At 39.4% G+C, this 144,179-nt stretch overlaps 1 protein-coding gene across 1 annotated transcript; it reads right to left on the bottom strand.

Moving 5' to 3' along the window:
- Positions 1–29,028: 29,028 nt before the first annotated feature.
- On the bottom strand, positions 29,029–124,034 carry cdh8 (cadherin 8). The gene is made up of 11 exons (XM_085351688.1): positions 123,777–124,034; positions 89,442–89,733; positions 65,200–65,319; positions 57,446–57,613; positions 56,991–57,178; positions 45,618–45,865; positions 37,328–37,464; positions 34,683–34,804; positions 33,829–33,946; positions 29,705–29,956; positions 29,029–29,522 (listed from the first exon to the last, which is right to left on the bottom strand). Exons 1-11 carry the CDS (start codon positions 124,032–124,034, stop codon positions 29,029–29,031), a joined length of 2,397 nt encoding a protein of 798 aa, XP_085207814.1.
- Between the last annotated feature and the right edge of the window lie 20,145 nt (positions 124,035–144,179).

Below are 144,179 nucleotides of genomic sequence, written 5' to 3'. Positions count from 1 at the left end.
TAATAGAGAATGAAAATGGCCTATTCAGAAGCTCTGTGAGTGTGCTGGATTTTTTTTGCCTGGCATATATCCTCAGCCTACAAACACACAAGTGTAAAATGGAAAAAAAAATGGATGAGATGGTATGATTTCTTTGTGTGTGTACCTTTGACTGAGACTAGAAGCGAGATGGAGAGAGAGAATGGGAGGGAAAGAGGAGGAGGAAAGAGCAATTTGTACATCTCCGCCCACAGCACTGCCAGCTCTGTGATGTGAGGGTCACCGTGTGACTAACCTACGAGCTCTGGCTGGGCTGCCCTTTCTGTCTCGCTGCACCTGTTTCACCACATTAAACACTTCACATGTTCCTCAGGGTCCCAGCTCCACACTGTTCTTTACACTCATACACATGGCCTTGATAAAAATGCTTATACTCACAGACAGCCAAACATAAGCGCATTTTCAAAAACACACACACAGAAGAATGCAGGGCTACTATGAAATGGAGTGAGAATGAAGGTCGAGAACAATAAAGATGATGTATTGAGTAAAGGTTATCCTGTCTCTAAGATGCTAATTGTTCTGTCAACAGTATTCATTTGCCAGGACTCCCAAAGGGCATGCATCCATTTTGTTTGTTCCAAGCAGATGGGGTCTCTCTCTCTCTCTGTCCTCTCTCTCGCTCTCTCTCTCTTTCTGTCCGTGTATACGTGTGCGCATAAACGTGTTTGCCTCATGTAGTTATGTGCCTTTATTCATGCAGATGTTGTGCGTTTGTGGTGTGCACATAGCATGTGTCGCTCTGTACCAGAGATACATGATTAGAGCGCTGGCCTTCACATCTTTGCATGCAATGATCCAATTGCACATTGCAAAAAGAGGGAAATAGCATTCAGCTCTGAGGGTGATGTGAGCAATAATGTGATGATGGGCGAGACTCAGAGGATTAGGATTTTAAGTTAGTATGTCACACTTACGCTGCCCTATACAGAAAAGCTTAATATGGCCTCTTTAGATTACTGAAAATCTGACACAGCCTCTAAATGTAAAGACTGGAGGGAGTAAGAAACATAAAAATACATAAAAATACGATAAATAATGATGATAGGAGGTAAGAGCCCCTTTTATGTAACCCTTACACTTTGGCTGGATTGAATGCGTAGCATATGCAGAGCAGATGGGTTGCAGAAAGTACACCTGCAGCTAATTTTTAAGTCACAGACAAAAAAACAAACAAAAAAAAGCTAAAATGAATCAAAACAGCAATTTTCTAATAGGATGTTTAATAAATCATTAAAATAATACTCAACCAAAAAACTCTCTTAGCTGATACATTTATCTGTTTGCTCAACTCTAGACAGATGCCCCCTGTCTTATAAAAACTATAACAGTAACAATTACTAGACCTACATTAACCTACAACATTGTTAAGATCAGATTACGGCTACTGTGAAACTCAGCTTTTTCTTGGCTGCACAAAAATGTGTTAAAGACAAACACAAAAGACAGAATTATGTGTCCAAGGCCTCCAGCTGTCCTCATGTTTCCAAATTGCTATAAGAGTTAAAATAAAAATGCTTGCAAGTTATTTTAGTAATTACTTTTAAGAAGGAGGTTTGTTCAGGTCATCTCTTGCCACAGCTACTGGATTATTAGTTGCCAGTATAATGTCTTCATGTTAAAGCGACTTGATGAAATAACTGAATTGTTATATTTTTTTTAGCTCTCTGTCCACTAAAGCCTGTGACATTTATGGTTATTACAACATACTGTTGGTGAATGTTTTAGATATTTTGGTATTGTGACTCCACCACACACGTATAAAAACTATGTGTTTACACAAATCTAAGTGTGTTTAAGTGTACTCTGGAATTTGAAATATGCTAGTGATTATTTATTAACCCAGTTTCATTAATAATAAATATAGTAATATTTTGATGATAGGACTTTCTTTACAGTGACTTACAGGTGCACAGTATAACTTAATGGTAACATAGAACCTATAAATATGCATCATAGTGGGAAATGACTGCTGGTTCTTATTAACACAAATAGTTGGTGAAATTCCACTTCCTGAATCTGTTCATATAACAGCAGGAAAAATAAATAAATATTGATGCTAGGTAAAGCTACTGCAGTTCTAAAAATAGCAGTACACACACACACACACACACACACAAAAGAAAAAAAAATCAGATCTATGTTGAGCAAGGAGACTGTAATCTTCCATAGATAACATTGGACATACATACATGCCATATTTTCCTTATTGCTTTTCCACTATATTATTTATCCATGTCTTTCATTTTACTGCAATTGATAAAAGACAACTAATTGCAATTTATATACATTCACATGCTCATAGTCTTCAACTTCAGTATTTCTTTTTTCCCCCAGATGCAATTCAGATTTGAAAATAATCTTAAAAATACTTCTCTTTGAAGAGTGCATGCTTAATTTAAAGTAGCCTTGGTTTTTGGTGTCCACGTGATTTTTACTAGGCGGCCTAGCATCAAAGGCCCTTCCATTAATCTCTACAAAGCGACCTGCAGAAAGTTTATGCCAGCACCTAGGCATCAGGCGGTCTGCATGTGAACAGTCAGGTAAATAAATGTCCTAAATGACAACACAATGATCACACTGCCGTTATCTTTAAGAACCGTTCCAATCAGTAAACTGAAGCCCTTAATAGTTTTGTGATTCATTTATAAACATAATGTTTGGATAAAAACATGTAGAAGACTTTGCTTTTACACAACTTCTGTGGATGAAAACCCACTCCCCAAGTGCCTTAAAATGACATTCTTTCTAAAGGGTTGACTCCTGTTGTTTACAAAAAGAAATCAGATTGCATAGAAGTCAATGGGGAAAGACCTCTTAGTAACCTCAGTAAATGCTTTTCTGACAAGTTTAGGGTCCCAGTTTCGTGTCTTCATGTCTATGCTTTAGGAGGATCCTGTGCTGTGATGGACCAGCCATTTTCATTTGAACACATGTCTCTTGGTTTGTCTGTCACAACAGACAAACACCATACAGTTTCATCAAGATGGCCATGGTGAAAAAGGCTTCATAAAAGGACTTCATGAAACAATGCGTTGCATTGTGATGGTAACATTTGTCTTTTATATACAATTTATGTTAATTAATCTAAATAAACATAGTATCTTTTAGGTTGTTTGTTTGTTTTTTTGTAAAATTGCAAAAGTTAGCTACTTACATAGGGGGCAAAATGTGATGGTGATGATGATGAATGGGCAGATAGGTGCAGGTGAAAAAAAACATAGCTTGAACAATTAATATGAAATTAATATGAAATATGAAGTTATTTTGGGGATTATGAACTCAATTCACAGTTCCTAAATTAAAGCATGAAGATGAATTAATAAATTTTAGTCTGTGTTAACTTGACTGATCATCTCATGTAACGTTTTTTGTTTTTTTTTAATTGACTTTATATTGTTATTGCTCTGTACTGACCCAGGAAAAACAAGTCATCATCAATCATTGTTTTTCATCTTATCCACCTAATTTCTGCTATTCTATCAAGAAACGTTTAGCCAGGCATCATTACTATGATTTCTTTGCACTGGACTGCTTAAAGATCACTTGTCAGTCAGAACAGATGCCTGATGTCTTATTTGGAGTCTCTGCTACTCATTTTTGTTGACTGTTGTTGATTATTTTAACTTAATTATTTTAACTATTTGTTTTTCTAATCTATTTCAAATGTATATAAGTACATGTGTAACAGGTTTACTTTGACATAAAGCATTTTATGGGAGGATATGACAATCCAGAATACAATCATAACCTGCAGGCTATGAAACTAATATTAAAATACACTACACACTTTACAAGTGCTGCATGTGGTTTACAGGTATATAAATCGCATGCATACTTAAAGAAACGCATCAGGATGAATGGCACTAACATGCAAGGTTGAGTCTTCAATTTGGTGGCAGAGATGGAATAAATGGCCCTCAGTGGGAACAGTAGGTTGTCCCTTTGCCACAGGCTTGCTTTCAGTTAAAGAGACAAAGCTGTCAGAGTGTGGCCAGTAATGGGGGGCACACAGCGACACAGCTCACACTTATGCCGTACAGTCTTAAGGTTAAATGATATGACAGTCTCTAACTAAGTCTTTTTTGCCTTAAAGGTCAACTGAATATTTTATTGCCAGCCAGGCTTGGCAGTGTATTGAAATGGTAATGTTAATACCACTACAGGACAGCTTCAGTGAGGGAGGTCCTCTGAAAGGTCAGCCAGTCTCCCAACTGTTCCCTCACACACACGACGCATACATCCAGAAACACTCAAACACGCATATTTACTATAAGTAAATGCAGCACAAAGGGAGATTCTTACCCTGCCACATACAGTAAGAAAAGACACACAAACTCATTAAACCATGCTTTTATATCCATCTACACTTTTATTAGTTTCCCCTTTTCTTTTCCATTACAGTCTGTGTTAAACTTCAATGCACAGTTTCATTTTGCGGCATCATTAGAGCAGAAGACAATTTCCTGCCCACAGACCAGTCATGGACATGAAATGAAAATGACTCTGATTGGCTGCTGTAAAAGATATGAGCTTAAGGGCAATGTGAGTTTTTGACTGGTAAGACACATTTCTCTTTTAATGCAGGAGATTGGGAGGAAAAATAAAAATAAAATCTTAACAACCACATTTCATGACAGTGGAAGGTTCTCAGAAGGGCCAAGCATAAGGTAATGCAAATATAGGCTCAAATGACTTGCTGTAGTTCTTTATGTGCTGTTATATTGCCTCTTATTGGAGGCAGCTTCATCTTATTAGTCAGTTCCTTCTAACAGGTGGACGTGATGGAACCACCAAATGCACATGTTGCAAATGTTCAAATACACATTGAAGCGACAACAATACATTGTTTGGTGTGTTATTCATGTGTTATTGACTGCAGTGATGTCATCACTTACATGTGAACACGTCCTGTGCCTTTTCTCATCTGATATCAGGCACACCCTCTGCCATGTCTGATATCAATATTTTGCCGATAAATAGCACAGGATTAAGGGAAATTTTGCTTGTAATGTTTCAGTTTTTACGTGCAATTTAATAAAGATAACAGGCATCTAAAAAAGTGAGAGCATTAGAAGTGTCATCCAACCCTCAGCATTCCAGGTATTTATGCTCTTAGCGGAAACGTTCACATACAACTCAGTTCATTATGCCAGCATACAGAAGATCTGCTGATTCAGCCCTAAAGGGAGTAGCTCAAAGAAAAAGAAGACCTTATGGCAAAAGAGCATTTCTTAAGGGTGATTTCCTTGCTTACATATTATTTAATTACTACACTAATGTCTGATTGTATAAATTACAAAATTATAAAATACAAAAACGTCAAAATACCCTCGAGCATTGTTAATGTACTCCTATCACTGTTTCAATGCACCAAAACATTATTTATTAATTCAAAAAGGTCTTTAGAGACAAATCACAGCTTTTTAATTATGTAATATTCTGTTTAACTGAGTGATATGTGGAAGGTGGACAAGCAGTAGATAGCAAGGTGATTCTGTGTCCATAGACAGGGACTCATTAAACTTTTACTGCCACATTTTAATCCTCTGAAAATGGAAGCCTCCATCCTCTGCACACACACACACACACACACACACACACACACACACACACACACACACACACACACACACGCACACAAACATACTGTGTTCTCCATTCTCCATCCCTCTCTTCATCCCTCACCTCCCTCCATTTGATTTTGTCTGGGGTCAGCAAAGCTTCCTTTGCTCTCTTCCTCATGGATGCATTCCAGGCTGAGTTTCCACATATGCTAGGTGGTAGGGAAAGTTGCTGACGCTGGTATAACAATGTGGAGCCCTGTAGAGCACATCTGTGATTTCAGCCCTTACTGAGACCATGCAGCGCAGCAAAAATTAACCTAATCTTATACACACTGGTGGAAGGTTAGAGTTTGAAGTCTATTTTCACAAATATCACCAAGTTTTTCCTTGTCCTTATTGATCCTGAAAGCAATGCTGGATTGAAAAACTGAAAACTTCTCCCTCCCTTACTAAGCATGCAGTTTTGCCTTCTTGCAATGAAATTCTAGTAACAGTATTTTTCACATTCAAAATTGAATTAATTAAATGTTGGAAGTAAATAGTTTATGATTGGATTTAAGGAAAAGCAGGACAAAACCTGTATTTCCTTTGCCTTTTGTCCTCTTAATGTTTAATAAAATCACACACCATTTGGAGAAGAAAAAAAATTATTGTTATGTAGTTTATTATAACAATACTATTGCTCTTTCTTGTCTGTTTAGGGCAGTTGTGGTGTTGTGGATATACATCCATAATAAAATTGCATATGTACACTAACAATGTAAGATCCAAAGGACAGTAAACTGATTTAAACTATTATTTTTATAAACAGAATCTGTTAGTAAAAAGCTAAAAGTGCTTAAAGGTGATGAGAGGAGTTTTTGACCACTAGTGGTGCTTTAAAGCAGTGTCTGTATCACAGGGTCCCAATTGTGTTTGGATGTCGAATTGCGAACATTCACAAATTTCTGACTGGTTTAAGTTCATTCTACTTGGTGCAGTTAAGGTTCATAAGTATTTGGACAACAACACAGTCTTTCTATTATTCTCCCTCTGTAGACCACTACAGTGGTTTTTAAATCAATCACAATGTGATTGAAATGCAGTCTTTCATTTTTGATTGAACAGATTACTAATGTGATATTAGTATTGGATTAACTATTACAGAACTAGAGACATTTTTAGTGAATCGTTTTAAGAGGCACAAACGTAACCAGACAAGCTAAACTTATTTTAAATAAAATGACTGTTTTAGTTACTTGATTGAAATTTTTTTGAGATCAAAGATTGCCTGAAAAGGATGGCCATCAGCAAATGCTGTGTTTCCTCCCATTCACTGCCTTTGCTTTATTGCAGCCACATTCAGTTTTTGCTTGTTGTGTTTATCTTCCTTTAGTTTTGTCTGAATTAAATAAAAAACATGTTATATTGGGTTGAGGTCAGGTGTCTCACTTGAAAATTGAAGAACACCCCATTTCTTTAAGAAACTCTTGGGTTATTGTCCACTTGCACTGTGCTCTGCACCAGTTTGCTGAATCTGAGCAGACTAAAGCCCTGTGCATTTAAAAATTCATCTTTATACTTCTATCAGCAGTCCCTTTGTCAATACAGGGAGTGCAGAATTATTAGGCAAATTAGTATTTTGCACGGTGGCACGGTGGTTAGCACTGTTGCCGCACAGCAAGAAGGTCCTGAGTTCAATTCCACCATCAGGCCGGGGTCTTTCTGTGTGGAGTTTGTATGTTCTCCCCGTGTTTGCGTGGGTTCCTTCCGGGTACTCCGGCTTCCTCCCACCGTCCAAAGACATGCAGCTTGTGGGGATAGGTTAATTGGATAATCCAAATTGTCACTAGGTATGAATGTGCGAATGAATGTGAGTGCGAATGGTTGTCTGTCCCTGTGTGTTGGCCCTGCGACAGACTGGCGACCTGTCCAGGGTGTACCCTGCCTCTCGCCCTATGAAAGCTGGGATAGGCTCCAGCGCCCCCCGCGACCCTGAAAAGGATAAGCGGAAGCGAATGGATGGATGGATGGAGTATTTTGTCCACATCATCCTCTTCATGCATGTTGTCTTACTCCAAGCTGTATAGGCTCGAAAGCCTACTACCAATTAAGCATATTAGGTGATGTGCATCTCTGTAATGAGAAGGGGTGTGGTCTAATGACATCAACACCCTATATCAGGTGTGCATAATTATTAGGCAACGTCCTTTCCTTTGGCAAAATGGGTCAAAAGAAGGACTTGACAGGCTCAGAAAAGTCAAAAATAGTGAGCTATCTTGCAGAGGGATGCAGCAGTCTCAAAATTGCAAAGCTTCTGAAGCGTGATCATCGAACAATCAAGCGTTTCATTCAAAATAGTCAACAGGGTCGCAAGAAGCGTGTGGAAAAACCAAGGCGCAAAATAACTGCCCATGAACTGAGAAAAGTCAAGCGTGCAGCTGCCAAGATGCCACTTGCCACCAGTTTGGCCATATTTCAGAGCTGCAACATCACTGGAGTGCCCAAAAGCACAAGGTGTGCAATACTCAGAGACATGGCCAAGGTAAGAAAGGCTGAAAGACGACCACCACTGAACAAGACACACAAGCTGAAACGTCAAGACTGGGCCAAGAAATATCTCAAGACTGATTATTCTAAGGTTTTATGGACTGATGAAATGAGAGTGAGTCTTGATGGGCCAGATGGATGGGCCCGTGGCTGGATTGGTAAAGGGCAGAGAGCTCCAGTCCCACTCAGACGCCAGCAAGGTGGAGGTGGAGTACTGGTTTGGGCTGGCATCATCAAAGATGAGCTTGTGGGGCCTTTTCGGGTTGAGGATGGAGTCAAGCTCAACTCCAAGTCCTACTGCCAGTTCCTGGAAGACACCTTCTTCAAGCAGTGGTACAGGAAGAAGTCTGCATCCTTCAAGAAAAACATGATTTTCATGCAGGACAATGCTCCATCACACGCGTCCAAGTACTCCACAGCGTGGCTGGCAAGAAAGGGTATAAAAGAAGAAAAACTAATGACATGGCCATCTTGTTCACCTGATCTGAACCCCATTGAGAACCTGTGGTCTATCATCAAATGTGAGATTTACAAGGAGGGAAAACAGTACACCTCTCTGAACAGTGTCTGGGAGGCTGTGGTTGCTGCTGCACGCAATGTTGATGGTGAACAGATCAAAACACTGACAGAATCCATGGATGGCAGGCTTTTGAGTGTCCTTGCAAAGAAAGGTGGCTATATTGGTCGCTGATTTGTTTTTGTTTTGTTTTTGAATGTCAGAAATGTATATTTGTGAATGTGGAGATGTTATATTGGTTTCACTGGTAAAAATAAATAATTAAAATGGGTATATATTTGTTTTTTGTTAAGTTGCCTAATAATTATGCACAGTAATAGTCACCTGCACACACAGATATCCCCCTAAAATAGCTAAAACTAAAAACAAACTAAAAACTACTTCCACAAACATTCAGCTTTGATATTAATGAGTTTTTTGTGTTCATTGAGAACATGGTTGTTGTTCAATAATAAAATTATTCCTCAAAAATACAACTTGCCTAATAATTCTGCACTCCCTGTAAATACAGAGAACTAGTTCAACTGACATCCACACACTAATGCCACATATTTTGTTTGATAGATGCTGTGTTATGCTTTAGAGCAGCAGCTGTACCTTTCTTTCCCCATATTTTATTCTCCCATTACTCTGGTAAAATTTAATCTTGGTTGAATATGTCTAAAGATTTTTTTCCCCCAGGAATGTTTTTGACAAAGTCTGTTGTGACCTTCGTGTTTTTAGGTGTAAACAGTCCCACTGTGCAAAGTGACGTCTACTGAACATCTCATGTTGTGCACATTGACAAAGACTTTCAAGCAGATAGTCCAGTTCATACACACTCGCACAAACTTCTTGTACTTTCTTCTCTCAGTCATGCTGCTGATCACAACCACATTCCCTTCTTCATACAAAGCTCTTCACAATAAAACAAGCTACTATATATATATATATATATATATATATATATATATATATATATATATATATATATATATATATATATATATATATATATAATGCAAATGCTCTTCTAAGCGTATTAAACACATTGTTTTCCTTTTAAAAGCATACATTTTTCTAAATAATTTAACCATTATTATTTTATATTTTAACATGGAATTCAACATTTTTGATATTTCAACACCTTTTAATAAATGACGGTTTTAACCTGGTTACAAACAAATAATTTGATTAACTGAAATAAATTAACTAGTTAAACAAAAACAAAAAAATGTAAAATAACAAAAACATTATCCACGTGTACTGAATAAATCAATAGGCTCACACATAACAAATTGTGTTTTAGAAAGAATCCATTCATATGTATCATATTCATAACAACAATGTTGATTTTTGTAAATAAAAATATTACTTTTATTAATCATGCAAATTTCCCGCACCTGTCATAGACATCCACACGACGTCCAAAAAAACGACCCAGTCCAAAGTTTTAATGTTGAAAATCATATTGACATATTGATTGTTTTACTGAAAATGTCTGAAACTGCTGGCATACAGTAGCAAATTACAAAACTTTTATTGTCCAAATATTTCAGTGTATATAATGAACCGCACCATGTAATGTTGCTTAAAATGGATGCATTTACCAGTCGCAGCAGAATGCAGATGCTCTTCCCTCAGCATGGTTCTCCCGGACATTTTTTCCTGTTAAAAGGAAAGCGTTTTTTTCTCCCCACTGTCATCTGCTTGACAGTGTTTTTTTTTTTTTTATTGTAGTGTCTTTGCCTTACAATATAAAGCATCTTGAGACAACTGTAATTTGCTGTTATATAAATTAAAATTGCATTAAAAATGAAGTGAATGAAGGTTTATACTGGTTTACTGGTTAGTTTTAGTTGTATTAGTCAAGTATTACCTATATAAGAACATACCAAAGAATTACAACAAAAAAAAGACTTCAGAAGTAGAAAAAAGTAGAAAAAAACAACACCTAAACACCCTTTCACCTATTCCTCCAAACAGCAACTGTGTGGCCACACATATTCAGATCAATAAGACAAATAGGGCCAGTCTGGAAACAAAGAGTGTGCCGCCCAAGAACTTCATGAACCTATTTATAACTGAGGCTTTGTCCATTGGAATAATGATCCCACAGCAAGGCTGAGACATCTCCCCAGGCCAGGATCCATATTCCTGTTAAGGCTGCCACCTCTGCAGCCAAACACATGCCAGGAGCATGAAAATAACTCCTGGTTGTGCCCTCTGTCATGTCTTGCACATTATTCAAACATTCACTATGTGTGTAATCAATCTCATGAGTTAAGTAAAGGTTGTTAGTTTGCAACTCACAAAAGTTGACTTCAGTAAATCCGATAAGCTTTTAAACTTTGAATAGAAAGAAGATGTGGTCTAGAAGAGACAGTGATTTGGTTATTGAGGAAATAAATTCCAAATATCTAATTCATGCAGGCTAAGTAAAGTTAAAAGAAAATACATTTTAGACGAATAGCTCAATGCAAATGCTTCATTTATGCACAGAGTAATGTGGTTTTCAGGGAAGACAAGGCACTTAAATATTAGTAAATTCAATAGATGGTCTCATCCACTGTGGTCCCTATGAGAAACCAAACACAGAAAATTGAATTACATACTGTAGGTTTTTGTCTTTATTTCCATAATGTGGACCTTTAATGGAATTACTTCACTAAGAGCAGAATTTTCATTTATCATTTGAAATTCAGATGGGTGCATTGTGGGGAAACTTGCTGACAAAATTGAAAAACATAAAAGTGAAACACAAGGCCGTTTCACCCCATTTAATTACAAACAGCAGCAGAGGACAGACGGGAAAAAAGGCATGCACACATTCAAACTGTGTGTAAGAGGAATATTAAGAATACATTTTTCTGTCTTTTCTTCTTCTTTTTTTTTACAGTGAGTTGGAAAATTAAGATTAAGTATTCTGATCTCCATTATGTCACTGTTTTGTTATGCTGGGACAAACACACACTGGCAAACAAAGTTATTAGGATTTATAATGCATCACACTAATATACTAGCGCAGTATAGTCATTAAAGCCGAGGCCAAAGCTGTGACATATTGATCATGCAAGGATAATTCAGGGTTAATGTGTCTGTCTTTTCCTCTGACGTTCTCCAAACAAATAGATTCTGTCTGAGATTTAAGTTGCTGTGATTGTTTTTTTTTTTCACAAATTATTAAGGAGAAATTCTGCGTTTTGCAATTCCTTCCCCCTGATTTTGTGTAATCTTTCCTATTATTTTTACCGTAATCGTCAGCTCATCAGAAACACTCTGCCATATCATCCTGCTGTGGAAGCTTTTATTATAATCCTTGACAGAAATTTGTATTAGACTATTAAAATAGACAGAAGCACACTATACAAAAATGCGAACTGGTTCTGTAAATGAGTGTTTATGGAGCACAGCACACTGCAGGGACAGAAGCACTTTGCATACTTAGCCAATCAGTGGACGCTCACTTCAGCTCTGCTCTACCGCTCAGCGCACCAATTCATGGCACATTCTGTCGTCAACTAAGTAATCAGTTAGCACTTCCACCTTCCACACTCCCCATGCTGCATTTGGAGATAGTGTGCCATTTAGACCAAGAAGAAAACAATTAAAATTAAAATGTGGAGTTAAACTCTTTGTGCTTTCCTATGTGTCACCCTTGTAGAAATGATCACAGTGTTAAATGTTGTAATTCAGTGTGAAATCAACATTTGCCAGAGTTCCTTTTTCACATTCGGACAAAATCAAGGGATTCATCAGATTTCCTGTAAAAAGCAATCAACTGCAATTATCACAGCTTCATGTCTTGTAATTGGTGTCAGGGGAATGTTGCATGTTTCCCTTTTACTCTATTCAACCCATTAGAAATGAGATTTTTTCTTTTTAAAAATGCACAAACTAAGATGTTTTGCCCACTCAATCACAGATTCACTTCAATTTGAACTGAATAAAGGTAGCATGAAAGGGAGTTGATACATGTTCTGCTGTACAAGGAAATCCAAATAGATATGAATGGCTCTAAATGTACAAATTTTAAGCAAAAGTCAACAATTGTAGACTGCAAACACTCTCAAAGTCAATACTGAGCTTAGCTGTATTTAAATGAAAACAAAAAGCAAAACAAAACTTGATATAATGATACCATTTGCTAACAATTAACGAGGGTTGATACAGGAATATATTTAGTTCCTCACATCCATCACATGATTCTGTTTTCACTAGTCTTTTTTATTATTTATCAGTCAATGTGCATACAGCAATAAACTGATGGTGTGTCTGCAGTAAAACAAACTGACCAGGTTTCTTTATAGTTTAACATTATAGTTTATCTGAAAAAAAGTGTTGGCATTTCCATTTCTAGGGTTGCTTTCCCCCTCTTTTTCTCCCTATTTCTACAACTTTATAGGACTATAATTCACAAGTTATTAGTTCAGTTCGGCAAAACATAGTTAGTACTGGTAATGGCAAACACATGTCAGTGTGGCAGGTGGAAGAGCTCAGTTTCAAATTGACTATTGCATTGATCACTGATAGCAGTAAACACATTCTGAGCTGACTGCATGTTAGCTTATTTTAAAAATGTTGCCTTTTTTTTCACATTGGAGAATAGTTCATTGTTGCTGATGTTGTCTTGTAAGCCAAACATGACAAGCTTGAGGTCAGCAGTCATTATAATTATATAACACACAAAAAAGACCATTAATATAACCATGCAGGTTTATTACACGAGTGCAGCACTGATGCTGCAACTTAATGCTTACCATTCACTGCAAATACCTAGTTCTACTGTATTTACCTATGATGGGAAATTCCTTTATTGGTGTTGAATGTTCTGGCTGGCTGTTTGCCCGAAGGTTGATACAGAATAGATGTGAATGAGGCTTTTAGAAGATGTGGGGATTTTTGGACGAGGCTATACTGGCAGCCATCAATAGCTGCATGTTGGCACCACAGTAACTGTTATGTTTAATATTAGATTTTCTGTTTCTTTTTCTTTAATTATGTTAAAAGATTATTATTCACAATGAAAAGTCAAGGAAAGTAGCCCAAGCATCAGATAAATAGTTTGTTATTCGTCTGATACTTGTGCCACCGCTTCATTATTCCATGGTAAAGAAGCTGAGTTCATTTATTTCTACAGGAATAAATAAATATACTGATTCTTTCAAATGCTATAAACTTTGTTCAAACATGATTTTTTTCATGAAAGAGGTATTGAATGAGTAACAGTAAACCACAGTTTATTACCCCGAAGGTTTCATGTTTGTACTCAATGATTGCCATCACACTCCGATTGCTCATGATAGGATGCCAAACTGACATCTGTTGAGTGGGAGTCCTACTTCTAGAAGTTTAGAGGGGCCTGTATGCCTTTAAAGTGGCATTGAACTGTAAAGCAGAGAGCATGTTTTATTCAGATTTCAGACTGAGGTGGAATCGGGTTCCCTTCACATCCATCTGCAGCTGAGAGATAGCCAGGGATTGATGCACAATCAAGAGAAGTGGGTTTCAGTGTAGTGGAAATCATTTCTTTCTCTTTTTCTTTTTCTGTTTTTCTACTTCCCTTTCCTTTCCTTCATCTCTTTTAATACAAAAATTCTGTGCCGTTCATGGAGGTTTGGGTTTTTTTTAGTTTTTTTTTTTTAAGTTTTTTTTTTTAGCTTGTCTGCCTATCCTTACCTTTATTTCTTTCTCTCATGAACACCACTGTAGACAGTTCAAGCTGACTTGGGTTATTTGGGGGGGCAGGGTATGTGAGTGTTGAAAGAAAAGGGAGTCTTGAGTGTCTATTAGATGAGAGAGAGAGAAAAGAATGGTCTAAGCAAGAAGGAAAAAAGAAAAACAAAAAAAAGAATAGAGGAGAAATAGAATAGGGAAGGAAAAAGGAGCAATGAAGACCATAGAAGGCGAGAGCAATTGTCCCCAGAGACATAATTAGGTCTAAGAAGGCTAATGATTGGACATAAAATACAACCTCTCTTCCTGTATTAACACATAACCTCTTCCCTCCACTGCCAGGGGATGGAGGACCCTATAATCACTTATCTAGTGTCACATCTCTTCTAAAGAGGATGTGCAAAGGACTAGGACAAGATGCTTTGAGGTAAAAAGAAAGCAAAAAAGTCAGAATCAAAAGCTTCCAAGTGGCAAACATATCTATGGAAAAACTGTGGTGTTCATTTTTTCTCATCTTCAGCCGCTAGAGAGTTTATGAAACAAGTGAATTGTCAGACATATTGCCTATATGTCTGACAAATTAGTAAGCCCGCCCTGTCTTCCTATGAATGAGTTTTAAATCTGGCTGTCAGTTCAGTTCCTCTGCTCCCCTGCTGTTTTGTTGCATGGAAGGTACCAGCCATTTGCCAGCTCAGCAGGGTGCCTTTAGATCTGTCTCCCGATGGCCATATTGGAAAATACATGATCTCAGGGTGAGAACATATTTGTAATGATTAAAACATGCCACAGTTATAAAAGATTCAAATCAATTTTTTGAACTTTCAATCTGTTTCATCAATTCCTGGTTGTTAGAGGGATTTAATAGATTTTTTAATGATGCATGGATCGGAGATGAGTCAATACAGTATCTGAAACAAGCTGGTGTTGACCTGAATACTGTATGCTTTCAGGGTCAGTGGAGCAGAGAAATTGTAAACTTAAAAAAACTTGTTAATTCAGCGTTGAGTGTCTCTAGATGGCAACATTTGGCCTAAAATAACCTTAGCTCTCTTCTATTTTTTCTTAGCCTGCTATCACTTCATCTCCATGTCTGCTCTTTGTCTCGTTCTTCAAATACTTCTCTTTCTGACTATCCCTCCCACTATCTCACCTCCCGCTGACGTCGTGTCCCTTGGTCCTGTCACATCTTTCTCTCTCCCTCTCATAAAATACAATATTTATCTCAGTCTGTTTGAGTTCACTCACCCTTATCATTGGGTGTGCTCCCAGTGGCTCTGAGGTGGATTAGTCGAGGACTCATTGACATTACATTGGCCATGAAATATGCATATCACGATCAAAGGTGATGGTGTGCAAGGCAGCATTTCTACAAGAGCTCACAACCTGGAGTTTATGTGCTTCTTGAAACCCTAAGCGCCTTTGGACCATTTTGTCCAAAGCTGCAATTTTACAAATAAATTACTTATTTAAAAATAGTTTTAGTTGATGTGAAAGGGTTTGTGTGTTGTCTCTGAAGACTGAAAGAGAGAGAATGGATTAATGTACTTACCATACTCATGGAATACTGTGATCTGGAGGCTTTGGTTTTGATTTGAATATAATGGTATTGATTGCTTGTAACAGAGTCCAGCTGGAGATTAGCTGCAGTCATCTTTTTTTTTACCTGAGGCTTTGGATAGAGAGGCCTGCATGCCAACTCTTTTATTTCCCACATCAAAACAACTCACAGGATGAATAATACATTTGGAGGGAAAGAATATTACATTTGAACCAACAGGATTACAAGCTAGGGAACATCAATATATACATATAACCTGTGAAACCATTTTCAACAAAATAAATGGTCAAATAAAATGTTGGGCATGTAGAGTCAGATTAGCGTAGTAATTCATGTGGGTATCATATGTCCATGGAGTACATATATATGTATATAGTAGTTAATGGATCCAAGAGCACAGTAACCTAAGTAAGAGGCTAAAGAGGCTAAGAAAGAAAGAGTCTTGGACAGTACCAGGCCCTGACGCGATTCACACCTACTGGCTAAAGATGCTAACTACAACTACACTTCATCAATCTCTAGTAGCACAAACAAACAAGCTCCTTATGCACAATACTCACCCTGAATGGACAGTCCCGATCCACAATGATCCCCAAAAGGGACCGGGCCCATCCAACTACCTCCAAATAACCTTCCTCAGTACCACATGGTATCTCCTGGCAGGCATCATAGCATAGCACAAGTTACCATCAAGTGCAAGATTTAGCAAGGAGACGCTCTGTCCCCACTGCTGTTCTACATAGGCCTGAACCCCTTCAGTGAGATCACTGACAAGACTGGCTACAAAAACCAACTACAGAATAGGCCAGTCATTAGCTATCTCCTCTACATGGATGACTTAAGGTTGAATGCCAGGAGTTAATAAGACATCGATTCACTGATCCACTCCGCTAGGATCTACAGCATCAACATCGCAATGTTATTTGAACTGGACATTGTGGACAGTTACAGGTACCTGTGAACTCCACAGGCACCTTCCATCCCAAACACCTCCCTAAAAGTTAAACTTTTGTCTCATCAGTACACAGATTTTTCCCCCTTACATATACACACACACACACACACACACATATATACATTGGGGTGCACATAAGTGGTCCGCAGGTGCGCATTCGCTGTCAAAATAAAAGACGCGCACCAGATAAGAAGTTGCAACGCACGTTTGTGTACGTAAGATTTTCTGGAGGAGGACAGACATTTGTTTAGATCTCCTAGCAAGCAAGCAAGCTCCTTTAAGCAATTACTTCGGTGTTCCTCCACCTCCAAAGAAATGTCAGAAAGGGGTCCGAACCGCAAAAGAAGCACGTATTCTCGGAAAAGTGGTTGCAGGAGGTGAGCTGGCTTCAAACAAATGATGAACGCACAGAGATGAGGTGCAGAATATGCAGTGAAAATCCCACTCTAGCGGACAAAAACAGTGCTTTTTATATGGACGCAAACGTGCGTTGCAACTTCTTATCTGATGCGCATCTTTTATTTTGACAGCAAATTCGCACCCGCGGACCACTTATGTGCACCCCCGTATATATATATATATATATATATATATATATATATATATATATCTGTCCATATCTGAGGCCTTGGAAACTGCCAAGCAAAGACTCACAGCCTTGGCCAGCCGCTTGAGGAGGTACACAAGAGAGATAGAAGGCAGAAGAATAAACCAGCTGTTCTCCACAGAACCAGCAAAGGTGTACTCTCAGTGGCAAGGGAACAATAAGAGAACAGCACCACCAAGGCTGGAGACGGAGCAATACTGGAAGAGCATATGGGAGAAGGACGCAACCCACAACGGCAATGCTCAGTGGCTAGAGGATCTGAGGGCAGACCACAGCGACCTCCCTGAACAGGGTCCAGTAACCATCACAGTGGCAGATATCCAAGAAAGGGTCTCCAGTATGAAGAGTTGGACAGCACCAGGGCCCGACATGGTTCACGCCTACTGGCTAAAGAAGCTGACTGCACTCCACGAGCGTCTGGCAGCACAAATGAACCAGCTGCTAGTTAACGAGAGACACTCGGAATGGCTAACTGAAGGCCGGACGGTCCTGATCCCCAAGGACCCCAAGAAGGGACCGGTCCCCTCCAACTACCGACCAATAACCTGCCTCAGTACTACATGGAAGCTCCTGTCAGGCATCATATCGGCTAAGATGAACAGGCACATGGGTCAATACATGAGCGGGACACAGAAAGGAATTGGCAAGAATACCAGAGGCGCAAAACACCAGCTACTGGTAGACAGAACAATCAGCCGAGACTGCAAGACCAGACTGACCAACCTGTGCACTGCCTGGATTGATTACAAGAAGGCCTATGACTCAATGCCCCACAGCTGGATACTGGAATGCCTAGAATTGTACAAGATCAATGGGACCCTAAGAGCCTTCATCAGGAACTCAATGGGGATGTGGCGTACAACACTAGAGGCCAACTCCAAGCCCATAGCACAAGTCACCATCAAGTGCGGGATCTACCAAGGAGATGCTCTGTCCCCACTGCTGTTCTGCATAGGCCTGAACCCCCTCAGTGAGATCATTAACATGACTGGCTACGGATACCGACTACGGAATGGAGCAGTTGTCAGCCACCTCCTGTACATGGATGACATCAAGCTGTATGCCAAGAGTGAACAAGACATCGATTCACTGATCCACACTACCAGGCTATACAGCAATGACATTGGAATGTCGTTCGGACTGGAGAAGTGTAGTCGGATGGTAACAAAGAGAGGGAAGGTAGTCAGAACTGAGGGGATTGAACTACCAGAAGGCAACATTGCAGACATAGAGGACAGTTACAAGTACTTGGGGATCCCGCAGGCAAATGGGAACCATGAAGAGGCCGCTAGAAAAGCTGCAACCACCAAGTACCTGCAGAGGGTCAGGCAAGTCCTGAGGAGTCAGCTGAATGGTAAGAACAAGATCCGGGCCATCAACACCTACGCCCTGCCCGTGATCAGGTACCCTGCTGGGGTAATAGGCTGGCCAAAGCAGGAGATAGAAGCCACTGACATAAAGACAAGAAAGCTCCTTACCATGCATGGAGGGTTTCACCCCAAGTCCAGCACCCTGAGGCTGTACGCTAAACGGAAGGAAGGGGGCCGGGGACTGGTGAGTGTCAGCACCACAGTCCAGGATGAGACAAGGAACATCCAAGAATACATTGGGAAGATGGCCCCAACTGACCGAGTGCTCAGTGAATACCTCAGGCAGCAGAAACCCAAGAAAGAGGAGGGAGACGAGGAACCATCATGGAAGGACAGGCCCCTGCACGGTATGTACCACCGGCAGATAGAGGAGGTGGCTGATATCCAGAAATCCTACCAGTGGCTGGACAAAGCTGGACTGAAAGACAGCACAGAGGCACTAATCATGGCAGCACAAGAACAAGCTCTGAGCACAAGATCCATAGAGGCTGGGGTCTATCACACCAGGCAAGACCCCAGGTGCAGGCTGTGTAAAGATGCCCCAGAGACAATCCAGCACATAACAGCAGGGTGCAAGATGCTAGCAGGCAAGGCATACATGGAACGCCATAACCAAGTGGCCGGCATAGTGTACAGGAACATCTGTGCCGAGTATAACCTGGAAGTCCCGAGGTCAAAATGGGAGATGCCCCCAAGGGTGGTGGAGAATGACCGAGCTAAGATCCTGTGGGACTTCCAGATACAGACGGACAAAATGGTGGTGGCTAACCAACCGGACATAGTGGTGGTAGACAAACAGAAGAAGACGGCCGTAGTGATCGATGTAGCAGTTCCGAATGACAGCAATATCAGGAAGAAGGAACACGAGAAGCTGGAGAAATACCAAGGGCTCAGAGAAGAGCTCGAGAGGATGTGGAGGGTGAAGGTAACGGTGGTCCCCGTGGTAATCGGAGCACTAGGTGCGGTGACATATATATATATATATATATATATATATATATATATATATATATATATATATATATATATATATATATATATATATATATATATATAGTAGACCTTAATGAACCAGTGTACAATGATTAACTCATGTATGCCATGTCTACATTATGACCACTGCATCTGCTGCTTAAATGGCAAATAACTAATCATTACTTCTTTATGTTAAGATTAGGTTTTTTTACATTCTTTAAAATGGTGCAGTTTATGTCAATACTGCTTCATTATTACTTGGCCATTAGTGACTGCTTTTATGTGCCCTTAAATAGGGTGTGAACAATACTTATTTGTTTTTAAATTTTATTTAGTATTTAATACTATCAACTAAAAAATCAGCATATAAGAATCATTTATGCCACAGTCTTATTTTGTTAAAAGTAAGGAAAAACATTTGGAATTTACAAAACATACATATGTAAAATACTCCATGCCCCTAATCTACTGCTGCTGTCATCTATTAAGAATAATATGCTTTCAGGAAGAGGAGATGAACCAAATGTGGGTGACCGCAGGCTGATTGTATAACAAAATATGAGTTGTTTTATTTATTTATTTTAACCAATGCAAGAGATGAACTAAAACTCAGTAAAAAAAAATGGAGCAACTCAAAAGACACACTAAACATGGAGATGGGCGATGTGAGATGGACTCACACCAGACATGAAAACAGAGACCAGGAGCCAGGAACTGAGTTCAAAACGCAATTCCTGCACCATGTCCTGGATCTGCCCAGGGGCCTCTGCTAGGATATGCTTGTAAACCTCACCTGGGAGGCACCCAGGAGGCATCCTACTTAGATGTCCAAACCACCTCATTGATAAGGAGATGCGATTCTGCTTTGAGCATCTCCTGAATAACTGTGATCCTCACCTTATCTTTAAGGGAGAACCTATCCACCCTTTAGACAGAGCTTAATAAACAGACGTTTAAGTATCTAGGGCCTTGTTCACAAGTGAATGGAGAGTGGAACAAGAAAGTGAAAGATGGATTGGTTCATTACTGCTGGTGCTGTACTGGTTGGTCATTGTGTAGAAAGAGCTGAGTTGTGTTAAATATTTAAGTTTATGGTAATTGCTGATTTAGAGTACTAAATACAGGGGTGCATAGACTAAACTTGTTTTCCATTTGGACATTATGGAAAGCATTGAAAAATACATATCTCAGCCCATATTTTCAATTGTCATTTACAGTTCTGGCTGCTTATTAGTTTTATGTAGCTTTTATTGAAAATAAACCAAATTTAAAAAAACAACAATAGATGTGAAGATGTAGGTGTGAACAGCTGTAACTCTCAATAGCGCAGTGTCTAACCAGCTCTACGTGTCTGCTCATAAAACCTGAACTGTACTCCAGCAGGACCAAGTTTCTTTCATCCCAAGAGCAGCTGTGAGGGTTCCGATCTGCTCAGGAACCAATTTGGATTCCAGCAGGTTTTTGGCTGAAGCTGAGAAAACGGTGCATGACAGAAACAGCAGGACAGTTATGGTGCATTTCTGCTGGCTGTGCTATCCACCAACAGAGGTGCTAATTAATGCTAATTGAAAGAGGGGTCAATTATACACTCCATGGTGCATGATTAGGACCACCGTGTTAGCGACCAATGAATCAAAACAACAGCTATCCTCTCTGATGCTAAAACTGGAGCCCACACACAAACACACACCTAAAAAACAAACAAAAAAAAACCCCATATTGGTGCTGAATTAAAGGTATAATAAGAGAGACTTTATGTTTTTCCAAGGAATGACCAGAATATTTTTGAAAGATAGATTACAGCTGAAAACCATAATTTAACATATACTTGGATTTGTGAATACATTTCTGACTAAAAACTACCTTCCAGGCTCTTGAACAATAAATCCACATAAAGAAAAATTTAGTTTCGTGTATGTTTGCCTGCTTGTAGCTGAGGATACTGAAAAAAAAGAAAATAAAGAGTCTGAATGAATGAATTCTCTGTTTTTTGTGGCTGGATTTCTGCTGTAGCTTTTTTTTGTTTTGCATTCTTGGAACACAAAATTTATTTATATATATTTTATTAGTTACCGTCTGACACAAATCAACAAACCAGAAGGAATGGAAGTTCCAACTGTAGCTTAACAGAATGTCAAAGTTTGCTGACTGAGATTTGGTCACACAGTCTTGCATGTCAAGAAAACTTTGAACAGTGCTAGGAGAATGAATTAGTCCAGCAGCTGGGACCATATGGTGTTTGTGTGGTTTGGCGGTTCAGTGACCAGTGGTGAAAACACAAGATTAGTTAGACCATTCTCATGATTCTTTTCCTGGTAGGGTTTAATCCCTTCAAATCGCTTTCCATTCTGGAAACAAGCCTAGAGACAGTTTTTCTTTAATGTTGGGTGTTTTCTTTTCTGTTTTTTGTTTTTTGCTATTATCATTTGTGTAGAAACATCTATGTATTCCATTATCGCTGTACCTGAATCCAGTTTTTACTTTGATTTTCTTTTGTAGTGAAGATCAAAGTGGACTAAATTAGCTATGTAAACACTGTTTGATGGAACATAATTAAAAAGCTACTTTTAAGGTTATCCTATCTGAATAAGTTCAATCATAATGAAGGAATAAATTCATAGACTAAAGAAGCAGGTTTGTTTGTGAATTCTGTTGGGATTTTATTGAGAGAAAAGGTAAGAAAAGTATTTAAGAGAAACTGTACAGGGCTTAGTTTTTCATACAGTAATATGTACAGTATGTATTTGGAAGGCTAATGATTTCTTTTAGCAATATCTTTATGAGCAGCTCAGTGAGTTAGATTACAAATATTTAATTTTTTGAGTTATTTTCAATCCTAAGACAGGGGATGTATGTGCTACTACTACTACTACTAATAATAATAATAACTTTATTTATAAAGTGCTTTCAAACAAAGTGCTGTACAACTAAGAGATAAATAGAATAAAAGCGATACATAGCAATACAGGTAAAAGACACAATACAAATTAAAAACAATAAAAATTTAAAAACTAAAAGCCATAGAATTAAGACATGTAGGATAGGGTGAACAAATGTGTCTTCAACTTAGTTTAAAAAACCTCCACAGAAACGGGGCACGAAAAGAAAAAGCACACTCTCCAATTGTTTTTTTTTTTCTGGCTCTAGGAACCTTTAGAAGGCCAGAGTGCTGAGATCGTAGAGCATGAGATGGAACATGAAGGTGTAAAAGGTCGGAGAGGTATTATTATTATTATTATTATTATTATTATTATTATTATTATTATTATTATTATTATGTACTAAAAGGCAAATGAAAGTCCTACTAAAAGCTGCACAATTATTGTCTTTCGGTTGGTCATTGTTAATTTAACTTTGGGAACTAAATATGCAGCTAAAATGTTGAGAACATTAGGATAAATTTATATATTACTTATATTCAAATTCAAATTCAAATTTTATTTGTCACATACACAGTCGTACACAGTACGATATGCAGTGAAATGTTTAGACAACTGCTCGTGACCTAAAATAAAAGACTATAAATAGGATAGGAAATAAATATGAAAATTAAAATGAAGGGTAAATTTAACTAGGAAAGAATAAAATAAAATATAACAATTAAAGTTAAAAATAAAATAACTGTACAACAAAATACACAATACACAAAATACACAATATAGAAAATATATAAGAATATATGAAGAAATATAGAACAATAAGAGCAGCTGTACGAGTAATAAATGGTAATGAAAGAAATGTAATGTCCAGGGTTGTATCCACATATTTAAGTGTCTTGTGCAGTGCAAATATGCTTAAAAGTGATTTATTTAAGTGACTTGTGATAGAGTGATTTGATTAGATGACCACGCAGTGTAGTTGTGCAGTGGCCACTAGTGTAAACAAATGTCCAGAATGTCCAGTGTGTGTGTAAAAACCATATGTGTGGGTCAGTACTATGTGGTGGTGTGATTGAGAGACCGTATTGCCTGCGGAAAGAAGCTTCTTCTCAGTCTCTCTGTGTTGGTCTTCAGAGATGTGTTACATTTGATTTGTTAAAGTTTTTAATTGTCATTACTGAAATTCTAAACCATAACACTTTTTTAAAATAGCAATAGCTGATAGGATGAATAGTGTTCTGCAGCAGTATAGCATGTTTGAATCAAGCTTTGTTCTTTTCAAGCTCATTAGCTCTTTGGTTAATTGCTTTATCATGAAGTTTAGTGTTAGACATGATCTTGCATTAGCAAGATGATTCCTAACTCAAGACTTCAGCTCACTGAAGGAATTCCTCCCATTCAGACTGCTGGCAATCATTTGGCTACCGTACTTCTAATTCCTCTATTCTCTGACACTTTTAAAATTAGATCAGTGGAAACCACCTCCAATTTTCCCTAATCCCCCATCAGTGGTCCTCACCCGTCCCAACACTACCAGTAAATATTAATAAAGCCAAGGTGAATATGAAATAAATAAATAAAAAAAACAAACACAAAAAACTAAACACACACACAAAAAAAAACAAACAAAAAAAAACACAAGAAGAAAAAAATGTGATATCTGTAGCTCAAAGCCAGAATAGAAAGCAGCTTTCTTAATTTGTATGCACCAAAGTTTGTTTATAATTGGGGGCATCTCTGCCAGGCAACAGTAATTACAGTTTCTACACCACACGAGTTGGAGCCACAGGGCTGCCATATAAAATCTGGCACATATCAGCAGGGAACAACGAGCGCAAAGTTGTCACCCGAGGGACACTTCCATTACGTGACAAAAGTGAGAAGGTAATTTGATTTACTCTTTAGTTAGGCAACTTCTGTCAAACCTGCAGCCATACACAGCAGTGGGGGAGCATGAAGATTGACTACTAATGAGTTTGCTGACCTGCCGGGGTCGCACATTCCAAAAAACAATTTGTGCTATCATTTAGCTGAAGATATCGGTTGCTAAAATGTGTTCCATGGCTGATTTTGACTAATGGTTCAGGTGCATAAAGATAGCAGCCTTCAGGCTTAACATTATATCCAAACCCAGAGGCCAATAGCATCTGAAAAACTAAGACCACTCTGGCAAGTTTGGAAAACTAAATGGTGAATAATAGTGTGTAGAATCAGATTTTTTTTTTGGTTTTTAATTTAAATGTAACTAATCACTATAGCTAGTATTTGTATTGTTTTCATTGCAGCAGTATTAGCTGTGCATGTGCACTCTTTAAATGCTGTAGGCATTTGTGCAAGCAGATTAGCATGATTTTTTTGTCTTTCAGTTCAGTGAGGCAGTGTCTGTATTTGATACTATCAAAGATTTTTTGTATTTATGAGAAACCTTGATATCAGATAAACCCGTAAAAATTCCAATCTTCCAACAAGATTAACAGAAAGAAGACATCAAGAAAAGGAAATATCGTTAAGAAATAACGCTATAAAGGCCAGGAAACAGGAGATCTTACTCCAAAAACATAAATAAATAAATAAATAGCATGGTCAGATGAGCTTTACTGTAACACAATAGAATCTCTCTGGTTTATATCTGAGAGGAGTAATAAATCAGGTTTAATACACAACGGTATCTTGATATGGCACAGTTTAAATGTTAAGACTAACAAAATGTTTTAGATATTGACAAATGTGTAAAAATGCACACAGCATGTGTAATGCTTCTTGATTCTATCCTTCTTTCCCTCACTGACTCTGCAACCATAAATGACTGCTGTATTCCAATCTGCATGACAAAGCAGTACAAAGTTCAGTCCTGCTGCACTGTTGGCTACATTCTCGCAAAACTAGAACTATTCCATCTTCATAATGTCAAAATGATAAACAAAATTCTTAAGACGGCACAATTTCTTCAAGTAAGTGGCAACTTCAACATGACAGCTGTTTTCAAGGAAAGTAAACTGGGAAAGGGGAAAATGATAAGCACTGACATTGTTTTTCTCTATTGATGTATTTCCCTATCTTGATGCTGCTTTTAGGATGCAGGTTTAGTCTAAGGCTGTTTTAACAGAATACTAATTCAAGTGGGTTAGAAGTCCATTTTTGCTTTCCAAAGCAACATCAACAACACAGCAAAACTGACTTTTATAGCATTCAAGCAGCGCAGGGCCAAAGTATGCTAGGTGACTAAGTGAAGAACGGTGTGGGAAATATAATGCTACAGGGCAGCTTCTGTCTTTATCATGCTGTCTGATGATGCACAATCTTGCCAGAAGCATTTTTAGAGAACCAGCACAGCCATCCCGGTGTTTGGAGAATGGGTCCACTTGTGTCTGCTGATCTTAGATTCTGTTGTTTTGTATTTGTCTGTTTCTTGAACATCCAAAACATTGCAGGAGCTATTTTGTGCTGATGTCTTGCAGTATCCCTTCTGGTGTATTTCCTTTAAATCTGAGTGCACTTTTGTGTAAAAATGTAAATGATTTTGCTTTTTTAAATAGGTCTTCTTCAACTAATTTATATACTTGAATCTTACTTTCAGGGAGTTTAGGAACTTGCAGGCACAAGGTAATGAACATAGCTTAAACAACAGTGGTATCCTAATATTTCAGTAGTCAGCCAAGTTGGCCCGTTCTCAGATGTCTTACTGACATTTTGTCAAAGCTGCTTGTATCTTACAGATTGGTCTCTCACTCCCAATTTATCACATATAGAGGTTCGTGAAGGAGTCCCATTGAAAACCATAGGTGGTGGGGCTACCCCTGTAGCATACCTGACAGAGCTGCCTAGTTGTTGCTGTAGCTGCCTGGGTTTCAGTCACCCCCAGGCCATTTGCTGCATGTCATTCCCTCACTTTGTCTCCCCAGCTTTCTCTCTGTTCTACAATATCGCAATCAAATGTACGCGTTCTTGTTCTTTAAAAATGGCAAATTAGCTCTCAAAGTCCAGTGGTGGGGCAGTCCATCAGTAGTGTACAACTTGTGTCTAACGTAGCAATGCCTGTGACACCAAAGAGAATATCAGTATTTGATGGCCGTGGTCCTGTTTTGTTATGTCTGTAAAACGTGCTTTCTGCTATACTATTTGTAGTCTCCAGGCAAGGATGACCTTGAAGTAACTGGCATGATGTCATCAGGGTTACTTTTTCAAATATTTGCCCAAGGATGACTCTGTGCTTTGTGTCACTGAGCTGACCTGAAAATTATCTTCATACACAGCAAAATCTCCAGTGTTAAATTAACACTAGAGAGTGTCTACATGGGTCCACACCTCTGAGTGTTAAATACAATACTGTTGAGTGTTAAATTAACACTTTTGACAGTGTTATATGTTTAAAAGTAACCTGGTCAGTTTTGAAGATTAACAATGGCTAACACTGAGCAGTGCTGATTTTCTAACACTGGAAAATAACTCAAAATGTTAGAAATATTCCAGTGTTAGAAAATCAGCACTGCTCAGTGTTAGCCATTGTTAATCTTCAAAACTGACCAGGTTACTTTTAAACATATAACACTGTCAAAAGTGTTAATTTAACACTCAACAGTATTGTATTTAACACTCAGAGGTGTGGACCCATGTAGACACTCTCTAGTGTTAATTTAACACTGGAGATTTTGCTGTGTAGCACTGTCTTCAACGTTTTGTAGTGTTGACCTCTAGCCTGTATAAGAAAAGCACACTCATTCGGCAATATTTATAAAAATATATTTCACAAAGTAGGAAACAATACAGGGTATCTTAGATTACAGTACAGGGAGTAAATAATTGAACATACACATTTATAAGCATTAAAGCACAGTAGAAAATATGATCTGCATGTAGGACTATTCCATATATATTGTTTAGTCTACCGAGAACTGCCATAATACTGTATCAGTACAAACTGAGTATGCACGCAGCTGTAGTGCCATTGAAATTCTCATAATGTGCAAGAGCTAACGTGCAGAGACAAAACCTACCACCTCATTGAAAGCTAATGACGTTAGCAGTAACTCTATGTACAGTACAAGTCTTTTTATTGATATCATACAGTGTAAGCACAATATGCACATGGTCCTGATCCGCAAATTCATTTTTCTTGGGCTAACACAATCTGTGTTTCCTAAATGAGATTTGATGTTTAAAAAGAGTCACTTAGTTCTCAATTGGACTATTGTGCTCAGACGCTGCACCTCGGAATATATTACGAAATATATTTTACACAGAATTAGCATGTGTCAGAAAGATCCCATTTCTGAAGTCCCAATTAATGAATTCATCTGCATTGCTACAGTAACCTAGAGGTCTTGTTTGCCTGCTTAAATCTAATCTACATCATCAACTGCAATAGGTTTATGATATGGTTTGGCTGTTATGAAATAGTGTTTGAGTGGTTAGAAAAAAACTGTTGAATGTGAAATAATCTGAACACACTCACTTCAAATAGTCAGCACAGAAAAAAAAGACTTAGGAGCAGATATACAAAAACTCAGAACAATAATGAAGAATCAACACATCTCTTGTCAAAAACAGTAGATTACAATTGTATTTAATGTTGCTTCTGTAAAAAGAAGGCCTCAGAGTTTCTACATTTCTCTTTTTTGTCTTCACTTCAGTCTTTTATAGGCTAGTAACGCTTGCAACCCACACCTGTAGCATGTAAATACAAAGAGTTGTATAAAGCAAGCCTTTCTGGGCTTTAGATAGTTTATAAATGTGGCCACCAGAGAACATATCAAATGATAACAAATTCACCTTAAAGCCAATACTGGTTTGTCTTTTTGCTTTTTTTCAAATCATACATACATTCATCATTGTAATGAAGACCATATATTGCTTTGTCATTGTCTTGTTCCTTGCAATCACCATCAGCTGCGTGGCTTAGGGAGACAGGAAACCCTCTCCACCTTCTGTAGTCCAGCTTGTTGTCCATGGAGCATCGAGCATGGTGTCCGCTCAAGCTTCAGAGAACCCACAAATATCTGTTCACTGAGCAACTACCAGCAATGCCAGGGTTTTTCTGCTACTGGTAGTCACAGTAAATGACTAACACCCAAAATACTGCTAGACACTCCACAACGGAATCTAAGTTACACTCCACAAGAATCATAGATCTCCTAATAAAGACATTGTTTGGCTGAACAATTATAATGCGCTTGACATAGTAGATGACAACTGCTATACCTCACTCTAAAAAGATTACAAAAAGGTGGCCTCCCTTGTTATTAACTGTTTTTTTTTTCTTTTTAAACACCAGTTTCTAAAAGCCAACAAACCCCCTAGCGTTCAATACACAAGTATGTGGACAGAAAAAAAAATCTTAAGTCTTTTTTTTTGTTTGTTTGTTTTTAAGAAATCAAAGGTCAGGTCTCACGGTCACTCTCACCCACAGAGTAGAGCTCCCCAAGTCTTCTGAAGCGTGGACCCCATTCTCTGAGATAGTCATAGTTCTGGTCAGAGTCTGATGACGCTGTCTCCAGTGAGCTGAGGGAGCCAGCAATGGATCCCCGGCCCTCGTATCCATAGATCTGGATGGAGTCGTAAGGTGGTGCTGTTGGATCATTGTCTGCCTCGTGGAGCCGTACGTTGATGAATTCATCTACATCCACACCATTTGGACCCGAATGTTGACCTGCCCGTGGCATAAACTGCAGGTCAGGCTTGATATCCTTGCGTGGCAGGTACCCATTGATGCCATCCGGGTTCTGCAGCGTGGCAATGTCAAATGCTTCGGTGTCCTCCTCACCTCCTCCTTCATCATCATAACGGATAATATTCTCCCTCACATCTTCGTCATCCTTGATAATCAGAGGCTCATTCTTGTGTCTCCTCAAGGTCACGAATAGTACTACTATTACTGTCAGAAAGAAAGATTGAAAAATAGGTAGAAAAATACACGGGAAACTAGGTTAGGATTGGTCAAGTGGATTTTTGTGTTAGTACAAGTACATCTTTTATGGAGGAAAAAAATCTATGATGTCTACAACATCCATTAAAACCACTTCAATGGAATGATGCACAACAGAACGGATACCTCACCTAGCAGTAGTATAATGCAGGCAAGGATGGCAATTAAAGCCCCCATACTAAGTCCAATGGGTAAGACATACGCCTCCACGTTGCAAGACTGGACAATGCCATCCTTACTGCACCCACAGACTCTGATCGTCAAGGTGTTGGTGCTGCTCATCGGCGGATTCCCATTGTCCGTCACAATGATTGGCAGGAAGTACATCTCCTGTTTCTGTCGTCGGAAGGTATCATGCTTGGCTAGGACACTGATTGAATTGTCTGTCAGAGAGATGTAAAGCCAGAGATGAATTTTTGCAAGGGCGTGAGAAAAACCCATTATTATTCATGGTGGTGACAGACTGAAGTTCTATTATTAAATTGTGTGAAGATCAGTGCAGCATGAGGGTAAACTAATTTCACATCAATCGCCATTAGGCTTTTTAGCATTCTCACATTCCAATGCTGTAGATAGATTCCAACCACCTTCCTTCGTTTCTCTACAGTCCAATTTGAGGATTCTGAAGAAAGGTGAATCTGAATTCGCCGTCCCTCTTTGAAAGTGAAGGAAATGAAGGGACCACGGCAGGCGACACTGGCTAAGAAGATGGCACATGTCGACCCAGAAAGGTGCCAGCTGCTCTTTGATGGCACTTCTGTGAAGCTGTCTGCTCATTAGCTGGCACTCCTTAGCCTCCTCACATTATCAAACACTTGCAGTCCCATAAGAACCTACTCCTGCTGATCTTATGGAAAACATACAAGATTTCTGATAGTCTAACCTTTGCCTCGCAGCTTGAGGGTGATACAGAGAGAAGGGCCAAGTTGAAACATTCGTGTTGACAGAGCAAACTTAATCATAAGATGGAAGACTTCATGATAGAATTATTTGCTTTGCACAATCTGTAATTGATGTGAACATATGCTCAGATTTATTTTCTTATGAGTGCTGCCACAAAGTGATACACTCTGCTTTGTGAGCACCGACATGTCCCTTTTTATTTAGATCATTGAGCACTGCATAGTAAGAAGTATAAACTATAGTGAAGTAAACCATTGGGGCATGTTCTGATATGCAGATGATTTGCATTTTCCTAGCAACTATTGATGGTAAAAAATAGAATTGCCAATCGACATACGGAGTTTCTACTCAAAGAGAAAGACAGCTGTGCACATAACCTTCAAACAGACTGAACTCACTAGGTTTACAACAATGCTGTTTTTATTACCTTTTATATATTAGGCCACTTGAACAGTGTTTCATCTACTGACTGTTAGCGTTCTGATGAACACTGTGTACATTGAAATATTAATTGTCACTATGACAAAAGCAAAGCCTTATTTAAATTAAGATTTGCTATAAATAACGTATTATGTGGGAGGCTACAAATGACAGCAGTGACAGCAAAAGTGACACCAACAGTCTAAACACTTTCAAATTCCCGATGCCTCTGAAGTTTCACAACCTGCATAAATTAAATGTTTTATAACCTAACATGAAAGGATCTAAGAAGTGAAAGAGGTCATATTGGTAGGACCAAATTTGCCTAGAAATAAATATACAAAATGGTTAGGGTGTCAGTTTGTGTCACAGTTGTATTGTGTCCTCATTATTGGCATGTCATTGTATGCTGTATAATCACAGACACTAATAATTAGTCCCTAAAAAAGCCTTTCCTTAAATCTGAGTGTAAGACTACATGTTTCACTGACAATCTTTCAGCATCACAACATTAACAAAATTAACATGCAGCAGTAAATGTTGTTTATAGAGCCGGAGACAATTTTGTGTTAACATGCAGTAAAGGCTCATTCAGCAGTGGTGATGAAGAATAAGGACTACAACAATTAATATTTAAACTGACTGACACTTGCAGGTAAAGTTTGAAGCTGTTCGGTGTACAGCTAATTGGCTAATTAGCCTGCAAAATTACATTAGCAAGCATTTTTCCTTTGCTAACCTTTGTCTTGTAGCTGGTTCAGCAAGTCGGGGTGAAAGACACAATTCTTTGGTGTTGTAGGAGGAAAGAGGGGGCATAATGACAAAACTTTGGGCAGTCTGAATAGTTACACTCTTATTTGAAAAGTCTGTTTATATTTAAATTTTTAAGAGACGATTTATCAGCAATGTATCATAACCAGTAACTGCGATATGGACTGTTGCAGTTACTGGACAGTGCTACTTGTCCCGCTCACAATGATGCTAAAAAAAAGTAGAGGTAAAGTGAAGGAGCAATTTTAGAGAAAATTATTCAGCATCTAACTGTCTGTCTAACTGTATTAGGTCCTGGATTACAAGGTTGCAGTTTAAATTTGGATATACTGTGTGGATTGCATATGTAGAGTGTGTGCAGCAGGCACTCTGGCAATCAAAAGCAGATAAACACATGTACGGTGCATGTATGTATGACATTTATTCATAATATATCTTGATGGTCATGGAAATAGGAGGGCACCTAGAGATGAACCTCAAATATTGGAGGCACCCAGGAAAAAAAGTGTTGCCAAGTAGGAATTAAATTTTTGATGGACCCTTTAATTTTTTTAATAAACAAGGATCACTCTGAATAGTCGCAAGTATAAAGATAATGCTAAAAGGTGATGTAGAATTGAAAGGAGATGATTCTGTTCTATTAATGACGATAAAGTAGTACCTGTCAAAGACTATTTGACATTAGCCACCAGAAACTGTAGCGGTAAAACCCTTGAGCATAATGAATTTAGCAACAGTACATTTTATTCCTAATGTGTTGAACATTGCATTTGTAAAAGGAACATTGTGTTATTTCCTCATACAAATGTTAGTGTGAAAATAATGTCTATCAGCAGAATTACATTTTTTGCATCATGGTGAGTATGTTGTCTCAGCTACCAAGGATGGGAAGCCCTGCTCTGTTGCATCCCGCCTACTGAATACTCAGTTGTGAGGACGCTCAGTATCTTCTATATAGCTGGTCAGAACCTTCGCCATTTTCCCCATGGCAGGCTACCCCTAACCTCTTCACTGTGCATTCCCTACAATTAGACTCATCATCACAAACAAAAGCAGCACACAGAGGCTCACAGGAGCCCGGCGCTCTTCACTGAAGTGTCTCCCACAGCTGCCGCCTCAGATAGAAATAGTCACTCAAGTGCAGAGGAATATGGTGCAATGGTGCTTTTTTCTGTTTAGAATTAACATTACCATAGACAAGTGGCTGCTGTGGTGTGGTATGTAATATATGGAACCAAACCACAACACATATTTACTTTTGTTTCAGGCATTTGAGGAAGAGAGGAGGCTTTTTGTTCACTGGTCAAACACAGAGCTGTGCTTTTAGAGGTGAATCATTTCTAGTGGAGGTTTTATCTGTTACATCATCTTAAGAAACTAATAAATCTCCTCTGCACAAAAGGACAGGATTCAGGAGCATGCATGTTTTATAAACTTTGAAGTTGATCCAGAGTTAAGACTAAATAATCTGAAGCAAGTCTGTGCTGATGCAGCCTTTTATTCATAACACGTTGGGATGTTATGCACATATCCTGCCAGTGCTGTTCAGAAGCGCAAGGTTTGTTAAAAATATTATAATAAAAAAAATGGTAGCCCACTTGACCTGACTTATACAAACTCATCTTGCATCAAAGAGAGGTAGCAGTAACTTTGCCTACAGCTTCCACATCGGAACAGAAGGGTAGTACCATATGAAGATCTTTCTGCCCCAAGCTGAAACTATTACACAACTCATGGTGAACACAGTCGGTTCAGAGTCGGTAATGAAGGAAAGGCAAGAATGGAATGGAATAAAAAACATGAGAAAATGGCAAATAAACCATTCAGAGTATTTAGCAAATAAATTTAGTACCATCTGCCACACTGCAACAGCTCCTAGGAAGTCACCCTACATTTAGCTGAAAGAATACCAGGAAAAGCCATTTGGATCCCATTCATTTAGTTTCCCTCAAAACGCGCTGGGGAGTAAAAAGAAGCTGGTGTCCAGACAATTTCACATCTGCTAATTGTGAGCTACACTGATCCACCAGATTTCATCTCCAGTATGGCTAACGTGCCGCGGGTTGGAGATTAGACTGGAAAGCCATTGAAAAAATTTGCAGAAACTTCAGTCATTCTGCCACAAAAGACTTATTTTTCTCTGATGTCACCTGCTTCTCACCTTGGTTGTTTTTGATGGTAAAATTGGGGTTGTTTAGCATCTCAGGGACTAAACGATAGTCAAAGTAATGGCCCTGGATTGGGTCATCTTTGTCCACCGCACTGACAGTCTGGATCACCTGTGTTGAAAACAGATAGAAAAGCAGATTTACAGAGGAGGGCTCAAAACCATTAGAGGAGGCAGCCTATTCATTACTCTGTTTTTGCCACCGCAGATTGCCTCAGTGTAATAGTGGCTGGATCATACCTGATGAAATATGTGCCCTATTCATTCCTGGAGTTTGAGATTATTATCAATGAGGTCCTGTCTAGTCTGGCACACTTTCAGGCTCCTGGCTCTATCTGTTAATCTGTCATCATAGGTCTTATCACACTGTATGTCTTTATGATTTATTGGAAATTAGAATTCAGGCCCGGCAGGACAGTTTCATCTTTTCTCTGTTTACTTTTTTTTCTCTCTCCTCCTTTCAATAAAACTCCCTATGGTATATACACAGGTCCCGTGAATGAGGTCGATTGATGAAAAGGAGAATGCTAAGTACTTGTCCACGATTTTTGGCTGGGGGAAGCATTGTGCCATCTGGAGGAGGACATGAAAGACAGTCTTGAATTATGATCCACTCTGATCAATCCTGACTGCTCTCATTTCCCCTTTGCTCAGCGCACACTGTGTGGAAGGAGGACTTTTGTGGAGAAAAAAGACCGTACTCCCACCTCTGTAGTTTCCCACTGAAATAAATAGCCTATAATTCACTGTGGCCAATCATTACAAAGGAGGAGAAAGAGAAAGAAAAGGACAGAGAGTAAGAAATTGATAGATAACTGCTTTGATGAATGAGCGTCTTCTTTCCTTACCTGTCCAGGCTTTCCATTTTCACATAAAAAGGCCTCGTATTCGGTGGCAAATTCGGGTGCATTGTCGTTAATGTCCATTACTCTGATGGCCACAACTGCCCTTGATATCTGACTGTGATTTCCTGATTAGATAGATAGATAGATAGATAGATAGATAGATAGATAGATAGATAGATAGATAGATAGATAGATAGATAGATAGATAGATAGATAGATAGATAGAAAGAATCATAAGGAATCAAAAGATGTAGAGGAAAAGTGGAGATTAATAAATAAGAAGAGCCAGTGATAGAAAAAATGTTATACTTGAAATCCCAGGTAAATTCTGTGACCTAGTTTTAATTTCCTTTATTTTCCATCTTTATTCTCCCTTCATTTCCTGGGCTGATGGGAGGACAGATGATAAGCCACATCAATCTAAATTTCAGCCAGTATCAACGATGCAAAACAGGATTCTAGGCAACAGAAATGGAAAAAAAATCCTATTCAAAGTGCTTTTGAAAATCCCCTGTACACTGTAATGTTTAAAACATGAGGGTTAAAACATGCATATTAATGAGTCATTGGTAACTGAAGTCTAAAAAGACAATAAAAGGCAGTTTAATTAGATTAGATTTTGATTGGAATTATTCATCACTGGTAATTGACAGTCGCTTTCGAGAGTCTCTGTGAATGGTGTATTTATTAATCAGTGGTGCAAATGCCAACTTTAAAAGCAATTATCTATTAATGTGGACCCAAGAGGGTTGTGTCACCATGGCCAGTGACAATAGTGATTTTTGTTTAAATTATTTTTATTGATTTGGAAAATTATCAATTTAAGAGAATGCTTTGCAATGTTATTTTAGACGTACACTACATTTTTCTTGAACCGTGTGTGTGTTTTTGTAATTTCCTTTCATTTTTACAGATTAGCTACACTGAGGACATGCTTATATACAACATACTTTATGCTGTATACCAGGTACCACATCATAAAGTCAGCATATGTGATCGCATTTTCCCAGAGTTCTCAGATTTTATCTGCTAAAAACATCGGGCCATACCAGACAGAGTGAAGCTGCAGCAGCAGAAATCCTGAGTGCCGTGAAAAGTGCCAGACTGCCTTTCACTGCTTATGTTCTAGGATAAGTCCCGCCATTCCAACAGCTGTTGTCTTTAAAAGTTACACTGTCACATTTCTATGAAGAAATTAAACCACTGTCACAGAGGATTACATTAATATACATTTCTGAGCATGGAATACCAAATTATTTGCATAAAAGCATTAGGTTTTTTTCTCTTTCATAATTTCAGTAAAACCTTAAAATGAAGCAGTAGACGCAGTAGAAACTCAGGGCCTTCAGCCTTTCCAGGAGATGAATTGAAAAAGAGGTAAGCAGTGAGGTGAGTGGAAATTGACAGTCTGATAGACAGTGATAGATGGATTAGAGCAGAGGGAGGGGAGACAGTGTGCCCTCCCCTCGCAAGCGATTTCCCCCTAGTAGCAGACAGGGAATAGAATCTGATTAGTCAGATGTCAACTGGTGCGAGGCAGCAGAACGTTCCTCAGTTTGGGTGGCAAATGGCATCGGGATAGAACTGGGAACACATCTATTGCTTTTCACGCCAGAGAAGACACCGGCTTCTCCTCCCCATCCGTGAAGAATAGCAAAACTGCTGTATTTATTTTGGCAAATTCCTATTAGGTGTTCTCAGAGATGCCACTATCTCAAGCCACAGTTACTTTGCCAAGAGGCATGAAAATGTGCTTTCAATGTAAGGGTGCACGACATGACAAGGGAACCAGCTTATCAAATGAGACACATTCAGTTTCTCCAATAGGCTGCTGCGACGGTGGGATTTGTCTTTACCGCATGGCCAAAACATTGCGACAGTGTACGGACTTTTTTTTCTTTCTATTTTCTGACAATTAATATGTGTTTTCTTTGATTAAAGAAAGAAAGCGACAGATAGATGATGAGACATAGAGAGGAGGAAGAGATAGAAGAGACGAATCGGACAGAAAAAAGTTACAAGCTGTGTAAATTTCTATTCCAATAGCTTAAAGGGGTACATTAAGCTTTATCACAACATACAGCCCCCCTGAAACAATCTGTATGCAAATAAAGCCTTACATATGGTTGGAGCTGTTTGTAGCTCTGCCGGCAAGATTTTCTACATAGTCAGTGAGTTTTGCGGTTCGCAGATGTTCTCTAATCTGTAATGGATGCTGGCGTTGGAGCAATCCACTCTGGAGCATGTCTTTAAAACTGTTTATTTGATACGTCTTAATGTTCTTGCACTTTCACAAATTGACTACTGAGCTGTTTAATTCAATCAAAACTCAGCAAATTAACGTATTTAATGCCTCTGTGGATTCAAATGCTAATTGTTTGTGCCATACTCTTGGAGCGATTAAAAGTGCTGGTTTAGAAAGCAGCTCTATACTGTTGAATGGAGAACTTTGTGAAGCAGGTCAGTGATTCCTTTGACTGAGAACACCCATAAAGTTGTTCAAAGGAGTAAGATAGCATACATGTGTTTCTGCTGTTACCCATTAAAAAACAAAAAAACCCAAAGCTTTATTTTCTAAAGCTTTGGGGGTAAATCATTACGGACAGTGTGCACAGCAGGGGAGAACAGAGCCAGCAAATGTTACTTACTGACTTCTGTGGCTGTTACTGTAATATTGTGCCACATGTCTGTCTCTCTGTCCAATGGTTTGGCCAGCGTGATCCTGCCATTGTCCACATTGATGTTGAACTGCCTCTCCAGATCTGTGTGTCGATCAATGAAGTACCTACCAAGATAAACAAACACCAGAAATTTGAGCCAAAACACTGTTGCGGCAGCACCACTGAAGCATCTTTTCTAATCCTTGGGGTGTTGTGCCTAACAGGAGAAACCTGTAGATCAATATTCATTTAAAAACAATTGGAAATCAATAATTATCATCTGAGGGATAATTATTGCCTCCCCATGAACAGCAGGGGGCATTACAGCCTAGAAGCCCTCCCCCCCATCTAGGCGATGCCTCCTTCCTGCAAAAAAGACCATTAGTACATGTTATGTCAGGGTAAGAGATGTGGTGCTGTTAACCCTGTTTGGGATCTGTCAATACTCAATGGCTCCCAAAGGCTTTGCATTAATGAGTTAGGACAGCATTGTGTCACATACAACACCAACAACAGAGGGGCATGGGGGTGGGGAGGTAATGAATATTACAGGAGTTAAACAGTGACCTGCCTATTAAGAACCCTTGTCCGATTTCAGCAATTTTTTTTTCTTTTTAAACTAGTAGAAGGAGATGCTTTATTCATTTTTTATTTACGTATTTTTGTCAAGCTGTCCTTTTTCAGATTGAAATTAATCTATGACCCTGCCCGTGACACACTGACTGAGACTTGTATAGTCTTCCAGTTTAAAAAAAAATAGTGCAACACATAAAACTCCCCACCCCAAAAAATAAAAAAAAAGCAGAAGCACTGGAATGCACATAAAAGAGAATTTTCTGATGCCACTTGAAGCTGTGAAATCGCTCTTTCATGTTGCAGCACGCACAGCGCCAATTCTTGGGACAAGCCCACACAAAACTGACTAAAAAAGAATCTGTCATTATGGGTCATCTTTGGTTTCACACATTTCATTTGCCATTATGTGTGACTGTCATAAACATCCTACTCACCCAAAACACAAGGCTGCAGTGATTCACGTGAACTAATTACATGTACTGCACAGCACAAGGGTTTCCATACCTCCAGGACACATTGTCCCTGTTACTTTCTCTCTGTTTCCTCACAGTACCCCACCTACCCACCCACAATATTGCAAAAGTATTTTTTTTTCTTCCTTTTCTATCCAGCTGGGTCACAAGCTCTTACTAATCCAATCCCCCTATCCAATTCTGAGCAAACCCCCTTCCCCACACAGACATCCCGGCCATCAGGCACACTGCTCACCCTGTCTCTCCTCCTTCCTCACCCTGGGTCTCATTCTGTCTCACACTGGAACTGCTCATCCCTATCACTGTAGACCTGTTGGCAGGGAGTCTATAGTATTTATGTGAGAGAATGAATGAAAAGACAGAATGGAAAGGAATGCAGAGGAAAGGAAAGAAAAAACAGAAAAAGAGCACCAGAAAATGGCAAAGACAAAGTCACAATAACTATTTATATGAAGAAGGTTGCTGCTTATACAAGAATGGTAGGGAATGAAATAAATAAACCACTGGCCCAGATTCCAATTGTTGGGGAGATGTACCGAGCCGTGACATTTCCATTTTTGAGATGAAATGGTGTAAAATCCTCTAGACGCCAGGCTGGAAGAGGTCCATAAGGACCCCACCCCCCACTACCAACACCCCACCGCTCCTTCTCTTTCTCTCTTGGCCTGCAGACGCAAAGCACTTTCAAGACAGGCAGACAGCAGCAACCCACCTGGGAGCAGCCTCTCTCCTGCAGACTGAGTGGATCCCAGTCAAAGTCTGACAGCCTCACGTGGAAGAGAGGAGACAGACCCTGAAATGTTCTGCCACCTGTCACTCAAACTGACAATGTGATGTGAAAAGAATTAAAAGCAAATAAAAAAAATGATCTCCAACATTATACGTTCGCAGCTTTCCCGAGTGTGATGTGAGAACAGGTGCAAATGTATTCACGCGTCCGTGTATTTCTATCACATCATTTCAGCTTTGCTTTATGTTTCAGAAGATTTTTTTTTCCAAGGTTCTGGACGGGCCTAGGTCAAACAGTTATCCATCATGTTGAGGTTGTTTGTGCCAAATATTTTATAAGTGCTGCAGCTGACATCCAAAAATATTCAGAATCACTATAAACATCATCATCATACATTAGTGGAACATAAGCTCAAATAGCAAAATAGCTACAAGCTATAATTAGACTGTTTTTGTTTGTTTTTTTGTAATTAGAACTTTGATGCACTGCATTTTTCACAGAGTGTCATCTATCAAACAGTGTGGCCAGGGTGGGACTTCTCTGTTGCAGTTTATGAGGATGGCCCCTTTTTGCCATGCTAGCTATCATTGGTCATGCTTACTATGCACAGTGATGTCTCTTTTCTGTCACAAAATTTTCTTCAGTCAATAACATAGACTAGGAACAAAACCTAATTACATATTATATATTATTAAAAAAAATTCTTTATGTGTTAAAGGAACAAAAAAGTTAAGTTTGCTTTTGTTCACATTGCTGTGCAGTGGGCCTACTCATAAAGTGCAAAATGAATCATTAAGATGACACTAATGATTCTATTATAAAATGAGTATATTATGTTTTTTTCCTTTCCCAAAATTAGGCTCTAATTCAGTTTCTCTATAACCAATTTTATATGTGTGTGGAAAAAAATGTACACATAAAACAGAAGCATTTCCTAAAAAATTTAAATTAAACAATTTTACATATGGCTTTGGCAATGTTGGAGGGAGTTTTATAAAGTACGATGAATTAAAATATTCAAATACAATGAAAAACCAAGAGAAAATGTTATGATAATAATAAATGAAACATTTGTAAAGTTTTCATTAGTTCAAATCGGTTAGAGTTAAAAGTTCAAAAAAGTTATTTAGTCGTTATGGAAGAATTCTTATTACTCTTATTTCAAAATGAAAGACATACATGAATGGTTTACTGTGGCCAAACTAGGCATGATAGTGATGCCTCCCACTTAACTGTTACCGCTAATTGTTTGACGTATCATTATGGAAGCGTCCGATATATCATATAAGCATGCTACACAACATGTGCTGCAGATATGTATGTCTACCTGTGGTTATCTATTATAGGCTAAGCAGCCATGGAAAGGTTTCTATGTCCATTTGTGTTTTTTCACACCCCTGACTGGCTGGGGTTTTATCTCCATTACAGTGTGAATGTGAGTGACTGAGCGCCTGTACAAGTTGGAAGACTATAAGGTGAAAAGATTGAGAATATATATATATATTTTTGTTGGCAGCAAACAAAATGCCCCTGATAATCCTGCTTGCTATTACGTCAGTTATTCCCCTGGGAGGATCACAGGGGTAAAATTAGTTTCCCCGACTCTTAAATGCTGACCATTTATGTTTGAACACAACATCTTATTTAGTTTCATTTCCAAGTTCTTTTAATGGAGATGGTGATTTGCTTGAGAGTTAGAAATAATATATAGTATAAATAACAAAATATTAAAAATATAGGAAAATATCCCTGTGAAGTAGAAGGTGTTTTCTTTAGTGACATTACATTTCCATTTGTTTCAAAACCATCTCCTTTGCTTGACTACTTGTATTACCATACATAGTATGCCAGCTGTCAGCTGTGCCGTAACATATTGAGCCGGCATAAACAAACATTCTTTAGAATTTCATTATGCTCCTGTAAATTACTTCAAAGTGAAAGTAAAAGTAAAAAAAACAAAACAAGAATGAACAAAAAGATGAAAATCAAACATGTTTAAAATCTTTTGCCAATGCTTGTCACTGTATCAATATTTCCGATATAAACTACACATATTATATGAAATCAAACAGTTTGTGTCAGACAACCTTAGTGACTGCCAGATGTCACATTGCTTTTTATTTGTGATCAGTCAGGTAGAAAACGACAGAGCACAGGCTCCAGAGAAAAGCTGTACTAAGGAAGTATTTCATGGAGTGCACCTGAAATGTTATTGGTTGGATGCATTAAGTACAGCTAAGGGGTAGTTTGTCTCCTGAGTGCAGAGGACATGGCAGCCCACCAGAGCACTCGCCTCGAGTGGTTTTGACTCAAACTGGTTTGGTCTGGTCTGGCAGGGGGGGATTAAGACAGAAAGTGATTCTAATCAGAGGGGTCGAATCAGGAGCTTGTTCAGATGATGGCGGGAGAGCGTCTAACTAAAGCTGCTATTACTGCTGCCACTCCAAAGATATAGATCCGACTTTACTAACGACAGCTTTCTTTTGTAGGAACCTGTTCTTTTAGAAAACCGAAGAAATTAAGAGACTAAGAAGAGAAAAACAGAGAGATAAGAACAAAGGAAAACACAGATTAATAAAGTGTATATTTTAAACCAGTGTTTTAATCATATATTAACTGGCTGCCTCAAAGCTCTGGGAGATGGCTGTTACAGGTGGGGTCACAATAAGGTCCTTGCAGTAATCCCCAAATATACAGACTTCCACAGGGTCAAAGGTAATAAACATTAAGCCCTACCAATCGAAAATATTACGTTTCAAAGGAAAGTAAACAAGACTGCAAAGGCAAGAACAACAGCCAAGTATTTTTCCTCTACGCTGCACCAAACCTTTGACTGAGGCGTTCAAGTCAGTCTTAGAAGAAAGCCTCTCTTTCCAGAAGTGTGGCAGTCAGGACATGTTTACTAAAAACATCTCGCCAGCTGGACCTCACTGTAAGATGGAAGGATGACCTCTCAGTTTCTCATGTTATAAAGAAAGCACCAAAATCTACTTGAATAGGCCATCGTCAATGGATGGCATAAAGCCTCATTTGTTATCAGAGTTGACTGCTGTGGATTCAGTTCAATTCACTTCAGTTTTATTTATATTGCCCCAAATCACAGTGGCACAGTAACACAGTGGTCAGCACTGTTGCCTCACAGCAAGAAGGTCCTGAATTCAGTTCCACCATCAGGCTGGGGTCTTTCTGTGTGGATTTTGCATGTTCTCCCTGTGTTTGTGTGGGTTCTTTCCAGGTACTATGGCTTCCTCCCACATTCTAAAGACATGCAGTTAGTGGGGATAGGTTAATAGGTAAGTCTAAATTGTCCATAGGTGTGAATATGAGTGTGGATGGTTGTCTGTCCCTATGTGTTAGACTGGCAACCTGTCCAGCCTCTTGCCCTAAGACAGCTGGGACAGTCTCCAGCACACCCACCATCCTGACAAGTTGTGACAAGCCTGATAAGCGGATATGAATGGATGGATAGCCCCAAATCAAAACAACTGTTGCCTCAAGCCACTTTATATCGTAAGATAAACACCCTACAATAATACAGAGAAAACACCAACAAGAAGATGAGCCCCTATGAGCAAGAACTTGGCAACAGTGGGAAGGAAAAACTCTGTTTTGACAGGAAAAAGCTTCTGGCAGAACCAGACTCAGGGAGGGGCGGCTATCTGTCGCGAGTGGTTGGGGTGAGAGGAAGAAGACAGGCCAAAAGACAGGACAGAACTAATGATTAACTGGGCGTAATGAGTGAAAAAATGTGACTGAAGCAGAAACACTCCATGCATCATGGGAGGCCCCCAGCATGTTATGCCTATTGCAGCATTACTAAGGGAAGATTTGGAATCACGTGATCCAGACCTAACTATATGCTTTGTCAAAAAGAAACGTTTTAAACCTAATCTTGCAAGTAGAGAGGGTTTCTGTGTCAATGCCATTTCTTTGAGAAGATGAGCTTAGACTTTGAAATAATCAGGGTGACTTTGGAATTTAGATTATCCTGAACTTTTAGAATTTTCAAAAAAAAAAGAAATTAACTTACATTTTCACCAATAAGAATAGTGTGTTTGATTGCAGTCTACTTACAGTTGGGCTGAAGCCACATTTATGAATATTTACTTAGCATATATTTGTTTTGTATTTAGTGACTGTTTCTATTTAGTGTATATTTTGTATAACTTGTACAGCACTTTGGTCAAGAGAGGTTGTTTAAAACATGCTGTATATATAACTTTTGACTTTCATGGAAACAATGGTTGTCACTTTCTGGTTGTACAACAATGTTCAACATGTTCATTAAGATTTAGTTCATTCAATTTTCATTTTTAGTTCTTTTTTTATTGCTTTGACCACTCAGCTGCCCCAACTAAAAATGTGTGGGTGTATGTGTCACCAAACACAATGTGTGTTAAACCAATATATCACCCTGTTCATGAACATGATTTCTGCCTGAGGTATGACAGATTTTAATTGGCAATATTCTCACACTACTTGAAAACATCATTAAATTATCTATTTTATTATTTTGATTGAGAGGACCCCAGCAGAAGAAATTGGATACTGTGAATAAATTGCATACTGCACATTTAATGTTTATCAATCATTCCAGTTTCAAAACATGGCTTCTGTGGTGTGTAAATGTTCTACTTTGGTTCAGTTTTCTATCATTGTGAGTCACTGAGCTTTCATTTGGTTTTATTGGACAAAGTAAATCATTTGAGAAAGAAAATATGATTTATATGATATTCTTGAGACCAAATGACGACTCAATGTTTGACTTGTTGTATGATAAGTCTTTGTTTAGATTTTCTGTACTGTAGAAAAGACTTGGGATCTCTTATGAGGCATGAAGCTATAACCTTCTGTCAGCCAATATATTTACAAGGACCAAAAACTCACTGAATTATTTTCTCAGAAAAATGCTCAGAGTCACAATACATGCTAACACCAAACTCCAGAGCTGGAAGTGAAATCCAGTGGTCTTTAGTAAGAGTGGTGCAACATACTGAGACCCCCATGACAATAATTTGCTCCATCTCACCAGACAGATCACCTTAATGTGCTAGTTTAAAGCAAATTGTTCTGGCAAAATGCAACCTGGTGTTTGTTTGTATTTTGTTTCCCATGAAGAATGGCACATAAAGTTTTTTTTTTTACTGCATTCTATGACCTGGTCACCATTTCTTCTGCTTTCTATTTTAGATTAAAATTAGCTTAATTAAAAAATAATAATCTTGAAGCAATGCAACCGTTTCACTGCAAAATATTAAATTAGTGATTAAGAGCTTAGAGATTTTTTCTGCAATAAGTTCAACTAATAAAGAAAGAGAAATAAATATAAATTGCAAATATAGAAATGATCTAGTCAATCACTCAATTTTCACTGTCTCATGTTCAAAATAGTTCAAATGTGCCAAGACAGTGCCAAGAATGTGTTGATATGTGGACAGTTCCATTGCAACAAATGGCCAAAGAGATCATGTCAGCAGGGTTCTGCCATCTGCAGCCACACTCATTCATTATTTAATTACTTTTTCTTTCAATAATGATCCACTGAAGAGAGCAAATAGCAAAAGTATGTGAACACAACTAGCTATTAAAGCTACACCCACTTCAGAGTAAAATGCAATTATGAGATTATTGTATTTAATTATGAAGTGGACTTTCACACACTTAGAATATAATTTCACTAATTTATAGACTACCTTGTCACTCTCCCCAACACAGACTTTCACTAAAAAACATAAGAGCACCGTGACGTAAAACTGAGTTTTAAGGCCAAGGATGTCATTATATATGAAATATCCTTCTCTATTTACCAGGGAAGCAACATGCATCTGTGGGGTTCAATTCCTCCTGGCAATCTCATCACTAAACATGAGGATGACACCAGAAAAGAAAAAAAAATAGAACGAACGGCCACTGCTCTATAACCTCAGCCAATCTATGAAACCCAGCCTGCTCTCTACCATGCAATTACACACAACCTGTTGAGTGTTGTCCCGGGAATGCGGTCAGCAAGTCACTGGAGAATTAATGAAATGCCAAGATGGAGGGAGAGAAATTGCCTGTATAACCTATCCTCAAGGTGCCCTTGTGGTATTTCCAAGACTAAGTCACACTAGAAGAGAGTACAGCAGGCCTGGTCATACAATGAAAGATAAAGTTGTGCGGCCTTCAACTCATAATCTACTTTTTTTCTGTACATTTGTGGAAATGAGAACAATCATTGAGTCCCTTCCTCACTGCAGAAGACACTACCACATTCTCCAAAGGTCAAAGACATGAGGCGGTTTAATTGCATGGCTCACTGTCAACCATTTTATTAAAACAAGTCATTATAGCCTGAAAAGGTTCATTTTGTTAACCTTCTCTCCACTGTTTGAAGTCAACGTACTTTTTGTGTGTGTGTGCAGATTTTGCTACCATTCTGCTGTGGTCAGTTAGCAGCAAATAGTTTTGAGGCAAAGGTGGAAATTCTGTCACAGGCTTAATGTTAACTGCATCTTACCTGATAGGGCTCCCAGTAGCATCCGGGTCCCTGGCAGTGACTGTGCCTATGATCTTGTTGATGGGCGCGTTCTCATCCACTTCTAATAAGTACATAGGTTTGGAGAAAACAGGAGGCTCATCTGAGTCTTCAACCACAATTTTCACTGTAGCTGTGTCCTTAAAGGGCCCATTACTCCTGGGTTCTGAGCGGATGTTGGTAGCTTCAACTTTGAGTGTGTAGTTTCTCTTGCTCTCATAGTCTAAAGGCTGTAATGAGAAGATGAAACAGAAGTTTTATTTTAATTAACTAACCCTGCACCAAAATGTAATGTACAGTCCAGGGGTAAAAAGTAGAGTGGAGTGCAAGTGTTTAAGGATTGTATATCCTCGGCATTGATAACTTTAATACTGATTGTCATTCAACGCAAAACTGAACACCCTTGACATATGATGAAGACATGTGGTGTTATATTATGTATTCAGATAATGTTTTAAGCTTTTGAAAAAAAATTTTAATTGCAGCTGGTGTTTGAAAGGTATGGATGTTCACTATGCAGTAAGGGTCCAATGAAAGACAATGGTGGGTTTTATTAGGTGACATGTAAGAGCCTGTGTTTTTGGAGCTGGAGTATAGGGAACCTACATTTACCCTTTTAATCTAATTAACTATATACAATCCAATTAATATTACCTCGAACTCTGCCAGGTTATAAAAACATAAAAAGAGTCTAAAAGTGTTTACTACAACTTTTTATGTTTGATAATTAGGTATATTTCTCTAATGGGGTGATCGTGGCTCAAAGAGTTGGCAGTTCGTCATGTAACCGGAAGGTTGCCGGTTCCTTGGGCAAGACGCTTCACCTACCGCCTACTGGTGATGGCCAGAGGGACCGATAGCGCGATATGGCAGCGTCGCTCTGTCAGTCTGTCCCAGGACAGCTGTGGCTACAACATTATTATTAATGTTCCTAAATGTAAAATTTTAAATAATTAAATAATTTTATAATAATACATTATTTTAAAAAATCTGTTAAAATTAATAATATTATTATAATTAATAATAATGTATTTGGTGTAAGGTACCAATCAATCAATCAAAAATCTAATAATGTTATCATTAAATTGTTAAAATGTAAATAACATGGCTCGCACATATCTCATCAATCACACACAATATCAAAAAAAAAAAACTATTTATCTAGCATTAAAGTGGCGAGAACCAATATATTTGTTTTTTACGTGTCCCCAAACCCCTGGCAGCATCGGTGCCAAGACCAGCAAATCACACTCAAAGTCTCAGCGTGTAAAAACTTACCGTACTCTTAACGACACTTGCTTTAACCGGCTCTAAGCATATTCATATTGCACACAGACATTATTTTTGAAGAGATTGTGACTGCCTATGATAATGTCTAAGCTATTTGTATATTCTAGCAAGCCATTTTATTTGGCCAGAATTTATTTCAACATCACAACACATCAATTAGTCACTGTGCAATTTTCAGAGTTATATAACCTGAGAATATTTTTCAACCATTATCAACATGAAAGAACCGAAATCTCATCGCTAAAGCTTTCAGTTAGAGTAGATTATTGGCACTTTCATACTGCTATCACAACCAGCTCACAGAACGTAAATGAGACAGGTGTTTATAGAAGACTACCAATGAAAGGAGTAATTTTACAGAGGGAAATAAAAACACTTTGTACAGGAACATCTCATTGTGTGACTCGAATATCTATTTAATCTTTTTTTTTTTCTCAATTGATGGCCCATCATTAATATTTCAAAGAAAGAGGATAGTAACAATTTTACTCTCTTGGCATCTCTGAGGGCACCCCAGACTGTCACAATTTCATTCTGAATCACCTCTGGTCACTCTCATACTACTAGAATAATGGGATCAAGTCACTTCCACGCTCCATAACCAGGATTTATAGGGAAATCAAAACTGGGCCTTGCCGCTTGAGGGGACAAGAGCTGGCTTGGGGGAGAGAGAAGGACTTGGAAGAGAGAGATGAACAAAACGAGAAATGTATTCAGTTAGAGAAGGTAGGAGTGCGAAAGAGGAATTGCCCCTGAGCTCCTAGAGGGCCAGTGCTGAGAGATCAGGGGCCAGAATGTGCAGGTGGGTGGAGGAGTGTCTTGGGGCCCAGCTTTGAGACACCAGCAAGAGCCGGAGGGACGCTGGAAGTGACCTGAGGCTCTGACTTCCACACTTCTACATTTCTGTCATCAGGCCACTAGTAGACCAAAGGCTCTGAGGCCTCTCCACGGTCGGAGGAGCTCTTTGGAACACTCATTATTAACCTCCTCTTCTTTTCCTCCTCACCCTCCTCCTCACTTGACACCCACCCTCTTCTGCCATCCCTTCTTTTTCTCTCTCACTGATCCTGCCTTCTGTGCTGAGAAAGTACAGAGTGTGGCTGGATCTTGAGCCAATGGATTACGCTTTAATTCAGAGGTAGTGGAGAGTAAGAGCTTTTATAATGTTTGGCTGGACACTTGAAAAATATTCTATGGAAATGGAGAAATGGGGAAGACCTAAATTTTAATATGAATTATTTTTGGAATGGCATTTCATCTGTATATCATTATCATCTCAGCAAACATTTTGGCCCATTAAAGCTGTGGTTTCATTTTGCTTTTTTAAATTTAACACAGATATATGTAATTAAATTATGTTTCAGCAAATGGCTATTCTATGCTTTAGCAGGTGTTTAGTTAATATAATTTTAGAATTTTGTTGAGGTTAAAAAAATGATATGAGTCTAACTTTGAGAAACCAATTCCATATTATAAAGATGGTGATTATTGCAGGCTTAAAAGTACTTTTCTGAGCTGCTTCTTATTTATATAGCACCAGTGGCACTTAATATTACAAGCTTATGATCCAACAAGCTTACAAAGAGATCCCAAAAATCACACAACTCTCTATGAGCAAGGACTTAGTGATAGTGGGAAGGAAAAACTCCCTTTTAAAAAGACGAAACGTCCAGCAGAAACAGGCACAAGGAGAGGCTGTTACAGTGGGGCAAAAAAGTATTTAGTCAGCCACCGATTGTGCAAGTTCCCCCACCTAAAATGATGACAGAGGTCAGTAATTTGCACCAGAGGTACACTTCAACTGTGAGAGACAGAATGTGAAAAAAAAATCCATGAATCCACATGGTAGGATTTGTAAAGAATTTATTCGTAAATCAGGGTGGAAAATAAGTATTTGGTCAATAACAAAAATACAACTCAATACTTTGTAACATAACCTTTGTTGGCAATAACAGAGGTCAAACGTTTACTATAGGTCTTTACCAGGTTTGCACACACAGTAGCTGGTATTTTGGCCCATTCCTCCATGCAGATCTTCTCGAGAGCAGTGATGTTTTGGGGCTGTCGCCGAGCAACACGGACTTTCAACTCCCGCCACAGATTTTCTATGGGGTTGAGGTCTGGAGACTGGCTAGGCCACTCCAGGACTTTCAAATGCTTCTTACGGAGCCACTCCTTTGTTGCCCGGGCGGTGTGTTTTGGATCATTGTCATGTTGGAAGACCCAGCCTCGTTTCATCTTCAAAGTTCTCACTGATGGAAGGAGGTTTTGGCTCAAAATCCCACGATACATGGCCCCATTCATTCTGTCCTTAACACGGATCAGTCGTCCTGTCCCCTTGGCAGAAAAACAGCCCCATAGCATGATGTTTCCACCCCCATGCTTCACAGTAGGTATGGTGTTCTTGGGATGCAACTCAGTATTCTTCTTCCTCCAAACACGACGAGTTGAGTTTATACCAAAAAGTTCTACTTTGGTTTCATCTGACCACATGACATTCTCCCAATCCTCTGCTGTATCATCCATGTGCTCTCTGGCAAACTTCAGACGGGCCTGGACATGCACTGGCTTCAGCAGCGGAACACGTCTGGCACTGCGGGATTTGATTCCCTGCCGTTGTAGTGTGTTACTGATGGTGACCTTTGTTACTTTGGTCCCAGCTCTCTGGTGCAGGTCTACAATACTTTTCCTGGTGTCCTTCGAAAGCTCTTTGGTCTTGGCCATGGCGGAGTTTGGAGTCTGACTGTTTGAGGCTGTGGACAGGTGTCTTTTATACAGATGATGAGTTCAAACAGGTGCCATTCATACAGGTAACGAGTGGGGGACAGAAAAGCTTCTTACAGAAGACGTTACAGGTCTGTGAGAGCCAGAGATTTTCCTTGTTTGTGTGTGCAAACCTGGTAAAGACCTATAGTAAACGTTTGACCTCTGTTATTGCCAACAAAGGTTATGTTACAAAGTATTGAGTTGTATTTTTGTTATTGACCAAAAACTTATTTTCCACCCTAATTTACGGATAAATTCTTTACAAATCCTACCATGTGAATTCATGGATTTTTTTTTCACATTCTGTCTCTCACAGTTGAAGTGTACCTCTGGTGCAAATTACTGACCTCTGTCATCATTTTAAGTGGGGGAACTTGCACAATCGGTGGCTGACTAAATACTTTTTTGCCCCACTGTATGTGCCACATTATTGTAAACAATTGGGGGTGAGGGGAAAGAGGAGGTGGCAGAGAGAGAGACAGGACAAGAGGCAAATTTAGGAGAGAGAGTTTAGCAATTGCTAATGTTTAAAAAAAAGAAAAAGAAAGAAAAAATGTGTGAAAAGGAAACATCCAGTGCATTCTGGGACATAAGCATAATTAGCATAACTAAGGGAGAGTTCAGGGTTACCAGTTTTCAGACTAATCTTAATAATACAGAGGGTGTCTGCCTCCTGAATCCAAACTGGAAGCTGGTTCCACAGTATAAGGGCCTGACAGTTTATGTGTCTGCCTCTCATTCTACTTTTAATTTTGCTAGGAAACAAAAAATAAGGCTGCAGTCTGAGATTAAAGTGAACTTGGTATAAGTACAGCAATTTTCTTTCTTTACAATATAGTTACTCACTACTACTACTACTCTAAAAGTAAAGATGGCGCCGGTGTACGTGGCTGCTCGTCTGTCGCTGTCAGTTTTGTTTATTTTTATATTGCTCCTGTCGTGTGTCACTCAAGAAATCGGGTCATTACTGGTGTACGATCGCCAATCGCTTCTGAACCTCCGAAGTTCTGGACAAAATACAGCTCCATTTTCTAACGGAGGTCAGAATTCATGGTGTCCGTTGCTGTCACATATCCCAACTTGCCCATGCCGTGCAGTCATGCTACCTCCCCGGCGTAGACGTCGGGGTAGGCGCAGTGGTCGGCTGGTTAAACTCAAGATCTCTTTAGCACACCATCCCACTACCGTCAAAGGAATACAGAGATTATTTCCTGGAGTTTTTGTGCACCGACGTTTCCTGGACCCCGTGGGTTCCTGCCTCATCCCCGTGGTCTGCCAGGATGATGCGCCGCTCTTCCGTGACCCCTGTCCCCCTCGGCTCAACGTGCGCCGGGCGAACCTCCGCAATCTGAGGCCGCTGTGTCGGACCCCCTGTGCCGCTGGGGTTTTTACCTCATCCCCGGCTCCTGTCAGGATTGGGCTGGTAAACGCCAGATCGCTGGTGAACAAATCTTTTATTCTGAATGAGTTATTCACCTCCTGGAAACTAGACTTCATGTGTGTCACGGAGACTTGGCTTAATACTGGTGAGTCCAGTACTTTATCTGAACTCTTACCAGCGGGTTGTTCCTATTTTAACACACCAAGGACATCAGGGAGAGGAGGAGGTACGGCGGTTGTTTTTAAAAAGGATTTTAAATGTAAACAGTGTGTTTTACAGCCCTCGTTTTCCAGCTTTGAGCTCACGTGTTTTGAAGTTAATCGCTCTAACTCTGTGCTCTTTGCTGTTATTTATCGTCCCCCTAAATACAATAAGAATTTCATAAATGACTTTTCAGAATTTCTAGCTGGGATTATGCCCAACTACGATCATGTTCTTATTGTGGGAGATTTTAATATCTATGTCTGCTGTCCTGATAAACCTCTGGTGAAGGAGTTTTTAAGCCTCATTGACTCTTTTAATCTGGTCCAGTCCGTACCTGGTCCCACACATGAACACGGACACACACTAGACCTGGTCTTGTCACACAGTCTACCTGTGTCTAATGTGGAAGTGACTGACACTGCTTTCTCTGACCATATGGCTGTATTATTTGATGCTGTGTTTTCACGCACTACAGCTCAAACCGGTGCTCCTGTTCGCCGCTGTCGGATTATTAACCCTTTCACTGCTGCCCAGTTCTCAACTGCTTTTAACCAGCTGTCTATCCCCGCCGATCGTACTCCCTTGGACACAGAGAACCTCAGCTCCTGGTTTCAATCTTCTTGCCTAACCATTCTGGACTCTGTGGCACCATTAAAAACCAGGAAGCCCAAGGCTAAAACCGATCCTTGGTTTAATGACGCCACTCGGACTGTGAGGAGGGAGTGTCGTAGAGCTGAACGCAGATGGAAGAGGGACAAACTGCAGGTGTCTCTTCAAATCCTAAAGGACTGCTGGCGCCTCTATCAGGATGCAATCAAAGAGGCTAAAAGAAAATACTTCTCAAAGATCATTTCCTCCAACAGTCACAATCCACGTGTGTTATTTAAATCTATTGACTTAGTCTTAAATGCTCCACAAAGTGACTGTTTGGAGGCCTCTCATAAACTGTCTAATGATTTTATGTGTTTTTTCATTGAGAAGGTTGCAACCACGTGGGCTCTCATTTCTTCTCCTGAGTCTGACCCCTCTGTCTTGATCCCTTGCTCTGCTGTTTTTAACCAGTTTGAGCCTGTGTCTCTTTCTTATTTAGAGGATGTGGTTGGCCACCTGAGGCCCTCTGGTTCCCCAAATGATCCTGTCCCACCACAATTTTTTAAGGAGATTTTTCCTAGCATAGGCCAGGCTGTTCTTAGTGTTATAAACAGCAGTTTAATATCTGGTGTAGTCCCTGCTAATTTTAAGCATGCGGTAGTACAACCCTTGCTTAAGAAACCTGCCCTGGACCACACTGTATTGGCTAACTACAGACCTATCTCCAAGTTGTCTTTTATGTCTAAAATCTTAGAGAAAATTGTACATTGCCAATTGATGGATTTTTTAAATGAGAATGGTATCCTGGAGGTCTTTCAATCAGGTTTTAAAAACTTGCATAGCACGGAGTCAGCACTCTTAAAGGTTTTTAATGATATCCTCCTTTCCTGTGACTCTGGCAATCATGTTGTTCTTGTCCTCCTTGACCTAACAGCTGCCTTTGACACTGTAGATCACAACATTTTACTGTCTCGCTTGCACCATCTTGCAGGCATTCGTGGTACTGCTTTGAAATGGTTTAGGTCTTATCTTTGCGACAGAACTTTTAGTGTTAACTTTTTAGGGTATGAGTCTTCCTCTGCCACTTTTCAGTCTGGGGTCCCGCAGGGCTCAATTTTAGGGCCTCTGCTTTTTTCATTATATTTACAGCCCCTGGGAACCATCCTCAGAAGGCATGGAATATCCTTCCACTGCTATGCTGACGACTGTCAGATCTATCTGCCTCTGAAGCAGAACGATGCCTTCTCTATTAAGCCACTTTTAGCATGTCTAGAAGACATTAAATCTTGGATGTCCCTAAACTTTCTAAGATGCAATTCCAGCAAAACTGAGGTCATTCTGTTTGGTCCTAGTGGACCTTGTGAACCCTCCGCTATTGATTTGGGACCCCTGGCAGAGTATTTTAAATCTGTTGTTACAAACCTGGGTTTTAAGATGGACAGTGATTTTAAATTAGATAGTCAAATTAGGGGTACTGTCAAGTCCAGTTTTTATCATCTAAGGCGCTTGGCAAAGATAAGACCTATTTTATCTCAGCCGCATCTTGAAACGGTAATCCATGCTTTTATTTCATGTCGTTTAGATTACTGTAATGCACTATATTGTGGAGTTAGTCAGCATCTTCTCTCTCGTCTGCAGCTGGTCCAAAATTCTGCTGCACGACTTTTAACCAGAACTCGTAAAAGAGAGCACATAACTCCCGTCCTGGCTTCACTCCATTGGCTGCCTGTATATCTTAGAGTTCACTTTAAAATTCTCATGTTTGTGTTTAAATGTTTAAATGGTCTTGCCCCAACTTACCTCTCTGAGCTTCTGCATCCTTACTCACCCCCCAGGTCTCTCAGGTCAGCTGACAAGCTGCTCCTGGAGGTACCCAGGTCCAAGAGGAAGCTCAGAGGGGACAGGGCCTTCTCTATTGCTGCTCCTAATCTGTGGAACAATCTTTCCCAGCACATTAGAGAGGCCCCTTCACTGTCCACTTTTAAAACACGTCTTAAAACTCATTTTTACTCTTTGGCTTATGACACAGTCTGACCCTGATTTTATTGTTTTAATCTAATGTGCTGATTTTATTGTTTTAAATGTGTTTATATATATATTACTTATCTTATATTATTATTACTATTTTTCTCATTTTTTTTAACATGCTCAATGTATCATGTTTGGCATGTCAAGTGTACAGCACTTTGTGTTCAGCTCGTGGCTGATCTGAAAGCGCTATATAAATAAATTGCTTGCTTGCTTGCTTACTACTCACATGGGTTTGCTTTTCTCTTGTTAACATATTTCAGTATAACTCCCATGTGATATTATGTAGAAAGAACTCATTACATTTGTTTCCAGTGTCCTAACAGCAAAGGGGAAGAGAGAGGCTTTGAGGCATATTTAATTATACCAAATCCACTTTAAGGAAAACATAGTTGTAAACAGCTTCTTTAATTACCCTTGTTACTAAGTAATTTTAATTATTTTTTGATACAAATTGCAAAATCAAATAAAGCATCTATTCAAACTTCTATTTTAAAACTATTTAATAGCATGAAAACAGAATACAAGTCATATTATGACCAGTTCAAATTATTAATTCAATAAACAAACAGAGTGCTTTCACTGAATAGTCCAGGGAGAGCCACTTTGATTTTTATTAGCATGCATGGCGGCACTGTTATGGAGCTAGTGTTGAGAGATTCATGAGTGCAAAATCAAATGAGTAGAACTACGAGACATTACGCAGCAAACTTTGCATAGTCATGCTATATTCTCCAATGTTCCCACCAAACAACATAGCTTAATTGAACATCTGCAAGTATTTAAAACAGATAAAGAAAAGGCACAAACAGCAAAAGAAGAACCGTTCCTGTTTTTTCAGTGTTAACACTATCTTTGCTGTCGTGTCCCACCCCACCGTGTCATTCTTCTTTCTCACTCAAGCGTTAGCATCAAATCAGTATGTACACACAGGCCTTTTAGAGACTTCAAAGTTCAGCACTGGCTGCAGGGGTGAAAGCTCAGCATCCCACTAACATCTCTCAACAGGCCTGGGGGCTAGTAGATAAAAAGCTTAAAACTCAAACAGAAAAGAATCTCTCCCCTGGTTTGTGCCTCTCCAGCCTCAGATCAATATGATTTAACCTTGCCGCAAAGTATCTTTAATAATTTTAATTCTGCATTAGATGGGAGTTCATAGACGTGTTCCCTTGTTGACAGAGACTAGGCGTGTTTGGGAAAAAACGTTATGTTAAAGGTTTAATCTGTCACACTGGATGGTGGATAAGTGGTGAAGGTACAGAATAGAAGAAGAAAAGTGAAACAACTGCTTCGTAAATTCCTTTCAACTTGAGACACTGTCATCTGGAGGGATGAGAAAACAGTGAGTGTGCAAATGTCTTGCTACTTTCCCAGTGCATTATCATCTATCTTGCTTCAGTTATGTAGGCAGCAAACTCAGGGCCACAGAGAGAAAACTGAGTAGACATGGGAAGACTGAGTGTCTCTGTGGGACATGGAAGTGGAGGTTGCCTAAAAGACTAACACATTTGACATTTGCTTTGTCAACAGTTAGAGATTTTATGACTTTGTGTCAAGTTTGTTCTGCAGCGCTGATGTTTTCTTTAGTGGCAATGAATTGTAGTCCCAGCAGATTGCCTTAGCTCTTATACATTCCACCCCCACACAGTTCATTGTTCACACTTTGACAAAGTCACACCACATGTCCTTGGGGTAATGTCATTTTACATCACAATGCAAAAGCATTGTGCATTTGAATGATACGTAGTCCTCAGCAGACACTGAACCAACCATGACTTAAGACTTAAAAACCTCCTCCATCAATCATGTGTATGATTCAGTCTATGTAAATATCTTCTACCAAGCTGAGCTTCTGTGGACTTTGAATATATAGAATACATACATATATAATAGATTTATAAATAGCATGTGCAGTGGTATGTTTGATATTGTTGAAATCTCAGTTTGATTTTCTACAGATGTCCTTGTGATACAGGTGCATCCAGATTTTCCTGCAGGTTATTAAAATGCATTGTACTTTTCAAATTTGAATTTATTATACTTTGGTATTAAGCACGGTATGGGAGGGGGTGCTCTAAGTGTTTACTGGCAAGTGATGACATCTAAACTTCTCAAGCTCTGAACCTGGAGGAAATATTGATATTCCGTGGCTAAAAATGTATAATAATGTATAATAATGTATGAAAATTGCTGGGATTCTTGGATACTTGTTCTACTAGCAGCACGGGATGAGTCTTATATGCTGTACTGTTGGCCTGATGTACTGCCTCGAGGTGAAAGGTTACATTTTGTGACAGAAATAATATTCTTTGATTTTTCTCAAAACCATACATCTGAAAACATCTTGATGAACAATGAGCATTGCCTTTTCTTCTCTAAAATATTGCAACTGTACCTTTGAACAAGGCGATTAACAAGCAACTGTTTTACTAAAGTTACTTTAGGGCCAAACTTTCGCACTGCAGTTTTGTGTTCAGTCCATCTGCTCTTATGGTGATGATGCCAGCAAAACTGAATTTGAGCAAACTTTGAATGTGGGGAGAACAAATTTACAATATGTACCAGTTACCTTGAGCTAAGAGAAATACAACTGAATGGACTGTAATGCAAAATAAAAGTGTCTTCTCTCAACTCTTAGTCCAACGTATTCTCCAACTTAATGTCAATTCACACACAGTCTGCATTACTTCTGGCAAAAAGAATATTGTTAAAAATTACCTTTAAACTTATTCCTACTATTTATCTTCTTTCATAGATTTTTCTGAATAAAAGAAAAGTAGGTTTTAGAAATGTATTAAAAAAATGCTCCTTTAGCCTCCAAGCTACTCAGGGGGAAGGCTTTCAGTGTTTAATATTTGATGGTGTACTGTTGAGTACTGCCTTCTCTAAAAGCATATGAAAAAAAAATCGCTAGAAGAAGTACAGAAGAACGAGACCTACTGAGAAGGGGATTTAAACATCAATCTTTATACTGTATTGACTTATATGTATGGGAAGTAAAATAACTGATTTACTTAAATTGATTATAGAAACAGAAAAGAAAGAGACAGAAAAAAAGCCAATCAGCTCTTATCCTGACATCATCTAGGTCTTACTTTTCTGAGCTGTAGAATCCCTTCCTGTGTCGTTGCGTTCGTAATAATCTCAAACACGCCTTGGTCGTCTCCTTCGATGATGCTGTACGTCGACTTGGCATTCTCACCGATGTCGCGGTCATTTGCTTTCACCTTGCCACCCTCTTTCCCTAATGGTAGGTCTTCAGGGATCACAAACTCATACAAACCTGAGGATGAACAGACACAGCTTTTTGGTTTCTAGAAACGTTGATCAAATTAAGCACAATTACCGAAGCATATTACACTACTGCATCATCATTAGACATTTCACAGTTAGAGGAATTAGTTTCTGAGGAGCATGTATGATGACATTTACAAAATAACATTTATTTTTCCTAATTATTACCAATCAGAGAAATGCTCATTTAGAGCAGCAGTAATTTCTTTTCCCTCTTTATTCAATTTGGGATGGGTAAGGTTATGAAGTTACTTACTTTTAGAGAACTTTGGTGGATTGTCATTGATGTCTTGTAGTGTGATGCTGACAGTAGTAGTTCCAGACAAACCACCCATGTGACCTCCCATGTCTTTAGCTTGAATGACCACCTGATAATCCTCTCTCATCTCACGATCCATCCCATGCAGAGCAATTCTTATGGTTGCTGGAGGTGGAAACAGTTCATAACACATTCACCCAATTATAAATTTGACTGATATACTCTGCACATAATTGTAATGATGCTCATGTGAGTAAACGTAAGGAAGCGCAAGGAAAAAAAGGCATGCAGTCACCTTCATGCTCACATTATTCCCCAGTTTATAACATGCATTATTTTAGACCATGACCTTACCAAACATGAACCCCATACCCAGCAGGGTTAAAGATTTCCCTGCAGGCTTAGTCTCAGAAAAAGCACAGTCTGAGTGAATGTAGTAAGGTGCCCACGACTGAGCCAGTCGCAGCACTGAGAATCAGCTGTGTTTGTTTTTGAATGTGTTGTTCCACCGTCTGAAGTCATTTGTATTCTGATTGAGTGTGAATTATGCTGTCTGTCTTGTATAATCTTGAATATTGTATGCAGAATGGACCTTATTGACTCTGCCGCAGCACTGAATATAAAAAGGGCTCAGCACCGGCATATACGGATAATCCACTCAGGAAACAGAGGCCCGCAGGATCATCAAATGAATATAAAACCCCTCATAAAAGCCAGGCTTTGGCATGACACCCTGCCTTGGTCCTGAGCTGCCTCAGACAATGATAATATGCTTGGCTATGATGGGAAACATGGGAGGGGTTAGAATGTTGTCTGTGTCTGCATTTTATTCTACAGATAGATTTTTCCTCAGAGAAATTTCAGGGTCAGTTGTGCTTTTGGAGGTCACACACGACACAGACGATTTAAACAAAAAGAGAAAATGAAGGACAATAGTTGGACACCTCTTCAGTAAGACTGTACTGAAAAAAAAACAATGCCCTTGTTGTTCGAGTAATTTATTAAAGGAAGTCTTTTTCAAATATGTTATTATTATTTTCACAAGAAAAATATACATTTAGTGACTGTGGGGTGGAAAGACCAATGTGACTTGGACCAGTTGATAACACTGGGGTAATTGATTACTACTCCCATGTTCTAACCTTGAATGGGATTTTTCTGTCCACCAAATATGATGTCTTGATTTTTGCTCGTGTTTTATTAGCAGTAATTCTGCTTGACTTTTTTCCCTGCTTCTACAAACAGCTGAAAGTATAAAACTTACATTTCAAATTAACTCATTTTCTAATTAAACAATTGTATAAAATTTAGTTATTTTGTGTTGAAGGGTTTGTGGCGGAGGTGTGGTCCGGGGCGCGGCTGCACGGGAGGAGTGGTGCAGTGAGCTCGACGGGGCGGTGCTGGTAAGAACAGCTCATGGCGATTTTGGACTGATGGTGGTTTTCCTTCCCTTTATATAGTGAGGCGGAGAGGAGTGGAGGGCGCTAAGGGAAAAGAGACACACATCAGCTGGGATCGAGAGCTGTCAGTCTGTGCGTCATATTATCTGCTGTGTTAATATCAATAAATGTGGTCCTTGGCAATACGGATCTGCGTGTGTGTGCTTGGGCCTGGTATACTCCACAGGGTTCAATGTACTTTATTTTTGTTATTTATTTATTTTTGTTTAACAAAGGTTATTTTCTGACCTGGATGCACAATGTCAGTCCTTAACCAATGGGACTGTTTTTCTCGCCTTGACTGTTCCTGTTTGGTTATGCTAGTAAGGCTGCTTAGCCCACACCCGCCATAGCTGCACCTGTAAGAGGAACGTGGTTGCTGATTTGGAGACCCGAAGCTGTTTTTATGAATACACAGTGCTTTGCACTGGTGAGTAACTGAACTGTTATAGCCGCTGATCGGCTTGCTGAAATGTTGATGTTGTTCGCTTGGGAAACAAATGCTAACGGTGAAGGTCCTGCGCAAGTAGCTAGCGGGTACTATCTAAACTCACAATCCTGTTTGTTCACTGTTATCTGAGAACTTATTAGCTATTGTAGGTTAAGAAAAACAGCATGCATACCTGTTGCATTGAAATGTTTTGTTGTGTTATTTTTATTCACCATTGCTGTTAATTAACAAGGAGGAGAGTATATTGATTCTTCTGCTAGGAGCAGTGTGGATTAGATCTATGGACCTGATTAATTTTAGTTTTATGATTGGTGATAACTACATTGCCACGTAACGCAAAAAATTTTGAATTTGATAGTTGTACAACACGTTAGAAACAGAAATTTGAAACTGATTTTGTTCATGCTTTTTCCCTGAAGCAGAAATGTTTATGGATAATTGTTAGTTAAGTATGTACAATGTTCATTTGGAGTAACTCTGACCTCACTCTTAGGTCAGGTTTTTTGATTTGGAGATCAAGGAGCTGAGACTCTACAGAGAGCTTCGAATTACAGACCTTCTGGAAAATCCATAGAAGAAGAATGATCTTCCATTACAATGGATGGCAAGCCACAGCCCATATGGAACTGAATCTTGTAGTCTGGTTGCCTGAATTGTGGTAGGACAAACTGTGCAAATCATACATCGATCATCGGATTGAGCTCACACCAATAAACTGCCCAGATCACCTAACAGGCCTGAACTGGATCACACTGACAATTTAAAAGATCCGGGTCTAACTTTCTTTTCTTTATTTGTTGGGGGTCTCTGTGTCCGCACACTATTTTGGTTATTGTTGTTAGTTGTAATACAGTGCACAAAAATTTCTAATACAACTTAAGCATTGCTTCATCGTTTATATGGTTGTGTTTTCATTGTGGCGTCCTCTTGGCTCCTGACATTCCTGAAGTCTTCTGATTTGGCCATCGTCTATTATTTTTGTTACACACTGGTTACAAACATGCTATGTATAAAATTATTGAGGAAGTATCTTGGGTAAAACCAAACTTCTACATGTTTGTACATTTAGTGAACCGCATGTATTGTCACGTCAACAAAATAAGCTTGAAAACATTCGAGAATCTTTTTTTTTTCTTTTTTTTAAATCAGTGAAGTAGAATGATATGAATAGAGCTATAGATGATTACACCAAGGACACACTTGTGATATTATTTGAAAGAATAATTACAGAAAATCTATTTGAAATTGTTTTTAAAAAAGTAACACAACAACACAGCTCTTGTGTTACATGTATATACTCTCTCTTACATGGGACACCCTTAGATGGCCTCAAAGATGAAGTGTGTAAAACCAGCATTTCATCAGCATCACCAAGTCATTGCAGTTTTAATGAATAGGCAGATATTATATAGAGAAATAGGATTTTAAATTACTTCTCTCTAATTTTAGCTCTGAGCTCTGATGTGCAATAACAAGGTAGACCTACCATCTGAAATGCAAACAAACAAATCAATAAGGAAAAAGAGCTACACAAACAAGTTACTTTTCCTCCTCCACACACACACACACACACACACACTCTTCCGTCATCCTGCTACAAGCAACACCGTCATCTCTGTTGATCATCGTTAATTATTCAAATTAATTCCTAATCACTGAAAAGGGAAGATAGACAAACACTCATTTCCATAGATATTTGTTTCAACTTTTTTTTTTTCATCGACCATTAACCAAGTGATGAATTGGGGCATGATGTTTATTTATTTATTGAATGCTTTTCATTTCCAGTGTGGTGTTGTAAGTGTCAAATGCATTCTAATGGTTGTTTTCCCCTTACCTTTTATTTTTCATTAACATTCATTAAAACATCTGGCTCACTTGAATGAGCCATCTGCATGTGCACAGCGATCACACAAAGCATGAATGTTAATCCTTAAACTGTCCATTCAGCCCCTTCTCGACAGCCCAAGGTCCAGCTGTAGAGGCTTCGAGATTACGACACCTATACCAGTGAGGACAAGCCCGGTTTTTATGTGTTGAAATTATGAAAGTTCATTCTAATTATGTACATAAATTTTGAGTCCTCCTTTCTTGAAGCTTGTTTATTGTGTGTTGTTTTCCAAATTGTGAGCCGTCAATTTCCATGTCATTTCTTATTAATGTAATTTCACCATTATTTAATCATATTGCTTACAGACACATGTTAAAAAGTCAGCTGAAAAAGCAATTAAAGATCCAATCTAGAATATGTTTTGAGATAACTTTATGCACCATGACGCTGCTGAAGAGTCTGCCTTGTGAAAGGAAGAAGTAATTATTATCATTGCCATTATTTGGAATTCATAACCCAGTGATGTTATGGACCACAGCATCATAGGAGTGCTGCCCCATTAGGACTTAGGACTTGAAGTCAGCTGAGCAAAACATGCAACTCACTGATGCAAAGCTCTCATATAAATCTCATTTGGGTTTCAATAATGAATTCCACGCAACTCGTGGGGAACTGTACAGTACCGTTCACTGTTCAAATGTGTTGACGTTACTTATCCAAGTTACACTTCATTGCTTGATTTATCCACTGAAAAAAGTTGGAATTGTATCTTTAGCCACATACATTCCCACTGTGGCCAAAGCACTTGCTGATAGCGGGTCATATGATTGTTGGGGTTTTCTCTGTTTTCTTTATAATATTGTAGGATCTGTACCTTCCAACATTAAGCACCTTGAGGGAAATGTTGTTGTGATTTGGTGCTGTATAAATGAAATGAAACTGAATTGAATTGAAAATTCATGCAAATTCTATCCTTCCTTTTATAAAAGGTTATGAATGTATAAGGTCCATTTAGTATTGTTCAGTGCCATCCCGAGTGACTGAGTACAAAAGCCATGGTTAGTTAATTTATTATAAAGATCCCCCTTAATTAATACTGCCAATATACAATATTTTATTTTTATTTCATGAAAATATTTTTGCATACTTAGATAGTCTTTTTGTTAAATCAAAATGATATGTTATGCAATATATTATGAACCAGTGTGTGTGGACTATATTTGTGTTTCATTCATTTCTATCAAGTTGCTCCATTACATTCATCTGTTGTTTCAATCAAATCTGTACACCCCTTGGAACAGTTACAATGCTCCCAGGAAAAAAACTTGTTTGCCACTGCGTATGGTATAAATATTGAAACATAAATGTACATGAATGAACAGCTGTAGAGGGGAATTGTAGCAAAAGGGAGTGAGCCAGGAAGCCACATTTAACAGCACCCCCATGCAGCAATAACCTACAAGCATAAAAAAAACAGATGGTCTGAGTTACCTGCAGAACTGATGTTTTTACACAACTTTTCAAACTATTACATTGTCAGGCTGCCTTTTTACAGACATGTAATTTTGTCCCTTACAGCTTTGTTGAATAGAGTTGAAGTTGCATGATAATGGAGACATACAGCATTTGTTATAATAGTTAAGTGTCAGACTATATCCTCTTTTAGTCCTTACAGAAGGTGTTTGCACTTTATGCATAAATGCAATGCAACAGACTGCTATCACCTCAGGTGGGCAAGCAGGTGGGGAAGCTGTTGCATCTCCACCTGTTGGAATTAGTTCAACCTGTAGCACCTGCTAGCAGTGCACATGTTAAAAGCAGGATATCACTCTCAGCTCTTCTGTTAGTATTTATTTTGTATTTGAATCCCAAGTATTGGCAGCACATTGAGGCTGTGGACAGCTACAGGTACCTTGGTGTTCATCTGAACAATAGACTGGACTGGACTCATAACTCAGACGCCCTCTACAGGAAAGGGCAGAGCAGGCTGTACCTGCTGCGGAGACTCAGGTCGTTTGGAGTGGAGGGCCCACTCCTGAAGAAATTCTATGACTCTGTTGTGGCTTCTGCTATCTTTTATGGCGTGGTCTGCTGGGGCGGCAGCATCTCTGCTGGGGACAGGAAGAGACTGAACAGGGTGATCCGAAGGGCCAGCTCTGTTCTAGGATGCCCTCTGGACCCAGTGGAGGTGGTGAGTGACAGGAGAACGGCGGCTAAGCTGTCATCCCTGTTGGACAACGTCTCCCACCCCATGCAGCAGACTGTGACAGCACTGAGCAGCTCCTTCAGTGGGAGACTGCGGCACCCACGGTGTGGGACGGAGAGATTTCGCAGGTCTTTCCTCCCCACTGCTGTCAGACTCCATAATAAAGACTTTAACTGATCAAGCACACACATCCATACATATGCAATAATACTAAGTGCAATAATCCTTTCTGTCATCGTTGTATTTTTACTCAGTTGTATATAGTATTTGTATTTGTATTCTATTTTTATCTTATTGTATATTTATTTTATTTTATTCTACTGTATATAGTATTTTATTTTATTCTATTCTGTACAGTTGTGTACTGTATTTATTCTTATTGTATTCTAATTTTTGCCTCATAACTTTTGCACTGTCCACTTCCTGCTGTGACAAAACAAATTTCCCACGTGTGGGACTAATAAAGGTTATCTTATCTTATCTTATCTTATAGATATGAGGTACCAGAAAGTCGACTACATTAGAAATGAGCGGTTCCAAACTAAACTAAACTTCCATTAAAATATATTTTAGAGTGGATAAGTATACAGCCTAAATAACACAATAAAGGGGAGCTTCCTCACAGTATTTCATATCATGAATGGACCTTACTGCAAAAAACTCCACTTCAAGTCAGCCACCGGTTTGCAGTGGGTTCAGGATCAACTCATAGTATGCATCAGTGTTTTATTATAGTGATTTTAAATGGGAAAACAATTAAGCCTTGTGACTATAAAGGGCTTAAAAAATCCAGTCAAGTATTAATGCAATTTGTGCTGCGTAACCCTAAAACCTCTAAAATATTATCAGCTATTTAGTGAGATAACTTTCAAAATGTTTCAGTTACTGTTTAAACTTTCAATCTTTTTGATAGCTGATCAGATACAGAGTTGGGTCCATAAAGCTTAAAGCAGTCCCTATAGTTCAGGTGTGTCCTTAAAATACTTAGATTTATGCATAAGCTTGACCTTGGTAAAGTTATTCCTGTCATTTGGACATACTTAACCAGAGACTTGTCCACATAGTGATATACCACAACTTGACCTGAGATGACATTGTAAGCTCATTTATCTAGCTCAAAGCAGGTAATGAAAAAGGACAGTGTTTAAATACTAAAAGGTTCTGGCCTGATGTGCATGGCCCTGTCTAGAAGAAAAAGCCTTATGAAATAATCCTTAGATGGAATCACCATCTCTCTGTAAAACCTATTTCTTTCCTTTTTGTCCCGTTATGAACGCCGTGTTCATTCATTGCATTTTGTAATACATTATGCTCTCCACTGGTTAGAAGCAGACAAAGGACTTGCACATTGTATTAGCTCCCATTAAATTTAATGAAGCAACGTTTTGATCTCACAGAAATCTTCGTCAGGCTTTGTCAAGCAAACAATGAATAACAGCACAAAGGGCTTTGCCTGCTCCATAAAGGTGCCCTCCATTTTTTTCTCCTTATTTAAAATCACTCTGATTACACGAGACCTATAAACTATTGCATGTTTCCTTTTTTTTTCTTTTGTTTTTTACTTAATATGCAACTAAATGTCATCCTGCACAGATGGCTCCTAAAAACAAAGGAAATGTAATTAAAATAAAATAAATTCCCTAGTTTGCATGTGCAAATATTTTAAATGCATGAATTTTTAAACCCACATGATTGTTAACTCACACAAGACTTGGAATCTGAGGTTTAATCAGCTTTTCCTTCATGAACGCAATGGAGTATTTGATCAAACTAATACTTTAGCTTAAGCCTAAAATTCAGCAATTATCAAGAAATTAGACTTACCTGAGTTGGGGTCAACAGAGAAATATGGTTGTCCCTCCAGTATGCTGTAGACTAGCTTAGCGCTGTTTCCGTACACCGGATCATCGGCATCTGTAGCTGTTACTGTGATAACTGAGGTACCTGTGGTGCAGAAAGACAAATGTATAAACATCCCTACAGGAAATGATCTCCATGTCTCTGTAAACTAAAATTCTAAGTGCTGAGTGAATCCAAATGAGACTCTAGTCCCATTTATCCCATCTTGTTCCACGTAAGGCCCCAATCACACAGGCCTAGAAACCAGCCTAGTGAATGCAAGTGGTTGCCAGTGGTTGCTTTAAAATCAGTTGCTAAAGGCCCATTCGTGGAGGCCTGGAGAACAATCCTAGTAACCACCTTTTGCAAGATATAAGTGTGTATTCTGCAACCATTAGCCTAGTTGAGCCTAGTTGAGGTTGCTTGTTGTCATAAAATTGGTCATTGTAGCTGGTTTCTGAAGTGGTCATTTACATGGAAAATTTACATGAAAAACACTGACTAGTCTGCAGACACTACTGGCCAAGTATTGAAAACTGCAATACAAACTGGAAATAACATTTGTTCTGTCTTACTACTGCGACCAATACATTTTAAAGTGTGAAATTTCTGCTTTGGAAGCAAACATTCTCTTGCCGGATTGGATGAGTGTGTGCAGACATGTCAGTGTATTCCATTCAAACTATGGGTAACCGTAGCAATCTGTTAGCAGTAAAAGCAATCACAAGGAAGTGTTTGGTGCAGCACCCAATTGTGGGCGATTTCACATGGCAACAACCAGGAACCTCCAGTAACTACTTGCCGAACAGAAACATTTTTCTGTTTTGACCAGAGGTTGCCAGTGGGCAGTGTTGGGAAGGTTACTTTTAAAATGTAGTCCACTACAGAATACAGAATACATGCCCCAAAATGTATTTCGTAACGTATTCCGTTACGTTACTCAATGATAGTAACGTATTCTGAATACTTTGGATTACTTAATACATTATCATGCTTTTTACAACTACATGAATGTACTATTGCTGTATGATTTATTATTTTTACTGAAGGTTATTCACCATATCAATACCAACTAGATTTTTAAATCTTAATATAAAATGAGTAACAGTAGGGTGGACATTAGGTAAGGCTGCACTTTTTGCAGCGATCTCAAATATGGCATGAAAAATGGATCTGAAGATTTTATAATGAAAGTTTCAGTTAAGTGTGCAAAGAAGTTATTTAATTGTTAATTAACTGTCCTTTCTGTGGCATCTAGTGTGTCAGTGACATATATTTGTGTGTTAGATATTAATATAGCAGGCAAAGCAATTGCAGACATGTATGGGCAAATTAGACTACTTTTTTCACAGCTTTTGATCTTTCAGAACAGCAGACAGCATAAGTATTACTCTGTTGATGGTTATTTGATATTTGGATGTAACCACAAAGAAAACACTTCTCCTTCCATTAAAGTAGCGTGTTTATTAAGTTTAGTTTGTCAAATAAAAGTTTTTAAGTTTAAAGGCTGTGTTGGTGTAAGTGTTGGCTCATGTATTTTTTAATTCTTATGGGATATCAAGCATTCTTTATCAATTACAGCAATTAAGAATTACCTTCACACCATCAGTATTCAAACATAAATAAACTTCTTTTTTACACCAGCTTTATAAGGTCTTTATAAGTAAAATGTATCCAAGGACTTTCATCAATATTCCAAGTCAGTCAAATGCTCAAATCAGGAAATACATTAGTGGCAATTCAATCCACCATTCACCTGTCCATCAAAAGGTATCGGGACAAAACGAGCACTGAAAATATTGATATAAAGAGGCAATTCGCGTAATTAAAATCATCCATTTTAATCCAAAGTGACCTAACTCCTCATGAGTCTCAGGGTGTGGGAGAGCATTTGAGAAGAAAAAAGAGAAAAGAACCCGACGTGCTGACAGTGAGCAACAAGCTGGCAGAAAGCTACAGATGGTATGGTAATTGTTTCTGTGAAAGATGTTTAGAGGTGTTCTGACAACAAAGTGAGATGTCCCCAGTCACAGACGGCGGAGGTCCTGCCACAGGCACCTAAATCTGTCCGCTGCAACTGAAAATGCTTGTTGCGCAAAGACCTGTGACAAGTTAAGTGCTCTGGCTCCAGAACTCTGATTCAGATGTTCGGCTATGGATTAAATAACGAAAAATAAATAAAAAAATAAAATAAATTTGCCAGATGTAATATGAGCAGTTGTTCCATAGTTTACAAAGTGTAACCCGCAAATCAGACATCTGTATTCTGTTGGTGTATCATCTTCTGCTATTTCTACAAGCACCGAAACAATTTTCATCAAGCCTGCTCACCAGTGTGCACCACAGTAATGACTTACTACTTCTAACCAATAAGGACTCAAACAATCTGAAAATACATGTTTAATATTCACATCAAATAGCTTCAGTAGTGTTTACCAACTGCAAAATAAAATGGGTTAAAAAATTGCAAATAAGATGACTTTCGCATCCATGTGGTGCAGTTTTTGATCTTATCTCCCATTTTATGCCGTCAGCTACACGTGTCACCTGCTGATTAATAGTCACAGCCGTGTCTGCGGTCTTGTAACAGCAAAACAAAGCAAAAGCCCCTTTGCACTCTAACTGGTGTAGCAGTTTCACTGTTGCAACCCAATTATTTCACAGGGAGAGAACCTCAAGTGGTCCTCTGAGACTGAGGTGTTCCAGTAATTCATAGTCTTATGATGACCCGTGCTGTTGTGTTGCCAAGGCTTACCTTGTAAATTTCCTGAGCTTGTTACACCCCATGCCTTTTGCAGTGTTTAGATCATAGCAGATCAATGAGCTCTTTTTCTCTGTTTCTGCTCACTGCACTAGCACTGACAAAAAAAAAAAACAGAAGAAGAAAAGAACCAAAACAAAAAAACAACAACACCCAGCGCAACTTGAGTTTCAGCTGCTATTACACTTAAATAGATGCATTGCTTTTATCTGCTGAAACTGTCATTCACATGAACTGTTCTCAGTCTACATTAAATAGAAATTTTTCACATTTCAGTATCTATTAATGTTTCAAACTCTACTCAACAGAAACTGCATGTGCACTGAAGAAAAATCAGTATGAGGGCCTCTATGTGACAGCCCTGCCAGAGCACCTGATGTAAAGTGGAAATTTCCAACAAACGTGCTACATAAGTGAATGAAGTATTACATAAATTGGTTGACAGAATTTAAGGAAACATAATTATTTGAATTATATCTCACAGATGTGTGCATTAATCCAAATTGGAGCGCTCGTACTGTATTTTCAGGAAGCAAATTATATCCTGCGTGCCATAGGTGTTTGCCAATTGTCAAATGAATAAAATGAAAGACAGCAAGGAAATTGCACCTCCCTTTTTCAGAGATACAGAGCCTTATCTGCCTTAAAGTTAAATTACTACTACTGCAGAGGGAGGAGGCAGCCATCTACACATCCCTAATTATGAAAAGTACCTTCGTACTTCTAAAAGGTGTCTGACTATTGCAAACAGGCTTTAGAAATTCAGTTACACTATGGATTGAAGTAGGGAAGTAGGGGTAGGAAAAAAATCTTCATAAAAACAGTGGAACCAGTGAGGCATGAAATAGCTCCCTCTTTCTTTCCCTCCCACAGGGGTAAAATGCTCCTCACTACCCCTGATAAAAAAAAATGAGGGATTAGGAAAGCCAGTGTTTTGGTCCTGTTTCAAATCAGTGCAGATTAGCTCGTCCTTCCCCTTGATAATGCAGAGAATTCAGGGACACTGCAGAAATGGATGCAGCTGTAGGCCAGGCAATGGGCACAGAAACTCAATTGTAGGAGGAATATTGTCTCTGGCTTTTATTTGAAGCCTGTAGCATTGTGGCGACTACAATAATAGCAACACAACACCTACAGTGTCCAGGGATGAAAAATATGAATGGTTGCTAAAAACAAAAAACATGCAGGAACGGATTAAGGATGTAAAAAGCCTACAATGGAATATGAAAACTATTCAGTAGAATGTCTTGCACACATCTTTCTTCCTCAAAAGTGTTGCATATTCTTGGTCAGACCTGTTACATACATGGAAGAAACGTGTAATTGCGCTATTTGGTGTCTAAAGGGATTTGTCTCACCTGTTTCCTACTGCTTAGCACATGCAAAGACTCAGAAAGAGTGCACAGAAGCTTCTCCCGGGAAAGCAAATCTCCCTCTATTGGTTTGGGCAGTGGCCCGCAGGGGAAAGCACATTAAGCCTGTATGAAAATACAGCCTGCGTTTACGGGTGTTTTCCCACATTAAGTGTAATCTCATTAATCATGTTCTGAAGTTCACAGGATTTAATACCACACCAATAATTTAAACACAAACTCATTCTCAAAGGACATCATTACTGTACAGTGTGTGAAAATTTACAGCCGTAGTGTTTTGGTTGAAGGGCATGTGGTGGCTAAAAGGTTCCTCGTGATAAAGACACGGGGGTCTATCCTTATGTTTTACCAAGCGACAGAAATAATAGGGCTCACACTTCCTATTTACTCTGTACACTGGCTCGGTGATAGGAAATCAATAGGAATCTTTCTTGAACCAGAGAGGGGATAAATTGGGAGATGCAGCCCAGTGTGACACACAATGGCTGTGGAAGGACGCTGCGGCTTATTTTCAATAACACATTGTACTGTAACACAGCTTGATCTGTATAGTTTGCTTATTTCCTTAGAAGAAATATAAGTATAATCAAACAGACCAAAGTAGTAAAACTTGCTGTGCAGAACAAGGAAAAAAGACAAAGTTTTAGCATTAAAATCTTCTGAAGCTTTATCTTTGAATCAAGATTTTATTTCACCTGTCAGCAGAATCTTCACTTTTAAACCACAAGATTTCTGTCAAAAAGAAAGCATTATTAAGTTCCATTATTATGCTCATTTTCCACAACTAGGATATACTGTAGGATCAGCTGCTGTACAAAAACCTTTGCCCAGTTTCTGACACTGCACTAAGTCTTCGTTATAATGTTAACTGCATACACATACTGGTTGCATTTTCTAACTGATAAACTCCTCTTTTTCCTTTATTGCCCCAAATTCACCCTCAGCATGCTTAGTACAATTCAGCAAATCGCACCGCAGGAAAGCACTCCTGAGTTCAAGTACCATCACACCTATAATCACTCCAAAGAATGTGTCATTACAGTTCATTTACTAACACTGGAATGCTACAATTCTCCTCCACATCTGTCTGTCCAACAAGCATGGCAGCTGTGTAACACCTCAGCTCTTCTCAGCTTGGACCAGCTCAGAACCGTGAAGGGTAGAAGACAGGGGGCATTCATATGTATGCAAGCACTGAGCCATGGAGAAGGGATATCACTGAGGCATGGGGAGAGCTGTGGGCTGCATGAGGCGTGGTGCTAACAGTGCCCTGCTGTGAGCCCTACCCGGGTAAAACAATACTGTTTATGTCTGACTGGCTTTACACTGTGGGTGTTGAAAGAGAGAGAGAGAAACCAGGATGGATAGACAGAAAAGAAGATGGGCGTACACATAGGTGCACAGAAGATTAAATAGCTTGTTGCTTAATATGCAGATTAGACACTGATATTACAATATTTTCTTTGAGGAAAAAAATTGATAAAACAAAATTTAATTCTATTAAAACAACCTTTTTCTGAGGAGAAAAATTAAAAAGTCGTATTTGAAAATTTAAATATTTGAATATCTTAATACGATTTTGTTAACTCCCAATGGCTATAGTGTGTTTGCTATAAAGCTGTCTGATTTTCTTTAGCTATCTGCTCAACTAACTAATTTTATCAAAATGAAACTAAATCAATCAATGAATAAATAAATCTTGCCCAGCACCAAAAAGCACAAACTCAAAGCTACCAATCAGGTGGTGACCATAGTGGAGCAAAGTAGAGCTTAAACAAGATTGAATACTGGACATGCATTCATCTTCTCATCTGAAACACAACTGTTGATGTGTGGTTTTTGTCTATATTTTACTGTATTATATGTTTGCAGCAAGCAAAACTATCAGTCACTTCAGTGTACACGATTAAGAAAAATGTGAAAGGGATACTTCAATTCATTGAAGTGCTGTTGTATTTATCATTACACCCCGTATACTTACATCAGCAGATTGATGCCAGCTGTACCAGCACAGAATTGAATCAATGTGCTGCTCTGGACAGTGCGAAAGTAAAATTGTAATGTAAAAAGTAATGTAATCACGTAACTAAATCAGTATGTGTACAGATATATATATATATATATATATATATATATATATATATGTGTGTGTGTGTGTGTGTGTGTGTGTTTCCAAACAAGAATAAGATACTGTTTACAAAATATTTTCTGAATCTTACATCATGTTTTAAATCCCTTTGTTTCCCTCAGCTATATGACGATGTGCTAGTTTTTCATAAATTGCAACATTATAATAGTTTTAAATAATCTGTCTGAAATCCAGAGGGACTTTTGAGTCCCTCTGGATTTCAGACAATTTGACAGTGTATTGGAAAACTCTTCACAGAAATTTCTTTTTTTTCCAGCTTGCTGCCAGGAATTATTTCATTACTATCAGCAATACACTTTCAGCTATGGAGTGCAGATTAAATGAATTAAAATCTATTATGAAATAGGGAAGCAACAAATGGAGTAACTGGTGACAATTGTCAACTGCATGTTTACTGTAGCTGTAAATATCTTTATTGACGCTGTCTTTTTCAGAAACTATGTTTAAAGTCTTATAAGCATGAAACTTGTGCAATTTATCCAAGCATACTGACCATGTAATAATCTTACTGGTATTTACTACATAGTATTTACTGATTAAATGAATCCAGCCCTCACTTAGCCATCCGACCTAGCCTCAACCACTGTGACCCCCACCACCATCACACACACACAAAACAACCGAACCTTTTTTCTAGGTCAAAAACGATGGTCTGCCAAATCCCTTTTTGTGAAATGGCTTGTCTATGAGGCTGGACTGTCCCCCGATAGCACCATTGCAGTGACAGGAAAGTGATTATGTATTGATCATGATCACATAGACACTGGTGTAGCTCTCCCTCCTGTCTGTGGGCAGAGAGGATAATAGCTCATGATCAGACAGGTAGACTGACAGCCCATCTCTCCAGGCAGTGCTGCAAGCACTATTTTTGGACAGTACCACCTATGCAATTGAAATTCATGTTCACGGATGGGGAGTAATGCAAGAATTAAGAGGCGATTAGCACTGTGAGGCAGAGTATTGTCAAACACAAAGTGTAGCGCGGTGCTGTAGTGTGGCAGGCCAAAGCTCTTGATAACACAGAAAACGGTTGTAACGAGGTGGAGAAAACAAGCGTGTCGAGGCATCCTTTCATCCATCCAACCATCCCCGTCCATTTATTCTCTCAGAGGAGAAGATGACATACTTGGAGCACTGCCAGTTGATTTTCTGACAGTAGTCAAAGCCACTTTGAGATTCCTGGGCTACAGATGGGCATTTATGGCAACAATGCAGATGGGCATTAAGAAAAACCCTTAAACAAATAAGCATGCTCATAAACACCTGGCATGTGAGAATTTTTCTCATTTACCAGTGCAGCCTCACAACTCCCGTGCTTTCATTTGTCACCATTTTCACTCATCTACAGCCCAGACATCTTCACTAAGATGATTTACATTAATATGAGGCAGATGTAAGTATTTTACAAGGCAGGATGGTGAGGTTAATAATTGCAAAGCAGGGGAAAAAGGGAAAAAACAAAGTCTCCTGTAACACATCAGTGTTTATAACAGAATTAATGCATACTCATGGTAAGCTGCATATTTAGGCAGGGCTTCAGCATGCAGGTGAAGAACGGGTTAAACGAATGAGGAACAGCAAGGAACAACTTGCACCAGATTTTTTCTTTAAAAAAATGTAATGGCTATAATTATTTGTCTCTCGCTCATGTTCCGCGGTAGGCTTGGGTAGCATTGGGTATCTAGTGTGCATGACCTGACTGGGATTCAAACCCTGACCTAATGTTGCAAAAACAGTGATGCTGCCACTACAGTTTCCAGCTGTATCATCATAAACTCAGCAGGACTGTGGAAGGCAACACTGGAGGCCAACTCCAAGGCAATGACACAAGTCGCCATCTTATCACTAAGAGTGAATACAGATATAGATTTAGAAATGGAGTGATCATCAACCTGTATGCCAAGAGTGAACGAGATATCATCTCACAGTGATCCATGATGAGGAAATCATGATATCACTCTGGTTTGGCTGAACGATTACAAACACAGGGGAAAGCGATTGGGACTGAACGAGTGGAGTTTCCAGAAGGCAGAATAGCAGATATACGGGACAGCTAGAAGTACCTGGGTATCCTGAAACTGGAAGAGTGGCTTCAGCAGATTCCCCTTGAGGGGTGAGATTGTTTTTTTGTTTCTTTTTTTTTCTAGATAAGATATGGTTGTCAGCATCCAAGAAATAGTTCCCCAGAGCCAATGATGGATAAGGGATGCTGCACCTTTGAAGAGTATGGGGACCGTTACACTTAAGCACTTACATTGTCATTGTTGTAGTACAATTACTAGTCTTTTATAAGACAGAGAGGGAGCCGTCACAGAGAAACCGGAGCCAGTGTTTGTGTATGTGTTTATGTGCTGGTACGTGTGTCTCTGTGTGTACATGACATCTCCTTTTCAAGTAGTCGGCTACTGAGTCTGCTGCCTTGACAAGCCATTTACAGGAACGGCAGGAACAAAATAATTAAGAGGGTCTTTTGTTCCCCACTGATGGCCCTGACATATGCCGCCATTTTAAAGGGTTGTGTCATTGATTCACTTTAATTAGTTCATAGGAAATGTGTGCAACATGCAGATAGAGTTCAGGACTGGAAGTCGAGGACGGAAAATTGGGCACTTCACATATTTAATTGCTCCCAAGGCATTTACAATGGCAAGGTAATAACAAAGAATAAGGCAAAGTATATTGTCTAATGAACAACTTTATCATGGGTAAATTAACAAAATGTTGCTTAATTTGGGAACTCTGCCACAGGGGCGAGGGTGTTTAATGTGAATTATTCTTCCTCAATGGAAGAATAAAAAAAAAAAACATGTTTCAGCACAATGCAAAACTGAGGTAGGAAATGAACTTGCGGTTAATATTTTTACCACCAGCTCCTGAGTGCGGAAACCAAAGATCAAAGTTATTACTTAATATCAGAAATGAATTGCTTGTGTACATTGTGCCTAAAATACCCTTAACAGTGTATGTAGCCCTGTACTGTTCCAGCGGAGCTGCTCAGTGGTCATGAGAACACCAGGGAAGACAAATCCCTGTGTGTACGCTGATTTATTCTGTACATGCTCCCACGGACAGTATTATAAGCATCCTATCAATTGAAAGCCACAGTAGAATAACACAGTTATTGGAATATGGTATATTTATATATATATATATCTATGCATGATATTGCACAGTCTAACATCCTATTTCAAAATCCTTGTTTAAACACAAACACAAACTGTGCGGTTTCCCTACTGATCAAGTTCAAGCTCCTCACAGTGCATTAACAGCAAATGTCCTCAGGATCAAATCTTCCAGAAAAACATCAGGCCACATCAGTGGGGAGAAAAAGAGCAGCAGATAACTCAGCAAGGTTCCCTTGAAACCCAGACAAGAAAATAGACAGTACTGTGCAGACATGAAGAAGACTTGCTGATTCAATATAAGGAAAAAGCACTACCAAGCCAGAGGAACTTGAAAATGAGATTTTTTTTCCTTCAATGAGTTATGTCTCTTAATGTTCAGTTGTGGTTATGCTTAAAGGCTCTTTAACCATTTTCTTGCAAGCTTTTTATCACGGGTTTTCAAGTCCTAGTCTAGATAAACATAAAGAAGTCTGACTGTTTGGGTTATTTTCACTGAGATATTTCTGAGTGTGGGTTTGTGTGCGTGTGTCTGTGTGTGTGTGTGTGTGTGTGTGTTTCTGTCCTCTTATCTGTGTTTTGAAGCAAGTGGGGGTCAGTTATAATGATCAGAATTACAACAGATTTATTTATTTAAATGTGACTGGGATGACAGTTCACAGGTGTTTGATTATCTTACCAGGCCTCCGTCAATCACATGATGGTGAATCTTTCAAATGTTCTTAAAAGTAAGTAAAAGGCTAAATTTAATCTAAAAGCAAAAAATAAATATTTCAAAAAGTCGATTTTTATATGCATTAATACATTTTATAATGACACTCAAGTTCTTGTAAAACTGGATAGTATACTGATCGACAATAGCCTTTGCAAATGAATAGACTTAGTTTAGATTTTTCTAATGAAAAAAAATTGATTTGCCTTAGTTGCCAGCGTGAACATTGACATTCATTCAGAGTGTGTTATTTTAATATTCTAGGGAGAGCAGCAGCAGTGATAATAATATAGCATTAAAAACAAAGGACAGAACTGGGGGGGGGCATTAAAATCCCTCCCTCCGCAACGACTCCCTCAGGCTGCCACTACTAGAGGATGTTCTCTGTCGATTACATATTTTCTATTCGTATAGCTTGCAGAGGTAAATAAAATAAAATAAAAATTCAAGCCTCTCAGAGACAGTCATAGTACACAGTTTGCAGCCCATAAGCAATTGGCCCATCTAAAAGTACACACAACTGCATTAAGACACCAAACTTAACTGAATCCAGCCATACTGTGGGTCTTTGCAGGGAGCACCTTCTAAGTAACATACACTGTCGTCTGACAGCCGTGCTGGAGCGGGAAGGGTTAAAGCATTTTCCCTGAGGAATCTTGAAACGTACTACATCTACGTGACTGGTGACTTAATGTCTCCATCAGCCGGTAAGAGCGGTGCTATGCTGGCATCTGACAAGTAATCCATCACAGAGAACACACAGACAGAAAGCTGCACGCAGCCACATAAAGTGTCCGCACATAAGACATGCTAAAATACATGCCTAGAGTGTACGCCTACTGATTCGTGCCGACAAAGATGCGCATGCAGATCTATAATGAACGTATAGGCACACAGATGTGCACTTGTTATCATGCTTGTTAACATGTCACAAGTCACAGTGACACACAGAAACCCTTTCCAAATACTGAGCAAACATCCAGCACAGCAATAAACTCTCAAAAGGACGTGGCCAACAAACAAAAAGGGGGGGGGTGACTGAAGAAAAGAAGGTACAATGTGGATTTACAACCCCAGTAATCCCAAGGTTTGTTTACACTCCCAGAAGTGAAGTGAAATTTTAAAGGGCTATCTCTGTTGCGTGCTGGAGAGCAGATTCACCCAATTACACAGCAGCCCCCAGTGTGACATAGCAAACCTGCTGTAGGATTGACTGTGTATTTGGTTGTGCGTGTGTGTGTGTGTGTGCGTGTGCGTGTGCATACTCATGTGTACACCAGACTGTGACTGTGGTAAAACTACAAACTGACTAAATCCATACTGCAGTGTTGAGAGCAATACAGCTGCCAATGCTCCAAAACACAAAAAGGTAGAGCTCAACAAGGTTGCCTGATGCCAAAAATCAGCAGCCCGTGTGATAGTAAGACAGGAGGGTAAAACACACAGTAACACAAGTGGAAATTTGTATCACTTTGCAAAAAACCACAATAAAGATTCATCATTTAAAGTCATCCGTGAACAAAAATCTAAAATAAAAACTGAAATATGAATTTTCAGGGACATATGTTTTGATGACAAACACTGCAAAGACTTACTTGATTTATTTAATGTTCTACTTTCTCGTCATTGTATCAGACAGCTGAGCCGTGGCAACGACTGTATGTGCCAAGCCAGGGCTTTAGTTAATGGGGAAAGACATCAAGAGTAAGGCCTCGCCCGCACTGGAGATTTGATCCTTTCGTCTTATCAGCTTCTTTTTCAAATGACCTTGCTGTACAGACTTTTATGCCTCTCCCCTTTATTCTCTACCAGTGATTGGATGGGACTCTCTAGTCTCAAATCTCTGCCACCTTGATGAATGTGTTCCACCCTCATTTATGTTGCATTGACCAATCCCTCTCCACTACAAGCTACAGTAGGCTGCACAAATCTTAATGCAGCCACACACACACACATGAACACTCACACACACACAAACAGCTAATAAAGATTTTTGTTAAGACTTCCTTTTTGTCTTTCTTTATGCAGTTTCTGCTTTATTTCTTCTGCAGTTAAATTAAGTCTACGCTCTTTTGTGGGAGCAAAATGTAACTTTAAAGAGTGTTATTATGGCATTCATTGGGAAGCAATTGCTGCTTTTAATTTTAGGTACTGACTGTTGGGTGCCTGCGGGGTCCAAATAGCTATAGTTGATAGCTCAGACAATTAATAATGCAGACATGGAGGGATGAGAGTGTGGGGATTCTTTTCTTTCTTTTCATCACTGTAAAATTAGATGCAAAAAAAAAAACATGCACACACAACATCTAACTCACACACTCACACACGCACACCTGCACACGCTATGTTGAGTGGAAAACCAAGGAGCAAAATCCTTGCTGTTTTTGAAGCAACAAAAGTAAGTGGGATTGACGGACACAGTGCCAGATGCAGCAGGAAATAGACACAAAGGAGCAAAGAGGACTGAACACACCACAGGAAAATTGCACCAAAAAAAGGCCCTACAACAATGCATTAAAAATCCACAACATTCTTCTTGAATAATTAAAAGGTGAGCCATGGCTGTGTACTGAAGTAGAAACCTTTCTGGCATCTCAGCAGATATGAGTAAGCATGCGCCAAGTTTAAGGTGCGATCTGGAACCATCCTCAGTTTGCATGCTATAGCAGTATTGTAGAAAAGACCTTCCACTCACCAGCATGACTTCAAACAGTCTATATCAGCTGCTATGTATCACAGGTGATAGTACACACACACACACACACTTTTTTTTAAATATCTTAGTGAGGACATCTAACTGACATAATGCTTTCCCTAGCTGCTTACCCTAACACTAACAATAAAAAATGAATGCCTAACTCTAACCCTTAGCCTAAACTTAACCACAACCTAATTGTAACTCTGGCACTAAAACTGCATTTGAGCCTAAAATATGCCTTCAACCTCTTGGGGACGGGGATTTGTCCCCATAAGGACTGCTGGTCCCCACAAAGATATGTAAAAATGGTACATGCACACACACCCATACACACATTCACAAAGTGTTTAAATTTCATCAAAAATATCTGAAAATTAACTTTTGAAGTGTGATGTTGAAGAAATAACAGATCTAAACTTTAAAAAGGGAAGAAAATCTACATCTACATGCTAATAATCAACTTTTCCCCACTGTGTTTATGCTTTTATAAGTGAAGAGATATCAAAACCAAAATGAACGTGTAATCTGTGTAAAATTATAAAAAAGAACATATTGTACAGTTCAGCATAGCAGAGAATGTGCAGCAAATGGTCACATCTCAGTCTGTTATCTGCAGAGCAGGGGGCCTGTAGGCAATTAGTGAGCAAGTATAGGATTGGCTGTGTAAGACAATGACTGTTTCAGCTGAGCTATACCAGATCTATTTCCAGCAAGATGTGACCTGCTTAATAAATGTAGCTGATGGTATCCACAGCAAACTTCACAGATCTCGGATGAAGATATGAATTCTAGTACTGTCAGCTACACCTGTTGATTCAAGGGTGATGCCACTGAGTTTCTTTCTATTTTCGGGGCTGGAATAGCCAGTGAGGTAGGGCCAAACTACATCCAAAAACAGTTAGCGTAGTGCAATGATTCTTTTAAGAAATTTGCTTTACATCAGTACCACAGTAGTGCAGTGGCTAGGACTGTATGTTTTCCTCATGTCTGGGTGATTTTTCTTCAGGTACTTCAGGCTTCCTTCCACAGTCCAAGCACAAGCATGTTAGGTTTATTGATGATTCTAAATTGGTTGTGGGTGTGAATGTGACAGTGAGTGTGAAAAGTTGTCCGTGTCTCTCTGTGTTAGCCCTGTAATAGATTTGCAACCTGTCTGGGTTGTACCCTGTCTCTTTTCCCATTACAGCTGGGATAGGCTGCCTAGACCACCAAAACTCTAAATAAGCTGAAGAATCTGGTTGGATGGATGGATAACTTAACATGTTGTGTGCCCAATTATTTCTCTAAACCCCTGCACATTTGGCCCATATTTTAACAGCAAAAAGACTCAGTAACAAAGTAGACATAGTCCAAAAGAGAACCAGAGAAACTGTGTTTAATGAAACATTTACCACAAATGGGTGCAAAATGACACTTGAAAATTGTCTGTTTTAATGTAAAAATTGTTTTTCTATGTTTATTGTTGCACAAATTTGCAGAAGCTGAGGGGAAAAGCCCCCTAATGAAGGAGCTTTCCTTTCTGATACCATTTCCCATTTGAAATCACCTCCGGCATTACTAGTAAGTCAGATAGCAGCATTTTCTGTTTGAATTATTAGTTGATTTGTTCATTGATTATGCTACAGCTCTCTGTGGGAGTCTAGCAAAAAAATCCCAAAAAGAAAAACCCAAAATGGGGCAGTCAGCTTTTTGTGTGGCTGTACAGTTTTCAATTCTATCTTTATCTAGAAGACGCTGATTATCTGATCAGTCATTTATCATACTCCTGCTATCTCTCCCATACACAGAATTCATTCAAGGTGCTTACAGGACTCATTTTGAGTTTTACAATTTATTCAGGTCTTTCTCTGAAATACACTCATCAAGTTATCAATCATTAATCAGATCTCCCTATTTTTCGCTCTCTCTTTCACACACAAAAGATGCTATTGCTTTCTTGAAGATTCGTTGCTGTAAAAAGCACTATTTTGCAGTACTACTTTTTGAAGATATATTTTTTTTAGCTTAATATTAGTTGGTTCCCTGTTACTGAGTATAAGGCATTAGTGTATTTTGTAAGAGGCTAAAATGGCCAAAAAAAAAAAAAAAAACCTCCATAGTTTTAAATACACTGCAATATTGTGGTACAAAAGGATAAATATAATATTCAGTATTGTAGAGGTTCCATGTCTGTGGCTACAAGTGCTTGAGTACTGTGTAAAGAAATAACACACTCAAGGCTGTGCCAAAGTCCTGTGTGGCATCGCTAGAGTTGATATGCACAATAGCAGAAGGCCACCCTCTGCAGATGTGTTGTAACAAACTTGTAAAACACATACACAAAGACCCCTTACATTAAATAGGTCACGTCCATTAAAGAGTAATTAAAGATTGATCGCCATGCTACAAATCTTCCTCGACAATCACATCTATTGCTTTCAATGCAGCATCAGTGACAACAGATTGAATATAAGCTGATACAGTAAGTAGTTGATTGATCTAAACAATGGAACTATTCCCCTTTACATTAACAGTAATTATAGTGTTATTTAAAGTGTTACTCTACCAACAGTCTACAAAAAAAACAGGCACATGCACTAACTGAAGGCTTACTTGGCCGATTCAAATTTTCCTCTTTTTGGGACAGTTATATTTTCTTTCTAAGAATATTTGATCAGATGTGTTTTTAAACATTGCTCTAATTAATGTTTTAATGTATGTGCCGAATAAAACAATGACTGGGCCCTGGTCACACAGGCCGAAACACTTTTTGTTGGCATCTGGCAATTAGTGGTTGTGAGGGGAAAAGGTGTATCCATCACTACCATTTATATTTTGTGTCATACTTTTTCAAATTTTAGTACAGCTGACAGAGTAAACAGTGTGTGCTTGCAGAGCACCAGTTGACATCTCCCATATAAGCTTCTGACAACTGTGGCAATCTGCTAGCAAAGCAATCACACTGAGGTTTTTGTATAAACACCCTCTTGATGACTGATTTAACCTGGCAGCATCCAGCAGCCTCCAGCTGGCTGCTGCCAGGTGAAGGTTGCAAGCCCATTTACAACTGGACAGGGAATACACATTTTTCCCTAGCGACCAGAAGTTGCCAGGGGGTTGCCAACTGGTCTTTAGGTGTATGTGACTGAGTGTTTACATGACTTATGTGAAATTACAAGTCATTTGCAAGGAAATTGTCATTTTCCCCACAGATATACATTAATGTGTTTCGTAATTAAACCTCCAAAAGGCTAGGAGGCAGTGATGGTTTTATAATACAGTGTTAGACTTAAGAGTGTTTCAGATGCCTTTCAAATGAACTGGATGAATCGCGTGGGATTTACAGCCAATAAATGTTGAACTTAAGCGCTGTTTTACCAAAATTACTCTAACAAAATGATGACAACAGGGAGAATGACCTTGGAAAGTATGTACATGGATTGGCATAGCTGTGAATATGACAGACTAAAGCTACTGTTTTAGCATTATTCGACCATCACACCCTATTGGATATGGTCTTTTTTTTTTTTTTTTACATGAAAGATATAGTTTTGTTAAATTAAATGAATATGTCATGTAATACTGATTTGGGATTTTATCCAGGCAGCCTGTTGAAGTCTGCACACAGTCTTGCACACATCTTCTTACATTTCTGGACATGCTCGCAACAGGATGCACTGTGGGCTACACATGATTAGCCTTGTGTACTGTAAGTGCTGATCATGCTCAAAACTAATAAAAATGTATGCATTCTATGGAGTGAGATTATGGGAGTTTTAGGATCTGGGGTTTTTGTTTCTCTTTAGACAGTATTTAGGATATTTCGCCCTCCTTCTGATTATTTTTTTATTATTTTGCTGTCTTTAAATTTCCAACTCCAGGGAAATGACAGGAAGGCCAACTACATGGCTGTAGTAGCCTTTTATAATGAGAAGTACCCATCTCAATAAGTGTTTCATTCACAGTATTAAATGAGTCTTTCATTGTGCATAAGCCGTCTCTAATGCTGGCATCAGAAGCATGCCAATTCAAAGCTGATGCATGACAAAGGCTTAACCATCCAAGTAAAGGACAGCGATGGTTAGAGTTACTACTGCAGCTAGCAATTTCATCACTGATTCATCATCTGTTTATTCTCCTAAAAAATCCATTAATCGATTAAAAATTTGTTCGTAGAATAAGGAATGGCTTAAACAATAATAAAAACTACGACTACCAGATTAGTTACTGATTCATTTTCTTCTCATTGAATAATTAACTAATATTTTTGACCCTTAGTTACTGGTGCATCAGTTTGTGTAAATTTTATTGCATTAATCTGTACAATGCAATATTCACAGTTAGTCTGCATGCCCACCAGTGGCCATTGGAAGGCATTACACTATCTTTAGATGACACACTGAACTGAATCAGCCCCTCTCCTACTCTGCACTGATGCTGAATTGAGGATGCTGCGTCCTTGTTTCTGTTCTCAGAATAATTAGCTGACCTTGAAATAATGAACAGCAGTGTGTGATAGTATGACAACCACAAATCATCCAATTTCAAAGCAACAAAACTTTCATGACTAATACTTACCGGTAATTGAAAAGCAAGAAACCTGGAAATGCGACAGGTTAGTTGTATGTGATTAAACTTTACCGCAGCCTTATAAATATTTTAAAAAAGAGCATTCAGACAAACAAATTTAAAATTTAACCTTTGATTTTCTCATGTCCCATTGTACTACTGTTGACCCTGTTGCATGAAATTCATTTAATCACATCCACTCAGTGCGACAACACAGACGGTGACACTCATGACAGCCTCAGTTATTCACATCCGTCTCCCCATCATTACAAAAAGATGCACACAAGAGCCACTGCACATGCTCTCACACATAAATAAACATGTACTCTCTCTCTCATTTACCTTCCCTTTCATGAACTTTGTTGGTTATTTATCCTCCTTGCCTTTCATTTTTCTTCTCTTTCTACTCCATAGGAAAAAGAAAAAAAAAGAAGTCAGACTTTGTTTGAGGAATGATGCTGTGGCTAAAGAGAAGGCAGCTTTTTGTCCTTATTCTCATTGAGAGCCTCTTGCTATTCATTGGGGCAAGGCAGCCAGTCCAGCAAGGGAGGCAATCTTATGCAGATCACATTGAAGGGCTTCATTACCTAGAAGCCAGCTACTTTTTGTTCTCCCTCGAGGGAAGAGTGAAGGAGAGCATTAGCTTAGCAAAGGAAAGCAATGGTGAGCAAAAGGGAGAGAGTGCGAGGGTGGCAGAGGTACAGAACAGGAGGAAAAATATGTGCGGAGGGTTGCAAATAGAGTGCATCTCTGCAGGCTACACAGGGGAGAAGGGACAAATTACACCTGAACAACACCATCTTTACATCTGCACTGTGGGTTCATGCTAACAGAGATGCATGTTAGAGATGTATGTGCGTGTGAAACACACAGTTTAGTATGTGTGTATGTGCGTGGATGCCTTTGTGCATTCTCAAAAAGAGAACATACCCCAGGGGGCTTTAAAAGGCTCATATTACTGTATCTGGACCAATGACTGATGATGTTACATGCATAATTCAGAGGTGCATTGGATAATAAACAATATTTGATGAATTAGTAATACACATTTGTAGGTAATATTGAACAGCTATATGTTTTTTTTTTTTAACTCTTGAATACCATGTGATTTGCAGCTTAGTCTGAAACAAAGAAATCTAAGTTAATAACATACAAGCGAATGTAAAAAGAATGTAGCAGTAAAAGGAAAAAAGAAGTGACTGGGCAATTAACTGGTATCACAAGTAACCAAATCAAGCATGTAAATACACTCAGATATGCAGAATGCTAGTGCCAAATGAGGTGAGATAAATAGTCGTAGCAGGTTATTTACAGACAAACTCCTCCATGTCAGTTAAATCCTTTCTGCCTCAGAGGCCTGTCCTATTCCCATTTAGCATGGCCACAAAAAGGGCAGGCTGGCATGGACGCTTCCTGGCAGTTAGACAGGCCTGAGAGAGTCAGAGCCTTGGCCAGGTTCACTGCTCTGACCCCTTCTCACCCCAGTTCAGCCTGTGAGCCACCCACCACCATCATCATGGTCCCGGTCTGCCGCATCCCTGTCCAGCCCAGGAGCCTGCTCGTCAGATGTGCCCCAGCCCGGCCCTGGCCTAGCTCTGGCCCAGCTGCCCACTATGTTAAAGGGCCAGGGGCCCCCTGCCACTCAGCCCATCTGCCAAGCTGCAGACCAGCGCCTAGGATCAGAGAAGAGAGACACAAACACCAGACACCCTCTTTCTCAGCTCTCAGCTCAAAGCTCAACTGAGAAATGCCAGATAAAAGATGCACTATAAATGGGCTTCTTTGACTTATGTGGGTTGCTGTGACCCTGAAATACTGTTAGGGTTTATTCAAGTTAAGCTGTTTTTAATGCATTCAGAGCCATACTTTCCAAGAGCAAGATATGTTCAAGATTTACTGCAAGATCAGCACAGAACAATGATATTTTTGGTATATCGAGAAAGAGGATTTTTATAGAACATCTGGCCCAAGTGAAGCATGAAATGGTCTGAAAATATCTCAGCTGTCCCTGTATTGATCTGACCAACTGCAATGTGCAGAAAAATTCATGAGACGAAAGAATAGATAGATAGATAGATAGATAGATAGATAGATAGATAGATAGATAGATAGATAGATAGATAGATAGATAGATAGATAGATATGCTCGAACACACAGAAAGGCACAAGCTATGACAAAATATACAGCAGTATTTAATATCGTTACGCTTCGTTGAGGTTATGTATCTGTGGATCACTTTGAAAACTGCAAGCATATTAAATCAGCTGTGATCACAGTGTACTCCTGTATGTTGGAAGCATGAGACGATCAGCTCTGATAAAGGTCTGCATACTGCTCATTTCCATACGTCTCCCCTTGATCAAGTCTGCTCATTTATCGTCCAAATCTGAGATGACAAGCCTTTACTTATTTTCCCAGCTGCCGATGGTGATGAGAGCGTAATCAGAAACATCATTAGGTCCTACATAGATGGCTGTGCCTGTTAGTCCTTTTATCCGCACCCATAATAACTCTGAAAATGCAAATCAACTCCAGGTAATCTATTAATGTCACTTCAATTTTATGTCTACACTCCAATTTAGCAGATCTTGACACATTTGGCAGGGATCTGTGCTCTCATACAGGTATTCATTTTGCTGAGGTTTCACAGAGCATGGCCCACGCAAAGAGGAGATGGGCCATCTGTCTACGTGCCCGTTTATTAATCGCCCTGATAATGAAGCGAACTCACAGCCCAACACTCCTGGGGCAACTCTCACATGAGTTCCAACCGGCAAAACAACTTTCAGCAAGTTTGTTTCGCAATGTGGCAATTATTGTCATTTGCACCCCCCTTAGCACAGGAAGGAGGGTCTAGCAACCTCCTCCTAATTACCTGTTGTGTCACTTCAAGCAGATTTTGTAATTTCCAACTACATCACAACCCCCTTGTTAGCTGCAGACGGGTGGCAGAGCCTCATAATTCCAGCATATGGTCGACAGACATACAAGGGAATTTGTCAGCTTGTACTGGCCTTAAAGTTGAAGACCCCATTAACCGGAGAACAAAATCTGTTAATCTTGTGAGCTCTTTGCAATCCATGTGAAAGAATTAAAATTCTAATCATGGACCGGCTTGCAACAATAAGCAGCTAACTCCCTCAAGTGGCACTAAAAAAGTTACAATGTAATGAAGAAACTGAAGTAGTATACCTACGTATATTGTTCATTGGATCAAATGAATGGATAATAATTTGCACCCTATTTGTCTGAGGATTAGAGGATATTATAAAAACATAAAAAACAGAATTATCCAGATTATATTTAGTATCCATTATTAAAATGGCAATTATTAACATTTTTTAAATCTATAAAATAATTTATTAGCATGAGTATTCTGGGTATGGTTTCTCATAGTGATGAACTGAGATTGCTCACAATGTTAAAGCAATAGTCCCTAAAGGAATTACAAGCAACAAGATACAGTATCAAGAAATAAACAACAATTTTGTAACATATGGCACATATGTCGAAGTAAATAAAAATGCAAAAATATAGGAAGACTACAAGTCATGCGCAAGACAACTGAATTACAATAAAGTTTTCAGGGGACACCACATAAGACAATGTTCACAGTAGGTAGAGGTGAAATTTGAGGGAGGGGGGTTTTCAGGTGCAGTCGTTTTATTGTTGACAACCGATCCCATTCAAACCAGAACGCAGAGGAACGAACAAAAGAAAAGAAAAGATGATACCGAAAGCAAATTGAGTTTTGAAAGTGGCCCATTTTTGTGATCTGCCAACTTTACCATGAGTTCAGGAAAAATCTAATTTTCAGAAAGCTGTACGTGATTTGCTCAGATATTCACTTTTTATTGTGCGTAATCATAAATCTATCAATTATAGGTGGAGAGTTCATAGCTAGCATGAGCCACAGTAATGGGAAATGAAGTGGAATTATTCATAAAGGGTTTGAGCAGCCCAGAAAAATAAAAAATAAAAAATCAGTTAACACAGTTTTGAAGAAATTTTGTAGAAGCATTTTACCCCTAGAAAACAATTCAATGTAATGCACTCACAGAAGTTCTAGCAGCTTATGCTAATGGTTTCAAATGTGTTCTGACAGATTTGGCAGATTTAGTGAAGTTAAAACCTTTGCTGTCCCCTTCATCTTATTGTTCCACTGTACCTACAGAGACAATTCACTAAACAATTAAAATGTGAGTCACCTCCATTTTCAGCTATTCAGGAAAATGAAAGTCAGACAAAAGTCACAGAAAGCCACACGTCTTATCCGACTGGCCCTTTTTAAAGGAAGAACAAAAGGTATTTCTCCTTCATTTCCCATTAACCTCTATGCTCCTGCGCACACAGGATACATGGTGACCTCGGTGACCCGTGTCACATATCTCATGCGGCTGTGGGGACCGTTTCCTATGGGGGATGGTGACATTCAGTACGAGGATTCTCTATCTAGCCATAGTCCTTGACAGATAAAAGGTAGGTGTTGATATTTGTCCCTGGTCCCGCTGATACTGTGTGGATACACTCCCGATAAGCAAGGAGCTGCGAAGACATTGATGAAGTCTGAAGTGGAACTGACAAGCTCTGTAAGTGGATAACATCGTCAGGAGAAGCAGGCTGTTACGGTCTGGATTAGATTTTGATTATTTGACACAGGTGGGTTCACGCTAAGCAGAAATTCATCAGCATACTCAGCATTGTCTCAGCTTAGTACCAAATGTAATGCAACGTTTTTTAGCATGTGCAATATTGCATTTTAATGTTTCCCAGTTTCTTGTCACTGTGAAGATTTGCTCATACGACTTCACCATCTTCATCTCTGTTCTGCTCTCTTTCCCGTGGACTTTATTAGTTATGCGCCACTCAAAACGCAGGAATCCACCGAGTCCTGTGCAAATTCTAATTTACTGATGATTTATGAATATGAGGCGAGCAAGATGAACGACTTATTGTTTGTTTGTCCAGAGAGCTTAATTCTCCCCATAACACCACAGCACATGAAAACTTAACAAGAAGGAAACCAGTTGCTAAAAGAAAAGCCTTTCAAGCTAACAACTGAGCCTTCATGAATGTTTAATTAATCAGTAGTGACAAAAGGGAACAACAATCAACAAAGAGATGCCGATTTCCATTTCTTATGCATTATTCCCACTGGCAAATCACAGAGTGCTGTCAACTACCACTTTGCGCTCTACCCTATCACTATGGTTGTTACCGCACTCCACTGACAAAACCCTTGGAGAGCTACAGTACATTTCATTTGAGATCCAAAGCTGAGCAGCAGGGATCAAGTAACAGAGTTCAGACAAGAACAGTTCACTGTTACTTTGTGTTTACATGGATACTTTTGCATTGTGTTTTGTTCCTTTTTGCTTCCACAGCAGCAGCTAATAAGAGTCAGATACAGTTATCATGAGAAGCTGCACAGAAATATATATTTATATAGCTTTCCCTCTGAGAACCGATGCAAAGACTGCATCCTATGGGATGTACCAAATAGACTCCATTACACTCCTAACACCGTATGTCCTGGCGAGTTATGTCAGCTTTGTGACAGGTAACAAGAGGAAGCTCACTGAGGAAACACAATAACAAGTGTATACCACCCAACAACGGACCCCAGCATCCTTGCTGAACTCCTGCAATGTCAACACAGCATAAAGACACACTCTGATCTCCTTCCTGCTACTGATGGAAGCATTTTTTTCTACAAGACTCAGCTGCGCCGGGGTTAGTAGTGAGGGTCTCAAAACAGTGTAACAATCCACTTACAGGCTTCTGTCTGTCCTAGATGAGCTGCATTATCATCATGCAGTGGTCATTTAAATACATGGATGAAATAAGAAGGAGAATATATGAATATATTAGCATACAGTGCAAGGGCAAAAGTTTTGCGTACCAGTTTGAGGGGGCTTGAGGAATAGTAGCTTGCAATTGGCGTCCGTCAGTATTGTCGCGCTAACTGACAGTTTATGGGTGCACATGCAAACATGTTTCTCAACCATGATATTATTATAATGCTTAAATCTTGAAGTAACAGCCATCCATATCAAGCCTTTCCTACTTTGAGGACTGTTAGGCTTCACTGTTGTGAAAGATGGGAAAAAAAGACTAATTGTAAATGCTTTTGACACAAAATAATGCAGTCCACAGAGGTTCACCCTCTTAATCTCCTTGCCATTGCTTTCAACATCAATCAGTATTATATTCTGCACTTTTAAATCCTTGGATAAACATCTATTATAGTGTGCTATAATAATTTTACAGTAACTGACAGAAAGTGCAATACCCCCGCCCCCCACAAAAAAAAACTAACCCAAAAATGGCCCCTGACCTACACAAAGTGGAGAATAGCAGATTTATGCCCTAAGGCAATATCTACATATGCTGCTGTAGCCTGTCCGAAATGTACCACTTTCAGCTTGTGCAGAATTTTGATTGTGTATGAAAATTTTAAGAACTCACCACATGCTTGCCACATGTGGTGAGTTATTTAATTTTACAATCTAATATCTGGCTCATGTTTCCATATTGTTAGTTCTTTTTAAGTGAGCTGTTTGTTGAGAGCCTTCCCTAAGTGTGTGTCGACATTGACGCTCGATGTTCAGTCACAGCACTGAGCTGTGGGTGAAGTCCTAGTGATTTGATTTGATTTATCATTCTTGTATTTTCATTTGTGGAAAAATACTCATAGCAGGCAAGCGTGTAAATAGGCATACTCATTTCCTCTTGTTCTTATTCACTCATTATTTTTATGCAATAGCCCATTAGAGATCAGCCGTCTCGGAAATCTCACAGACTGATTAGGCTGCTGTGTGAGGCAGGGAGCAGAAATGAGCTCTGTCTGTATTGTGACTTACCAACAGCAGACATTTCTTCAACAGCAGCATGATACGGGCCTTCGGTGAACTTTGGTGCATTGTCATTTATGTCCTGGACTTTGATGATGAACTCAGTCATGGGCTCCAGAAGCTGGCCTGTAATACCATTAGTGACTTTGGCGGTTAGTGTGTATTCAGCCTTCTCCTCGCGGTCCAACCTCTTCATCGCGTGGATGTCACCTGTCTTCTCATTGATGGCAAAGATGGTGCCTGCCCCCTCACCTGCAAGGCTGTATCTGGCTGTGTCATTGTCCACCTTGTCTGTGTGAAGCTGCAATTAAAAAGAGAAGAAAAATAAAGGATAAGTTCAATTTTGTTACAAAGTTCTCAGTTTTTTTCCCAGAGTGTAAAGACAAACTTAGGGAGCCGGGTGTGAAGAGCTTTTAATGAATACAAGCTGATATGCTCAGCAGATTCTACAAGTTCTCACCACATAAATGCAGTTAAGTATACAGTATGACCATAATGCGCTGTTTGCACTGCTGTACTCTGTGGAAACTAGATACTAAACGTGGCTCAGCATAGCCTACACTTTGCTAAATGAGGCCCGCTGGGGACAATAACTTTATAAGTTGCACAGGAAATGGACCTTAGTCTAGGTTGTTCCTCGTTATACATCACAAATACATCACACAAACATGTGTTATGGGGTATATTGCTCCCTACAGTATGAAATTTACCGGACAAAGACGTTAGATGTCCTTTCAATGTTCATCGTACTACACTGGAAAAATAAGAAATCCATTAAAAATTCAACAGGAAACTCTACACACAATGATGCATTCTCTCAAACTAGCCCCAAAGATACTGGACGATGGTTCATATTTCTCATTATTTTTGTAATTACCGTTTCATTAGTTCACTAGAACTGCATGCCCGGCTGAGTGGTTGGATCCCACTCATTGCACGGGCTGAGTATAACTAATGAATTTGACGATGCGGCATGAAGCTGTTCAAATATCTGCGCTGAGAAGAGCAGGCAAAATATTCTGCTGTTTCAAGTTAAAAGGGTCAACTGAAAGGGCACAGGATACAATGGTATGGACACAAAGAGGTCAGGGAAAAAGAGAAAGAGCCGCCTTTTGACTCAAAAGAAGCAAAGAATTAAATTTTTGCTCCTATAAAGAGACAGAGCATTTCCTGTACTTGAAAGTCACCTTTCATATAAGCCTCTTGAATCCTAAAGTGAGTGAGTTTCAGAAGGGAGGAGAAGCAACATTTACAAATCCAACAATATAGCTGGGACATGGCTGGCAGCACTCTTCTTTTCAGTTTGTATTTTTGTCAACTTATGCGTCTCTTAAAAACACACATGCACACACACACACACACACACACACACACACACACACACACACACGTGACCAAGTACACAGTCATACATCAAAACATCCATATTCAGCAGCTTTAATTTCATTCCCTGCCACGGCGTTTCAACAGAGGTTCCTGTGGGAGCACGCTTAGGGTATAGAATAGCAAGGTAGAAATGTGTTGGTGACTACAGACCCCTAAACCCCCTGCAATGTTTTCAGAACCTGGCTTTTATGCATATACTGTCTCCGAGGTGTTGTTTGCAGATACTGACAAAGCACATTCGCTTAAATTGTCACACCTTGCACTTTTGTTTTCCTAATTGTGCCATCATTTCACATGAATGATGTAGCTCATTAACACAAATGCCTCGCAACATCCTGCACACTGAGAAACTCTTTAAATGAGCTCAAATTAATGATGGTCTGTCATTGTTTTTTTTGTTTTTTTAAATCCCATGCATGACTACTTATGTGAAGTCTAAAGCCTGCAGCTCAGCATATATGACTGCATGTTGGTGCTTCCCGCAACGGGAGGCAAACTGACTATTTTAGCAGCATATTGGTTTTGGTTTATTCATTAATCATAAATATTTTTAGGTAAGCATCCTGGATTTAATCCTGGTTTGTTTCAATGTGACGCGCCACTTCTTCACTCTGTACTTATGTAAAGAAAAAAAAGAGAAAAAGAAAACCTTTTTGATCAGCTGCAGAGCAATACTGCGATTTTATAGTACTGTGATTGTGTCTGTTTCCATATGTAATGCCCACAGAGAGCTTACAGAGAGACATTTTCAACCAACGCAAACGTGCTTCTGTGCTGTCATCCAACTGCACTTTGCTCTATATAAAAGTACAGGCAGGGGCTGCAGTGGACACTGTTTTATTGTTGTTAACACTCTGTTTCACTTCAGTACTGTGTCTGCTATAATCCCACTCTTCTCTGCGGCTGGCTGATGGACCAAAAACAGTTTAAAGAAGAGTAGCCCGAAGACTGGTTGTATATTTTTGACACTTCCCCCACATATTTTAATAATACCCCATTTGCCCCACTACCTGCTCTCTCCAGATAGAAAGCTGGCAATAGCTGCTCACACACTGCTTAGGGACTTCAAATGTGCTACCACCGCTGAACCATAATTTGGCCTTGAGGCAAGCTGAATCCTGCTTGTCTGCTAGTTTTGTCTTGAGGACTGGACCACTTTTCATGTCTGTCTTCCCCTGCCTCCATCTCAGTGTCTGAGAGTCTTAAAAATAAAGCCCACTGTTGCCTGCTTGCCCCAAATAAAATTCAAATAAAATTACGGCCCATGTTTATTCCAAGCTGGAGGTTGCTCCACTGAGTCACACTGCCATGTACATCTGTGCTGTGCCTGTTCTCCTATTAAACCCAGGGGACTTGCACAGGTGTAGATAATTTTGTGGAGTTGTATTTAAGAAATTTTAAACATTTTCAAAAACAAAAATGCAATAAAAAGTGTCTAAAAATCTACTCTAAAGAACAACAACAAAACATGCAACTTATAAAGCAATCAAAATATTTTAATAAAAAAACCACACCATAAAAATCACACTGCGAAGTGCTATAATTACTACAACCTCATGACACTTAAATAGTTTGAATAAACAAGTGAATAGAACCTAAGTAAAAATAAATAAATATTTAAATAAATAAATATTTATTTAAAAATAAACAAGTTTGTATTGTATTATGGTCCCAGTACTGGCTTAATATGTGAGGAGTGTGGAGATTAATTCTTGCTCTCTGAAATGCTTATCCATGGTTGTATGCTATAAACTCATCGCATGCTGGAAACGACCTACAGTATTATCATGTGACGAAATAAGATGCTGTGGTTTTCTCACATACAGTTAAATCATAAAAGCTGATTTTAAATTAGATTTTAGATGTATGGATATTGGTGCCTGTCTGTGTTTCTCACGTACTGGTCAGGATGCGCCTTGTACAACACCTTGTACAACACCTTGTACACATGGATGCTTGAGACATGGCATGTCAGATTGTTTTTCCTCATTAATTAACCAAGAAACCAAACATAATGAAAAATATTAAAATTAAGTTGCTAAATTAAATAGACTGCGTCAAACACCTAACCCCTGTTTCCCACCCAGCAAACATAAGATAGCAAAGACAGTTTTGAAGCTGAATAATCTAAAAAGAAAAAAAAAACATTTAGAAAAAAATTAATGCCCACTAAAGATGAGTACCACTGATTAAAACACATTTTGAGCTAAGATGGGGTTAAATCTTTTTGTCTCTTAGCTTCTATAAGCATTTTTTTCTCTTCTTTTTTTTTAAAAATGACATTAAACCATTGTATAGATTCAAGGTAGAGCAATGTTGCCTTGTCACAGAAACCTAACAAAAATTCAGAAGATGAATAAAAGCTTGATAGAAAGGCATGCTGTGTTTCTTTTGAAAAAGAAAAGTCACACATTCAGTCATTTTCCCAGAAGCTGCCACTTTTGACTTTAAATTCACGAAGGGTTGAGTTGAGCTAGCTATAACCAACAACAATCCTCAAAACTGTCTCCTCTAAATGCCCTGGGAACCCACTTCGTACACAGCCTTCACACTAGAGTGCACAAATTCTCATCAAAGAGTACAATTACGTGAAAAAAAAAAGGTCTGTCACAGGTCCCTGTCATTAACTGAGTTGCCTGGGCAACTAAAACAGCACCAACAATCAGTGACATTGACTGTGGCATTCAGGAAACTAACAGATAATGGATAACAACACTGTAGTTGTGATGATTATGTGCTACACTGGTGTCAGAAAACAACAAGTATTCTGAGCACAGGGTGAGGAAAGCTTACACCACAATGTCTGTTGTGTCTGTGTTGATTATGTATTGGCTTAGTAAGAATGGCATTGACGATATTCGCATCTGTCTTGGCATCGAGTCAACGCGTTGCTAAAACTCAAATAATACGCAAACATACTACTGCTCTCATGTGTATGTCCAGTCTTCTCATAACTAAAGTGAGCATCGACTGCATTATTCCATGAACGTCAACTAAATCTATCACAAAGAAGAAATAACGTTGTCTGTATGTGCAGCAAGTGCATCCAGGCTCTGGAAGTTATTATATCTCTCGCTCTAGCCGCTGTAGGTCAGGTTGTTGAAAAGACAGACATCCATATGTTTTGAAGCTCCAGTTCAGAAAAAAAGACTTGGGTGACAGAAGATATTTTCCTGTGGCAATACTTGTGTGCTCTGATGTCTGCCAGTATACACACACACACACATAAACATAGAGTACTGCACACCTCCATTTGCCAACCGCAACTCCCAATCAGGGGCTGCATGGGACTGCTTATCCTGTCAGCGGAGGAGGAAACATGTCAGTCCCTGCTGAAGATGAGCTTTTATGGCAATCACTTGAACAATCACTGTGTCCTAATGAGGAAGATTCTACAGATTCTACTCCCACATATCCTCCACCCCCGCCATGGGCCTGGGCTCCTGATGCTTAAGTGTAGCCCTACAGAAGGAACTAATGATTTCCCTAGTTGTCAGGCCAAATGGTAGATAGGACATGTTCTCCTCCTATGTATGTACCAGTAGGACTGTAGAGGGAGAGAGAAAGACTGACGCAAAGAGGGAAAGGGAGGAGATACTGTCACTGTGATGCTTGTCAGCTACCGTCTGCAAGAACAGACTTCACACAGTACGTCGGATTGCTTTCTGCAAAGTCTACTTCAGTTGGAGTAAGGGTCAGAGGTTGATGAATTCGATCTGCAACTGTGTTGGTTTTTTATCAGTGGTGGAAGAAGTCAGATCCATTACTTTTGTTTACGGAAATGTACAAAAATGTAAAAATGTTCCAGGTCTGCAGTTAATATTATACATGGAATCACAGTGATCACAAAAGCAGGAAAAGTAAAATAATTTTTTCCGCCAAAAAAAGAATGAATGATATTTAACAAATTATCATATGATACAAATACTAACTACATTCTGTTACTGACAAACACACAATTTTGTCTTATTATACTGGGTAGTTTAAAAAATATATATATTTATAAATATATAATTTTATTCCTTACAGCCATTAAACAGTTGCAAACAATCTGAACAGAAGATTCATGTTTTGCCGCTGCTGAAAAACAAATGTATGTAGCTACAGTTTGCTGAAAAGCTGAAAAGTAATATGATATATAGTAATAGTTCAAATACTGTGCTATTTAAAACTACACATTCCTTTCTAAAATATCAAAGAGTGGAAACTCCAAGAATCAGAAAGAGGTACCAATACAGTACTACTACCCCAAATTGCCCACTAACTCAGGAAAAGCACTTAGATTCTTTCCACTGTTATTACATAATACAAGCATTCTGAACACATTTAATGTAGCACACTGCCAAAAGTGCAGGACAGCATGAAGAAGTGCTGTATAATGCATCACTGTGTTGACTCTAAATGTCATGTTTAGCACAATCCCGATGTGGGTTTGTTTAGCTGAGGATGCGAGGTCTGACTGGCCGATAATGTGGAGTAGAAATGCCATGTTAACCATTAAATATGGAGACGACGGCATGTTGTTATGTAAAATGTATACGAACCCCTCAAGGCCGTGCACTGCATGAACTAGTTCGCATAGCACCTTTTGTAAGAGCCAGATGTTGACCTTTTTCTATTCAGCTCAGTCAGTTAATATGGCCCAGTTCTCCTCATCTGTTCAGTGTAATGCCATCTCACAGAAGAAATCCAAAGAATTAATTTGAGAGGGCCCCATACTGCAATGAGGGATCAATAGAGGGTAATTCATTGCCACTGATAAAATTAGAGCTTTTTTGTTCCATCTGTACACCCTCAGGCAACTGTAGCCTAAATAGTTACTCCAGATAGATTCTACTCAAACATGTCGGGAATTAATTGTAGCTTCCTCCCATTTGTTGGATTTTGACTCTGTTAATTACACCTACATGAATAATCTGTAATTCTAAATATTGCAATAACATTTTGAATGTACGGAACAGATGGTGCGATGCATGATATATGATACACTTAGCTATTCTTGGAAACATTTTCCCTCCAGTCTGTCTCATGGCACGTAGCGGTTTATCAAATTGGACAGAAAAGTTCCCTTCTGGTGTGAACCACAAAAGACTTTATTGGAGGAAATCATATAGTGAAGCTCTGTGATGCTGGGGCATTGGAAATAGAAAGTTTAATTCAGAAATATCATAACGTGAAATGCTGTCAGCTCTTCAATTCTTTACACCACAAATGAGGCCAAATTTAAAGGCGTTAAGTAAATGCGTTCAGATGCTATGTGACTCAGTCATTTTTACTTCTGTGGTGAGCAAATATAGATTTTTTTACATACCCCCAATCAAGATAAACTGTTTTAAAGGATCCGTTATCTACTGCTGCTCCCTTGCACATGACACAAAGGAACTGATTCCTTTGGGATTTGTAGCCATTGGTTGCTATATAACAATAATCAATATTGCTTTTTTTCAGAGGTCAATCACAGTATTCACGGAGGCCAAAAAGTGAGAAGAGAGCCTCACATATTTTCCTCTTCATTTATTATTACTGCTGACACTCGTGCTTTATTGAGACAATGAGAGAGAGATGGTGTCATGACCCATATACAGGGAAAGGTGATGGTCTGTAATTGAAGCCAACTCCACACAGAAAAGGTAGAGTAATTACAATCAGTAAAGAGTCTCCCAGTGTTATACCCCCTTCACACACATGCACAGAACTGAATTGTCAGCAAGCTATCACCTTTTGCTTTCGTTCTGCTTTCGTTTTTTTTCCCAGACAACAATGAATTAATGAGACAAACAAAAAAGGCAACAATTTGTACTGCATTTGTGCGCAGTCTGTACGAAGGTCAATCAGGGCTAATGTGTTTCATGTCTATCCATGCACTTTGAGCAATGGCACATGTGTTCCATTCACTGCCACTGGCACTTTATTGCTTCTGGAGAATAAGTCAAAGTCAAAGCAGCTACCTTTAGTAAAAGAGGGCAACACAATTAGATTAAGCCACCCATGAAAAGCCTTTTGTTTGTGAATGTTGATACATTGGAGGATGCATTTTAATCATAGCGGGGTACAGTGTCACCGCAATGAGAATGGGAAACAGGAAAATAAAAACAATGGCGCATTATGCATTCAGGCTGTCGGCAATATTGGCTCTCAGTTCAAGAAAGACCTGTTGTATGCAAGTAATCTTCAGTATAGATTTTTACCGCCTGCTCATTATATCCTGGTGTTAGAACAAGAGAGAACTGGACAATCACTTTGTTGGTTGGTGTGTGCTTGATATAACCAGAAAACAAAGGTAAATTAAAGCAACACGACTTCTGATATAACACATTTGTCCAATTCATGGCTGCTCCACATGTGGCCCCTGAAGAGCTCAGCAGTCAGATTTAAGCCTTTGTGAGAAAAACCTGTGATTTGCAAAAAAGCAAACAAACAAAAAACGAGGAAGAAATATTGTGAACAATAAAGAGACAGTGTGTGAAAAAGTGTAAATGAGCTCAGCTACAGGGCTACGGCACACATGCCGAGTGTTAAATAGAGGGAGATTTTTTAACATTAACCTCAACTGCTGCCATTACCCTACCTGTGGGCCACAAACTTATAGGTATACACAGCATGCCGAAAATGGGTGGGTGTGGAGAGGTGCTAAACGAAACAAGCTTAATCAAGGACCACAACAGTTTTCTCTTTCTTCTGTGTGGCCGACCTAATCAAATCAAGGAATGAGATTGATTTCACGAGGTGCAGATGGATCCCGTAGCAAGTCTAATTCAATGTGCCGGCTCTCCACTATGATGTGTGTTTTCTCGGTCCAGATGGTGCTGCTCGGGTTTGTAATTCATATTTCAACATTTTACTCCCCCTTCCTCCCTCTCTCTTTCTTCCTTCCACCCTCTCTCTTTCACTCTCTTTTTTTCTGATTTTTGCTCGTCGTTTAACAACCAAGTAAATGTGTACTGATGTGGATAAGTATCATAAACTCATCTGTCAAGCTTGCGATCCTCTGATCTTGTTAAATGTCACAAACAACACATGCCGGCTGGTGAGTTTTATGGAAGAGATCTTGGAGCTCAATTGTTGGAAAGCAAAGCAGGAAAAAGCGATCTGTATAAACTGAAAATATAGCCTTCGTATAGAATTATGTTATGTGGTAAACTATTCAAAAAGATTTCTATAGAATTGTTTCTAACCCTGTAGAAACAGTTCAAATGTAACAGTGTTCGGATATCCATCATTTCAGGTAAATAACTCAAATAACAAGATGGTTTAAAAAAGAAAAACCTCAACATTTTCGTACAATCCTTTAACCAAAAACACTAAAACAAACTTACCTCTCCTAACGGTGGCAAGTCATATTCAGATTAAGGATTGTATAAGCGTGATTATGAATATTTGATAAATAAAGAAATAAATAAAGCCACAAATTGCTAGATAAATTAGTGGACAAACCTGCAATGTGCAATTATCAAAGTTTTAATTTTGAAAACATAGTTTCAAATGTGTTTCATGTATAGCATATGTAGATATGCTCAGATTTCCATAATTGGAAGGCACGCCGAGTCGGAGCCATTCTTTTGGGCTTATTCCTGTGGAAAAATGCAGATGTGCTCCACAGTGCCTGTTCGAGCTGTCAAAGTCATTGTTCTCAACCTGAGAAGTCTTGCAAATTAGCCAGTTTCAATGCCAGCTGCCACTGCTGGAAAGGCATGCATTGCTGGTGTTGAATATTCCTGCAGGTATCGTATACAATACATTTTCTTTATGTAACTTTGAATAATGGGTTCTGACAGCCTTGGCTAACCACCTTTTTGACTTCTGCTATATTTCATTTCATCTTTATTCTTTCTTAAAACAGACACAGACTATGGATTTATTATTTGTTAATGATGATAAATGCAAGAAATTACTCTAATCTTCTTTGAATGCCAAAAATCTTCCCATAAAGTCAGAATAGCTTTTACAAGTAACTGTTGCCAAAAAAGAAAAACCATATCATGCATGTGTAAAAAACATCTAAGGATAGGAACATCGATCTCATGTCCAGCAGGATCAATATCGCAGCTGCAACTTTTTTTTTCATATCAGTAATCTATGCCAGATTTACCAAGAGATCCACAAAGTCCAAACTCATAGAGTCACAAAAAGGCTTTGCACTTATCAGCTGTAGTTTTACCGTATTCAAAGCTAGCGTATCTCTCTATGGGATACGGCTTTAAAACTGCAGGTACTGGAAAGCAGTATTTGCACAGACCTAAGAACAAAAGGCAGTATAAATGAGGGCTTCGTTGGCTATATTAATAATCATCTGTGCCTTCTCCTTTGAGAGGCCTGTGATATCGAGTATCATTAGACATGCAAATAACAGCTCCATTTTCCCGTCCATGGGATTAGGAAGGAAAGAGAGAAAAATGAAGAAGAGGCATGGCTGTGGCAGAAACAATTAAGCCATCCTCTTCGCGGAAGCACTTGGCAGCCAGCTTCAGATTGGTAAGGGAGGACAGGAGGGGTCTTTTGGCTAGGCAGCAATGTCAACACGCTTGTCTGAGTGAATGTGCAATTGCACAGAGCATTGCTTTAAGATGTCAGATCACCTTGGAGTGGACGGCTGCTACAAGAACAAGCACTCCTTCTGTGTGTCATGATGCCACTATACGTGTTTCACACTCTGTCTGGAACACAGACCCAGAGACATAGAGTGGGGAGGGAGGGAGAGAAAGAAGAACAAAGGCACAAGGAACAGAGAAAAAGTAGACAAGAGAAAGGAGACAGAGTCATTTCTGTTGTCTTACATGGCTGATTGCAATGACATTCTTTTTATGCCTTAACTCACCTAACACGAACAACCATCGAGTGCATTGCCACATCGCTCAGGGACAAAATCCCCGAACTTAATCTGCCACAACAAACAGCTAAGGACTTTTACTTACATAATAAAATCTTTTGGCTAAAAAGGGGGCAACTTTTGCTTCTAGTTGCAACATGCCAAAAACACAAACTAGAAAGAAAAATTATATCAAAGGTTCTCCTAGAATGCTGCACTTGCATTGAAGTACAACTAAATATTTTTATACAGTAAAGTAAAAGTCAATTACTCTTCCCTTCGCTGCACACAGGATGGGAGTGGGCATGAAAATTGCCTCTCATAACCCATTTCCCTGATTCCCTTGTTGCCTTCACTTCATTTCCAAGTTATCCTCATCGTTTTACTACTTGCTATCATATAACAAAGATACCATCTCTGGAAAAAAAAAGAAAAAAAGAATCAATCTTTGTCTGTTAAAAGGTTGCCTAGCAAAAAGTAAGAAAGCAGGTTAGGCCTTAAGGGTATTATAACAGTAAGATGCAGTTGAATTAAAGAAGCTTTTTTAAGAGCCAAAAAAATGGCAGTTTCTCTCTGTCAGCTTATAAAGAGTAAGGTAAAAATCATTAAAGATGCCAAATCACAATGCAAGATTGGGGTTGACAGCACGCAGCCTACTGAGTTCAGTCCATCATCTTGGAGACGTGGGCAAGACAGTGAGTCAAAAAGTAAGAAAGTCAAAAGTGACTCTCTGAAATGCTCACGTCTCCTCACATCTCTCTCTCCTTCGCTCCTTCCCCGTCTTTATCACTCTCTTCCTCCTCTCCTGCTCTCGCACTGTGTCTTTTTCTGGAATCGCCCGTCGGTAATGTCAACAGAGATTTCACGGCACAGTGCCGGTGCATCAGCCAGGCTCACATTTCTCCTACCTGTGATTTACATCAGAGAAGAGGCTCATGGGGGATTTTCCATGCCAGCAGAGAGATGGGAGTTGTGACGGTGATGGTGGTGGAGGGTAAGTAGGAGGTGGGGGTGAATGGAGCCAGTACCCTGGGGCTTGACGCAGTAAGGCACTCTAACAATAGTGGCGTCGACCACCCGGCTGAGAGATGCTTTTACTGCAAAGGGAACCAGCATGACTGCATTCAGGCCTTCCTCCTTAAATGTCACCATTCTCCCTATACAGCACACAGGGCTGACTGAGTTATTTCCAGCATATAATCAGTATATACTGTGTTTCCGATGGCTTAAATTTATGTTTTTACCTCATATGTAGACCATTTTTTTAGATATATTCAAAAGACAAAACAAAAAAATCTGCACAGCAATTTTTTTAATGGTTTTAGCCATATGGTGGCATGGTAAACACTCCACCAAACCAATAATACTGCGATTATTTAGCAATTAATATGTAAATTAAAAACTGAGGTAGACAGTAGTGATTATATACTGAGCACAGTTTTGGATTTCCAAACATGCCCCTTCAGTGAAAGACTTGGTATAAGGTGAGCAGAATACTAACTCACACCAGCCAGTCACAGACACTGTGGATCCTCTGGGATGAAATTAACTGTGTGTTGTGGTTTCATGCCTGCTGCGTTTTTGTGTCTGTTAAATTGGGTAAGATGAGGAACTGGATTATAGTTTGATTGTTACGTCTCAGAACTTCAATAAAAAGATGGAAAAAACATTTTGTAGAACACCTGTAATCATATCTATCAACGAAGTGGCGCCGCACTAAATCTGGGCCCCATGCTAGACGAGTCTCGATACTCCATTTACTGCACCCACTGTCATGCCTGTAAGAGTAACTGCATCATGTGCAAACCGATGCATCCAAGGTGGTTGTTAGGGGTTTCACTAACTAAGTGTAGCACTGTCTCACATAGTTCTGCCTATTTTCTCATTGTATTCTATTTACACTTTCTTGCTTTTGCCATAAGGCTTTACAAAATTGTTTATGTCAGTTTTTTCCATGAAAATATAACAAAATTGGAAAGTCATATTACTTTGATTCCAATATTAAGAAAGGCTTACATAATGTTGTGTTTTATGAGCAAAAAGTAACCTCTTTACACAGATGCCTAGTTTTACTGCTAGTGCTGGTGGGGAGTTGATTCTGCTTTTGTGTGCTAAGACAGCTAGCCTGAAACTGAATGTTACATTCTATTACATGGAGTAAGCTCTGTAAAAAGAAAATCATAATGGACCTTATCTGTGGACTGCATCTGTAAGTCATTTCTGAATTTATTTCTGTTGGCCCACCAGAACCACTGGCAGGAATTTTAATTTTGCTATACCGCTATATTCTTTTTTTTTCTAGCATTTTTTGAGGGAAATCATGACATGTATAATAGACTAGGATCCATAAGTGAGTGCTACCCCAAACTCTTGCAGTGGCATAATATGACTTTAGGCAAAGGATTAGAGAATGCTATCTCTTTCAAAATGATTTCCTACTCTTAATGAGCTACTTTCAGCTGCTCCCTTGTTCACGAGGGGTTGTCACAGCAGGTAGCGCCACATATGTGATTTGGCAGATTTTTACGCTAGATGCCCTTCCTGACACAACACTCACGGGATTTGTGTCTCCTCCCAGGATCAAACTGGGGCTCTTGTCCTTATTAGGAAAATGTGTAGAATACAGCAGTGTGGAGCCACATTTCCTAATTTTAATACAGCTAAATAATAGTGCCATTTAAGCTGTAAGGGACTTATATTTCAGTTGCTATCACTAGGATAACCTTTTGAACCTATCATTCTAATAACTACAAAAATGTATATATTAAAAGAATGTGTACATTGTACTAAAAAATATCAGAATTGATGACTGTTATGTGAACTTCAGAATAAATATGATCTATTCCTCCTTATTTCCAGGAAAAAAAAAAAATAACTGAATGGTGTACATTTCAGTCACATTTTATGTAATGCAACTTGGGTTCAAGACCTCTGCAATACTATCCTACATGCTATTGTCTATTAATTAACTGAAACTCCAAATAAGCTGCATATATTTCAGTGATTACATGTCGAATCCCAACATGTGTTCTGTCTGACTGCTTCAGATGTTTAACCAACAGAAGAGCGCACACAGTGAAGTGAAATGTGTTGCGATGGTTGTCATGTCCGGAGCTAACCAGTTGGGATGCGCCGTTGGTACGACATGCCATTTGTCTCCCGTAATAAGACATGAGAGCTCGCAGACATTTGAAGAAACTCAGCACTGCAAAACGACTCCTTCCTGGAAAGACACACAGTGAAGCTTGCCAGGAAGGCTTTTTTTTCCTCAGTGAGTCACAGTGAGTGTGCATGTGTGCTTAAATAAATGTGTGTACAATTTACCGTTCTTTCTTTTTGTTTGTTTTCTGTTTTTTTATGCGTGTGTGCGTGCGTGAGTGAGAGAGACAGAGACATAAGTGTGTGCATCCTTGCTTGCTAAACTGTGTGGAAAACACAGCCTGTAGTGTGCATATTAGTTTGTGTGTATTTGTATGTGTGTGTCCCTGTACAAATGCCCCCTCCCTATTACAGCTGACTAGTAGATGGATGCTGGCTGTCACACCTGCCTGACTTTGTTCCTGCCAGATGCGGTGGGGTCACAGGGAAAGCGCCCAAACACTCATCAATCTCAACCATTGTCCAACATTCTTTCGGCTCCGGCAACAGCTTCCAATATCCATTTAGTCGCTCCAGATACTGGCAAAAATGCTTACATACACAGAAACCGGGTGGCCAAACCTATTGACCTGCACTCTCAGTACGGGTGGATGAAAAAACAAAGGATGTCACAGCATCAGGGATAATCTCTAAGAGTCTGTAATAAATAAAAGTTTAACTTTGCATTTACTCTGTGAGGTCGTCATTGTCATTAGGCTGGCAGTAAAAGAAATTGAATTTGGTGTGTTCCCAAAGGCTGCTGTCAAGTGTGATGCTGTGAGCAAGAGCCAGCATAACCACTGCTACCTGAGGTCTTTTCATGTAATGACATCAAAGCCAACCGGAAGAGCTTTAGAGTCACTTTGGAAGAAGAGATTACGGTGGACTGAAAGGTCTAAAGGACACAGGTATGAAACAAAACCAGCCACATGACAGTGTCGAGTCCCAGGTGGATTTTGGAAGGAGGCAAATATACTTGGGTAAAAAGTTTGGCAGCATATCCAAAAGTGAAATAATGTGCAGATTTTCACTAGCACACTATTACGCCTTTGTGAACGAACCAAACTCAATTACATTTGAAATACACTCCACGCATGTTACGGTTGCCATAGAGAAAAATAGAAGCCAGGAAAGTCATTTTCATCATTCTAGTTTGTGCGGTTTTGTTGTTCCCTTGATAGGAAGCAGCACTTAAGTAGCCAATCCACTAATGGGAGGTTGGGAAATAGAGATAGAAACTATAAACCTGACAACTAAATTTTATCCTGTTGAAGTTTTTGCTTCCTACCACTCAAAGAAATGTTTTAGATGAACTTGTATTGCCTGAAATATTTATGGAAAACTGTGCAATAGCAGAGGAAAATTTGAACATGACTGAACAAAGACAAGCTACTGTGTCGTGTCTTTGAGATGGGAAATTATTCAAGTTCTGTTTATAGTTTGTTGGTCAACTGTTGTTGCTGTGGTCACACTGTTGTCTTCCAGAAAGATGTTTTTATGCAGTAGCACATCTTTTTTTGGGAGGTAGCGTAGTTTCTCAGGGTGCTAAAATGTTCTTCAAACAGTAATAGTGTGAAAATACAGCCCTCTCACATTCTCTTAGCTTTGACTGCCTCTCTTCGTCTTCCTCTCAGTTTCTCTGTGTGTCTTTTCTGCATTTTCACCCCTCAGCTCTTCCTCTCCCTTTTTAATTCTCCATCTCCTCCCCTGGGCCTCCTGAGGGTTGGGAAATAATGTACACAAACATAGCAGGCAAACGGGAGAAGCGCTTGAGTTGTTTACGATGCGATAGAGGAAATAGAAAGAGAGGGTTGAAAAAAATAAGGCGGAGGAAATCATCACAGCGTGCATTTCCATTCGTGTATACACTTTAATTGTGAAGAAATCAGAAAGTTGGGAGAATTCACTTCAGTGTGCAGATGCACTTTGATGCTGTCACTCACACGGTATGAGACTTTTGATTAGGACTTGTCTGTACACTGGAGGCTCATGACCACACTTGGCAGACAGGAGCCATTAAAATCCCAGCAACCTTGGCCCCCCTCTCAATCCCACCGTCTCTCTTTGTCTCCCTCGCTCTCCCAACTGGGTCAGCCCTGCGAGAAACGTGATACTGAAGGTAATAGGTTGTTCTTCTAAAAACATTAAATGAGTTAAAATTATTCATAGAAGAAGAATTATTTATCTTGAACCAAGCAGATCATTACTGAAAGAACAAGTGCAACTTGTATCTCTTCTGATAGATTCTAGTGTATTCAGTATTACTATTTAAATATTTGTGTATATATAATATGTGTGTGTATATGTATATACCAGATATATTTAAATTTAAATATTTTAATTCCTCAACTGCATTTTTCCACCATTACTGGTGTATTTTTTAAAGGCAGGACTTCTATTTTTAAGATTTTGTTTTGTACCTGACACTGGTCTCTCATGATTTTTAAAGACTTTTGTCTCAGCAAAAAAAGATGCATAAATAAACAAGTATTGATTTCCAAATATATGCAATGAAGGTAAGAAGAAAGCACACATAAAGTCTAAAAAGAGAAACTAAAAGTAAATAAATAAAGTAAATGCAAATAATCTTGTCGTTAGCAGTTAGTGGTGTTAAAAGTACACCTCGTGATTTAGTAGCCTGTAGAAACACCTTTAAAAGTAGTAAGGTCAAGTAATGATTTTCTGTATGACTTTATCGGCCTCTCACATTTTAAAGAACTTTGACCCACTCTTCTTTACATTACTTCAGTTCATTGGAGTTTATGTGTATTAATCTATGCACGGCTCTCTCTCCTGGCACAGCATTTCAATCAGTTCGAGGTCTGGACTTTGAAGGGGTCATTCCAAAACCACGATTCTTTTCTTTTTTTCATCCAGTCATTCTGTTGTTGATTTGGTTTCACATCTGACTCTAGAATACTTTGATACACAGAGCAGTTCATGGTCAACTCAATGACTGCAAGGTGCAAAGGTCCCGTGGCTACAAAACAAGCCCAAATCATCATCCCCCACCACTGTGCTTACAGCTGCAATGAGGTGTTTGTGTTTGTGCTGATATGTCATGACACTGTGCATTACAGCCAAACATCACCACTCTGCTCTGATCTGTCCAAAGAACATCACAAGTCTTTGTTTGTTTAGATGAAATTTTGCAAAGCTAACCTGTGCTGCCATGTTCTTTTCAGAGAAAAGAGAATTTATCCTGGCAACTTTTCCAAATAAGCTATTATTCTTCATTTAATTTCGATTTTTACTATCATGGACATTAATATTTAACATGCTAATTGAGGCCTGTAGACCCTGAGATTTAGCTCTTGTGGTTTTTTGGAGGTTGCATGCTCAGACCATGGGGTCAATTTGCTGCGTTATCCACTCCTGGGAAGATTGATAGCTGTCCTAAACATTTTCTACTTGTGAATAATCTCTCTGTAGAATGAAGGACTTGGAAATGGTGTTATAACCCTTCCCAGATTGATGAGAAGCAACAGTTGCTTTTTTGAGATCATTGCTGACATCATTTCCCATCTTTCCAAACTACTACTGCTTTTCTAGAGGCGGTCACTCTGATAATTCGTTAATGAAGTGCATGTGATTATCAGCACCTGCCTGCCACTTCCCTTCTATGGAAGTGAAAGTCATTTTTGTTAAGTAAATAATGGCACAGTGTAACATGTCATATGGTGTTGGTCATCCGAGGTTGTGCTTATAAGGTAAAAATTAGGTTGTACTTAATTTTAAGACCTATTACGGACCATGTGAGTTATTCTTTGTACTAAGGCCTAAGACTATTTTCTTCTAATCTTTTGTTGTCTTATTTGTTCTGTTAGTGATACATATATAGTGTGTTTTGGAAGCCCACGGACGTATGAGTGAACAAAAACCAAATACAAATACCCCCTTTATAAAAAGCACATTCAATTAGTGTAAAACCTTTATTTCTATGAGCAAGAAAAACTGGTGTGGCAAAAGTGGTGATAGTTCCTAACATCTAAGAATAAGCAGCAAACTGGACCCTTCAGTCCTTTCATTCATAAGACTTAGTGTCATGGCTGACGATATATTTCATGGATATGTATTTCATAGGCCTGGGGAGTAGTCCAGGGTGCAGCAGGTTATAAATGTTTTTACAATAAAGTGGCTGGACATTTAGAATGTGACAGAAAATCTTAATCAGGAATATGGTGGCCATGTGTAACAGAAAGACAACGAACCAGAGACATTGACACTTACAGAGAGAATGACACTTCCTACTCTTCTGTAAGACCACACTTCCTCTGCCTTTGCCGAGTCCTGGGGACATCTCCCATGCATGCTGGGTGTCACAGCAGACGGATGACTAGCTTCACTAGCACCATGCCATTTCCCCTTCTCACACAAAACTGTCACACCCCCCTTCTCCACTCATTCCCAGCCTGCCGGGCCTTACTGTTTCTTGGCCCGGACTGAGATCGGCACACACACACACACACACACACACACACACACACACACACACACACACACACACACACACACACACAGGAAAGTACATGGATATTCATACATACACACTCTCACAAGAACAAGCATCCATGCCTTTCTCTTTCTCTCTGTGATTTACACTTGGTGGGAAACTGCATAGCCACACATTCATCCCACTAAACAACTCTTGGAGCCTATTTTCTCTCAGGCAAAGTGAGTAACTCTACAAGACTGGATTCACACTGAAATGCTAAAGGTCACGTCACTGGATCTTACCAAACAGCCCATATGGCAAAGAGCGGCAGCAGATGTCGGCCATCACCTCTTTTGCATAATAAGAATAGACTTTTCCTAAAACAGCTGAAAATCCAGCAACACTGTCTAAGCATCCAGCTTGTTTTACTGACTGAACATTCCTGACCTTACATGACTGTTACTGAAGTATAAATGATGGATGATTTCAAGTTTGAGGACTGCTCTGAACGAGTCCAACACAAAGACACTGGTCCCTGGTACGTGCACACACATGTACAAACCCCTGAGCTGTGTGCCCCAGCAGCTTCCAGTACCAGTAATAATTATTAGAACAGTTGCAACCGCTGCCAGGAAATTATCATAAGTAGCCTATTGCTGTTTTTCTCTGCATTCCAATGATTGGAGAATAAACTGGAGAAAAAACAAAACCAGGCATAAAACAAACACTACCCCCAAGACATCACACAACAAACAGAATATTCACGAGTGGGGGAAACTACTGTATAGGAAGGGATAAAAATGTCTCGCTCTGAGAATTCAAGATTTGCCAATAGGAAAGCTGCACACTCTTACAAATCAAAATTTGCCACCAATTTGCTCTTGTTCAGACTTCTGGAGGGGATGTTGGCTTGTTTGTGTCCCCTGTCAGAGTCTGGAGGGTTCTGAAATTAAGCTTGTGACAAAACATGCAGTTACTGTACTAGAAAAAACCATTCTGCTAGTGCTGCATAGCAGCATTTATTCTTATCAATACTCATGCATTAAAGTTCATTTGCAAAACCACATTAACGCCTCTGGTAAAATCTACCCCGGTTCTGTCTCCCCTTTAAATCTCTCATAAATCTCGGAGCATCCCTTCTTCTACTAGCACCACTGCAGAGAGCCACACTTTTCAATTTCTGGAGTGAGAAAAGGACAGGGGGTAAAAAGCCTCTTCCAGTATTACATCTTTTCTACTTTATTACCAGTCTTCTGGGAAAATGGGGGCAGCTTTGCAGCCTGGCTATCTGTTTACATTTTCTTTACAAGACTATATTGGAATTATAATTGTGTTCTATGGCGCCTTCTTTTGGTGCCTTGCTCTGTTTAAAGGTCCTATGGACCTGGGGAGATGAAGAAAAATGGACCCCTTTTGAGGGATTTGATTACTGAGGAAGAAAATGCAGCTGCACACTGGCCCTCTTTTTTTCTTTTTCCCTCTCTGTTTTCCTCCAGGTGCCAATCTCTCGGGATGCTCGATATTAGAGCTGGAATGGCGCTGACACAAGCGCATTGAAAAAATAATTTCTTTCTGCGGCAAAGGTGGAAACAGAAAAAAGGAAATATAAATGGTCCTTATGAATTAGGTGATTAAAAAGAAGTCTGAGTTTGTCCTGCTGACCAGAGAGCCCTCCTTACTCGCTTTGTGAAGCGTTTTTTTTCCAACCAAGGTTATCAAAGGTCACAGTGTTCAAATGCTCTCTGTTGATGAATGCTTCGACGTTCCCTCAGAGCTGATATTACACTAACCTTAAAAAACAATATCAGATATATGGACATATTCATAGTTTTTGAAGCCAGTCTTTGATTTATATTTTAACAGGAGAAAATGCCCCCTGCCAAAAAAAGAGGTAGGTGTGACTAAGAGTTGAAAAGTCTCATTTTAACTTTTTCATATGCACATTCTGAGAGTTGTTATTCACTTTCAAATATTTTGCATTTCTCCAGTTTTAGCATGTTACAACAAGTAAAAAAGAAAGTGTTATCAGCAGGTAGAACACAATATGACATGCAGGGTACACAAACACAGCATAAATATTCCATCACTATATGGATAATTGCTGATATTCCTGCAGCTCAACTACATTGCGTAGTGGAGTCGAGTGAGACAGTGAATTTGTATCCTTAATAATGTTTGGAATTAATTAAAATGCAAAGCCACGAGCCCAGAGTGCAACCACAGGTGGCAGTGAAGTGAGCACACTAAGAGCTGTGATGAGTGCAAGCCCCCATAACTCATGTCCATTTAACTGATGACTTCTAATTTTATTATTCTTATTCTTATTATTTTTGCCACCATTTCAATGAGATGAGTTTGCCATTTTATACAACAATTTCCTGTGTAATATCATTCTGTCAATAAGTAATTACTTGCTTGGCAAATTGCTGTGCAAAATGTTCATCGGAGGGGAGAAGATCCATATCAATTGTTCATTTGCATAATGCAAATGAATCCTCTGAGAGGAAAAAACAACTTTGCTGCCATCGCTGACAGTTGGATACCAGCACTGCTGCTGGAAAAACATAAGTGTCTTTACTACAGAGCAGCGCAAAGGTCTACAGCATTTAGTATTTAGTATTTAGTATTTATTTATTTATTGTCATTGTCAAGAACAATGAAATTGCGTTTGGGGCTTCCATACAACCCCAAAAAAAGAAGAAAATAATAAATACCCCTTAAAACCCAAGTGTACATATTTAACCCAGTGTGACTCCAATGCAATAAGACAATCCTTAGCAATAATGTTCGTAGAAATTCAGACAAAGACCTGAGAAACATGACAAAATACAACAATGCAACCCATTCAATATTATTGTACTGTGAGATATGATATCAGATATGATAGTTATCTATTTAAGAAAGAGGGGGGGGGCAGGAGGGGGAAGAGAATAAAGATATGATGCACCAATGCAGACCAGTTCATTGCTATTAAGAAGTTGGATATGGTTATTGTCCGTGAGAGGGGGGCAGAGAGTTCAGGAGCCTCACAGCCTGTGGATACAGGCTGTTGGCCAGTCTGGATGTTCTGGCCTGTATAGACCTGTACCTTCTCCCTGAGGGCAGCAGATGGAAAAGGTGGCGCGCAGGGTGATGTTGGTCCCGCAGGATACTGTGCACCCTCCTCAGACAGCGAGTGGGGAAGATATTACTGATCTCTGGCAGACTTGTTCCAATAATTCTGCCAGCTTCTTTCACCACCCGCTGGAGTGCTTGCTGATCGGCCTTGGTGCAGCTGGGGAACCACACTAGAAATCCATACGTCAGAACGCTGCTGTTTCACTGTTAGAAGCAGGAAACTAAACTCTAAGACGCAGCTGATGGAATTATTTTTTTGTTGCTGTTTAGTTATTTTCAGATACAGTTTCAACTGGCAGGAGAAAAAAAACTCCAAACTGCTACCAATATTTGACAAGTGGATCGGGGGTTTCTGAGTAGCTGTCCATTTGCTGACACATTAGCAGAGGATGAGCTACCAGCAACTCCATTAGGCTTTCTCCTGATAGAGTAACACCATTTTAGCCCCCTGTTTACTTAATATGCAGGATCCGGCCCCCTCTATTTGTTTCTAATCAACTGATAAGACAGAAGGCCTTTTCTGCAGTCCCCGGAGGATGAAAACCAAACTCTTAATGGTCATTAGTAGCAATTATGTTCCGTAACTGGCACACCCCCTCTGCTTTTGCTGTGTTGGCTGCTTAGGCACATGTGGATCCGATGTGGACGCAGGGGACCCTGAATGCAGTTTTAGAGCAGGATACGCTCTGATACGCTGCGGCTGACCACAGCTTTTATTTGATGATGGATATGTTTAGTTTCCTGTCTGATTGGGACAAGTTGTTATTTGTGCTTACACATCTGCAGTATTGAGATAGTTTGTTAGCTATATTTAAAAGCATTGTTACAATGTGTAAATTGCCTCATGACCCAAAATACCCCCTAGTCTCCTCTACTTTGAAATCGTCATAATAATAATAATGGATACTTTATTGATCCCCATGGGGAAATTACTTGTTTTTCTCTGCATTTGACCCATTCACTCAGTGAAGCAGTGGGCAGCCCACTAAGCAGGCGCCCGGGGAGCAGTGTGTAGGGACGGTACCTTGCTCAGGGGTACCTCAGGGTAGCCGTTAAGTGGATTCGAACCGCCGACCTTCCGATCATGGGGCGACCACTTTACCTACTGAGCTATCCCTGCCCTGTCATTAACACAGCACTCTGAGTTTACAGTAATTGCAGCATTGTCAAAGGCATCTTGAGGACACCACATGAAGTCCAACCCGGCATGTAGCAGCACCCCACTCCCCCCCAATTAGCTAACTCAGCTCCTTTGCTACAGGATTCTGGAGACTTGTGATTTTTATGCAAAACCGCTAAGATCAAACGGCCTCTGCCCTAATCCCCTGGGTCGAACCTGGGGAGTGTGATCCTTATCGACAAATGCCGAGCCAGTGCAGACCAAGATCCCATTACGTATTCACATAGACCTTTTTGACATGCATTTTCCCTACGCACCAGTGATGCAACAAAGACAGGAAACCCACTTCTATTTTTGCATTGTAAATGTTAGCACACATTTTGTGTTGATAAAACCTGATCCGAATCCTATCTTGATCCGATGTGGTATTTGTTGAAGCAATGCCGCACACTCACACATCTGCTCAGTTAAATCCCTCCATCCTATTTTCATCTGTGTGTTGGACTGGATATGATCCATTTATGAATCCCCAGAGATAATTTCTAAGAAGCTCCTGTAGATGAATAACTGGATAAGAAATGGGATATTATGGATATTATGACTATTGTTGAGCTACACTGACATATAAATAGAAGCAACATCACACACTTAAACCACAGAGCAGCAGCATGAGAACTGCTAGTGTACTATAGGATTCAGCTGTGCAAACAGGACAACAGAATACCCTGTCACACACTAAAACACACACATACACAGAGTGCTCAGCAGTGATGAGGAAGGCCATTGTCAGAAAACTAATAAAGAGGCAGTGTGTTGCTGCAGTGCGGTAATTACACATCCCAGGATATCAGCACAGTATTTATAAAAACACTGGGCATCAACAAAGAAGAGAAGGTCATCAAGGCAGATATGGCATTAGCATTTTGACAGTATACACATTAAGTGTGTTCACACATGGACAGAAACGTGCTTGTGTGAGTGGGCATGCATTGGTACACGGGCACACCAAAAAGATAATGTCATGTTTTTCTTATCTGGCCACTCAACGGGACACATAGACAATGTGTGTTTGTGTTTGTGTTTGCATGTGCATCTGTGTTTATGTGTCTGCGTGTAACTGTGTGCAGAGAGTGACGCTGATAAACATGCCACATCTTGGCAAGTGGTGGTTCAAGCAGGCCCAGCTTCTGTAAACATTGAGAGGGCTGCACAGATTGAGATGGAGAGAAACGAGGACCTGTGTGACTGCTTCCATCCAGATGGAGGCTACAATGATTTTGGGGTTGGCCCAGGTCGTTTCCCCCAATGACAAACCATTCAAAGATCTGTGGAGGCATTAAAATATTGCTGCTTCACCACAGCTGTTCATTGTCTTCATCAGCTAACAGCAGAAATGCGGTTTCGTGACGTGAATAAAGCAGAGAAAGTAACATAAAAAGGGCACTGTGCCATTTGGCAAAGGGTTCTTTTTCTTGGTGTCGAGGAGAGACATCTCAGGAGGAGGGGGGGGGTTCCCTCTAAGACACAGCTCTTTGTTTTTGTTACCTTTAAAGCATCTTTGCACTTTCTAGTCTCACTCTTCAATGCTTGCAAAGAATTTCCACAAAGCATACTATGTTATTGACGCTGCTACATTTTTTGGATGCATTTGGTTCAATGTATTACTCAAATACAATTATTAATGACAAATGTGAAAAAAGCTTCTCTACTTTTCTTTTCTTCTTTGTTTTCTTTTGTTGTAAATTATAATTTCCAAAATGTAATTCTAAAAGATAGCATCAGAAGTTGAATTGCTATGCATCTTTGACTTTGCTCCACTCACAGATGTATGTTGGGTGAACTGGAAATTCTAAATTGCCTGTAGGTGTGAATGTGTTATGTGTGTGAGAGAGTTTGTGTGTTCGACTGTGATGGATTGGCAACCTGTAATAGTGCCAAACTATCACCTCTTGCCCAATGCGTACTGGGGCAGGCTCCAAGCCCCATATGGCTCCAAGCTGTTTGTAAGACATATTGGTTCTGCATTGGTATACAATTACCAACATTTAAAGTGCCATATGTAAATAAGAACTCAGTATAAAATATTAAATTCCTTAATTTTACTTTTAGATATTTTAGATATAGCATGCTATATTTAGATAATATAGCATGCTTTTGTTGCCTACAGACAAACAAAGTCTCCAGAGTGCATACACTGTTGGTTGTGCTTTGTAATATTCAGTCATTTGATATGTACAAATTCTGTGTGGGTGACCAGTAAAGCTAATTTTGCTTCAGTTTCACTGACCACACAGTCTGCTAACCCTGCTAGTGGGCTGAAATTGTTACCAGTTCTCAGTCCCATCTGCTATTTGACATTTGAACACTTCATTTGTTCCTCTGTGTAAGGATTCAATTACAGGGTAACGTACAAATAAAAATAACTGCATCTATATAGGGCTTTATTGATTACTCAAATTGCTTTACACTACAAGCTCCATTCATCTGTTCACACACACACGGACACACACACACACACACACACACAATAATTTTACTGTATACATGCAGCACTTTCCTTATCATGTATCTTATCCGAGGACTCTGACATGCAGGCCACAGGAAGCAGAAATCAAAGCACCAACTCCTTTGATGCAGCCAGTACGACTGAGGTAACAGGACAAAAAATTAAAGACACCCCCTTTGCATAATGTGGGATAGACAATGCTGCTCTTACTTTGAGCTCATCACATGCTCACACTTGGGCATTAAATCAGAAGTTCCCTTTTAACATGACAACTGACATTGTGAATATTTACCAAAACCATGATTTTTGTTCTCAAGTATCTCATGATGCCTAAATCTAATCAAGAAGTGAGTGAAACAATCAATCTTCTTTATGATATTACTGTAATGCTGAATGAGAAGGAACTATGGCTGAATTAACCTCTTAAGGTGCCCAAGGGCATAAAGATTCTTGTTGGCTTGTGCTGAAACTACTAATTATTTCACTTTATCTTTTTTCTTTGTTACCCAGAAACCAACCGGCACTCTTGATCTGACAAAGAAACAACTTGGTAAGTAATCCATCCACTTCAAGTAATTAAAAATGCCACAAATTGTGAACATTTGCCAGATTTCTTGAATATGTAAATTAGGCCATTTATTACTAATTTTACACAGTGAACAATGCATTTTTAAAAATGATTAATGTCATCATAGAAGTACAAGACACATACAATGCATCACTAAAGAAATAATGTAACCTTGTGAGATGTTTTCTGTGTGTTAATTGCAGAAACAGGAAAAAAAATAAAGCAATTTGATTTGAAACATCATTAGGACAAATGAGTTCATTACTAAATAAAGTAAATAAGGTCTCTGAACAAGATTGCACAAGTGGTGCCGTGAGGTCTGTGATGATGTAATAGTTCATACTCTTCAAAGTTACAAATTTGTAACAAATTTGCAGTTAAAGAAATTACACGAACATAAATGAAGTAGACTAAACCCAGGGCTCTGGGTCTGGAGGCTGAGGGCAATAACCCAGTTGGTAGTCCAGCCTTCGGGGCAATATTAGATAACCGGCTTCTGAGAGCTTCTTGAGAGTCTTGTGTCAACATTCATGTAACACAACATTTTTCAATCACTAGCTTACCATAGAAAATAACTCTGGCTTTCAGATATCACTTGAGTGCTTGGGCTCTCAGTGCTGTTTCTACATTTATGTACAAAAATGGTTCCAACCTTTTTGTGTAAAACCAAAAAACAAACAACAAAATAAAAGTAAAGAATTCAAACATCAGTTTGTCTGTGAAATCATCCTTATTAGCTTTAACCAAAAGAAATACTCGTGTTTATTCATGTATGACATCACCATTAAGCCATAAGTAATCAACCTCTGCAATGATACTACATTTAAACGCTTTGATAACTTAACTAAATGTTCACCCTCCTCCAACATTACATAAGTCCAGTCTTTCATCAAACTCATTTACGATGATGTTACACTAATTGGATGTTCTATTATTCATAATAGCAGCAGTTTTTCTTGGAACTTTGCATTTCATTAAACCACAATAGAGAAGACCACGCATTGGTGAAGATTTTTTAATATTTCATCAGATAGACCATTGGTGCATGTCCGCTCCACAAGCAGAACAACAAGCATTTACCGCTAGGATAAAGGCAATTAGCCAGACTTCAGTAACAGACGGCCTATAGCCCCTAAAAGCTTTTCACATGTTTCTGGCATCCTCTATTCGGTGTCCCTCAGCACATCATTTTGTTGCCATCGAGAGCAGAGAGCAGCTGAGAGAGGCAACGTAACATGCCGTGTCCCTCGTTGTGCATGCTCCAATAGTAGACCAGGAATCTTTGAGAACACTTTCAACATCCTGCATGCTCGGCCCTGATTCCCATTAAGCATTCATGATTCATCTGGATTTTATATTATAACGTTTTGAATTTTTCATGCAGCCCCCCCCCCACACACACACACACACACACTCCATCCCCCCTTCCTCTTCACATCCCACCCCCTTTTCTGATCTGACAGAAAAAAGAAGACTTAATCAAACATCGGAGGAGGGGGAACTATCCAAAGTGTCACTTTCACACACACAAAGACGCATGTGTTTCCATCATCGCCACCTGCTTCTTACATATACATATACTTTTTTTTCTTGAAGTTAGTTGATTTATAAGACACAGGCTAGCTGTATCGCATGCACCTTGGAGACACAAACACTAGGAAGAAGGATTATTGAAGGGATACAGGTGTATTCACAGGTAGAATGCAAGTAAGGTTGGGTAGTAAAGTATGGCGGGTGTGTGGGTGCTGCCCTTTTACGTTCTCTGTCGCCTCCCTTGGCTATTATTTCAGCTATCTTTTTGTTCTTTCTGCAGAAAGGATCATTAAACCAAAATAATTCATTTGTGAGAAAGGTCAAAGCCACAGTCTGTTGGCACCCAGATACCCGAGTCAGGAGTGGTTGCATTAAGGCAGAAGCAAGCACAAAGGATGGCGCCGCCAATTCTCCTTATGTATGTGTGTGTGTTTTCTTTTATTGTCACATTCGTGATTGAGGTGAGCAACCCCGAGCCTTCAACTCAGCAGTAATGATAATCATCATCTTTAACACCCGTTATAGGTGAAGACACCAATCTTCAAGTAAATGTCACACCCACTGTTTACTAAGGCCACTTTGTTTTTATATTGCATGAGGCAGGTGAGGAGGGGGCTAGGGACTAGCTAGGGAAGAAATAGGAGGGAAGCCAAGGTGTGCCAGTAAGGAAGCAGAGGAAAAATGTTGAGGACTGTCATCTTTTAAGTGCCAGAAATAGGCACTCACCCTCCAACTGATCCAGAACTCCTTCCCCATTGTCTCTCCTGCTCCAGCCCACGTGTGCTCCCAGCTAACCGTGAAGCCAAATGCACAGCCAGTCACACAATAACAACATCCATTCTTAACAAGATTACTCCGGCAGTCCCAGTTTGGCTGATGGGACGTGCATGGGAGCAGAGGCGCAGGGATAAGCCGCCTGCAGCTGCCTGCAGCGTTTCACATACGCTGGGATCTGTCCATAGGAGAGGAGCTTCCTGGGGAGTTGAGCCAAACATCCAGCCCACAAGAGCACACTGGCATGGAAGCAAGCATCTTTAGCTACTACTGCTGGTTCTGTGCCTTATGCCCACAAAAGACTATGGCAGAGGCAAGGGCCAATTAGCAGGTTTCAGATATTCATAATCTGTTCATCTGAAAAATCAGATTTGAATAATTGTAACCTCATTTACTGCTACTAATGCTTGGCCAGCGATTTGACTTGAAAACACAATCCATATTTATAAGTATGCAGAATGTCCAACGTCATTCAGATAACTTGTTGCCTAATTTAGCTGCGCATAATATTTTGCCTAAGAAATCAACAAACTTTTCAGCAAAGACAAAACTCGAGTCTGTTAAATTTAACTCTTGATGAAAAAAAAGATGTAATCAAACAAAGCAAAATTGAGCCCATTTTTAAAAGAAGCATGGCTAATTTAGACAAAACAATGCATCAGCCAAGCCTGTGAGGTGAACCGCTTTAATTCCTATAAATTAGTTAGAGCAAAGTTCAAGGCAGAGTGCCAGATGATTTAGCCCACTAAGCGCTCCACCTCCGCACAGCCAGCACAGGCCAAGCCCGGTGAGCCAGGGAGAGTGAGGGAAGCAGGAGGAGATGAGAGCTGAGGGGAGGGAAGGCAGTTAAGAGAGGGCTGGGGTAGTTAAGATTCGGACTTAATGAGAGGATAGTGTTTCTCTGGATTATAGCTGGAAGAGTTCGACACTGTTGACTGACAAACAGTGACATGGGAGCAAGCTAATCGCAGCAATGCAGTCCAAGGTGAAACCATAAAGGGACCATTTGTTATGAATTAGTACTGATGCAGAAACTCGGAAAAGTGGCCCCCACATGAGCTACTCACTGTACAACATGGATTTAATCATGCTGAGCCACAGATGTGAGTGATAGCAGCAAGCTTGTTACTTTGCTCAGGGACTCTGAAGCCATGTGAATGGATGTGCTTTCCTGTTAAATTATTATTGCAGCTGATGCATGTACACAAGAGAGCTTCCAGGGATGGCGGACGAGGTGCATCCCCTATGATACACTGAACTGAAACATTATTTCAGCTCCCATAAGAAAATACACAAGGAGGAAATATAGTGTGTAATTGTATGTAAGCAGTGGCTGTATGTGAGAGGAGAAGCAGGAAATTGTGATCTGTGGAAGTCTGGTTGTGAGGTGTGTGTGAGTGTGTGCGTGTTTAAAAACACATAAAGGGGGAAATGAAATCAGTGATATTTTTAAATATGGCATATCATACTTATACTAAATGACATGCTGGTAAAAATAAAATTCTTGGCAATAACATTTAAGCTACAAGCACTGTCAGTACACTGGAAAGGTAATCAGGCCAGTGAGGATGAGATCACCTGGAAATTTGAAACACTGTAGATTTCAACCTGCAATTTCTGCTCAAAGCACATATCGTGCAGTTTAGAGAGAAATCTTTCAGAAATATGACCACAGTGAAAACCCAGCAAATGTTTGCTAAGATAGACCAGCTATAAAGCTTCGTGGACACACTGTATTTACTCTTGCACACATAACCCTAATGTCTAAATATACTCCATCCAAGCTGGTGTCCGCTCATCTCATTTTAGTCTGTCTCAACACTCCTGAATGGACTGGAGTACAACACACGCATGCACATACACATATGCAGCTTGTTAATGGGAACCAGGATGACAATACAAAGCCATAGACAACCTGTCAAGCTCTTCGAGGGCAACACTAATGTGATCCCACAGCTCTATCAGAGCCATCACTGGGCCCAGTATTTTATTACAGACTGGGAGGGACAGACAGAGAGAGAGATTGGAAAAAAGGAAGGGGGGGGGGGGGGGGGGGGTGACCATGGCCCATTGATATAATGGCCCTGCTGGCATTAGTGATGTACTGTACAGGTGAGGCACACAGGGAAAGAGGAGAGTGTGGTAACAGGGCAGGGGAAGGTGCAGGAAGTAGTGGACAGGGATATGTTAGAGTGTTTTTAATCTTTGTTTGTTTGTATGTTTTTTAAGGGAATGGGGGGGGGGGGGGGGGTTGCTTTTTTCTCTAAACTGCAAATGAAGAGGGAATGGAGATCTAAGAGCTGGAAGACAGAGGAGCTGTAGCTCAATATGGATCTGTGTGGTGCTGCCTGAAGAGAGATTACAGAGCTGTATTCCAGGAGCTGTTGTGGGTGTGAGAAACCAAATGGAATGGAAAGAAGTCCAACAAACATTGATGGGCTTTCCTTTTCTGGATTTGGTGACAGCTTTTTTTATTCAACCCTCTCACTATGGCACTGGAACCTGTGTCTAATTTGGGCTATATTTCAGAATTAATTATATCTGAGCCAATGCTTATAATTTATGTGTCATAATGGCTATCAATCACTGGCAATAAATCGGCTAATATTCTCATTAACTCCCACTCCTCATCCATCAATCAAGGACATAGCCAGATATCCGTTCAACAGTTGGAGCCAGAGTAAATTCAGATAAAGGTGGGCGATCCTCATTAACGTCAGGCCAAATCGGCACTACTGAGTCAAGGAGCAAGCTCAACCTTTGATCTGCTCGAGCGGCAACAGTGGCGCCTTTAGCGGGACCAGGGAGTCTGAGGCTTCTCTGGCAGCTGTATTCAGGACTCAATCTCGCCTTAGCTTTGCCTCACTGCTTCACATCGCCAAAGCCAAACACTCTGAGAAATTTTAACAATGTCATTGTACCACACCCCATCAGCCCCAGAGGCAAGCTTACTTGGGCTCAAGAGCCACTCTCTCCATAATCACCCCTTCACAGAGAGAAAGAAGGAGAAAGAGGTGGAGGTAGAAGTGGGGGACAGAGACTGAGAGAGGCAATCCAGCTGAGCAAAAGTAGCTTGCATCAGTATTTATAGAGTGATATGCCACATCTTGTAATAGCAGTCCAAAGCACAGAAAGTAACAAAAAGATCTGAACCGAATTCGAAAAACTGTGCTAGCTAATCGTAATCTATTCAGGTCCAGACTGAGACAATAAACAGACTGAAAAAAATAACATTCTCTTCTGATATCATGTGAAGTGATGGGAATTTTACCTTTTCAAATACAAAATTCAATAAATAAATAAACACATTTTTTCCAAGGAACACGCGGATGGGTTCAAGCTGTGATCTTTCAGTTTCACCTGAACGTACATCTGAAGGGGAAAACAAGAACGGAAGATTGAACCATTTCACACAAGTCAGTACAAGAAAAAAGGTCTTCAATTTTAGGGGGGAACAGAGCTACAGAATATCACCTTAGCTTCCAGCAAAACACCCAGCAGACTTATATTACACCACCAATCTGATAGTGCTCTGGCTCTTCTCGTTGGGAGTTCTGTCAAACAGCTTGTTTGGAAGAATAAAGCTTGCATTTTCTTCCCCAAGAACCTATGTGAAGAAAGACAAAGCATTTTCTTTTCTTCTTTTTTTTGTAGAGATTCATCTGTTGTCTTTGCTGAATCGGTAATCAAAGCCAGATTTTTCTTTCTGCATCACTGTCACTCTTGGCAATCTTATAGTTTCACCTGAATTGATGAATATTAATGGTCCATTATTCTCTTTGTGAAAAAAACACAAAACGCATTCAGTCCTGTGGTGAATAAAAGTGCTAGACAATAGGATGAGGGATCACTCAGTTTAACACATTTTGAGTACAACTCAGCCCTGGAATCCATCATTAGCAATACTACACCATATGCTAAATGATTGCCTGGAAGTAAAGCTAAGAGTTAAATCTGAGACTGTGAGATTGTTCCTTCATAAACTGCCATCGATCTGCCTTGCACTACAAAGAAAACACATTCTGATATCTCTTTGGTGCAAACACAGCAATTTGTTCAGTGTTTGTCTTCTGTTCTAAGGAAATGTTTTGCCTTTAATGGCCTGGTGTAATTGAGTTTCTTTGTTGTATGTTTGAATAATTGAAATTGCTCTGATTAAAGATGCAAAATGGTTGGTAAACATGGCTAATGCCTTGCCAGGCATTGTACAGAAACGCAGAAAAAAAAGTCCGAAATTCAACTACAATACTCTTTTTTATACTAAAATAAAAGCTATTTTTCACCATTGTGATAATGCAATGGTAAATCGAGAGCTGCTTTGCCCAAAATTACCCTCTGCCTGGTTTCCAGTGGTCTCCATAAGAGTCTTTACGCGCTCAAGTGGTATTGGTATCTCCCACTCATTGTCATCGATGAGCAAACATGTGTCCATATGAACTAGCTCTCTGTTCTTAATGATGGGATATTTCTGAACCATCCTAGCTGATGATGAGTAATCCTAAAATCCCTTCCAACGCTGTTCGTTTTAAGCTACAGCAACAAGATTTCACAGCTGTCTCCCCGACTTCACTTTAACAGGTACTGCATGTCTGCTTCCGCGACACAAGCAGGACTGACGGGGGTTGACGAGCACGCCGCTCAGTGAATCACAATGTCGAGAAACGATGCGCTGAAGAAGAACACCAAAAGGGAAGGGGGCTGTCACGCCTTATGGCCGTCCTTCTCACTCTTCCACACCTCCCTGTCCTCCCCCTCCTTTCCTGCATTTATGCTAATAGTCTCTGCTGGGAGAGAGCACCGTGGCTGACACACAGTTAAAAATCAATGGCACAATTTCTCTCAAATACAATCTCTTACTCTTGTTACCAGTATTTGTATAGTCATCAGAGTGCACCAGCAAAAAAAAAAAAAAAAAGCTATAGGATGGAAAGAGTCCAGTCTTGGCCTGGACTTCGCTGACAACCATCCCGCAACTGCAGACACAGGCGGCCTCACACAGCAGAGAAAATTGTGCAAAATACACAGAGAGCTTTGTGACCCATTTGAATCACACCTCCCACCCATTTGATTCATTTTTTAATTAAGCACGAGAAACACTGGGAAAGGGGAAGAAAAGGAGACAGAAAGGAAGAGAGATTTATAGTCTTAAAGGGATGCAGTGCCATCTTGGTCTAACACAGGACTTATCTTAGCTCTGCCAGGCATACTCATGAGCACTTAACCTTGCAGTGAACGCTACCCATCATCATCGCTTTACAAAAAAAAAAGGCTAGCTGCCTTTTTCTCTGCCCAGAGCTGCCCCCCAACCCTACCCCAATCCTTGCACTGTCCTTCAACAGGAAGATGCTTATATCTATGACTAACCTATCCTACAGTCAACTTTGCAAAGCATTAACTGAGGCCTTGAGAGAACACATCCTTCATGACCGAGAACATAACTTGATTTTGTGCCACCAATTCTCTGCTGACAATGTGCAGAACATTTGACACTCTGGCCAGGGGCACACAGCACAGTATTCAAAGCAAAAGTGTGTGTAAGCTTGGAACTGAAATCACAACCGTGTTATCCACATATTTATCTTTATTAAAGGGTGCTGACTTTATTCTGTTTTTAGAAACTTGTTTTATGTGGCTAAATATCTGTGGATATATAACTGTCTGGGTGATGATGTGTGAAATGTTCAGTTGCAGCTGTGAGCTACTGAACATCTAGCCTGTGAAATCCAGGCTCAAGAATGGAAAATGTGGATCCGTTACTGTTTGTTTGTTTCAGAATTCCGATGAGCAGCCATTGTTAAATTCAGCAGTGGCTGCCTAATTGATACGGTTGAAAGATTAATGCATCACTTAACAGCATTTTTGTGTTAGCATGGTATTTAGAAAACACAGGTGCAAATCCCACATGGTGGTAAATGTTTAATTGATGCAGCCATATGACTACGCTCAGCATAAACGAAGAACAAAAAAAGACGGAAAGTGAGAATAAAATGATGCACTTGCCTTGTTTTTTTGTTTTGTTTTGTTTTTTTAAACAAAAAAAATAGAAACAACTTTTTTGCATCAGTCCAGCCATCAGTTATAACAGAGGGAGTGAAATAAAGAATTAAACTCACTGCAACGGCAAAAAGTCAAACAAAAAAGACATACTAACCAATTATCAAATATTAGCTGTGATAAACTGTTTGCAAAAACTACGACTGAACAAGATCAAATATTATGCTTGATGGCCTGAATCCCTGCCCATGCCAGAGTGGCTGGGTGATATTCTGAGGGAGGGATGTGAGCGTGGCTGCCAGCCTTACTCTCCCCAGGTGAATCCCAGCAATGAGCTGTGAACAAGCTGCTTTGGCTGGGCTGGCCAGCAGCCTTCCCCTCCCCTGAAACCTGCCTGACACTTCCACACAGGCCAGGGAGCAGGTGGCCTTTAGCTGCAGGATTAGCCTGCAATTCTGTCCATCACACAGCCGCAATGGAAAATGTAACCAGTGCTAAAATAGACCTATTATTTCAAAGGATTTTATCGATGCTATAAACTGTGTCTAAAGAATGCATTTACATGTCAAAATACAACACTAACATTTTAAAATGAAAAGAAAAAAAAATCAGGGACTGCAGTCTCATCGTGTACCTTTACTTTTTGCAAAAAAAGTAAAAGTTAAGAACTAACAGTTGTGTTTGTTTCTCTGTTTCTGACTAACTTGGATTGCAAAAACATCCACATGTAACAGCAAGAAATGTGCCACCATTATTTGATGGGAGCTTAATTATTTCTATGAGCATTTTCTGACCCTCTCTCGCTGCCTTCCGCTCTCGTCCCCATATCTCTGTTTCCCCTTGACAACCACAACCCTCCCACTGCCCATGGGAAGAACAAAAAAATGGAGGGAGCATTCAAATGGCCGAATTAATGTTTCCACACGATAAGCGAGCTTAATATAATGCTGACAATCACAGCACTCACCCTGCCAACTAGAATTGGATCTGGTCCAGAAAATTCCTCCAGCACAAACATTTGATTCCAAACCCATCCTCTCTTGGCGCGGCTTAGTAATCTTTGTCCTTCGCCAACACCGCTCGCCACCACTGCGGACCCACCAGTTTGTGTACTTTTGGACTGGCCTATGATAGGAGTCATAGACACGGACAGAACACAAGTAATCCACACCAGCAGCAAGGACAGCCACAGATCCATGAGCATCTCCTCAGACCGCTTTGGCATCCTGTCGCTGTGTGTTTTGTTTGTTTGTTTGTTTTTGTTTGTTTGTTTGTTATACGGGATTCTTCTCTCCGCGTTGTTTGCCCCCTCCTCTCTTCAGATCAACCGCTCCTTGTTAGATAACAAGAAAAGGTTACTTGTGTCCTCCTTTAACAGCAGTGCTTGCATTCATGGTGTGGTAAAGGTCACTTGCACACCTTGGCATACCTCCATAGCGTTTGGTGAGGGGGTAACTCTCTTAGCACAGCATCCATTTGGCATTATTCCGAGGGGGGGACCTGCAACGAAGAAATCACAGTTTGTTAGTTGTCTCTTGGTTTTGTGGGGAGCTGTCAGAAGATGATGAAGACAGAGAGAGGCAGAAAAAAAACAAAACAAAAGCAAACTAAAAAACAGAGTCAAATTAACATTTGAAGAAATCAGATGACACAGATAGCATGAGAGGCAAGAAAAAATGTTTCTAGAGTAGCAAAATGATACAACAAAGATGTTTTTAATAAGAAAATAAATTCTCATTTTAGGATAAGAAGTCTGGATGTCACTTCATCTTTACAAATGATCTATCTGTAGCAGCCTGACCCTTTGCTCCAATCTTGTTTTCATATTATTCTGCTACAACAGAACAAATGGTTATGTCTCCACTCTGAGGCTATTCATCCTGAAATATCAGATTGCTTTGCTTTAATCTGTTGTTCTGGGGATTATCCTGATAGATTTTGAGAAATTACACGTTCCTTGTGATTAATGTTTTGACAATACATTTCGGGTTAAGCATTGTTAAAGCCTGCGGTCATATTCCTTAGATATTGGTGCGTGCATGCATGCAATAGCACCAGGTTTAAATAGAGAAGCTGGCAGCAGGTGAGCCATGTCAACAGCACTGCAGCTCACTGATATCCAAGTAATCCAGATGAAATAATTGCTGTGGTATTTAAAGCCATGTTTACTCACTGAAACAAATGTGCAATATTACACTTGAACTGCTGTTTTCTGATAAGCGTGAACATAAAGTTGTTTCCGTAAACACAGAAACACAAACACACAAAATTGGATACAACAGACTGATGTTACAGGAACACATAATAGAAGAAGTGAGTAAATTAATGTAAATTTTGCCCTTCAATCAAGAACAGTTTCGGCTCCTTAAATGCTTCGCTCAGTCTGACGGGCAGTGTTCAGCTGAATGCAAAATCAGAGGGTAAAACAGGCACAGGTACAAAGGGTTGGCTTTGAGTTGTCCTCAGCTAAAACTGATGGAGGTGGAGATGCTACCGGAGCACAGAACGGCTTACTTTCAGCGCGGTTTAATCTTAGTTTTGGTAACTTTTACTATGCACCGAATCTCACTGTGGTCATATGCTGTGTGATTACAGCGTCCCATTCCGAAGGACAGTAACGATGAATTCCACCTGAAGCTGCACTATAACAAAGTGTGAAGAGATCCGAATTACTGTGACACCGACCCGGAGACTAAGAGATCCTGGACCAGGTTAAGAAAAAAAAAAAGATTAAAGAAGAAGAAGAAGGAAAACGGAATTGTATACAGATGAGAGAGTAAGTGAAACTGGTAAAATGCCAAATCGTAGCCAACTTAAAAATCAGTCACATTAAATCACTGACATAATTTCTTCGGCATTTTAAGTCTCTGTGGTGCGTGACAGAGCAAGCGATTTCAGCACCAAGAAGACAGAACAGCTCCCCGCCAGAAAGCAGCCGGTCCAGGCAGCTCAGCCGCGAACAGAGCGGCGAAGAAGAAGAAGAGCTGTCCAAGGTAGGAAATTCCCACATAGGGAGATTTTAATTGCTAGTCAACGAGCAAAATGAAAGGATAAACCCCCAAAGTTTGAGCTTACTACTCGCCTTTCATGGCTTTAAAATAGTCTGAGGCAGTATCCCGATTACCCAAATTTGCTCTCTATCTGAAGTTTTACCCTTTGAGGAGACAGTCACTCCGTGTCATCGCATTAAACGTGCATAAGAATTCAAAAAAACAAAACAAAAAAAGCATTCAGACATACACGACCGGCTTATACTGGTGACGGAAGCATGAATTACAAAAGATGTAGCCTAAGTTGCTGAGCTCTCTGTAGACTTGCTCTGTCGCTCCGAGTCACCTCGCTCCTGTAAACGAGCCCGGCAAAATGCGCTGAAGCCACGCGTTGGAGAAAGGGGTTATAAGAAGTCCTGTTCAACCTCTCCACAAAACACCAATTTACCTCAATAATACCTGTTAGGTTTATATATTATGGTGGTGGGCTGTACTTACCAGTGAGACTTGCATCCTTTTCCAGTGCTGCATTATTTCTCCCCTTAAAACGCCAGAAACTCCAATGCGTTTCATTCGAGGCGGTGGATAAATAAGCAAAAGCCGGAGAGTCAAACTGCTAGAAATCCTTCCCGCAGTTTGTCAGTGCGGAGTGACAGTGTTGGTGTTGTAGTTAAGAGCTCCTACAGGCTTGCTGGCCGACTGGAAAAGTGAGGAAGAGATGGAGGAGAGATGCACGGTGGCGAAGAGAGCCTCCCCTCCACTGCGCTCATTGGGTTGATGAGGAGTCGGGTCAACAGGCGCACAAATGAATGCATGCCGCTCTGCCCAGGCACGGACGCGCAAAGGTTATCGTCTCACATTGCCGGCTGCAGCTGTAGGTATTATCTAGATGTGTGCAGGTAAAACGGTTCTTATCGCAGTGTGTGTGTTTTCTCTACTCTCTCTTTTTTTTCTTCTTTTAGTAAGTGACGCATGCGTTGGCCTTCGGTTCTCCGGGTTAATAATGAAATTAAATAGGCCAGACGACCGGTGAAACGAAGCCGAGTTGCTCATTTACAATGCCATTTGATATGGTTAAACAATAAACAGATGGACACACACACTGCGGGGCTACCATGGAAAGCAATGGTAAGCAAAGAACACAGAATACAATGGTCACATTTATTTACATTTTTCGAAACTAAAGTTGGTGTAAAAAAAAAAGAAAGGAAACGAAAAGCATAAAAAAAGGGCGTTAATCCCAGAGTTTTTGAAAACAAGGAGAAAGGAAAAGGTTAAACAGGTCTTCATTAAGACTGTTAGTGAAAAGGTCACGCTCATCATTGCATGCCTGAATGTGCGTGTGTGTGAGTACAGAAAAGTGCATGAGTGACAACAGAGGCCCGTGCTGCTGTCCACATAGAGAGTGTCACGGAGGAGCAGGGAGGACTCGGCGCAGACTGAAATCTCAGAAAAACAGGTTTATTTACACACTCCAGGTGCACTATATACAGGTGAAGGAGAAGGGGGCCAGGGTTCCCAGGGGTGCAGAGCGGGGTCGGGAAAAGCGTCCAGAGTCTCCAAACCAAACACGAGAAATCTGCATACAGAGAACAAGGGTTAGCACGGAACTTTCACGGACAGAGCTCAAAACTGGCTGAGGCTAAAGTAGCACTGACGAGCGTTACTCAATAGTCCAGCGGCGAGGTGCTCTCAGTCACTGCCTTAAGTAGCGGGAGCAAACAAGGTGAGGAGCCACAGGTGATTGCCTACAGGTGGTGGAGGCCGGGAGCTCACAATGAGCTCCGCCCAGGCAGCGAGCAGAGAGAGAGGAGAGAGAGAAAAGACAAAACATAACATGTAGCCACACAGGGCCAGCCGAGCAGGCACGGGGACCATGACAGAGAGCCCTCTAGTGTTTGTATAGCTACCTAGCAGCAGTCACGGGGGATGGGGGTGCTTCATTAGCGCAGCGGGAAAAGAATGTCAGTATACTGTCGTATTGCTGTCTTTTTCCCCGAATCTCTTTGTGAAACTCACTTCCTTCCACCGAGCACTTATTTGCCTCCTCTTTGTTGCAATGATAAGTCACGTTCCCATCACTTCAACACAAGAAGTTGTTACACCTTACTACCTTAACACACAGAGTTGTTCCTCTTAGGTTTTTCCTGGTGGAGCCCTTTTGACCCAAGTGCCAGACATCCCAATTAGCAAAGACATCAAGTCTACCATTATATATTTTTTGTACCATTTAATTTTCCTCCCACTCGTGCTTTGATGTTGCAGCTGCATTTCAGATGGGAATTCTCCAATCATCTTTTTTAAAAGCTCCTACTGCATAATGCATAAGGCTGTAAATCTTGAGCTATGTTACTCTTTCTCGATATGAATGAAGATTTCACCGACTGACACTTGAAGCGTAGCAGATATGTGTGGACAGAGATAAATGTATAAGAATGACTGCTTGGGAGGGGCTGTGCATTTAAAAAACAGAAAATACTCCAAACTTTAAAGTAAATAAAACAGCCAAAAGGCATATTACAGTAGCTGAAGCTAATATTTCTTAGATGCAGTCTAATCTTCCTCTCTCTGTCACACACACGCACACACACACACACACACACACACACACATAAACACTGCCTAACACAAGATGTCAAACTTCAAAGCGCAAGCCCTAATTCATGTTTAATACAAGAATATACACTTTCATAAAACTTGCATTGTCGTTATTCATTGCACGTTCTTTCAAAGGTAGGGTAACAGCTCCACTGACATCAGGTGAATCTGAAACTAACTAATCATTCAAAAATCTCCTTCTGTGAGCAGCGTTTTGTGTAAATTAGAAGGTTTCAACTTTAAATTAGTGATTAATTCCACTGACATGGCCCCTGCCAGTGATCAAAATATCAGATGGCTTCGAAAAAGGCAAAGTAAGTGAAGGGGAAATGGTCTTTGGAACCCAAGCATCCTCAATCGATCATTAGTTACTGCTTTGTCAGTACTATTAATCACAGAGCTGTTGCAGCGTGTGCCACATTTCCACGTCTCAGACTCCACATAACAAGTCATCACCACAGGGATTGTTAGCATATATAAAGTTTGTTGTTTGTTTTCTTCTGCTATTTCTTGACTGTTCGACATCTAAAGCACAAGCTTGTCCACACTTATAGATAGTCACTCCAGGGTATTCTCTGTTTAGGAGTTCATGAGTAGGGATAATTTTGCTGCCCCCACTAATTTCACAGAGTCTCCAACCCAACACCTAGAACTCATTTTAATAAGCAGTGAGCCTTGAAACAGCACTGGGCTAAGGTTGAGATAACTAGAAACTTCAAACTAGCCCATTAGCTTGACATCCCTCCTGTGCTCTGCTTGACTTTATTGGTGTTATTGCTAATAGCTTCTAAGTGTACCTCTATCTTCCCTGCTGTGTTATCTCTTGAAAATTGTAATCTTCTTGATAATAATATGATCCTGATCACCTGATCATCATACATTTTACTTAGTACTTTGATCACTATTGTTGTGCCTTGCAATGATGACTCAAACACACGTCCCCACTTGCTCTGTTGGCAGTCTTTATCCTTCAAGTTTGGGTCCTCTACCAGAGGCCTGGGAGCTTGAGGTTCCTCTGTAATATCTGTGCAGTCCCTAGGACTGGGTTTTTTCTGGATAGCGATATCTGATGTCATTTCTGGGGTCTGTTGGAGCTACTCATCAAATTTGAGGGTCAGTGCACTGAGTTCTCTGATTACCATGGGAACCATTGTTGTTTTCTCCTTCCACATCGTTTCTAGCTCCTCTCTATGCAGCCAGGAGACAACAGTGAGTGCTCACAGCCAATAATAAAACACAGTGGAGGCTCTGCCATAGTTTGTGGCTACATTTCAGCCAACAGTGTTGGGGAATTAATTGAATTATTAACATAGAAAAGTAGAGTCTGATTCTAATCCATTACGCAATACCATGTGGAAAGTCTCTGACTGATAACAGCCTCATTTTGAAGCATTACTGTAATCCAAAACACATTGCCAATGCAGTAAAACACACCTGTATTAAAAACAAACAAACAAAGGAAACAAAGGGGCAAAAAGAAAATCCTAGCAATCATGGAACACTTTTAATTATCGATTGGCCTCCTAAGATCTAGGACCTCATCAGTACTGAATCAATGTGAGATCATCTTGAAAAAAATGGAACAAAGGGAAGCCAAAGAAGACCTTTTAAATGACCTTCAAGAAGCCTGGCCATGGACTATTCCTGAAGACTACTAAAAGAAACTATTTAAAGAAAGCTTGCTTAACCCGTAAAAGTTGAAGGGAGCCCCCACAATCCCATTTGCATATATTTTTTAAATGGCAACCAAATAAGTTAGAGCAATAATTCTTTTTGCATATGAAAAGGGAGGAGCTTTACTTATATATCATGCATTCAATTTCATAGGACTTCCTGTGTTGGAATAAATGTCATCACCTTATCAACACAAACTATCACATGGTTTAATGTGCGCCATTACCTGCGGAAACCAGAAGTGATGCCATTTTCGCTGGAAATGTAGTTTTCTCTGGGACCTTTCAAAGCTCCACTGGTGCTATTGAAAGTCATGTTTGACTTTGTGCCTTTCTATATAGTTCCTGGGACACTTAGAACTTTGATTATACTTTTGAAAATAGTTTATTTTGTAGCACATGCTGGGGTTTTTTTTGCAAATTGTGCACAATAATATCTATTTTTGTTTTTGCTGCAGTTTTTAAAAATGTATGTATCTTAAAATAAACTTATGAAGACACTCAAATAAATGTACTTTCAAACTTATTAGCACTGTATAAACTCTGCTTTTGTACTTATATACTGTACCAAAAATGTACATCTGGAAATGTGCGTGTGTACCTGTGTGGGTCTAGGAGTTTGTGTATGTGTGATTTTCATTTTAACTATATACAACAGAGAAAGGCAGTAAATCCACACAATACAGAAACTAGAGTGAAACAATTTAAGGCATTTAGCTTAGAAAATTATTCCTACTATTAACTGATTATCAGATTAGGTCATGTTTTTGTAGTTCTTATATAAATAAAGTTTAAAGTGAACCCTGTAAGTCACTGTCACTTCAGTTACTAAGGTATCAACACTGCAATGGTCATGTTCAGTTTGTGAACAGTGAAAAAGACACAGTACTATTTTACTGTAAAAAAATAAAATAAATAAAAAAGCTTTAAAGGAAGTGGGACTATTGGGACCAGTGCTTAATCACTCTCCTCCCAGGATTTCCCAAATGATTGAAAGATCAAAAGTACCATGGTTTTCCTTCAGTCACAAACTTCTCTAGCTAATCTTTGTGCTATTTACACAACCTGTAGGCCAATAGAAGGGTTACAATAGGATATCAGTTGTTACAATGCACTCTGGAAGCTGGGCTGGTCTGCAAAATGGCAGTGGGTGGAAGAACTCTGCATTAAAAGTGACAACATTTTCTTCTCCTTTATTTCTTCCTCTTCTTCCTCCTCTTCACCTTCTCTTGCTGTCTTGGTCAATGGAACATTAAAATAGCATATCAGTAAAAGAGCTCTACTCAATAGGCATGTGGCGGGTAGACATGAAAGGCTTGGAAATACTCATTGTTCTTCATTGTCAAGTGCTGCCCTCTCCATTTGACAGTATGATATTAACAGCACAATTGAGTACTCAGGCTGGTTCCTTCCATTCGGCTCCTTCAAAACCACTCTGGCTCATTTCAGGCAGTTTTTTAAAATCCTTTTTAGAGCTACTGTGAATTGTTTAAAATGTCAAAATATGCAAATCACTTCTGACCTCTTTTGAATCATGAAACACAGCATAAAAATCCAACTTAAATTTGAGTATGAGAAAAAATTCTGAAATAATACGGCTCTTGCTTAAACACTCAGTGAGCAGTAAGCAACCAGTCCCCCATGCTTCAAGTCACTGAAAAATTTGTTGGCGATGTATGTGCTTGAGCAGACCGATATATACTGTAAGTACAACATGTGGCACATTAGCATTCCTAAAAGTCACACTTTAATTGGTTACAGATTAAAGTTAATTGATTTAGCTGATAGTTTTAAAGCTCCTGAAGATAATTAAGTGCAGTGCTGAGAATTCTGATATGTTGACATTTTGAGAATGAACAACCTGTAACGTGTGGGTACAACATAACGTTAACTAACATCTTAATCATGCAAATTGAAAAACACGGCAGATTTAATTATCACCGGTCGAATCATTGGTCCTCATTAATTATATTGGGCTTATTTATTCATATTCACATATCTATTCCACTTACTTCCCAATTATGCAGGACAGTCCTCAGACCCCCGCTGATATAACAAACAGTGATTCCATTCCTGCTTCATTAGAGGATGCATGTAATAGGACGCCGAGGGGATGGAGGGACAAATGAGCATCCAAGGTTGAAAAGCAGTAGACAACAAGAATCCAAAGCATCTGCAATGACTGATAGATTGCCTTAATAGTCACATATCTATATATATTGCGCCTACTGGAGGGGGTAATGAAATGTGTAAGGAGGAGGCTCAACTTTTATCTCTACTAATGCAAATAAATTAACTCCACATCATCCAACAGCCTGCCCATACTGCAACTTTATAAATCATTAAAATCGCAAGGTGATTCAATCAGTAGTACATAGCTGTTTTCCACTATACTACTGTTAAGAAATATACTCTAAAACACTTCTTCAGTAAAGACTCAGAGAAGAGAAACACACAGAACTTCTTGCTAGCAAGGGCAGTCTCCAGAACTGAGAGTCGCACTGAGAAACTGCCCCAGTCTTTATTCATACTTCAGTGAGCGTTTGTTCCTTACATTGGAATGTGGAGGTGTACGTACGTGTGTGTGTGTGTGTGTGTGTGTGGGGTGGGGGGGGGGGGGGGGGGGGGGGGTCAGAGTGTGGCCCCATAAACGACTTCCCTTAACCTGCTGGTCTGGAAAATCCAACAGTTCATCTATATGTAAAGAAGCACTTAAACTAAAACTGACATAGCTACGTTAATCCTACCGTAAAACAATAAGACAAGGTACGACCTCTCTCATGCTCCTAGGATGTGGGGGTGAACACCCTAGAATGTTACAGTCCTCCTAGGATGAGACATTCTTTCAATATGCCACCAACTATATACTTCTACACACAAATAATTACATGCAGCATTCTACCATATGCAAACTTATATCATTAAAAGATTATGCTGACTACTAAGTACAATTTTCCTATTAACAACTACCTATCATTTGCCACTATACAACTGTGGGAAAGTCCAGATTAAACTGGAATTTTATTTTTAAGTTGTAAATATTTATTCTTTAACAGACAATGACCTGCAATTCATTTTAGCCATCTTAATAACAAATAACTCAGTGGCTTCGCTGCATTCTATGAAATCACTAATGAGGTCACCGTGTTTTATATTTTACTGTGAACAAAGGCAATAAGTTTATTTTCTCTTGAGGGGCTCCTAATATACTGTTGCTGCCGTATGGTCCATGCAGCATTGTGAATCACTTTTTGACGGCACCATATCATTACATATGCCAAAATAAAAAGACATTAGTCTCTGAAGTCATTAGTATTCATCATTATTCAGGGTGAAACAGCACAGATGTGTTACTCATGACAGTGCCACACTTTTATGGTTTCTAAATCTTGCCCAAGGTCCTTGCCAAACAGATTAACATAAATGAAATGAACTATGATTACACAGAAAAGAACATTGAAAACAACCATAAAAGCCTGTGGTGCTCAAGAACATGCTACTTATTTATTTTTCTTTTTTTAAAGGTACAGTAAGTAATTTTTTTTAGATTATTAATCAGAAAAATTAATGTTGTACTCATAAATATACATTGATTACTGAGTAATTTCAACTTTAAACATACCTTGATAGAAAAATCTGATTTAATTCATTAACAACATATAGGAGTGGGCACTGGCATAGTAACCTCCTCATAGGAAGTAGGCTATATCTTCCACTTACTTAAGAGAGGGACAGAGTATGGCATGGGCCCATGAAAAGGATAGAAAAGAAGGTTTGGGGTTCTTCCTCTAGTTTCCCATGTATGAGTGGAGAACTACAGCTGAAGAATCTAACTCTTTGTGTAACACTAAAGGTAATAGTTTGTGCCTTCCATGGTTGTTACCAGTCACTCAAGCCCTTAAAAATTAGCAGATCTCTTGGGGCCTATTCTTTTCCTGGCCAATGAAGTAGTAACCATCCAAATTACCAACAGCAAGCATATTGAGGAGAACTGCTGTTAAGGGGTGTGGCTGACAAATTGCACTTAACCTGCAAGCGTTCTCCGGGAAGTATTTTGTCGAGTGTAGAGAGGGGCATGCACAGGTAGAGCTATGCAAGAGAGAGAGAGAGAGAGAGAGAGAGAGAGAGAGAGAGAGAGAGAGAGAGAGAGAGAGAGAGAGAGAGAGAGAGAGAGAGAAAAAACCTTCACCAGTCATTAAAACCACTTGTCTAATATTGCGTAGGTCCTTCTTGTGCTCTGTGGTTTATCATACAAGCAGTATATGGCACCAGGTTGGCAGTTTGGTGCCTATGTGATTGGGGGGCACTGATGAAGCCAAGCTGCAACTGACAACATGAGTGTTGCTGTGGTGTGCTTTCCCAAAAAGTTGATTCTGTTCATCTGGGCATAGTGTTTTTAGTTGGAGAAATGTTTCGTCACTCATCCAAGTGACTTCTTCAGTGTGCTCTGTTTGCAAGAAATCTTTACATAATTGGGATTGTCAAGGTAACATTCACATGAATGCCACTACCAAGTTTTCCAAGAGAACATTGCATTGTTATACACACTTACTTTGTTATAAGATGCTCATTTCATCATTTAGTGTTGCTGTGGTTTCAGTGGTCTGGCTAATGTGTGTATTTACACTCAATATGAGCATACAGAGCATGTGTATAGTTGTATTAACCTTTTGAGTTCTAACTACCTCTTTTCTCAGTTGACCTTAGAGACTTTAGCGACAGAACTTTCAAGAGAAAGTTGTATCAGAACTTCATGTAAACCATCTCAGGTTATTAACATGAGTATCTTTCCATTTGTCTAGCTCGTCTAACAGCCATGTTTTGCGAGCACAGTGCAAAACTAAATGCAGAAAAGGGAAGTCATTTGACATTAATCTGGCGTTATGTGAGGCAGAGGTTATAGATGAAGACAAGTGCTCACAGACAAGTTCTATGATTAGATGAAGAAAGACATCAATAGACATTGATGGCTGTAATGAATAGACACAGTAATCCAGTAATGACACTTTACCTTTTATAAGTTCTCATTAAGAGCACTAGCCACTTGGTTAACAAGAATGAGAGATGCAGGCCCTGTACAGAAGAAGATCATGGACACAGGTACTATGAATTTTTTGAAGGATAATAACAGAGATGAGAAGGCCCTTGTAGCCAAATGCAAGCATTTTCTGGTCTAGAAAAATTTCAATAGGGCCCAGTTTGTGGTTTTAAGCAGCTGAAATGACAGCAACTGTACTTCTTTGTGCAAAACTGAAGAAACCTATTGGATGAGAGGTGAAACATCTTCATAAACTGAAATGAAATGCAGGTTTTTCATTTCATATGCTCAGACTACCATGAGCTGGATGACTGAGATTCTACACATACTAGGCTGTGGTATACACTCAAACATCTATACTTAGCCAAACTTAGGAAAAAAATAAATGTAAGAAATGTTAGAAATCACATTCTTTCTTCTGAAAAACTGGAACTGTTGTCCAACTTAGTCTGCATGTGATCACAGTACAGCAGGCTTTTGTCTGACTATACTATATTTGCACTATTTACAACATAGTAATAGTGTCTCATATGTGGCTGTAGCACAAATACAAATGATTTAGATTTTATGCTGTTTCATGAGAGCTATATATGCTTGTTTCATTCCTTCTCATTAAACAACAATACTCAGTCAGAGATAGCCTGCTGTGCAGTTATGTCCACATCTTGAATAAACAAATCCAAATTTATGAAGTCCTTTGAAACAACTTACTTTCCTCACCAGCGGCTATATCATTTATTAAACGCAATCTTAACCATTTATTCCTTTGTAATTTTAAATCTACTATTCTACATATTTGGTTCATATTTTGAAATATGCACTTTTTGTTTATGAACTTTTGGCAGTCGTAGTGAATGATAAATTGGGAACTTCTTCAGATCTCCGTCCCTTTCCTGCAGCCTGGCTTTCCTGCTTCTGCCTGTGTCTATTGCTGGTGCAGCCGTTAGTAAATAGTTCTTGCAACCCAGATTTTTTTCTTTAATTTTCTCTCTGGTTAATGGTAGCAGTAATGATTTGAATTCTCTTTTCAGCAGTATACATACCTGAACCTGATTCTTTTTGTACAAAACTGATATGAGATCAACAACGATTAAAAATGTAATAAATTACAGCAACCGCTGTCCAATTTCAAGTATATATAGATAAAATATCGACAGAACTGCATAGCTTCACTTCATCTTTATAAAGCTATGCATTGTGTATTTGTCAGGGCTCTGTGTGCAGGCGGATGGAGAGGAGGATCCAAATGCGAGACTCGGACACTGAATACAACTCAAAACCTCAACTTTATTGCTGGCACGAAAACAAAACATGAAGTGAACACTGAATACTGAGAACAGAAACACACAGGCATAATCTGATGGTACGACGCGACACTGAGCACAGGAAAACACAGGGCTAATATACACAGGGTGGTAATCAGGGAATGGGCAAGAGGAGGGAGACACAGCTGGGAGAAATTGGACTAACGAGACTGAACACACTCACATGAGACACAGACCTTCACATTAAAACAGGAAACCAGAAACCACTAAACAAAGACGCAGAGAGGCAGACAGAATATAACACATGCAACTCAAACAATACATGAAACAACAAATCCTTAAACACGGATAAACAGAAACATGGAACTCTAATAATAATAATCATCATAGCATCAGAGAAACAAAACAATCATTCAAAAATAAACCAAAACATAAGAACTCAAAATGCTGGGTCGAACCTTACCCAGAACCATGACAGTATTTTCTATTCATCGAAAGTTTGTCTATATTACTTGTTCCACCCACTTTTTCAGTAAAATATGCAAATTCCTTGCATATGTTAACACATAGGGCTTTGAAGATCATTTTACCAAGTACCAGTAAAGCTTTCCTGTACTGAGTATACTTTCATGAGAAAAATAACGTTTCCACAAAGATGTTCAGTACTATGCTGTATTGATTCCCCACCCTTGGTTTATATTTGGTATTTACTTCGGTTAGAGCGCATTTATGACTAAAAGCTATTAATTTTTTATGACAAAAAAGAAAAATCAAAAACCAAGATATGGATGGAAAAACATGTAATGTAAATGTGTAGGGAGGGTACAGTGTGACATCATTAAACATGCATTAGATTATAGGTTCTTCACAGAATGTGAATCAAAGTCTGAGACTGAACAAACAATAACTTCTTTTTTTTTTTTAAATAAGTAAACACTGAAAACCTTGCAGTTTTTGGTTTGACCACAAACTCTTCTTATTATCACAGTATTCTAGAGTCAAATCTGGGGCCATTTTCTGACATCTAAAACTTGGCTGTAGTTCATGTAAAAGGACAACGGGGTGAAGCACACAAGCAAATCCACAATAGACTGTCCGAAAAACAAAGGAATCAAGGTGTTGCAATGAACCTTCACCCCCCTATGAGGCTGTGCATAGACAAGTGCCTGCAAACCACAATAAACTGAAACAATGTTGCAAAGAAGAGTCCACTCTTCCAAAATTCTCCTACAAAAAATGGTTCCAAAATCCACTCTGCCAAAAATCCCCCACAGACTAATAAAATCATAAAGAAAATTATTACTTTAAGTAATTGCTGCTAAAACCTCAAGGGGTGTACTTAGTCTTTCACATAACTGCATAGGAACCTGTGAAAAAACTCTGTTCACGCTTTTGGACTCCATCTATTTGCACTGTTGTATACAAAAAACATCTATTCATTTTTTGTTGATCTGCAAGTTTAGAAAACATCATCTGTCACTCGAAATACAACATATTGCCAAAAGTATTCACTCACCCACCCAAATCATTGAATTCAGGTGTTTTAATCGCTTCTATAGTTAAAGATTTCAGATACAGAAAGTTAAGCACCTGGGCAAGCAGACTGTTAATGGTAGTATTAAAAAGTGGAAGTGACTGGGAATGACAGCCACTCAGCCAAAATCACAAAGTGGAGTCACTGGTTGCTTGGGCAAATACTAAGAAGAGGTCGCCAACTTTCACTTACTAATGAGCTGTGAGCCAGGTCTTGCCATTAACATCAGTGTCTGACCTCACAAATATAGTTCTGAAAGAATGGTCAAAAAATCCTGTAAACACTTGTAAATATTGTGGAAAGGCTTCCCATAAGACTTAAAGCTGTTATAGCTGCAAAGGGTGAGTCAACACCACATTAAACCCTATGTAGTACTTTGTAGAACCACCTTTTGCTGCAATTACAGCTGCCAGTCTTTTAGGTTATGAGACTGAAATCTTTGCCCATTCTTCTTTGCAAAACAGCTCCAGCTCAGTCAGATTAGATGCACAGCGTTTGTGAACAGCAGTTTTCAGATCTTGCCACAGATTCTCGATTGGATTTAGATCTGGACTTTGATTGGGCCATTCTAACACATGGATATGTTTTGTTTTAAACCATTCCATTGTTGCCCTGGCTTTATGTTTAGGGTCGTTGTCCTGCAGGAAAGTGAACCTCCGCCCCAGTCTCAAGTCTTTTGCAGACTCCAAGAGCTTCCAAGATTGCCCTGTATTTGGCTCCATCCATCTTCCCATCAACTCTGACCAGCTTCCCTGTCCCTGCTGAAGAGAAGCACCCCCAGAGCATGATGCTGCCACCACCATATTTGACAGTGGGGATGGTGTGTTCAGAGTCATGTGCAGTGTTAGTTTTCCGCCACACATAGCGTTTTGCATTTTGGCCAAAAAGTTCCATTTTGGTCTCATCTGACCAGAGCACCTTCTTCCACGTTTGCTGTGTCCCCCACATGGCTTGTGGCAAACTGCAAACGGGACTTCTTATGATTTTCTGTTAACAATGGCTTTCTTCTTGCCACTCTTCCATAAAGGCCAACTTTGTGCAGTGCACGACTAGTAGTTGTCCTATGGACAGATTCCCCCACCTGAGCTGTAGATCTCTGCAGCTTGTCCAGAGTCACCATGGGCCTCTTGGCTGCATTTCTGATCAGCGCTCTCCTTGTTCGGCCTGTGAGTTTAGGTGGACGGCCTTGTCTTGGTAGGTTTACAGTTGTGCCATACTCCTTCCATTTCTGAATGATCGCTTGAACAGTGCTAAGCCTGCTTTAAATTTCTCAATAACTTTATCCCTGACCTGTCTGGTGTGTTCTTTGGACGTCATGGTGTTGTTGCTCCCAATATTCTCTTAGACAACCTCTGAGGCCGTCACAGAGCAGCTGTATTTGTACTGACATTAGATTACACACAGGTGCACTGTATGTAGTCATTAGCACTCATCAGGCAATGTCTATGGGCAACTGACTGCACTCAGACCAAAGGGGGCTGAATAATTACGCACACCCCACTTTGCAGTTATTTATTTGTAAAAAAGTTTTGGAATCATGTATGATTTTCATTCCACTTCTCAAGTGTACTCCACTTTGTATTGGTCTTTCACGTGGAATTCCAATAAAATTGATTCATGTTTGTGGCTGTTATGTGACAAAATGTGCAAAAGTACTTTTGCAAGCGACTGTAGTTAAGGGGTTTGCTCCTGGTAGGGACTCTAGAGACAAATTGGTACTGGGTAAGGGGCCAGACAAAGAGTAATTCAGAAAAACCCTATGGAGAAAAAAAGAACAATTGACAAGTTCATCCAATATTTGATCTATATGGCCACAAGCTCTGGGTAGTAACCAAAAGAATGAAACTGCTGATACAAACAGTGGAAATTAGCTTCCTGTGAAGGTTAACTGGACCCGCCTTTTGGTTTAGGGGGAAGAGTTGGTCATACAGAGGGACTCAGAGTAAAACCGCTATTCCTGCACATTGAAAGGTGCCAGGAGGCTATTTAGTCATCTGATAAGGGCAACTATTGGGTTTTTAGGGCATGTCGGACCCCCCCCCCCCCACACCGATCTCCCAAATTGCTAATCTGCAACAATAAATGCCAAAACACAAGATATATTGAAAAAAAAAATGTTTTGTACGTTACTTAGTACTGTTTGTGTGTTTATTAACTTTATTGGGAAATGTCCTGTTAATCTACGTACTGATTCATACTCTCAAAGCACTTACATTTTTAAAGTGGATTTTTAATATATATACAAATGCAGTAATAAGCATTTAAATAAGACGCTACTGAAACACAGGACAAGAATCTCATGAAATTGTGTCACTGTGTAAGACACTACAAAATCTGAGTGAAGATGCCTTAATTTATCTAGCTATACACCTCTTGTACATCTTACATTTAAATGACTTGAAGTTTGAACTATGGGACAATGTACGCCTTGTTTTTCTTTTTTTGTTTTCTTTAATTTCACCAAGGAAAGCTCCCAGTGGAGCTTCTAGTTTCTAATTAATAATTGGTATATGTGGCTGAAGCTCTATGAGATTATTTGAAGTCATTAGAAAACACCCCCTTCTTTGGAATCTCAGTAGAGATAAAAAGGGACGAGACATCCTGGGGGATTTGCATGGCTGAGTATTTTGTTCGGGAAATGTAATTGCAGCATCTACAAACTTGTTCCTTTGACTATTACAAAAATAATGACTCTGTTGTAATGTAAAATGAAAAGCAAAATATATATCTTTATGTTATTGCCCCCCCAGGCTGGATTGTTCTTTATGGGAACATATTAATACACTAACACCCCAAGTCTTGTTGTTTTCAGTGCCTTACTTAATTGTTTGATAATAAATTGTCACTTGTCCTGACTCTCAATCTAATTCCTTCTGTTTGTTGCTTTCTCAGTCCAAAACTCCTTCTCCTTTGCTGCAGCTTACAGAAAGTTTCCTTTGTTCCCTACAAAAATAACCAAAACAAGCAGCTAAGTCTGAAGTACTGTTTGATGACAAACAGTGGAAACTGTGAAATACTGTATCATGGCAAATCACGAAAATGTAATTTGCAACAGCTTCTAGATCACATCTAACAAATAAGCTTAAAACCAAGATGCAAAAGAACAAAGGGAAACGGATATCAAAGGCAGTGTGTTGAGAGTAGCAAAGGGAAAGAAAGGTAGTTCAGGACAGGAGCGTATGGAAGGGGCTTGAGGAGAATGAAAAGCACCAGGACAAACACATCTAGGCTATTGATTTATTGGAGGGTATAGTCTTAGAGACGGGTGCAAAATTGATCAAATGGAAGGTTATCCTTACTCACATAGGCAAGCTGTTTGCCAATATCTATCACTGGCAACTCACAATGGCTCAAAGGATCCTTGACATTCTCCAACACTGTAGAGCCAGTAATAGGCCAAGTTGAGATTCTCTGTGTGAAAAGGAATTGTTTTAGACTTCACACTGACTGAAAGACTGCACACCATTCTTTGTGAAGACAAAACAGAGACCAGAGTCAGTTCCCCATTAAATATACCCTACATGTTTTTCTCTTTTTGTTTGTTTGTTTGTTTTAGCTTACCTGTAAGCCCCGCCTGCTGCCAACAAGTTTTATCCCACAGATTTGATATTTCAAGTGTTCAGCCCAGTACTCGATTTCTTAGACCTGATTTAGACTCCTGGGAATGTTTGTAGAATCTACAACATAACCCCCATAGGTGGTCAATGTAGGTTATGTGTTAATTACTGTATGGTTGTATATAATATAATCTCACTTATAAAATGAAAAAGAAGACGCGGCAATGGAGGAATAGATGGTACTGAACAGGCCAGTCACAATAGCTGTAGGTTACAGCATAAACGTTAGTGTAGTTGTGACAAAGATTTCCTGCTGAGCCATAAATCCCCTATAAGGGGGCAAGCAGTGTAGTAGGGATGGGAATCAAGAACCGGTTCTTATGGAAAACTGGTTCTCAGTAGCCCAATTCCTTGGAATTATTAGTCTGCCTGCCTGTCCATCCTGGTTATTGGTTCTTGAACTCACACTACAATCAGCTGATTTCAGTTCGAGTGTCAGAGGAGAAAAAAAAAACCTATGTTGTCTGGAGCATGGGTATGGACATTTATTTTTATTGGACAACAGGACAAGATGAATGGTAAAGCGGATAACTGCATCCAGGACAGAAACAACTGTATTATGCTGCTAGACGACATGCTAACGCTAAGCTAGCAAGAACCCAGATTGAAAACTGAGTGAATGCCAACCCTAGCAGCCAAAGCCTTAACTTCACCAGGTAACAAGCAGATGAGCAGTCAGGCTGCAGCCTCCCTTTCTACCTGTTCATGTTATGGACGCAGAATCACCGTGATTGCTTTTTTGTGCTGGTTTTCGTCTTTGCTTTGTGCTGTCAGCTTTGTATTCTACGAAGAGAAAGATCTTAGAGATGTGAGTGATCGTTAGGGATTTGTGATGGTGTGTGGGGTTGTAGCCCTTGTTAAATGTTGATTATGAGACAATGTTTTTCAGCTATTTTACAGAGTAACATTAAAATAATGTAATGAGTAGTATAATAAATTACTGCATTACTTTTAAGAAAGGTTCTTTGTGTAATATGTGTAATAATGACTTTTTTGAGTAATGACTCCAACACTGATGACAACAAAGTGGGGAAATATCTCAGTAGACATGCACAAACATTTGACCCACCGCATACAATTAATTAGCATTAATCTAATTTATTGCTGCTTGGCAATGGTGGTGACTCTTGAAACAGAGCCAATGAGGACCCAATAACAATCGATAAGAGAATCAATAAAGAATCTAATCTATAGACTATGTGTGCGTTAGCATATGCTACTTCCAGTGGGGAAACTACTGTATAGCGCTTCGTTTCCGGTGTGATTTTCGCTCCTTCTTTACAGTCGGGTTTTCCAAAACAAGTCAACCAAATGGATGAATCAAGTGGCGATTTACATTTCTCAAGATGTCTTGGGCATTTACCAAATATATCTGTAGATGATGTTCATCGATTTGTTGATATTTTTTCCCCCACGCCTCAGAGCAAAAGAGAGAAAGGATTCAAAATATATATTTCTCAGTATTCGTATACAGTGGTCCCTCGTTTATTGCGGGAGTTACATTCTAAAAATAACCAGCAATAGGTAAAATGCACTAAATAGCCAACTTTATTTTTTACAGTTATTATATATGTTTTAAGGCTGTAAAACCCCTCACTACACACTTTATACACTTTTCTCAGACAGGCATGAACATTTCCACACTTTACTCTCTTGTTTAAACACTCTCAAAGTTCAAACCTTTATATACTTTATATACCTTTTATATATCGAGACCCTTACCAGCAATCATTTATTCATTTTTTTTCTGGCTTTTATTTCACTGTTTGTTGACTAGCTGATATTGGCATAACGAGGGAAACATCTGGCTTTGACTATTGTTCACCTGTAGTTTGAATGCTAAACATTTGCCTTTTTAAATCATGAGAACTATCACTATACAGAGATGTGCTTCTGAACGTGGACGATGGTCTTCTAATTTTGTAATGCAGTTCTGCTTGTGTTGAGTGATGTAAACAATCAATTGATCTACACTCTTCAAATGTCAAAATTGATCATTTGATTCTTTTATGACACAGTAATGGAGAGTGTTCCCACCTTCTGCTCTTTGTAACTTAACGCAATCTTTCCGTTTTTGTGTTTTGGACAACTCTACATCCGGTCTTAAAACAGAAAGTTAGCATTTTCTCATGTGCAGGGTCTATTTCCATCCCTACCGTCTAGTGTATCATATTAGTGTCTTTGTGTCATTGTGCAGACATATTAAAAAATTTTTAAAGCACTAAACAATTTCCCCAATTATTAATAGATCACTTTAAAGTTTGGAGATGATCCAATGGAAAAGAGAACTTTTTCCAACATTGTGTGACCCTGAACTTTGACCTATAACCTTGAAAGAATGCATACTAAAATTGAGCTTTTGATTATCTTTATGATTGAAGCAGAACTGACTGAAAGCTAGGGCTTGTGCAAGCTGTAAAAACTAAAGACTCTAAGATGTATTTTTCCAGTGTGTGACTTTGTGAAACTTCACAGTGTAATTTTCAAATCATAGGGTGTCATATTGAGAAATAAAACAGGATGTTTTACAGCTCTCTCCATGCCCTTTTATATGATATATAACTCAATATATAGAATGGTTTCTTGAATTTTTCTTTCCAAGGTCAATTTTGACATGTAACTCTAACAATGAAAGTCATGGTTTAAATACGTAGG

This window comes from Diplotaxodon limnothrissa, linkage group LG1, assembly GCF_057381915.1.
Source record: "Diplotaxodon limnothrissa isolate DT_005_m linkage group LG1, D_limnothrissa_male_GT1.1, whole genome shotgun sequence".
Taxonomy (NCBI): domain Eukaryota; kingdom Metazoa; phylum Chordata; class Actinopteri; order Cichliformes; family Cichlidae; genus Diplotaxodon; species Diplotaxodon limnothrissa.
Note: the sequence above shows the minus strand (reverse complement) of the source record. Positions and strands in the feature narration are given on the sequence as shown.

Excerpts from the sequence above, each read along its gene's own strand:
- cdh8 (XM_085351688.1), bottom strand. The coding sequence starts at position 124,034 with ATGCCAAAGCGGTCTGAGGAGATGCTCATGGATCTGTGGCTGTCCTTG. Across the intron at positions 37,465-45,617 it reads GCTACTGGGAGCCCTATCAG|GTACTTCATTGATCGACACA; the intron begins GTAAGATGCAGT and ends TTATCTTGGTAG. Across the intron at positions 29,957-33,828 it reads TACCATCAAAAACAACCAAG|ACAATTCAATCAGTGTCCTA; the intron begins GTGAGAAGCAGG and ends TCTCTCTGACAG.